Consider the following 141,489-nt stretch of genomic DNA (forward strand, 5'->3'; position numbering starts at 1 on the left):
TCCAGTCACTGGAATTTGGGGGAACTGAAGCCTTCTGGGGAAGTTAGCGAGGAACTTTCCTTTTCCCCCTATCAACCTATATGCTAAAACTCCACTGCCTATAGTCAGAGGCAGATCTGAAAAAGCCACACTTCCCCAAAGACCCCAGCCTTCCTCTACCACAACATAAAGACAACAGTGAGGTTCACGGCTTTCCTCTCAGGTCCTTTGCCCCAGCACAAGGCGGGCCAAGGCAACCTCTGCCTCCTTCTAGCTAACTGGGCAAGGAGTGGCCAGGACCCCTCCTCCAAGCTTCCTTCACAGCTGCCCTTCCATCAATGGAGGCAGCTCCCTGTCACAGGGGACAACAGTGGCACACTGGAAACAACAGACCTGAAACCACAGATGACAACTAGGATCGATTCAGCTCCAGGATCAAAACACAGACCTGGCCTGAAACTTCAGCTCTGCTGTTCCGCAGGGCCAAGCAAGCAAGCCGCCTTCAGGGCCCGGCTTGTGGAATCCCTAGAAAGTGACAACTTCAAAAGACACTAGCACCACAGCAACTCTGCACCAAGCTCAACCACGGTGGCAACTCAAGATCGACTCCTACATACTTAGGTAATCCTAAAATCAAAACCAGCCGTCGCAATTATCCCACAAGGACATCTCTCAGATTCATGCAAGCATTTCCTCCCTGCTCTTATTGCAGATCCGTGGGCTGGAGATGACAGAGATTCCTTCAGAGCCTGGCTCAGCACAGGAGAGGTGCCACTCATGAGAACCTTGCCCTGTCGACCTTTCCTCCTGCTGTCCCACCTGCCCAGTCCACACTGGTGACACGGGAGGGGAGTTTGCTAACACATCCTACTGCAACGAGTCTCTGGAGGCCTGAGAGGAAAACAAGCTGCCAACCTCCAAATCTTCCCTGATCTTCCCCTGCTGGCTCCCCGGCCTCCTGTCGGCCCCTTGGGACAGGGTTAGCACCAGCCTGCGTGAGGTCCCGCTGGGATCCTCAGGCAGGCGGCCAAGGCTCAAGACCCTGGCACTAGCACCCAGCTGCCTCCCCCAGGCAAGAGCCACGATCTCTTTGGCACCATGCTCTATGTGGCACCTCCAGGGGGAGGCGATCACCCTCAGTCCCCAGCACCCGGGTTTCTATGGGGAGAGGAGCCTGCTGTTGGGGAAGAAAAGCCTGCACTGAACACCTTCTGGGACTCCCAAGACACCAGGTCTTCCGGGTTTCTCCATCGCACAGCCTCTGCCCTCAGCTTCCTCCACAACACACACATACAGACCTCTGCCAGATCTGCCCAGGCTCCCTTGAGGGCAGTCTCTCACAGGGGTGGAAGAGGATGAAGGGCATCTCAGCCTGGCAAGAATCCCCTACATGCTGTGGAGTTTTCCCAGGGAAACCAAGCCCAGGCTGGACTGGAAGCAAGCCCAGGGGCAGCCCCTGAGGCCTTGTCAGGTCACTAGAGTGGTGCTAAGAAGATGCCATGGGGAGGGCCTCTGTGGCAGCTCTCATCTCACAGCAAGCCGCCCCACCCATGGGCCCCTTGGGTGTGCCACATCCCCAGCTGCTGAGGCTCTGGCCAGTCCCCACACCAATGCCCCCTGGGGAGCACTGCGCCCAGTTCGGCTGGAGCAGGGACCATTGGGAAAGGCTAAGCCTTCACATCAGCAATGGACAGAGGCTGGGAGGGCCACCAATGCTGGAAGAGGAAGGCCCATGAAGACGGTCCTCACACTGGGCGCCAGGAAGACCTTGGCATTGGCCAGTGGGGGAGGGAGCACCTTGGACTGCCTGGAGCAGCCCCCCTCCCCCAGCCCTCCAGAATGGTGCTAGTAGACTCCAGGCCAGAATGGAGCCCTACCGGAGTTAGCAGGGGATGGGCAAGCACATTTAGCACAGGGACTTGAATGCTGGGAGCAAGTGGTCCCTGCTCCTAGCTGCTCTAGCTCCACGGGGGTCAGTCCCCACCCGCCATGTCAGGGCCGCAGCATGGAGCCAACTGGGTAGCTTAACAATTCCTTCTACGAGGGAAAGGCCCAGGCCCAGGACTTCAGACCCTACAGAGGGCATGCCCCAGCTGTGAGCCTACTCCTGAGCAATGAGCAAGGAGTTCAAAGCCTTGTTTTCATAGTCACTAATCATGATTTTGCTTTGTTCACTGTGAGATTCACAGTCCCATTTTTGAATGTTTTCTTTTTCTAATGGAAGCCCCACAAGACAGACAGCGGATGTCAATTTGATTTGGGTTGGGGAGAATAGGTAGGGGGAGTGAGGGCTGACTCACTCCGGTGCCTGGAGCTGGAGTTGCAGGTCAGTATCACAGGTAACTTAACAGAAGAGTCTTTGACATCACCAGGGGCAAAGGGACAGAACACACGACCTGCTAGAGGAAGCACCTCCTCCTCTTCCTGCCTTCAGCACACAGCCACTTCCGCAATCAGGTCTACCTGCAACATCAGGGCAGCTTCGTGGGCTGACTCCTGGGAGAAGTGCTGGGCGCCCCCTGGCGTGTGAGTCCAAATTGAAATAGGTTCCTGTGCATGTGTGCGAGACTGACTGACTGGCGTGGGGCCTGTCTGTGGCAGGGACTCAGGCTCAGCCAATGGAGCCTGCTCCCCTCACCACTCCCCACTACATAATATTTCTTAGACATGACCCTATCTATGTATTTATATAGCGCCTATCTCCACAGGCCCCATCTTTCTAGGAATGGGGTCTCAGGACCATGTGCTTGAAGGCACACCCCCCCAGCTCTGCCAGGCCCAGGAGGTGCTGCCCCCCCCTCCCATTATAAAATATATATCTCTATATGCCACATATCTACACCCCCTCCACCCAGGCAAGCTCTGCCCGTTGGGCCCTCACCCTGGAGCCTCTTCCCACCACCAACGCCAGGCTGCCTGCCGCGGCAGGAAGTAGAACAAAGTGCGAGCACGTGGGCCCCAGGTGCTGCTAACTCGAGGTAAGAGCACAGCTATCATCAGACCAAACACTAGAAAAGAAACACACACCACTCCAACCACACACACAAGGAGAGAGGCTGCCCGGGCCTCCCTCCGGCCCTGACACACCGGACTCACGAGGAGGGGAAGTAGAAGAGAAGAGTGACCAGCCCGGAGGGCGGGCCTCAGGGACTCCCTGGCCGCCCAGCTTGTCACCATGCTGCCCAGTGGCCCACCTGGCCCGAGGGGTGGGGGCCAGGGCACCAGAGCCACCACTGCTGAGAAGCACCCTGCGCCCCGCACCTTGGTTTGAAACCTAAAGGGAAGGGTGTTGGGTTTTTGTTTTCTGAAAGAAAAAAAAAAATCTCAAAACAAACATAACTATAACCAGAACCATAAGAATAATTATAATAAAAGGTGTCATCAGCCTCCCAGTATAAAACTGCAGCCTTTGGAGATGACCAAAAACATCACATTCCAGGGGCCGGAGCCGCCGTGTGCAGAGGAGGATGGTGGGGGCTTCATAAAAGAACACACAAAAGGCGACTTAGACAGGAAAGCACCAGTACGTTTTGTATGTTTTTTTATTCGCTCCAGGTGGGGTTTATGACTCTCACTGTCCCACACACTGGATGACTTCCGATCCCACCACAAGGAGCCGTGGACTTGGCTAATCTGAGAAATCAGGATGAAGACTCCTCACCCTGCCACTTTGTCCAGGGAGTCTTCTAGAATGGTTATTGCATGAGTCTGGATGAACTCCACGCTCAGCTCCCAGGTCCCCACCATCACAGCTGACCCCCTTTTATTTTTGGCAGGGAGAAGCAGCACAATACTGCTCCCCTAGTCTCCTCCTTCAGTTGGTTAAAAACCAAGAGGGGGAAAGAAACCCCGGCAGACAAGAAGCCCTCTCTGAGCTGAACCCCTTTCCCCATCCATGGTTAACCCTTTGCACATAAGGCCAGGTGGAAGCTGATGTTTTTACTCATCTCGCTGTTTTAAAGCACCATTATGAAGTCGGGTTGTACAGTAGTTAACAGTACCTTTTATATATATATCTCATATCTATCATATATATATAAACTGTAAACAAGAGGTAACAGCGGCTTCTAGAAACTGGTTTTCTTCAAGGTTTCCTGTGTGGTAGGCACCTGAAATACTGTAGAAAAGTGTCTGTGTGGTGTCCTCATCTCCCTGCTGCTAGTTGGGTTGTTTTGCATGACCAGGAATGGTGCTGGAGAGACTGCGGGGCGGCGGGGAGAGCGGCCGCCCGCGGGTCTCTGTTTTCTGTCCCCACTTGTGCTCCTATCAGATCAGGCTAGAGACAACAAAAAGATATATAGTAAAAACAAAACAAAAAAAATACCCAATATATAGATTTCTATAGAATTTCCTTTTCTTCCTCTCTCCCGCCTTTCCTCTGCAACGTATTTACTATGTTTTTTGTTACCAATTTCTGCTGCAATAAACCCTCTGATTTCAGTCACAGCAAGAAACAAAAACCCAAACAAACAGAAAGCCCCTCTGAAAAGAGTAGAGAACAAAAGGGTTGACCCCCTCCCCACAAAAAAAAAAGGAGGAAGGTGGGGAGGGAAAGGGAGGGGGCTTGCTTGGTGTTGCTTTTTAAATAGGACTGAAGATTAACATTGAAAAATCAAGAGATGATGTCCAACCCTTTTCGCAACGCAAAACCCTCCGGTATTTCTGCCTCTTGTGGTTTTTGTTTTAAGTTCCTTTTTCTCTTCTGGGTGCTGATACTTCTCTCCATCCTCACGTTCTTGGTGTTTTATGTTTTTGTTTGTTTGTTTAACTTTGTGTCACTACCTCATTTTGCCCCCATGTCCCTTACACACAAGCAAAATATTCCTTCAGTGGAGCGAAGAGGTGGCGGATGACTGGCACGCTCCATGACCGGCCCAGCAGTCTCTGCCTCGCCAAGCGGCTCATGTTGGAGACATCCGTGTAGTGAACTGGGAAGCCAAACACCCTGCAGACAAGAAGGGAGAAAGGGCAGGGTGAACAGGGGCCAGGCTGCCTGGAGGCCATATGGCCACCCACCAGGAGCAGGCGCAGCAGCTGGGAAGACTGTGTGCTCTACATTCCCTCCCACACCTGGGCCACCAGCCCATTCTGCTAAGCTCAACCTCAAGATGCAAAGCTGGATATGGGCCAGGCACTGTGCTAGTCTCTGTGGCTAGTTAAAGCAATCTCTCCTCCAGATTTCCACTCACCAGAAACAAACATAAGTCGTATAAAATGTTTCCAAAACACCTCCTAGACCACAGCTGCAACAGACAGCTACTCTGTCTGAACAGAACTCAGGACATCCTTCCAGTGTCCTAAGGAGATCATATCCAGGAATGGACACTTCTGCTTGACTTCCCAAAGTTTCAGGGTTTCCTGTTGGCCTCTGGCTAAATCCTAGTCATACCCCGAGAAGCAGCTGATTCAGCTCTGGGAGTTCAGGCCACCTCATCAGGTGCAAGGGCTGAGGCCTGCCCTGTCCCACAAACAATGCCTGTGGCAGGAGTGAAGGAAGCCCCAGGAGCGTCAGCCTTCCCAGAAGGCCTTCTGGAAACCCAGACCCCTCTTGTTTTGGGACCAGACATAAAAATGCATAGGGACTTGATGGCCAACAGTCCTCTCTGTGGGCCTGGCATGTTGGGAAAACTTGGTCAAACCTATTTTGTTTTTTGTTTTTTTGTCAGTTGTGGGCCTGAACCCTGGGCCTGGGCCTGTCCCTCAGCTCTACAGCTCAAGGTTAGCTCTCTACCACTTGAGCCACAGCGCCACTTCCAGCTCTTTTCTTTTTGCTTATGTGGTGCTGAGGAATCGAACCCAGGGCCTCAGGCATGCAAGGCAAGCACTCTACCACTGAGCCATCTTCCCAGCCCTTGGTCAAACCTATTCACACATGGAAACTTAGAAAACAGCACAGCAGGGGGCAGGGGAGGATGGGAAGGGGTGGGAAGGGGAAACAAAGGAGGAGGCTACAATGCTTGATAAGAAATGTACTCATTATCTTGCTCATGTAATTGTAACCCCTCCGTACAGTATTTTCACAATAAAAATAAAAATTAAAAACAGCAGTGCAGACAGCCCCCCCTCAAGCCAGAGGGAACACACACCCAGAACAGAACACACACCCAGGACGTGAGTGCATGGACACAGTACCTTTCCATTTCAGTGCACCACAGGATATCCTCTTTCTCATTCATGAAGACGGGGAAATGCTGGTCCTTGCCCTGCTTTATGGAGTTTGACCGAGTAGTAATGGTCCTCACTTTGCTGAACTAGAAGTTGAAGACCAGAAACAAGGAATGAGCACATGTCCACTGCCCTATTAACACAGCCAAGGCACGAGCCTCCCCCTCCCCCTCCCCCTCCCCCTCCCCCGCCATGCTTCTATTTCCACCTTGACATAACCTTGGACATTCTTAGTCCAGTCTAGCTCTTCAGACTTAGAGGCAGCAGCTCCAGCCACCATACTAAGTCTCACAAAGAACCGGTTCTTTCAGAGGTATAGTAACTTGCAAGGCAAAAGGTATTGACTCCAAGGCCCAAAGATGCACTCTTAGTGTCAGCAGTCCTGACTGCTGGAATATGCTAGCACAGAGCCTAATACCCAGAGTACGTGTGACATTTCTCCAGACATAAATCTGCATTATTGGGGGCTTCTCTCTGCTCTAAAGGCTCTTACAATATGTCTTAGCCAAAAAAGAAAAGGAAAACACTTTATATAGGTCATAACTAGCCCTCGAATATTTAAGCTCCCTTCCTAGGTTGAAGGGTTAAAGGCTGGATCATCCCCTGCCTGATAGACCAGATGACCCTTTGTCATCTGGAGGGGTCCAGTGGGACCCTCTGCCCTTCTTCCTCCCTTCTCTTCTTCCCGGCCCCGTGGAAGACTTAGGTACCCAGGCTGACCTTGGCTATTCTGCCATGTTCCAGACACTCCTGAAGCTCCAGCTTATCATTCACAGTGGATGCCAACGGCCTAGGAGGCAGAAGAAAGGAAAATGGTCCATGAGATACCTGGACAGCAATAAGCCCCCGGCAAGGCTGACTGACCCTCGGCCGCTGCTCCAATCACACACATACCTCCTAACCCTCTTCCAACTCAATGTACACTGTGGCCATCCATGGACACACATCAATCAGGCCTTAATCCTTTACAGGCAAACTCAAAAGTGGTCTCAAACTACCAAGTGGCAGGTACTAACCAGCCAGTATAGAGGAAATAAAACACAATTATTCTGTCTCATTTGTAAATATGCTGAGTTTTAAGTGTCCCAACATGAAAGCAAGTTTTGGGGGTAAAAGAATATTCTGTATCTTGATTTGTGTTGATCATTAGATGGGCGGGTAATTCACTGGATGAAATTCATTGGACAGGACATCTCCAGACCTCAGTTCTGTATAGACTCCAAAGATTACAATTCTGTGACACTGAATACATCACTTCTTATGGGGCAGCAGCTTCAGTGCTGATCTTTCCTTAGAAAGTATTTTGCTGAGCCAGGATATTGAAGCAGGACAGAGTTCACGGCCAATTTAGGAGGCACGAGACAGTCTCAAAACAACAACGGCAGCCGAACGCTGGTGGCTCACGCTTGTAATCCTAGTTACTCAGGAGGCTGAGATCTGAGGATTGTGGTTCAAAGCCAGCCCAGGCAGTAAAGTCTATGAGACTCTTATCTCCAATTAGCCACCAGAAGTGGTACTGTGGCTCAAGTAGTGCTGCGGCTCAAGTGGTAGGGCACTTGCTTTGAGCTGAGGAACGCAGGAACAGTGCCCAGGCCCAGAGTTCAAGCCCCACGAGTGACAACTACAAAAGCTGGGCATGTAGCTCAGAGTTGAGGGGCTTGCCTAGCATGTGCAAGGCCTTGGGTTTGTTCCTAATACTATGGAAAAAAATTTAAGGTTTCAAAACGCATGGCATTTTTTAGTATCTTGAGACTTGGGGCCCTCCCTGTCTTGGGGCCCTCTACTTCTTCCAGAATAAAGTCCTAGGCTTCTGGAGTTGGAAAAAGTCACATAGTACTGCGGTCTGTCAGCAGACACTCAAGTTAATGGTTCCACAAAAACAATGGACCATGGTAGCTCATCCACATTTCCAATGTGCACATGTATCTTAGGAGTTTTGCAGGGGACTGTTTCCAGTCAGCTGCTCTAAACCAACTCCTTCCTATTAACAAGCCTTGATAAAGAAGGAGATTAGATGGCTGAAGCCAAGCTAAATGACATTTTCCACTTACAAATGAACCAAGGGATTTAAAACCTATGATTTAAACATTCTGGGAACGACCGCCCCCAACATGGATCTTGAGTTGGTTTATACTGATCTCTGCAAACCGTTTTGTTGTTGTTGTTGCTGGTCCTGGAACTTGAACTCAGGGCCTGGGTACTGTCCTCAGCCTGAACTTTTTGTTCAAGGTTGGCACCCTACATTTGGTCCATAGCTTCACTTCAGGGTTTTGTTGGTGGTGGTGGTGGTGGTTATGTGGCTTGAACTAGGGGCCTGGGTGCTATTCCTGAGCTCTTTTGCTTAAGACTAGTGCTTTACCACTATGAGCCACAGCACCACTTCGGTTTCCTGGTAGTTAATTGGAGATGAGAGTCTCATGGGCTTTCCTGCCTGGGCTGGCTTTGAAATATGATCCTCAGATCTCAGCCTCCTGAGCAGCTAGGATTATAGGCATAAGCCACCAGGGCCCACATCACTTCTGGCTTTTTTGGTAGTTCATTACAGATAAGAATCTCATAGAGCCAGGTGCTAGTGGCTTTCTAGCTACTGTAATCCTCAGTACTCAGGAGGCTGAATCTGGGAATCACAGTTCAAAGCCAGTCAGGACAGAAAAGTCCATGAGACTCTCATCTCCAATATGATACTTAGAAAAAGCCAGAAGTGGGGCTGGGAAAGTAGAGTGCTTGCCTTGCACGCATGAGGCCCTGAGTTCGATCCCTCAGCACCACATAAGCAGAAAAGGCTGGAAGCGGTGCTATGGCTCAAGTGGTAGAGCATTAGCCTTGAGCTGAAGAGCTGAGGGACAGTGTCCAGGCCCAGAGTTCAGGCCCCATGACTGACAAAAAAAAAAAAAGAAAAAAAGTTCAGGGACAGCACCTAGACTCTGAGTTCAAACTCCATGACCGATGAAAAAAGGAAGAAATGCTGTTGTTAATTTAGCTGGGTGCTGGTAGCTCACACCTATAATTCTAGCTACTCAGGAAGCTGAGATCTGAGGATTGTAGTTCAAAGCCAGCCCGGGCAAGGAAAGTCTGAGACTCTTATCTCCAATTAACCACCAGAAGACTGGAAGTGGCGCTGTGGCTCAAGGGGTACAGTGCTTTCCTTAAGCTGAAGAGCTCATGGACAGCACCCAGGCCCAGAGTTCAAGCCTTATGTCTAGCCAAAAAAAAAAAAGTATTATGGACTTTCCTGCCCCCGCTGGCTTCAAACCTTGATCCTAAGATCTCAACCTCCTGAGTAGTGAGGATTACAGTTATGAGCCACTGGTGCTTGCAATAACTTCTTCAAAGGTTTTTCCATGATGTAATCACTAAACCTTAAAGTTAGGACATTTTGTTTCATTCCTGGATATTAAAAACTTTTTTTTATATATCCGTGTGATTTGAATGAATAGCCAACAATGAGTGATAAACAATCTGAAACCTTATATGGCTGTGGGTACCACCCTCTCCCTCCCCTATCTTCCACAAGCTTTTCTCAGGAGAACCTATGGTTAGCTGGCTCTGGACACCATCAGTGCAGTAACTAAAACTCTGTAGCACACACAGTACTCTTCTTTTGTGTAAAGAACGCAATTCTCAAGGTCCTATTGAGATCACCATTGGTTTCTGGAGGCAAATAGTTTCTGTGCCCTACCTGACTCCTCTTTGTTTCTCCAGGAATAAGGAACATGGGAGAATAGCGAACATTCAGCAGAGGCCAGCAGAGGACCACTCTGCAGCCCTTCTTGGACTGTCCTATCTGCAGACACACCTATACCCACTGACCCCCAGGTCCAGAAGCTCTTACCAACCTGTTCATACCGGGCAGATTACCCCAGAAGTAGCGGGCCCTGTGTGCAGCTGATACTTCTTTGGCATCAATCATCACAGGGTTGGACTGTAAAACAGGAGGAATATTAAACAGTGCCGCAACTGGGCTGGCTGACAGCCTTAAGGCCTCAAAGGCTTACCTCTCTCTTGGGGATAGCTTAAAGACCCTGGGAAAAGCTGGGATTTAAACTTAGCCACATCCCACATACCCTCGCTGGAGCATTCTAGACTAGTGTAGTCCAACTGAATGTTCTGCAATGACAGAAAACTACCCACTATCCTGACTGCTCACTGCAGTGGCTGCGGTCTACTAGCTATATGGGGAGTTACTTTGTACTTGTGACTTGAGGGCGGGGATGTTTCCTGTTCATGTAAATAGCTGCACATGGCTGATGGCTACCATTTTGGACACCATTTTGGACAAGGCTGCTCTAGACTACCCAGAGGCTTAATTAAGAAGCAAGTTCCAAGGAGCAGGGTATGTGTCCATTGTATGTCCTGTCCAAATAGATGCCAGCTCCCATTTCAAGTCATAATATCAACTTGCAGTGTTACTGACCCTAGGACTTGGGAGCATGTGCTCACGCTTCCTGGGTGGGAGAATTCCCGTGAAGTGGAACTGACACTGGAGGAAATAAAACCTGACAAAAAGCATCCATCACGGTGCCAGGGAATGAGGACAGGGCAGAGAAAAACAATTTGATGCCTCAAAGGTTCCCCTAGGCTAACATCACACAAACTTCTCAACCCAGAAGTCCGCCCCTCCCCCCACACTGAGGCCCACTCCCATAGCAACCTCTTAAGACAGAGCGAGAGCACGCATTCTGAGTGGGCCTCTACCCCTACTTCCTCCCTTTCTGCTTGGGAAGCCCAGAGCTTCCAAAGCAGGCCCCTTGCAAAGCACATGGCACAGTCCCCAGCTCCACAATGCAGCGAGACAGGGATGAAGCAGCAGTCCAAGGTAGAAGCCATTAGTGAGCTGGCCAAACCAAGGTTGCTGGCTATACCTCTAGAAATCGCGAGATGTCCCTCTTGTCACTAACGCCCATGGCCACCACATTCTCAAAGAGCCAGAAGAAGGGGCGATCATCTCCCTCCTTGGGCCGCGCATCATGCAGGAGGCGGTAGAACTCAAAGAAGAGCCGGCCAGTGCCCTCTGAGAGGTCGGAAGAGAAAGCCATCAGCTTAGACTGTCTGTGTCCAGACAGTGGTGTGGCTCGGGCATGGGGAGGACAAGGGGAGACAGGGTCACTAGGAGGAGCTGGCCCAGGGCAGAAATATCCAAGGAGGAAACCTCAGTGCGGAAGCACCAGCTCAGAAGGCGAGGCTGAGGAGAGCACCTACCATAGAGGCCCTTGCGGGCTGGGTTGACAATGGAGAGATCATTGCAGGGACTGCCTCCAATCACCAGATCAAATGGGCCCCACTCCTGGATCTGGGAGGACAAAGGTAACATGATGGGTCTGCTGTCCAGAGACAGAGGCAGAGAGGAAGACGAATGGTCTGAGAACCTGACAGCTACAGAAGCTTTCTGGGCTCAGCTTTTGGACAGCAAACAAAACACACCAATCTGGACCATTCCCAAGCCTAAAGGGCCTTCCACTGAGGTAGGAAGTACTATGCTCTGTGCACTTCAGGTACGGTGTCTGGACCATGTAAGGACCCTCTAGGGCAAAGGTAAACCCCAGAACACTACTAGGAGAGAGGACCTTTAAGCAAGTCCTGACAGCCCTCTTCCCCCAAGTGAAGCCTGGAAGAACTATAGCAAAAGTGTGGGGGAAGATTGAACCCTCTCTCCCCAATGCAAAGCACTCTACCACAAAGGATCCAGGCAGCAGTGGCAAGCTCCAATTTCCTCCTCCCAAGGATCAAACCACAAGCCTCATGCATGGTAGGGTAGGCAAGAGCTCCACTACTGAGCTGCACCCCCAGTTCCCAAACTCTCCCCTTTTAATCTACCCACTGCCTTAGTAAGTCAATAAGAAAAATGGTGAGAGTTTGGGGAAAAGGTAGAAAGACAAAACAGAACAGGACAAGAAAGGAGAGAGGACGGGGAGAAAAGGCAGACTGCATCATGGCACCGACATACATGCTTCTGCGTGACGCTGCGGACGTCCCCGACGTACATGATCTTCCCCTGGTGCCGCACCATGCCCACCGTGATGGAGTCCTCACACACCTCCGAAGCAATGTAGCGGTCCACCTGGATACCCAAGTCCTTCAGCACCAGGAGCCCTGTGCCAGCCGGGAGAGAAGGCTGTCACTTGGGCCGCTGTCCTCGCACCTGGTCTTAGGCAAGTGAGCCCTCTGGTCAACTGGCACACAAAAGATCAACTGCAGGGCAGTGAGTCCTTTCCCTACTAAACAGTATGAACGACCAGGACACTGTGGGTCTGTTTTACACCTAGTTTGGCCCACCTGGAAAATGATGTCAACCCAGAGAAGATCGGCTAGAGAGCAGATAGTTTGAAGATTCAGAGAGACGAGACATTAGCTTTTGGGGGGCGGGAGGGCAAGGGAAGTCTTAATAATTTCTATAGTCAACTGGCTCATGCCTGTAATCCCAGAGGACTGTGTTCAAAGCCAGCCCAGGCAGGAAAGTACATGAGACTCTTACTTCCAGTTAACAAGCAGAAAACAAAACAAAACAAAACAAAAAACCCTGAAAGTGTAAATCAAGTGGTAGAGTGTCAGCCTTGAGCTAAAAACCTCAGGGACAGCACCTAGGTCCTGAGTTCAAGCCCCAGTACCCACATACATGCATACACTCACACTCATTCACACACATAGACACACACACACACAAATTGTCTACATCTGGCTTTTTATTCATCCTCCAGTTGCTCTCCCTAAAATTCAACTCCAGCAGCCTCTAGGAAATCAGGGGGTGATTACTAAAGCAGCTTGTTTTCCTAATTTAGAGACTCTTGGATTTTAAGTATCTTTAAGACAAGGTCATGTTTGTTGTACTTCTTCTGAGCTGACTGAAAACTCCTTCTCCCCAATCAATGCTGCAGACTGAGGCAGAGAAACAATAACAACAGATTCAGAGACTTTAGGGAAATGGGTCAGAGTGGCACCATCTCTACTGTTCAAGAAGTCTCCCGGGTCTAACCTGGGAAACTATGCACATAAACATCTCCAGATGTACAGGGCCTGGGCTGAGAGCAGAAGGCAAACGTGGCTGAGATGGCACTTCCACCTTGCCCTGTGACCAGGCTTCCCAGGCTTAGACTGCCTGTATCTTCCACTAGCTACATGAACACACATGTTCCAAGGCGAGAAATTTTGTTCCCAAAACAGTTTCTCGACCTGGGTAGAGTCAAGAGGGATAGTCATATACACATCAGAATTCTGGCCGGGCACTAGTAGCTCACCCCTATAATCCCAGCTACTCAGGAGGCTGAGATCTGAGGATCACAGGTTGAAGACATCTGGACAGGAAAGTCTATGAGACTCTTATCTTCCTCCAATAAACTACTGCCAAAAAGCTGTAAGTGAAGCTGTGGCTCGTGATAAGCACTAGCCCTTGAGCAAAAGAAGCTCAGAGACAGTGTTTAGGCCCTGAATACAAATCTCAAGACTGGCACAGAAAAGAAAGAGCCGGGTGCTGGTGGCTCACGCCTGTAATCCTAGCTACTCAGGAGGCTGAGATCTGAGGATCGCGGTTCAAAGCCAGCCCAGGCAGGAGAGACCGTGAGACTCCTATCTCCAATAAACGACCAGAAAACCGGAAGTGGCGCTATAGCTCAAGTGGTAGAGCGCTTCGCCTTGAGCTGAAGAGGTGAGGGACAGCGCCCAGGCCCAGAGTTCAAGTCCCACGACCGACAAAAAAAAAAAAAAAAGCAAAGAAAGAAAGAGAGAGAGAAAGAAAGGAAGGAAGGAAGGAGCGAGAACAAGAGCGGGAGAGAGAGCGAGAGGGAGAGAAAGAGAAAGGAAGGAAGAATGAATTGTGGCAAAGCTATGTGTAAAAAGAAAAAAAAAAATCATGCCTACAGTGAGCCAGCATCTCCTGGGCTATTTCTAAGAAGATAATGGTCATGTATGTAAAGATGTACTTGTAAAGATGCCTATCTCAGCACTGCTAACAGTAATGAAAAGACAGGCAATAATCTAATAGTAGATTAGTTAAATTATGATCCTTTGCCTCAGTAGAATCCTCTGAAGCACTTACAAATGAATGTAGCTCTACAGTGGTTATGAAAAAGTAGTCATCATATAATAAATGACAAACTAGGTTATAAACATTTACTACATTTTGCTTGTCCATACATTTGATTGTATAACTACACACATATACAGAAAAAAAGTCCAAAAGGACATACTCCAAAATGTCATAGCTTCATAGTTTCTTAGACTTTTTTTTTTAAAAAACTATTTTTTTTGTCTTGTCTTTTTTGGTACTGGGGATCAAACCCAGGACGTTGCACTTGCTAGGCAAGCACTTTGCCACTGAGCTATATCCCAGCCCTCTTATTTATAATCAAGACACACCCTAACTGTGTATATTTTGTTTACCATGTCTGTCCTTTGAAGGCTGTGCAGAATCTCCTTCAATTAAGGAATATTCCAATGTAAACCAGACAGGATGGTTTAACACTCATTTTACTTCATTTTGATCAAACCCCATGACCAGACAGACTCAGACACAGAGATGCACACACACGTTCTCTCTCCTCCTTTTTTTTGTCCGGTCGTGGGGCCTGAACTCTGGGCCTGGGCGCTGTCCCTCAGCTCTTCAGCTCAAGGCTAGCACTCTACCACTTGAGCCACAGCGCCACTTCCGGCTTTTTTTTTTTCTTATGTGGTGCTGAGGAATCGAACCCAGGGCCTCAGGCATGCAAGGTAAGCGCTCTACCACTGAGCTACCTTCCCAGCCCTTCTCTCTCCTTCTTTGTCTCTTGGTCTCTCTCTCTTGTTCCCTGTCCAAGCATAGAGGCCAGAACCTTCTGGGACCTGTGCCACTCACCTGTAGCAATTCCATCAAAGAGAGATAGAACCCGGATGGGCTTCCTCTTCTCAGCTGGGACAGGTGGGTAAACCTTCGGAGGGTCCTAAGCCGTGAGCACAGGAGTCAGGTAAATGCTCAGCTGTGGCACAGGTCCCTACCCTGGGCCCCTCTCCAGCAGTGAGCAACAGCTGCACACCCCATGCATCCCTCAGCACTCGAGGCCCAGCACTCACAAATTCCTGGTCGTGGTTATTGGCGAAGAACATCTGGAGGCGGGAGGGCCAGTCATCCCGGCGCCGCAGTAGCCCATAGGTGCCCTTGTGCCCGCACATGTAGCAGTTCCAGGGGTCTTCCTTAATTGCTGCTTGGGCAGCCCCCGGCCCCACCAAGAGATCCACGCACTCCACACAAAAGCACCTGGAAGGAAGCCCAGTAAGCAGGGAGGGGCCCCTTGGTGTGTGTGGGGAGCCTGGGGTGGGCTGGAACGGTGCGCAGGGCAGTGCAGGAAGGGAAGGGTCTGAAGACGCCGTCCCTGCCTCCTCACCTGCAGCAGTTGTTGTTCCCACACATGAGCACCTCGCGCCCCCCACAGCAGATGGTGCAATAGGACTGATAGCCATCATCGTCATACTGGTATGCACACTCCAGGAAGCAGTTCTAGGAAGAGTATGCAGGGTCAGAAGCCACCAGGGCAGGGCTGAGAACCTGAACTGTTGGAGCCTGGACTCAGTCTGCAGATAGGACTCTGCCACCCAGGGTCAGGCCATAATCCAGGCCTGAGGTGGACAAACCAAACAAAGGACACTGATGAAGGCTGGAACATTCCCTCCAGCAGCTTGTCCTAAGGCTCCTGAAGGGTGTGTGGTGACCCACCTGTCACCCAGCCCAGCCTTACCCACACAGGGGCCTCTAGGGGTGTAAACAAGAGCTAGCTGAAACCTGGAAGCCTCAGGGTCTGTTCGCCTAGAGTACACTGGAGTCTGTCATCCCCATACCAGCGCCAGATGCCTCTGGGCCCAAGAGGTAAGGAAGGTAGGCACCCCTACCTTGCAGTTCTGGCACATTCCACCAATGAATAGAGGGTGCTCCAGAGTGACGTTGAGGCTCCCACATGAGATGCAAATGTCTGCAAAACAGCACATGTGCTGTAAGCATTACAGAGAACACTGCCCTCCCCCCTCCAGCTCCCCAAACACACCTAGGCCAAAACTCAGCCTCAAACAAGCTCTGTCAAAGGGGGTTCCAGAGCAGCAGCCCAAATGGCAAAAGGAACCTGGGAGGGTGTCCTATGGCCCTGGCCCCAATCTCAGAAGTTCACTGGGCTCTTAAAGAGTAAATAGCATCCAGACAGAGGCAACAGGGGACAGAAGAAACCCGTGTGAGCACAGGGCCCAGGCTGTGTCTTCAAGTCCTGACCCAATCCTTCCTGACTCAAGACACCCAAACGAGACCACCATCACCCAACCAAGAGACAGACGCGAGACGGAAAGGAAGAATGACCAGCCGTGCTCAGGCAAGGTCAATCAAATCCACAGGGGCCAGCCACCCTTTCTGATCTACTGGGGTGGTGCCCCAACTCTCATGCCATTTGACAAATGCTGTGTGAGCTGACAGAGGTGGTAGAGGCGGCAGATAAGCCCCTGGCACTGAGGTCACCCCTACCTTTTGAAGAACCTATGCCAACACCACTCCATGCCCATGCCACACTAACAGCCAGCTCTCCTGCCTGTGCCAGGACAGGAGCTCCCAGCTCCCCGGCAACACTCACCCTCAATGTTCCTGCACTTCTGCCGCACCTCGTACACCAGCCGTTCTGCAGAGAAGGAAAGCCCGCGTCAGGAGAGGCTGTGGGATCGCCCACCTGGGGCAGGCCCCATCCCAGAGGAAGCCCCACCTCTTGTGCGCTCATCAATGATTTCCTTGACCTTGGGCTTCTCAGTTGTGCTCTTGCGGGGCTTTTTGGTTGGGGGTGGTGGTGCATAGGCAGCTGCCTCAGGCTCTACCCACATGTCCGTGTAAACCTCCTTGTAGGGATTCTTCTCCTCTGCAGCAGAAGAGCAGGTGACCAGACCCTTACAGGTTGATAGAGAACCCCAGTTCCTCCCTGCTATGTATAGATGGGGTGCAGCTTGGCTCCCAGCTGGTTTCCACCATCCAACCTTCTGGCTCTGGTGAGCCAATGAGAGTACACCTTGACCCCAGAGTGATGAAGGCCAAACATGGCTTTCCCAGATGGCAGGGCTGGACATCCAAGTTTACCTTCTGGTGGCTCCAGACCCTTGGGGCCTGAGGGCTGGAACCCTGCCAAGGCCCATTCGATCATCTGCTTGTTCTGCACCTCCACGGCCTTGGCAGTGTCACTCTCATCGTTGTCATGGCAGGCTGGAAACAGTTTCCCTGCCCGGCTGCTGGCCACCTGGAGGGCAACAAGTGGGGGTAGGTCAGAGTTAGGACAGGCTAGCTGGCAGGGGCAGGGCAGAAGGTGGGAGAAGACCATGTAAGAAGGGAGACCGTCGAAAGGAGTAAAGCAGGGACAGTCACTGCCAGAAGGCCCGGCCTCAGACCAGGCTAACCAATGACCACCCCTGGGAGACCGGCTCACCTGCAGGACTTCGTAGATGGCTTTGCGGTACATGGGCTGCTTGTTGTAGGTGGCCTGGTGGAATGCACTGCAGAAGGAGCTCAGCGGCATCAGCTTCTCCACACACACCTGGGGGACGAGGCTGCTCCTTGTCTGCTCCTTCCACTCCCAAGCCCCACCCCATCCTCACTACTGGCACAAGAGTGGCCCTCAGAGGCCTGGAGGCATCAAATGAGCCCAGGCAAAGGAGGGGCCTAGACCAAGAGTGGGGAAGACCAGAAGGTAGGGGAAAGGAATTCATTCTACAAGCACCCACGTGAGCCAGGGCTCCCACTAATTATGATTACCACAACTCCAGACTTCCCCTAGCTAAGACATCCTGCACTCAGGCAAAGGCAGAACTCACCACTGAGAACTTGCCATCTCCGAACCACATGACCCAGCGAGTGCCTTCAGCGGCTCGGCTCCGACCAGTCATCCACCAGGACACAATGCGGCCTGGCCACCAGGAGAAGCCTCGCAGTTTCCCCCACACCAGCTCCCCGATGCCAAAGCCCCGGCCGTCCTGGAGGCCCAAGAAGTAAAAATGGTTACACAGTGGTCACAAGGCCCTACTACAACCCCAATCTCCCCAAGACTTCCTGAGCCCTAGGCAGCTAGGGCAGGACAATCAGGAGAGGGTTCCATGTGAATGGAGGGAAGCAGCAAAACTGGGGCAGTGGCCAATGAGTGACAAGTGCAGGATGGGAGGAGCTGGCAGAGGAGGCCCCAGGGAAGAGCTGGACCGGGCTGGTAGGAGCTGCTCACCTCATACTCAGGCTCATCGTCAGCTGCTTTGGTGGCATTCTTGTCCCCAGCATCGGCCCCCACGGGCTCAGGTGTGGTGGCCACAGTGGGGGATGCGGGATCCGTGGGCTGCTGCACAGCAGGTGGGCTGGCTTCCTCCACCTTCTGAGACTCCCCAGATCCTTGGTTTTCTTCCACAGCATTCATCACTGCGATTACCTTGGCTTTCTTCTCAGCCTGGGAAACAAGGAACAAGAAGTCAGTACTACCTTGAAGTGAGGCACAGGTGGTCACACCTATAATTCTGGCTACTCAAGAGGATGAGAGCTGGAGGATCACAGTTTAAAGCCAGCACAAGCAGTCTCCAATTAACCAACAAAACACTGGACTGGAGGAGTAACTTTGATCCCTCCTGGAATTTGCAAGGCCATGTGAAACTCAAAGAGTCTCTTCACCTTAAGCAACTGGGAGGTAAAAGGCTCTTCCCACATTTGTCAACCCAACTGGCTCACCATGAGAAACATGAAGGTGGGAGATGAATTCAAACACCACACCATGGCTCCATTTCAGCCTTTTAGCTTGGTAGGAGCTCTCCTTCCCTGGCCAATCTTCCTCAACTTTGGTTGGTTTATCAGGTACTCATCCTTTGATCGGGGAAACCACACTTCTACCCAAAAATTAATAGCACATCATTGTGCAGGCATAGATATTGGCTCTAGCCCCTTCCATGTTGCTTCAGTTAAAAAGGGGGAGCTCTCAGCTAGATGCAGGTGTGCATGCTTGTAATTCCAACTACTTGGAGGTAGGGATCAGGAGGATTTGTTGAGCAACCCAGGCAGAAAACAACAGCTACAACAACAACAAAAACCCCTAAGCTATCCAAAAAAATAAAGCCATATTGAGAGAGCATGGCTTAAATGGTAGAGTTCAAACCCCAGTATCTCCCAAATAAAAAGAAAAGAAAAAGGGAGGGGCTGGGAAGGTGGCTCAGTGGTAGAGCGCTTGCCTTGCATGCATGAGGCCCTGGGTTCAATTCCTCAGCACCACATAAGAAAAAAGAAAAAAGCCGGAAGTGGCGCTGTGGCTCAAGCGGTAGAGCGCTAGCCTTGAGCTGAAGAGCTGAGTGACAGCACCCAGGCCCAGAGTTCAGGCCCCACGACAGGACCCAAAAAAAAAAAAAGAAAGAAAAGTAAAAGGAAAGCTTTCATGTTTTTCTTCACAATTTCTTCAGGCAGCCTCTGGCTTCCAGATCACAATTCTTTCTAGTTCTATGATGTCTCCAGATGACTTAAAGAGCACACCACCTCCAGCACCTGGCCTACCCTGGGAAGCTCTGCAGCAGCTGCCTGACCCCAGCTCAGAAGCCACGCTGAAGTCCATGTGGGTTACAGGCAAGGTTCTGTGTGCTGTTACCTTCTAAAAGCAGCTTTCAATTACTTGCTGAGTGCGCAGACCAGGTGCTTTCTCTGCCATCCCACCAACAAACTCATCACACTGGCTCTGAGGCCATGATAACTAAATTCTGAGGACCATTCTACTTAATCTCACCCCAACCCCATTACCAAATCTAGAACACACACCCTCCAACTTCAAAGGTTCTCTACCCATTTTTACCATATCAGATTCAGAGAGAAAAATCTCACCTTTTTTGGTGCTGGGAATTGAACCCACAGCCTCATGCATGCTAGCAAACTCTACCATTGAGCTACAATCTAGAACCCCTCCATCCCATTTTCAGCATTCCATTCAATTAACCTTCACAAAGAACTTGTAGCAGTGAATGCAAACCCATCCTGAAGATTTATATATAAAGTGATCAGAAACCAATGTGAGAGTTTAATAGCAAAGTCCCCAGAAGTCAGAATATGGATATTCCTTTTTTTTTTTTTTTTTGGTGCTAGTCCTGGGGCTTGGTCTCAGGGCCTGGGAGCTGTCCCCGAGCTTTTGTGTGCTCTACCACTAGAATCACAGCTCCACTTCAGGTTTTTTTTGTGCTTAATTGGCGATAAGAGTCTCACGGACTTCCAGCCTGGGCTAGCTTCTCAGATCTTAGCCTCCTGAGTAGCTAAGATTTCAGGCATGAGCCACTGATGCCCAACTAAACTGGTCAATTTTCCTGGCCTGTTTAAGAATCTGACTTAGGTATCACAAAGAATTTCCCAAGGACTCTTCTAAAGCTTGCCAACAGACCCCATGTCTAAGCATACTAGGTTAAAAGCCTTTGTAAGTCAATGACCTACTGTACTGATTGAAAGGTTCATTTTATTTCTCACCATCTTTATAGTCTTTGCCTTCAGGGAATGGACCAAACCTTTTTCATGGGGCAATTCCCAAAACAGACTTAGTTCTCTCTCCTGACTCAATGCATCCTAAAAATTCTGAAACAGAGTAAGGCAGTCTTTGCCCCAGCCCAAAAACAGCTGGGAAAAGAGCTAAGATTGGGGGAGGGGAGGATAGAATGGAGAGTATTGTGCAACCCTTCTCAGTCCGACCTCACCTGGCCAGGACTTTGCTCTCCCTTTTCTAACAATTGGCTATCAACTCCTCCCTCCCAAAAAGTTCAACAAGGCAGGGCTGGGGGTGGGGCAGGGTGGGGAAGGAGCGTGGCCTTCCCTCTTCCAGGAAGCCACTTCTGCTCCCAGGATCTTCAACTGTGTCAAATGCACTAGTTACACCCACAGATAAACCTGGTGGCCAAGGCGGTGGCTCCCACCTTCCGTCATATCCAGCAGACTTCTCCCTAGGATGCCCTAAAGATTGTGCACGGTGCATGCCCGGGGCAGGCCAGGCAAGGCCGCTTACCACAACCACAGTAAGCAGCGGGGGGTCGGGGCGGGTTCCTCCCGGGCTCCCAGGTCTAGAAAGGAGTCGTGCCCGCCACCACTCTTATTACTCCCCCACAGCCCCTTTGTCTCTCTCACCCCTCAGCAGCAGTTCCTGAAAATTCTTCTTCCCCCACAACTTCCCCCAGCTTGTCAGATGCTGCTGCTGATAGCTGCTCAGCATCCCCAGCCCACTCGCTGCAGAGCACGCGCCTGGCTGGCCCAGGCAGGCAGAGGAGAAAGGGGGCCTCCGCCGGGACCCGCACCGAGGAGGGGGTTCGCAGCGGGAGCCCGGAGGAGAGAGGAGCGGGGACGGCGGGGGAGGGCTCATCCTCCTGCGCACTTTCACTACCTCTGCCCTTCTCCCCGGCAAACAATAGGCAAGGGAAGGGTTAACAGGGTTCATGCTTTGGGGGCTCGAGGCTCCTCTTCCCGGGAGAGGCTGGGCTGGGTCCAAAAAGGCCACCGCACCACCTCCCCACACACAAGTGGCTCCCGTTCGCCCGCTGGCCTGGGGCACAACTCCACACACGCCGGCCTCCCCGTCCAGGTCGTCCTCCGGCTGTGCCCCCGCCTCCCCGGCGACTCCCCCACGCCAAAGGTCAGAGGACTGGGCGCCCCTCGGCCCCGGGTCCACGCGGCCTCGGGCCGTCGCAGTGTCACCGCACGTCAGGGTGGCACGGGTCCCCGCTACCCCGCATCCTCGGGGCCGCCTGCGAGGGGGCTCCCGCAGCCGGCGAGGAGGCTGTCTCCGCCCAGAGGCCGTGACCTGGCCCGGCCCTCGGGACAGCGCGGTGCCCTGGCCGGGCACACCCGCCGGCCAGCCACGGCCAGGCTCCCGACTGCCAGCGGCTCAACCCAGGCTGCTTCCATCCGACCTAACTTCTGGTCGCCAGCTGCCCCGGGCCGGGCCGCCGGCTCCCCAGCCTGCGGCGCCCCCGGCCCCGTGCGTGCCAGGGGCCACTGGCGCCCGGTGAGGAGTGGGGCTTCGGGGCACGAGTGGGTGGGACGGTGAAGTCGGCGGCTCCAGAACTCCGGCGGGCCGGGGCCGCGGCGGCGGGCCGGGGAGGCATACTTGACTCTGGTTCCAGCGCGGGAGGGCTGCGGGGACCCTCCCACCGGCCCGGCCGCCTCCCCTTCCCCAGCCTCCCCTGGGCTCCGTCCAGGAACCTACCCATAAGGCCAGGTGCAGCCCCTCTGCGGTCCGGCTCAGGTGTGAGCCCCTGGCCCCGCCGCTCTAAGTAGCTGCCCGCCGGGGGGGAGGGGCTGGGGGCGATGGGGCTGGGGGCGGCGGGGGCCAGAGAAAGGGGGAGGGGGCGGCGGGGGGGGGGAGGAACATTTTCTTTGTCTAGAACTCCAGGTCACGTGGGCCCCGCTGGAGGGCCTGGTTGGCTGCGAGCGGGCCGGGGGAGGGGGCCGGCCTCCGACGCTGGCGGTGGGCCAACCCCTCTACCCGGTCCGAGGGGCGCGGGGGGCCCGGGGGCCTGGTCCGCCCACGCCCGTTCCCAGGGCCCCGCCCCCGCGGCCGGCGGGGAGGGAGCCCCTCCCGGCGGCCCGCCCTGCCCTCATCCCAACTCCAACTCCGCGGATGAGCGCTGGGGGGGGGGGGGGGCGCACCGGGGGGCACCCGCAGGGCCGGGAGGGGGCGCGGGTGGGGGCCGCTCCCTCGGGGGGCCGGGGAGACCTGGCAGGACGCGAGCCTAGCTTCTCGCGCCGTCCGTGAGAGTCGGGAGAAAGTTGGAGAAAGTGAGTTTCACGGAAGCACGTTTAAAAAAAAGAGAAGGCGCTCGCAGCTCAGAGCCGAGGCGGGAGCGCAGGGAAAGCCGGCGAGGCGGCCGGCACCGCGCGGGAGCTGGAGCGCCCTGCGACCAGAAGGGGGGGGGGGGGCTCCGTGCTACAGGTGGATCGAGGGGTGCCTTAAAATGCGCGGCTCACGCCAGCCAGCCTAGCGACTCAGGAGGCTCAGGCCTGAGATCGCGACTGGAAGCCCTAACCACCAAAAAGCCAGAAGTGGAGCTACGGTTCAGGCGCCAGCCTCGCGCTTTGGGGGACGGCATCCTGGCCGAATTCAAGCGTCAGACACCACAACCCCCCCCCCCCCACACACACACACTTGTAGTAAGGAACTCTTCCTTGCTGCCTTAGGCCCCAGTGACACCTCCCCTTCCCCCCCCCCCCCCACACACACACTTCATTTTGGGGTCTTCCCTGATTTTCTCATTTTCCTGTGTGCTAAGTTGTGGGTAAGGACTTTCCTTCAAAACTACACCAGTGTCTTCCTTCCCAGGCAAGAAGACATCTAGCTGGAAACACTTTCCCTGAGCCTCCCAGGGTGGCTTCCGCCATTTAAGCTCCCTCCTCAAGAGAGGTGGAGGCGGATGGGCCCACAGGCTCCTCTACAGCAGTCGATTAAGTGAAAGTCAGCATAAGAAAACACTGAGTGCTTGCTGGCCTTCCCTCAGGGGTAGACAGATTCCACTAGACTAGGAGACATATGTAAAGATCAAGCACCTGGCTTAGAGGTCAACCCCAGCTGGGTGGCAGGAGTGATAAATGGGGCTGAAGAGATGAGGATGATTAGGATTTGGAATGTCCTGGGTAAGATTGGGCCTTGGCTGGAGCAGGTAAGACCTAGATCACCTCCAGCTTCCCCCCCCCCCCCCAAACTGGACTAAAGCTAAAGCATGGATTGTAAAGAGGGAGTCAGCCACGTGGATGGTAGGCTCAGTAAAGGAGAAGAATAAGGGCCAGTTTTCCAGACAAGATGAATGGGTATCTTAGAAAGATTAACTTCTTTCTGTTTATAGGATGAGTCAAAAAAGCGAACAAAGACTGGAAGGTGAATGCTCCCAGCAGTAGAGGTCTGTTGGCTGGTTCATGTGTCCCAAGATCTGAACTTGAGTTCCAATTCTAACATGACCATGACACAAGCCACTTAACCCCCAAGAAATATGCTTTTCTAGTCTGCAAAACAAATGATGACACCAAGCCTCAGGAGTATTGGAAGGACATCCCAAAGACAGGTACCTCTTCAGGTGCCTGGCTTGGGCTACAGTAGCTGGGATGTACCAGCTGGAACACAGGTATAAGTTAGTGAGGCCAAGAGATATGCTATAAACGGGAGCCCACCATCTCTTCTGGGGCTCAGCTCACTTTTTCTGGAGCCATCAGACCAAACAAGCGCTGAAAAGGAAGACTTTCTTCGTATAAAACTTGGGAGTACATTGGGCTGGGAAGATGGCTCAGTGGTAGAGTGCTTGCCTTGCATGCATAAGGCCCTGGGTTTGATTCCTCAGCACCACATAAACAGACAAAACTAGAAGTGGTGCTGTGGTTCAAGTGGTAGAGTGCTAGCCTTGAGCCGAAGAGCTGGGGGACAGTGTCCAGGCCCAGAATTCAGGCCCCACGGCCCACAAAAACAAACAAAAAACCTTGGAGTACAAAGTTCCTTCTCATCCTACAACCTACATATAAGGTAAAGGAGACATTAAAAAAAAAAAAAGGGGCTGGGAAGGTGGCTCAGTGGTAGAGCGCTTGCCTTGCAAGCCTGAGGCCCTGGGTTCGATTCCTCAGCACCACATAAGCAAAAAGAAAAAAAAAAAAGCCAGAAGTGGTGCTGTGGCTCAGGTGGTAGAGCACTAGCCTTGAGCTAAAGAGCTGAGGGACAAGCCGGGCGCTGGTGGCTCACGCCTGTAATCCTAGCTACTCAGGAGGCTGAGATCTGAGGATCGCGGTTCAAAGCCAGCCCGGGCAGGAGAGACCGTGAGACTCCTATCTCCAATAAATGACCAGAAAACCAGAAGTGGCGCAGTAGCTCAAGTGGTAGAGCGCTCGCCTTGAGCTGAAGAGTTGAGGGACAGCGCCCAGGCCCAGAGTTCAAGCCCCACGACAGACAAAAAAAAAAAAGAGCTGAGGGACAGCAGCCAGGTGCAGAGTTCAGGCCCCACGACTGGACCACCCAAAAAAAGCCATCAGTCCATCTGTACCATTGCTAAACAAATAAAATGAAAGGGAGGAAGTAACACTGTGGTTCAAAGTGGTAGAGCACTAGCCTTGAACAAAAAAGCTCAGGGACAGCACCCAGGCCCTGAGTTCAAGCCCCACAACTGACAAAAAAAAAAAAAAAAAAAAAGCTGGGTGCTGGTAGATCACACCTGTAATCCTAGCTACTCAGGAGGCTGAGACCTAAGGATTGAGGTTCAAAGCCTGGGCAGGAAAGTCTGAGAGATCTTATCTCCAATTATCTACCAGAAAACTAAAAGTGGAGGGCGGTGACACAAGTGGTAGGGTGCCAGCCTTAAGTAAAAGAGGCTCAGGGACAGCACCTAGGCCCTAATTCAAGCCCCACAATGCCCCTCCCTCCAAAAAACACAAAAACCAAACAATGCTGGGTGCTGGTGGCTTATTGTGTAATCCTAGCTACTTTGGAAGCTGAGATCTGAGGATCACATATCTTTAAAGAATGAAAATTGTAGCTAGGAGGCAATAGCAATCCTAGCTATTCTGGAGTCTGAGATCTAAAGATCACAGTTCAAAGCCAGCTCAGGGAAGAAAAGTCTATGAGAGTCTTATCTCCAATTAACCACCAAAAGGCAAGAAGTAGAGTTGTAGCTCAAGTAGTAGAGTGCTATCGTTGAGCAAAAAAGCTCAGAGACTAGCCAGGCACCGGTGGCTCACGCCTGTAATCCTAGCTACTTAGGAGGCTGAGATCTGAGCATCCCAGTTCAAAACCAGCCGGGGCAGGAAAGTCCGTGAAACTCTTATCTCCAATAAACCACCAGAAAACTGGAAGTAGCACTGTAGCTCAAGTGGTAGAGCGCTTGCCTTGAGCTGAAGAGCTGAGGGACAGTGCCCAAGCCTAGAGTTCAAGCCCCATGACCGACCAAAAAAAAAAAAAAAAAAGCTCAGAGACAACACCCAGGCCCAGAATCCAAACCTCAGGACCAGCACAAAAATACAAAACTATAGACCCTCTTCTGCCCCCAGCAAGTCAAAGTAACTGGGACAGCTTCTCAGAAACTTCCCCAACCTGTGATATAGCTCATTGGTATGGTGTATGCTTAGGATTCAAAGATCCTGGTTCAGTCTCTAGCACCAATTAAAATAAAATAAGGCCCTGAGTTCACACTTCCAGCTTGCCCTGGCTTTTGAGAGTAGAAAATGACTTGCTGAACTGTTTGCCTTATTGCTACCAGCTCAGCATCTAGGCTCAGGTCTCCACTCAAAAGGAAGTTGCTGATTTGGGCTTAGACACTGACAGAATGACACCCGCCTCTGATACCCCTTTTTCCCCTCATAATGTGGCTAAACACCTTAAGACTGTGATAGTTTCTTCAGGCATACAGCCAGAACTTCTCAGAACCATTCCCTTTCTCTTGGTCCACATACAAAGTAGCCTCTTTCCACAGCTTTCAAACTTCCTAATCTTCATCCTCTAAAATTCAAGTCAAGTCCCAGCTCTTCCACACACACAATTTCCCAGCTTAAAAGGAAGCTTAGACCCAGAGGTATATCCTGAGGAACTTAAGGCATCTTCCATCTCCCTTGGCCACATTCCCTTTTGTAGACTGTAAGTCATATAAACAGTTGTTTTTTTAAGGTCCTTGGACAGAATCAGACCCCGAAGATCTAGGATCAGTAAGGGGTAGGAAGTTGGGAACAAAAAACCTGGACAGTCCTCAGGGATCCACAGGCCACAGATACTTTTGACCTTCTAAAGAAACCCTCCCAGGGTAATTCTTGGGATTAGTCTTTTGATTGATACAAAGATAGTCAACCAAAAAATGGTAGCAATCTGTAAAACAAGCCCAGTGATTGGAACTGCTATCAAAGAATTGCTATCAGTTGCTATCAAAGTATCAAAATTGCTATCAAAGGTTGCAAGAAGCAATTCGTGGATGAAAAGAAGATAAGGTGGATGTCAAGAGCTTAAAAGAGATGTTGGAAAAGAAGGCTCCCGCACAGTCTGACAGATAGAGGGGCACCCTCAAAGACAGTGCATTTCCTGACCAGCAGGCAAACAGCAGTGACTCAACAGGCCACCCTAACTGATGAATACAGGATCAGGGCCAAGGGTCAGGTGTCCTTAAGAGGTGTTTTCATCAAGGAAACGTCTATGTTAATTACATTTTCTAGTGACACATTTTCTAGTAAGTTGCCAGTAAAACAGCAGGACCAGTATTATCTGTGTGGCCTGGACACGTCTTCTTAGAAATCAGCAAATTTATCAGGCTAGTGTATGTCACTCTCCTGAGTCTTTATTTTCGTTTTTGCTTGTTTGTTTCTGGGTTTTTTTTTTGTTTTTTTGTTTTGCCAGTCCTGGGGCTTGAACTCAGGTCCTGGGCACTGTCCCTGAGCTTCTTTTTGCTCAAGCCTGGCACTCTGACACTTGAGCCACAGCGCCACTTCTGGCTTCTTTTTCTGTGTATATGGTACTGAGGAATTGAACCCAGGGCTTCCTGCATGCTAGGCAAGCATTCTACCAGTAAGCCACATTCCCAGCCCCTCTCCTGTATCTTTGAAGAACATGATAAGAAGTGATTTTCTAGTAGCCGAGTGCTGGTGGCTCACACCTGTAATCCTAGCTACTCAGGAGGCTGAGATCTGAGGATCACAGTTCAAAGCCAGCCCAGGCAGAGAAGTCCAGGAGACTCTATCTCCAGATAACCACTAGAAAACAGGAAATGGCGCTGTGGCTCAAGTGGTAGAGCACTTGCCTTAAGCTAAAGAGCTCAGGGACAGTGTCCAGAATTCAAGCCCCATGACTGACAAAAAAGAAATGGAGACGTGATTTCCTAGTTTCAAAGAGCTGAAATGAGACCCCCTGGCCAAGTGGGTATCCTGCTCAAGATCCAGGGGCACAGCCATTCCTGCTTACTGGCTTGAAGTGAAAGTTCAGCGTTCCATGGCATGCTTTGTCATAAAGTGCCACGCTGGCAGAAACAGATAATGTTGCTGCCAATCACCACATGAGTCCCTCACTCAAAATCAGAGAAGCCATACACCTAGAAAGCCATCTGCAAAGCAACTTACCCAGAAGTTAGTGCATCTTTTCTGCCACAGATCTAGCCCCACCAGCCCCACGACCAGACCAGGAGAGCTTGTTTAGACAGAAGGCTCAGGATGGATATCTGTTCTAAAACTGCCCTCCTCCTGCCTACAGCTCAAAAGCCTCAGTGCCAAGCAGTCAACACCGTGCACGACATTCAAGGCCCCCACAAACCTGGAGGCCTCCGTGATAGATCCCATAGCCTACGCTCTGCCACCTACTTACCCACTTGCTATTCCTCATGCTGTTCCCTCTTCTCACAGTGTCTTACCCTTCAACTTCCACTAGCCCAAATCTTACCATCTATTCACTAGTTTCTTCTACCCAGAAGGTGTCTCTAGCCCTTGCTGCCAGTAGAGGTAGTTGTCAGTTGCATGGGGCTACTTAAGTTAAATAAAATGAAATAAAAATTAAAATCCAGTTCCTCAGTTGAACCAGCCACAATCTAAGTGTTCAAAAGCCACTCTAGGGGCTGGGAAGGTGGCTCAGTGGTAGAGCGCTTGCCTTGCATGCCTGAGGCCCTGGGTTCGATTCCTCAGCACCACATAAGCAAAAAGAAAAAAGCCGGAAGTGGTGCTGTGACTCAAGTGGTAGAGCGCTAGCCTTGAGCTGAAGAGCTGAGGGACAGCGCCCAGGCCCAGAGTTCAGGCCCCACAACCGGACCCCCAAAAAAAAAAAAAAAAAAAAAAGCCACTCTAGTGGATATTGCAGATGGCAGAAGCGTCATTATCATGGAAAGCGCATTGGGCTGGAGTTGTTCTCTCCCCTCATCCTTATCTCATCTCCCCTGTCTTCTCTCCCTCCTCTTCCCCTCTTTGGCACTGTGTAAAGCCTCGCCTAGATCTGTGAGGTTTTTGCCATGTAGAAAGGCAACTCTGCACTCATCTTCTCCACAAGATTAGAAGTCCCTGGAAGGCTGGGACCTTATGCAGCTTCATATTGAAGCAGTATGGACAAAGCATCTTGCACATAATGGAGAACTAAAACAGTGTTTGTCAAAATGAATGCAGCATGGTCTCAGGAGCCTCATCCAAACTTTCCAGGTTCCAGGCTAGGTGACAGATACTTTCCATAGCAGGAATTCTAATGGTTGCTAAGAGGTTTGGATCTAGGGTTCCCCGAAGTGGCCAAGCATCTTCATTTTCCTATTCCCTTGCAATCCATATGGAGGTTGCAAGCAAATGACCAGACTGGGCTGCTGGCGGTGAAGCTAAAAATAGCTATGGAGCCAGTAGCATGGAGTTAGCAGGACTTGTTGCTAAGGAGACAGGCACATGGGAGAGAGCAACTAAGCAGAGGAAGGTGTCAGACGTGCACCAGGAGAGCAGAGGCCATGCTGGGGGACTCCAAGTTGACAGGGTCCAAGGCTTCCACCTAGAGATATGCTGCCTTCTGGCAGCTCCTGACTGTTCTAAGTGGGGCAAATATTCCTCTTATCCCTCAGTACCTCATCTCCATGGAAACCACCATGACTGGGGTGAAGTACCAGCTCCTGGAAGGGAGGCCTCTGCCTGGAACTGGTTGTTATGGCAACATCCCCCCTTCCTGTCATTCTCTCTCCTAGCTTCTCCTGAGGGAAGAGGTGGGAGCTAGGACTTGGTTTAACCAACATGACCAGGAAATACTGGCTTCCTGACAAGGCTTAGCTGCCAGGGGTGTTCTAGCTCCTGGAAGCCCAGAAAGGCCAGTTCATCCTCTGCAGAGAACACTGCGTCCTTTTCTTCTCATAGTCCCTCTCAACTCACCCTGCCAGAAGAACCCCAAATCCACTGGGTCTTAATCACCTCAAGGTGTGTGTTGGTCCTGGGGTTTGAACTCAGGGCCCTATCCCTAAGATTTTTTGCTCAAGGCTAGTGCTCTACCACTTGAGCCACTTCTGGCCTTAAAAGTCTTTCCTTGGCCAGGCACCAGTAGCTCACACCTGTAATCCTAGCTACTCAGGAGCCTGAGATCTGAGGATGACGGTTAAAGCCAGCCCGGGCAGCAAAGTCTGTGAGGCTCTTATCTCTAATAAACCACTAGAAAACCAACAGGAAGTGGTGCTGTGGCTCAAGTGGTAGAACACTCACCTTGAGCTGAAGGGCTGAGGGACAGGGCCCAGGCCTGGGGTTGAAGCCCTACGACTGACAAAAAAAAAAAAAAAAGCAACTTTCCTTCCTAGGCAGGCTTCGAACCACAATCCTCAGATCTCAGCATCCTGAATTACTGGCTGCTGGAGGGCAGAGGCAGCTGAGAAAGCCACTTCCTTATATACCACCTGTCCCAATTATACACCACCTGTCCCAATCGCTCTTCACCAGCCAGAAACTGTTCAAACTCGCAAAACAAGTTACATGCTGACCCCGGCCATATAAACCTTGCTACAGCCAGACTCTATGTGACTTCTCTGATCCTGACCAGGGAGTTCGCCAGGGAATGTAACCCAATAAACTTTCCTTTCTTCACCTTTACCTCCTCCTGCGTGTTCTTTCCTCGCCTAAATCCTTACACTGAGTAATGAGGATTATAGGCATGACCCACCTATACCTGGCTTTAAGGATGATTTTTATTTTTATTATTTTTTGGGGGGGTCCGGTCATGGGGCCTGAACTCTGGGCCTGGGCGCTGTCCCTCAACTCTTCAGCTCAAGGCTAGCGCTCTACCTCTTGAGCCACAGCGCCACTTCCGGCTTTTGTTTTTCTGCTTATGTGGTGCTGAGGAATCGAACCCAGGGCCTCATGCATGCAAGGCAAGCGCTCTACCACTGAGCCACCTTCCCAGCCCCTAAGGATGATTTTTAAAACATGGATCTTTGGGGCCTACTTAAGTAGATCAGCGGCCTTAGGTGAGACCCAGGATTCTCTTACAACATCCTTGGGTAATTCTGCTATCAGCCAGCTATATTAGAGAGCCCCAGCTATGTGAATGAAGGAGAGCTCCAGAGGACTGTGCCCGCCATGGGAAAGGTCAGGGCCACAGTCCCATACCAAGAAGCAAGTGATGTAGAGAGAGGAAGGAGAGTATCTGGAGACTTCACTTCAGTGTAGAAGTCCCTGGGGAGCCACCCCACCTCCTGGGTCTTTCTTTCCTGGTCCCCTTTCATGTCAGAACATGCTGTTGTCTGATATCAGATCCTGATTTGAAACTGAAGCACTGGACAAGCTGTCCCTAGTGGCAGAAAGCAGAGAGTAGGGGGCTGGGAAGTCTGGTTCCAGGGAGGACAGAATGGTGGCGGCCCAGGCAGAAGATTCAGGCTGAAAGAGAAATCCATCTTATTCTGAAGAAAAGCAGAAGTCACCATAGCAACCGCGAGGTGCTGGCCTGGTCTGCTGTACATCACCAGCCCAAACCTGGGCCTTGATACGACAGAACTGCCTTCTGATCCCTGAGCTTGAAGAGGCACAGCATTTAAGCAAATGCTGAAGGCCTGAGGGACCCTACCCCCACTACCCAGATCCATTTTGGTGGAGCCAACCTGTGAGCCTGCCTGAAGCATGCTTACTTCCCAGAATCTGAGTGTCTTGACACCTGCAATGGACAGGCTAGGGGAGGACTCGGGAGAGAGGAGGAGATGATAGAAGAGAGGGGCCTCTGTTTTGTTTCTCAGTCTAATTGCGTACCAAGGACCCACCACACATAAACCACAGCCCTCACTCAAGACAGCATGTAATTAGATGGTAAATTATGTGGTAGGGACACTTCCTACATGTGCCGAGGGAAATCACAGGCGCCTGGGATCAGTAAAGACAGAACGATTTGAGGGAAGACTCAAATCTTCTGATCTGAGGACTGAGCACAAACTCTAGGCTTTTCAGGCAGAAAGACCAGACCTGGGAGTCACCTACAACAGCCTGAACTTCCTGGTGATGCATGAAGAGAAGAAATGAGCAGTGGCGCAGCCATTATGTCATCTGCTAGGGAGGGCAGCAGCATGTCCCCACTCAAGAGGAGGAGCTTTGGGGGCCTACTGGAAAGCCAGTCTCCCCACAGGCCTCACCCCTCCCTCAGCAGCCCCTAACCCTCCTTGGCTTCTGCATCCTTTCTGAGTCACCCCTCCTGCCTCCCTATAGCAAACTAACCTTCCTTCCCTACAGCTTTGGGCGGCAACACCAGTACCTCACCTGCCAACCACTGCTCTACCTGTGGGGGAAGGGGGAAGGCTAGGCAGGGGGCAGATAAGACACTGTAGGGGGGGAGGGTGAGGGACAGCTGACTGGGCCAGATGTTTCAGAGATGACAAGACCTTTCTAGATCTCCTTTCCTAATGGGATGACAGGGATCTACTAAATGTTACAGTTAAGATCAGAGGAGGGGGGCTGGGAAGATGGCTCAGTGGTAGAGCGCTTGCCTTGCATGCCTGAGGCCCTGGGTTCGATTCCTCAGCACCACATAAGCAAAAAGAAAAAAGCCGGAGTGGCATTGTGGCTCAAGCAGTAGAGCGCTAGCCTTGAGCTGAAGAGCTGAGGGACAGTGCCCAGGCCCAGAGTTCAGGCCCCACATCGGGACCCAAAAAAAAAAAAAAAAAAAAGATCAGGGGAGGGCCGGGTGCTGGTGGCTTACGCCTGTAATCCTAGCTACTGAGGCTGAGATCTGAGAATCACGGTTCAAAGCCAGCTGGAGCAGAAAAGTCCGTGAGAGTCTTATCTCCAATAAACTACTCAAAAACCAGAAGTGGCGCTGTGGCTCAGGCAGTAGAGCGCTAGCCTTGAGCTGAAGAGCTGAGGGACAGCGCCAAGGCCCAGAGTTCAAGCCCCACGACTGACAAAAAAAAAAAAAGATCAGGGGAGGTCAGGATTCGGGGTGGGGGAGGGGGGGAGAGGAGGAACTAGCAGTAATACTAGCTACTCCAGAGAATGAGATTTGAGGACTGTGGTTCAAAGCCATTTTGGGCAGAAAAGTCTATGAAACTCTCATCTCTGATTAACCAGTAAAAAGCCGGAAGTGAGCTGTGGTTCAAGTGGTAGAGTGCTAGCCTTGAGCAAAAGACATTTAGGGACAGCACCCGGGCCCTGATTTCAAGACCTAGGTCCAGCCAAAAAGTAGCAGGGGAGGGGCAGGGAGAAGTGGATGAAAAGGAACCCAGTTCATCTTAATCCCCTCTTCCCACCCCAACTCCACCCCAGTTCTCCAGGCTGCACGAGTCAAAAGGGGCGGGGTGGGGAGGGGTGGGATGGGGGCGAGGGAGGCCAAAGGAACCACCATTCAGATTCAGGCATGCAGACCCTCTCAAGTTTCAGGTTGTGAAGAAGAGTGGGAGGGGCTCTGCAGAGGAGAACTGCCTAAACTGAAAACAGCAGGATTGTCAGCCATCTCCATCCAAAAGGGAAAATTTAAATTCCTGCCCGGGTCCCTTCCGGTCTTCCCACCCCCCAGGCTCTGAAACTGAGAGCTACAACCTGGCTAGTACCTGAGATTCATTCAGCTTGAGACCTTTAACCAAGCGGTGTACTTTCACTGAATTCCCCAAGTGATTAATTCAGCCCAAGTCCTGATGTTTACACAAAACTGTTTGGAGGAATGTCTTCCCTGTTAGGTTTGCTTCTAATCAGATGAAGCTTGATGGTTCTCAAACTTCAGTAAGCCCAGAACTATAGCAGGTCTAGCCAGGGCCCCAGGGCCAGCTTCAGTGCTCTCCCTGAACTTCTTTTGCTCAAGGCTAGCACTACCACCTGAGCCACTGCTTCACTTCCAGCTTTGTTTGGTTCAGATGGTTGAGGGTAAGGTTCAGACCCACTTTTTTTTTTTTTTTTGGTTAGTCTTGGGACTTGAACTCTGGGCATGGGCACTGTCCCTGAGCTCTTCAGCTCAAGGCGAACACGCTGTAACTTGAGGCACACACTTCCAGTTTTTTTGTGATTTACTGGATAAAAGAGTTTCACAGGTTTTCCTGCCTGGGCTGGCTTTGAACTGTGATCCTCAGATTTCAGCGTCCTGAGTAGCTAGGATTACAGGCCTGAGCCATCGGCGCCCAGCTCAGACCCACTTTTTAAGACACACTGATTTTCTTTTTTTTCTTTTCAAGTTAGTCTCTCACTGTTTCCCAAGCTGGTCTCATCTCCTGGGCTCAAGTGATCCTTCTGCTTCAGCTTCATACCTGAATACCCTGCTCAACACTGAATTCTCATAGTGAAGTAAGGAGGCCGGCGCCATATTGGCCACATGGTGGATGGTAGGGTCTGGCATCTTGTCTTCATGCTGGGAGAAGGAAATAACAAAAACAACACCAACAAGCCAATTCAGCTCCAATGGAGAGCTGAATTGGGACTCCTTGATGACTGGAGACGAGCCAGGTGACAGGACACAGGACAGGATCATAGTGACACACGTGGCATGGAATCCTCATGGCTAGGCTGGTCCGGGCTTAAATAGGTCGGCTCAGGGGGCAGATCCTCAGGAAATTCCCAGTGCCAGGCACTGGACTGACAGACTCAGTAACCTATCAGCCAAGTGCCTGCCCCTGCCTCCAGGGGTCCAGGCATGCCCATTACCAGGGAGGCAGGTGATGGGGATGGGGGTTCCTTCCCCCATCATGTAGACAAGATGCCAGACCCTACCATCCACCATGTGGCCAATATGGCGCCAGCCAGACCTGGCCTTCTTACTTCAACAGCATCTTCAACTCAGTTTTACTTTCTGATTTTGCCCCTTCAAAACTGCAAACAGTATCTGGATTGAAACATACAGAAGACTGAGTTGTCATTCTTATTTTTGTGCAAATTAGCTGAGCTGGAAGTGAAAGTAAACATATTTGTTACTGCCCACCATTCACTGATACAGAGGAAGAGAAGAAGAGCTATCTGGCATCTTGAAATGCTAGTGGCAGCACAAACACCTCTATACAGTTGGTGTGGGCAGGGGCCGAAAGGATGAGGGCTTGACATGCATATGAGAAGTAGGCTTAGGAGTGCTCTAGCTGGTCCAGAAAGGCCTAAAGGATGACCAGGTCCCAGAAGCCCATGAGTCTGTCTTTCCTGGTCCTGTCCTACTACTTCCTGTGCCCTTCTGTCCACACGGGGAGTCTGAGCTGATGCCTACTTTGAGCTGCCTATGATCCTCTCTCCCTGTGGACACCCATGGTCCAGACTGGAATAAAAGCAGTAGATCTAAAACCTAACTGAAGCCCTGGCTTGCTGAGAGAAAATCTTCATGGCTTTGGGGAAGGCAGATGTTTAGAGACAAGCCTCAGGAACCAAAGGAAAGCAAGGGGAAAGATGGTTGAACAGGATTTGCCTAAAATGAAAAGCACTGCTCATCAAGTTCACCTCCAGCTTCCGGCCCTGAACCTGCTCTTCCTCCAATGTTTCTTATCTAAGCCTGCAAATGCGGGGCAGGTTTCTCCTCCCCATTCCCCAACCTGGACAAGTTCTAGCAGTTTTCTCATGTCTGCATCTGCTCTCTGAACGCCCGTACAGTGTGGCCAGAATGAGCTTCCTGATGTTACCTGGTTGTCTCACACCCCTGCTCCCGGATGCACCTCAAACGTTAATTTCTCATAGGGCAGGAAAGCCCCAATGACCACCTTCCTTCAGCTTTTCTCTCTTCCTACACATCTCTCCCAGTCTTTGCACCTTATTACTGGATCTCTTGTTCTTCTAACAACCCAGCAGCTTCAAGTCTCCTCCGTGCCATGAGTGATTCTTTTTCCCATCTGCATCCCTCCTCATTACACGTAGTGTTATTCTAAAAGCAGGCCAAGTCTGGAAAGCTTTGGGAAGGCTTCTTGGTTCTCTCTTTTCTTTTTTTTTTGGCGGTGATGGGGCTTGAACTCCGAGCCTGGGCTCTGTCCTTGAACTTCTTTTGCTGAAGGCTAGTGCTCTACCACTTCAGTCCCAGTGCCACTTCCAGCTTTTTCAGAGTAGTTTATTAGAGATAAGAGGCTCAGGGATTTTCCAGCCTGAGCTGGCTTCAAACCACAATCCTCAGGTCTCAGCCTTGAGATTAGCTAGGATTGTAGGTGTGAGCCACCAGCACCGGGCCTTCCTAGTCCTCTTGCATTGTGTTCTGCTCTTGGGACCAGGAGCAAGTATATACTGCCTGACACCATGATTTGTAGACAGCATTGCTGCCTCCTCCCACAAGGCAATGCGGGCCTGTGGGACATCGATGGTGTCCACCAGCACAGTAGAGGGGGTGTTTAAGTAAATATTCAGTAAGGGCCAAGAGCTGCCTCAGCCAGAGTATTGGTTCCTCCATAGTGTCAGAGAGTGACTCCTATACTCCTGTTCCTCTGTGCGTGGACAGCCCTGAGGGCCCTTTGGCCAGTGATCTGGATTAAAGAAGAGGGAATACTGAGCACTCCACCTTCTGTGGTCAGCCCCAGAGAAAACAGCTACAGGAATACAGCTAGATGGGGGCTGGGAAGGTGGCTCAGTGGTAGAGCGCTTGCCTTGCATATTTGAGGCCCTGGGTTCGATTCCTCAGCACCCATAAGGAAAAAAAAAAAAAGGCAGAAGTGGCGCTGTGGCTCAAGTGGTAGAGCGCTAGCCTTGAGCTGAAGAGCTGAGGGACAGCGCCCAGGCTCAGAGTTCAGGCCCCACGATCGTACCCAAAAAAAAAAAAAGGAATACAGCTAGAAGTTGACCTCATATTCATAGAATCTACTTGGAGCAACTCTAGACTCCAAACCTGAGGAAATTTCTTTGACCACCTGCCTTCCTATCCCTTCCACACCCTTCTTCTAGGGTCTCCACAAGGGGGACTGCTGTTCTGGAACTGGGTGTTCCAGTCAGGACCCACTAGCGTCTCTCCCTAGGCATAGCCTGCCCTGGGGGGGAGGAGGGGGAAGGGGAGGGAAGGGGCCTTCCCTCAGCCAGTCTGCCAGCTTCCTAAAAAACCCTAAGCAAGGAGCAGCAGTTTTTATTCAAATCGTTGCACGCCCACAGGGAAGGGTGGAGCTCAGCCTTTTAGTCCATTTCTTTAGTGGCTAAGCACCTAGTATCTGCTAAATATAAGTTCCATAAGTTTGGAATAACAAATGGATGATTATGTGAGTCTTGTGCAGAAAACTACTAGTGAGGGGCAGATCTCAGCTGACCAAGGCCATGGATATGCCAGCCATAGGGATTTTTGTTTGTTTGTTTTGTTTTTGTCAGCTGTGGGGTTTGAACTCTGGGCCTGGGCGCTGTCCCTCAGCTCTTCAGCTCAAGGCTAGTAGTGCCCTACCACTTGAGCCACAGTGCTGCTTCTGGCTTTTTCTGCTTATGTGGTGCTGACGAATCAAAACCAGGGCCTCCTGCATGCAAGGCAAGCGCTCTACCACTGAGCCACCTTCCCAGCCCCAGGATGGATATTTCTTGAACCAAGGAACATCATGGAAGACTTTGTCAGGATTGGGAGAGGCACAGAATAAGGGCACACTTTTCAATATCACCTTTCTCCTGATAGCCTCAAGTTCTTCCTTCTTTGAATTGAACCAGGTCCTTGCACCCCCAGCCCTTGATCTACCTTTCTTTTTTTTGGGGGGGGGGTCCGGTCCTAGGGCCTGAACTTTGGGCCTGGGCGCTGTCCCTCAGCTCTTCAGCTTAAAGCTAGCACTGTACCACTTGAACCACAGCGCCACTTCTGGCTCTTTCTGCTTATGTGGTGCTGAGGAATCGAACTCAGGACCTCATGCATGCAAGGCAAGCACTCTTACCACTGAGCCACCTTCCCAGCCCCTCATTAGTTCTTTGTGTGTGTATATCTGTGTGTGTGTCTGTGTGTCTGTGCGCGCACACACGCATGCACCAATCCTAGGGCTTAATTGAACTCAGAGCCTGGGCATTGTCCCAGATCTTTTTTGCTTAAGCTTAGCATTCTACCACTAGAGCCACAGCTCTACTTTTGGTGTTTTAGTGTTTAACTGAAGATAGGTAAGAGTTTCTTAGATGTTCTTGCCTGGGCTGGCTTTGAACTGCAGTCCTTAGATCTCAGTTTCTTGAGTAGCTAGGATTATAGGAGTGAGCTACCAGTGCCCTGTGAATTCTTTTGGAAAAAAAAAAAAAAGGATTTTGAACTCAGGGCCTAGTGCTCTAGTTCAGCTTTTTCTTTACTTCCCTGCAGCTGTAAGCATTATGCCAACCTTTGGTTCTCAGCTCTACCCAGACCTGCTGGCCCCTCCCTCTCTCCAGACCAACCTGAACTCCCATCTACCTCACTTCCTACCCCAGACCCTGCTGCTACCTAGATAGTGGAGGCTGCCATGCGCTCTCTCTAAGGGGGAAATATGGCTCTTCTAATAAACCTTGTAATAATCTTTTTCCTGTGCCTGCCTGCCTCCGAGTAGTCCCCTGGCATGGATGTGAAGGATCCTTTCACACATACCCCTCACCCCCGCCCTGCCCCATCCCAGTTGTGGGGCTTGAATTCTGGGTCTGGGTGCTGTCCCTCAGTTCTTCAGCTCAAGTCTAGTGCTCTACCACTTGAGCCACAATACCACTTCTGGTTTTCTGGTGGCTTATTGGAGATGAGTCTCAAGGACTTTCCTGCCCGGGCTGGCTTTGAACTATGATCCTCAGATCTCAGCCTCCTGAGTAGCTAGGATTACAGGCATGAGCCAACCAGCGCCTGGCTTTTTTTTTTTTTCAGTCAGGCATGGGGCTTGAAATCAGGGCTTGAGTGCTGTCCCAGAGCTTTTCTGCTCAAGGCTAGGACTCTACCACTTTGAGCCAAGCTCCACTTCCAGTTTCCTGGTGGTTACTTGGAGATAAGAGCCCTCATGATTGAGGTCTGGGAAGGTGGCTCAGTGGTAGAGCGCTTGCCTTGCATGCCTGAGGCCCTGGGTTCCATTCCTCAGCACCACATAAGCAAAAAGAAAAAAAGCCAGAAGTGGTGCTGTGGCTCAAGTGAGCTGAAGAGCTGAGGGACAGCGCCCAGGCCCAGAGTTCAGGCCCCATGACTGGACCAAAAAAAAAAGAGTTTCATGGATGACTTCCCTGCCCAGGCTGGCTTCAAACCACAATCCTCAATCTCCTGAGTAGCTAGAATTACAGGTGTGAGCCACCAGCATCTGGCTTCATTCAGCTTTTTTGTTTACCACTGTTGCTCTACCACTTGAGCTCCTAGGATAAGTATATGTGTAAGAGCTGAGGGTTGTCTCACATTTTAAACTTAGGATTCATGTAGTAATACTGGGAATACTGGCGACAAAGCAAGCTACAGATCATGACTCTGGTCCCCTCTTTGAAAGATTTTAGAACCCCTGCAGTTATCTAGCCTATTTCTGTCACATTACAAACCAGGAAACTGAAGTGCTGACGGAAGAAAGAGCTCCTCAAATTGATTAATCAGGCAGAAGCTGAGACCGGAAGCCAGGCCTCCTGAATCTCATTCTAACATTCTCTTAATCCAGTTTCACACCGTGAGACATACAGTCTCAAGAAAACAGCAAGTAAAGGGACAAGAGAGTGGTGCTGGGAGAACAGGTCATGAGGCTGAAGAGCCCCAGCAAGGTGAGCACGAGGGTCAGCCTGGACAATGGCAGCCCAGGAGCCTGGGAAGGATGGTTGGCTGGAGTGTTGTTCTTCTAAACCCACTGAGAGAAAACAGGAGAACCAGCTTGGAGGCACCTTGCAGAAATTCAGGTGTGGCAAATGAGTTCTGATCTACTCAGCTCCTTTTTTTTTTTTTTTTGTCAGTCGTGGGGCCTGAACTCTGGGCCTGGGCGCTGTCCCTCAGCTCTTCAGCTCAAGGCTAGCTCTCTACCACTTGAGCCACAGCGCCACTTCTGATTTTTTTCTGCTTATATGGTGCTGAGGAATTGAACCCAGGGCCTCCTGCATGCAAGGCAAGCACTCTACCATTGAGCCACCTTCCCAGCAAATAGAATACCTCACTTTTTTTAATGTCTTTTTGTTTTTTGTGCCAGTTGGCGCGTTCACTCCAGGCATGGCCACTATCTTTGAGCTTTGATATATTTATATACAAGGTCAGCACTCTACTACTACAGCTCCACTTAATACATACATATATATATATATATATATATATACATTTTTTTTTTTTTTTTTTTTTTTTTGGTCAGTCATGGGCCCTGAACTCTGGGCCTGGGCACTGTCCCTCAGCTCTTCAGCTTAAGGCTAGAGCTCTACCACTTGAGCCACAGCGCCACTTCCTTTTTTTTTTTTTTCTGCTTATGTGGTGCTCAGGAATCGAACCCAAGGCCTCATGCATGCAAGGCAAGCACTCTACCACTGAGCCACCTTCCCAGCCCCACTCAGCTCCTTCTTTAGCCTTATTCTTTAATTATCCCAGTGCATCACCTGGCTGCAAAACAGAGCAGTTTGATAGTTTGTTTTTGCTTTATTTTGCCAGTCCTAGGGCTAGAACTCAGGGTCTGGGAACTGTCCCTGAGCCACAGCTCCACTTCCAGCTTTTTGTTTATGTGGCACTGAGGAATTGAACCTAGGGCTTCGTACATACTAGGCAAGCACTCTACCACTAGGCCACATTCCCAGCCCCAAACAGAGCAGTTTGAGAACCAGGTTTGGCCCAACAGATCCTCACTTTCCTACAGAGTGTGTGTGTGTGTGTGTGTGTGTGTGTGTGTGTGTGCACGTGTGCAGGTCTTAGAGCTTGAACTCAATGACTGGGCACTACCCTTGAGTTTGTTTTGCTCAAGGCTAGTGTTCTACCACTAGAGCCACAGTGCCACTTCCAGCTTTTTCTGAGTAGTTAACTGGAGATAAAGAGTGTCAGGGACTTTCCTGCCCTGGATGGCTTTGAACCTTGATCCTCAGATCTCAGCCTCCTAAGTAGCTAGAATTATAGGTGGGAGCCACTAACACCCAACTTCCTACAATGTGTGTGTGTGTGTATTTTTGTCAGTCCTTAGGCTTAAATGCAAGGCCTGGGCACTGTCCCTGAGCTGCTTTTGCTCAAGGCTAAGCACTCTACCACTTGAGCCACAGTGACACTTTGAGCTTTTTCTGTTTGTGTGGCACTGAAGAATGGAACCTAGGGCTTCATGTATGCTAGGCAAGCACTCTACCACTAAGCCACATTTCCCCAGCCCCTACAGTATCTCTTACAGAAGCTGAGTATATAGGTCAGTGGGAGAACTTTGTGTCTAGTATACATGAGGTCTTGGTTCACCCTCTAGGACTAAAACCAAGTAAATAATAGTAATGATAAATGCAGAGAACATGTTTTAGGATTGTGGTAAAGTTAATGCTCTCAGCATGGTGCCTGGAAGGTAGGATCTTAGTACAGTCCAACCCCTCCTCTAGCTCAGGCAGCCACAGCAGGCTGCATTACTACACAGCCTCCCCCACATACTTTTTTTTTTTTTTACTACTAAAAAAGTGATGGGGGCTGCTCTTGTAAGAGGTGCTTAGAAGCTGCATTTGTTTTATGAATTAAACAGCCGAAAAAAGCTTGGCATTCCCGCCTCCATTTTGCATCTGTCTTTGCAGTAAGCTACAGAGCTTCATCAGGATCTGCCTGCCACCTGGCAAGAATAATCTCAAGGATAACATCTTCTCTGAAACCTAAAACAAAGACCAGTAATGGTCAACTGGGCCCAACTGGGACTGAACTCTGCAGATTTACACTATCCCTACTTACTTGTGTACTGAAGTGTGTGGGACTGCACCAGGAGCCTGGCTGAAGCGGGGCTTTAGTACCTTCTTCCCATGGCATTCCCATGGCAGGTAAGAAACCCTTCTCTCTGCCCCTTCACCTTCTGTCTCTCCTTCCCCTTTCTCCCTCCCTCCCATCTTCCCTCCCTTCTTTCCCCCTTCTCTCTCTCTCTCTCTCCTTTTTTTTTCTCTCTCTTTCTTTTTCTGCCAGAATTAGGATTTGAACTCAGTCCTTTAGCTCAAGGATAGCACTCTACTACTTGACACAGCTCCACTTCTAAGTTTTTTGGTGGTTAATTGAAGACAAGAGTCCCCCAGACTTTCCTGCCTGGACTGGCTTTGAACCATGATACTCAGATCTCAGCCTTCTGAACAGCCACTGACATCCTGCCACCAAGTCTCTTTGTTTGTTGCATATTTGTGAGGTACATAGGGGCTAGTGGTCAGACCTGATGTGGAACTTCTGGAGTTTCGGCCTAGGATTTAAACCTCCAGTTTCATTCTGTAACCCCTAAACTGGTAAACTCTCCAGTGTGCCAATAACCATCTACTTACAGGATGCTAGGGAGTCCCTCTGTGACCATTTTCACAGCCTAGTGCCCAGGCCAGCCCTGGAAGTTATTCCTGATTTCTGGCTACCTTTAAAACATAGTCAGCCTCCTGGTAAAGTGAACTTTGTTGTGCCAGTTCCAAGTGTTCCTATCTCCTGGGAGGGTGATGTTAGTTTTGAGATACCCTGAAAAGGTTCAGGTATGGCAAACAAGTAAGGAATGGTCTGGTCTAGACTCACCCACTGGCTTCCTAATTTGTTTTTAGTCCTTATTGGTCTACTGTTCCATAGCTCAAGTGATCACACCCTATTTATCTCCTTCTCAAAGTCCCTCCAAACTTGGGAGCTTGGAGGTACTGAGCAATGGCTCATTCTGAGGAAGATGACACGGCAGGAGGTGACCCTCCACACCTTCCTAGTGCTGCTCTTTCCAGACCTGAAAGAAAGCCTCAGTTGTGAAGCCAGGGGAGGCAGCTTTGTTAAGCTTCCTAAAGCAACAGCAGCACAAATGATTGATAAACATATAAAAAGACACTCAACCTCCCTTATTATCTGGGAAAAGCCTATTAGAATCATAACAAGACACCTTTTCTCCTACTTTTTTTTTTTTTTAGCCAAAATATTGATGCTGGCAAAGGTAAAAGTCCTCTTGTACTCTGTTTCTGGAACATAAATTGTTGCTGCCCTTTGTAGAAAGCAATTTGCCACATTTTATAAAATACAAAAAGCATATTCCATTGGACTAGCAGTTATTCTTTTTTGTCGGTCGTGGGGCTTGAACTTTGGGCTTGGTGCTGTCCCTGCGCTCTTCAGCTCAAGGCGAGCACTCTACCACTTGAGCCAAAGCACCACTTCAGGTTTTCAAGTGGTTTATTGGAGATAAGAGTCTCACGGACTTTTCTGCCCCGGCTGGCTTTGAACCGTGATCCTCAGAGCTCAGCCTCCTGAGTAGCTAGGATTACAGGCGTGAGCCACCGGCGCCCAGCTTGTCCTTCTTAGTATCTATCTTACAAAAACACAGATTCACCAACAAGCATGAGCAAGCACGGGCCATTGTGCCCAGAGATCAAGCATAATCAATAATATAATGTCCACTCACCAGAAGCTGGTTGAATAAAACCATAGATAATCCAAATGGTAGAATATAAAATGGTAATTATGTGGCTAAATTGGCTAGATGTATTGTAAATAAAAAAAACCAAACCATAAAATGAAACTACAGTCCATGTAACAGTTAAAAAAAAAACAACTGAAGCCAAACTGTGTGTTTACATTCAGATGAACAGGAAAACTTGTGATGTATGTACAATCTGATAGTATCAAATACTTCTAAAGTTTTTTCTTTTTCCTTTTTTTGGTCATGGGGCCTGAACTCGGCCTGGGCGCTGTCCCTCAGCTCTTTAGCTCAGGCCTAGCACTCTACCACTTGAGCCATTGCACCACTTCAGGCTTTTTCTGCTTATGTGGTGCTGAGGAATCAAACCCAGGGCCTCATGCATGCAAGGCAAGCACTCTACTACTGAGCCACCTTCCCAGCCCCTAACATTTTTTTTTTTAATAACATGGATATATTTGTGAAGTACTTATATGATTAAAAAAAGTTTTTTTTAATAATGAAGCTAGCCTGACTCTGGTGACTCACACCTGTAATCCTAGCTACTCAAGAAGCTGAGATCTGAAGATCATGATTCAAAGCCAAGTCAGGCAGCAAAGTGTGTGAGATTCTTCAGTTAACCACTAGAAAGCCAAAAGTGCAACTATGGCTCAAGTGGTAGAGAGCTAGCCTTGATTCAGAAAGCTCAGAGACAGCACCCCCCAGGACCAGCACCACCCCTCCCCCCCCAAAAAAAAGACAGCCATGCTTCCATATATGCTAGTTCTGCACAGAAGCTTTAAATGTTGTGTGTTGCCTTTAACCCCCACATCTCTAAGATTAGGATCATTTCATTTTGGTGGTATTGGGGTTTGAATTCAGGCTTCATGCTTGCTGGGCAGTTGTTGTTCTACTGAACTGCACCTCCTGCCCAACGATGATTTCTTCATTCAGTACACCTTTCCTGCCTCTGCCAGACTCTGCAGTGTCAGCTCTGGGGGCAGGTGTCCCTGGAACCTCCAATTAAGTTGGGTAGAGACAGAAAATGAACTAGCCAGTAGCTGTGTCCCCGCAGAGCAGAGGTGAAGACAGCCAAATCTACCTACAGAGGGGGACCTCAGTTCAGGGAGAGGTTAGGTAATGCTAGAGTCTCTACCCAGGAGGTGGGACTCACTGAAGTCAGCATCCAAAGTGCCTCCAAAGGTAACAGGGAACAGCGACCCCTGCTGGTCAGGAATACCAAGGTTTTGCTTCTTGGTGGACAGCCTGGGTGAGGACAGGATTGTACCAAGGGCTGGAAGGGAAGATACTCAGGCAAGAGACTATTCATTATCCTCATTATCCAGTACTGAGTGTCTAATGACTAAATCTAGGCTCCCACCTTGAAGCTGAGAGCCAAGAAAGAGACTAGATCCTAGAAATTACCCCCAAATGGTGGTAGCCTAGAATCTGGTCAGGTGAAGAGATGAATGAGGCATAAGATCCAGGGACTATTTCAGTCCTAAAATCACTGGGTTGGTTGAGCTGAAGCTTGGAGAAACATCCAGAGATATGTGACAGGAGGAGGGACAGTGAGGAGCCACTGCTTTTTTGCCGGTTAATTGGAGACAAGAGTCTCACAGACTGTTGCACAGGCTAGCTTTGAACCACAATTCTGAGATCTCAGTGCCTTGAGTAGCTAGGGTTACAGATGTGAGCCACTGACACCCAGCAGTGACTTGCTAAAGGTGCGTAGGCCCTCATGCTCTGTTTCTAGTGGGTCCCCTATCTTGTATGGTGTGTAGACATGAAGGCTTCAGGTAGTAGCTCTGTAAAGGTGCCTGAAGGAAGTTTTAAAGGGGGGTGCTGCAGGAAGTGGGCACCTGAAGAGACATCAGGAAGTGCAAGAGAGGCTGTTTCTGAAAAGGCCAAAGGTCAAAGAGCTGAGGTAAGAAGGGGAGAGGATGCACTCTGCAGCCCCATTACGCTGCTTACTTAGCAACAGTCACTGCTCTTTAGTCTCAGGAGATAACGCACACCTTGAAAGCTACCTGTGTTTCTCTAACATTCTTGTTATCTACACCTGCCACCTCAACCCCCATGTCCTGGCAGTGCCCAGGAGGGCAGAGTGGTATTTGGAGCCAGGTCTCCTAGGAGTGGGAAGCCGAAATCCTAATTCCATGTCCACCTCACTCCCTCTCTGTCTTGAGCTGGAGATGAGAGGGGGGATGGCTGCAAACCTTGTACTAGCAATCATGGAGGTCTTCACTAACACCATTAAGTACAGCAAAAGAGACATAATAAATAATTCCACTGGCCTAAAATTGATTTTGTTGGTCTTCACGCTGCAAATCATAGGTACCTACAGTATTTTTAAATTAAATCAGCCAGGTACCAGTGGCTCATGCCTGTAATCCTAGCTACTCAGGAAGTTGAGATATGAGGATCACAGTTCTAAGCCAGCCCGGGCAGGAAAGTCTGTGAGACTCTTATCTCCAATTAACCACCAGAAAACCAGAAGTAGTGTTGTGGCTCAAATGGTCGAGCGCTGGCCTTGAGCTGAAGAGCTGAGGGACAGCGCCCAGGCCCAGAGTTCAAGACCCACGACAAAAAAAAAAAAAAAAAAAAAAGCAACCATTCCCATGTTTCCATTAAGTTTTACTATTTGGGGCACGGAAGCAGATGCTAAAATCTAGCTGATTATTGATTTTATTTTATTTTATTTTTTGGTGGTAGTGGAGTTTGAACTTAGGGTCATGCACTTATTAGACAGGATCTGTATTAGTCAGGCCACACCCTCAGGACAAGCAGATTTGTGGAAGAATCTAGAAAAGTTATTGATAACCATTGACATGTTTTGTTTTGTTTTAAGTAGTACTCTTCCTGCTTCTGGGTATGTTAGCAAATATTCACTATTTAAACTTTAGTAGAGAATGAAGTTGAGAAGATGCATGTCAGGTTCCTATTAGTGGGAAAAGGCCTCTATTTATTGTGACTGAGGGCAGCCTACATTGTGGCTTCGAGGTCTGAGAGTCACAAACTTCTACGGGGCTGGGAAGGTGGCTCAGTGGTAGAGCACTTGTCTTGCATGCTCGAGGCCCTGGGTTCGATTCCTCAGCACCACATAAGCAAAAAGAAAAAAGCCGGAAGTGGCGCTGTGGCTCAAGTGGTAGAGTGCTAGCCTTGAGCTGAAAAGCTGAGGGACAGGGCCTAGGCCCAGAGTTCAGGCCCCACGACAGGACCCAAAAAAAAAAAAAAAAAAAAAAAACAAACTTCTAGAGCTCTTCCAGGTCTAAGTCAACAGCTGGTACTGCCTGCCTCAAGGCTCAAAGAACAGGGGTAAGACGCAAAGCCCCTCCCTCTGGCTTCTTAAAGGGTACTGGAAAGAAATAGTCCACTCCACGGTCAGTGCTCAGCACCCAGGCTGGGGGCCTCCCCACTCAGACCTTGAACAAGCCGCCCCTTTCCCAGGCTCTTCCAGAAGAGTAATTTCCGTCTTCCTGGATCCGGAAGGAATGGGGAACAATCAAGACCTCAGAAATGATACTCCTCCCCCCTGGCTTGGAACTTTCTCTAGAGCCAGCTCTCACTTGAGGGGGAGCTCAGGTGAAATGCTGCCGCACTCTCAGACGCTCTCTTCCTACCATTGTGCTTGGAGAAGTGATTCCCCTGTCTGGTCTGGCTTCTTCACCTCCTTCCCTGGCTGGTCCCCCACGCCCCATGAGCTGTTTTCACCAGGCTCCCAGCATACACAAGCAAAGGCGCCAGCTCCCACACGCTTGCCAGTGCCCAGTGCCCAGGCCTGTCTGCAGCCCACCCTCTCTCGGAAAGCCACTAGGACACATTCCCATCTTCCCGGGCCCCTTCACAGGCCCCAGCCTGCACACATTGGCATTTCTTTCTTTTTTTTGGGGGGGGGGGGGGTCTGGTCGTGGAGCCTGAACTCTGGGCCTGGGCGCTGTCCCTCAGCTTTTCAGCTCAAGGCTAGCGTTCTACCACTTGAGTCACAGCGCCACTTCCGACTTTTTTCTTTTTTGCTTATGTGGTGCTGAAGAATCGAACCCAGGGCCTCAGGCATGCAAGGCAAGCACTCTACCACTGAGCCACCTTCCCAGCCCACACATTGGCATTTCTACAGACAGGATTCTGGAATTCTCTCTGCTGGGCGAGCTCCTGGGCTTCTGGAGGTTGAAATGCCAAATTCTGCTCTTACCCAGCCCATGTCCCTCAAACCATGGATTCCCACCCACCCACACCTTTTCTTCCCTTTGTCCTACCACGGGAGTGGATGGTTCAACCATTATGAGGCCAGGCCCCTGGGGTTCCCTGCCCTTCCCATCCATCAGCAAGTGCTGAAGAGTCTACCTCCATGACACAGCCTGAAGCTGAATCCCCTGTTGCCACCCAAATCCACAAGGACTGGGCTCCTCTGCACAGATGCCGCCACGGCTTCCCAGGGCAGTTAGTGCCCAGCTGTGGGCAGGACCTGGAGACCCTGCGTGACCTCTGCTTGTCTCCCCAGCCTTGCCTGACTCTACCTTCCCCCGCACACTGGACACGGATCTGCCAAACAAGTCAGCACCTTGTTAATGCTGCCCCTGCCCCACTCATCTCAGAGCTACCTTTTTGGTTCCTTTAGATTTTAAATGAAATGCCATCTCCTCCTCTAAGCCGCTCAACCACCTAGCCTAGAGTTGGCCTCACACTGAACTTTTGGTTCCCCTTGTCTGTTTTCTAGCCCATTTCTCCCCTCAGAGTATTGACACTATGAGAACAGGAGTTGAGTACACTGCCTGGTATACAGTAAGTGTTCCATAAATATTTGTCGAGAAAACAAATGAACCAGCTACTGCTTAGGGATCATCAAGTATGTCCCTGGAAATTATAGGAGTCAAGGGGGAAACCCAGGCTCAGCCTGAGCCTGCCAACAGTTCCAGAGTGTGGCTGGAGCTGACTTTTAGTTTTCCGGTTCTGTAGGATAAGCTGGGGCCTGGGCCAGAAGGCACCTCACCTCCCTTTTCCAGCGTGCCAGCCACTCGTCCCGCTTGCGCTTGCTGATGTAGTAGGGGTCCCCCGCCTGGAAGGTGAGCCTCGGCATGGGCCGCTGGCGGAGGCTGGACTCCCAGCCCAGGCCACCCCGCAGCCGGCCCCGGGAACCCTAGGCAGAGAGATGGCAGAGACACAGACAGGCATTAAGATGGGCACTGATGCCCTTTCAGGGTTTGCCCCCTCCTGCAGGGGAAAACGAGGGGGCCACTCACCTCTAACAAAATGGGAAAATTTGGCTCCTGGCCAAAAAGGGTTGGCTAGGAAGCCCTGGCAGGCCCTGTCTGGGCCAAATAACTGAGGGATGTGTGGTTGGTAGGAGCATATGGACAAAGCTGTGAGGGAGGGGTGTGATGTCTGGAGGACGAGCTGGCTGCCTGACTGGGGGACTTCCAGCCTCCACCCCCACTTCCTCTCCTTTTCACAGAGGGATATCAAAGAAGGGGTGGGGACCCACCCTCCGGCCCCCCTCACACACACACACTCGCCACAGTCCGTCAGAGGTGGCTTTCTTCTAGAATCAGGATCCACAGAGCCCCACAGGGTGAGGAAAACACTTGCCTCCATTTTCATGGTTTCGATGTTGGTCTCCTTCTGTTCTTTGCCTGTGAAGAGGGAAGAACAAGGGGACTTTTGGCACAGTTGTAAGTAGCTAAGGGGCTCACTGAAGCCGGGGCCCTGGTATGCACTGGGAACAGGGTCCTCCCAGCATCTGGGTTAAGTGTCATCCATGATGACATGCCATGTGCCAGGCAGGCACTGTGCTAGCCCCAAAGGACTCAAGTGTGAGGCCTTGAGCAGAAACAGAGAGAGAAAGGGGGGGATGGCAAACTGGGTTCAGGTTCCAATGCTGGGACAAATCTGGGCTGTGGCCTCTGGCCCACTGACTGTCTCAGGTACTCAGAGAAGATGCTCCTTCTCTGCCCTCAAAGGGAGCCTTGCTTTTTCGTGTGGTAAGAAAGGTACCCCAGAACAAGATTCCAGCTAATCAGTGTTTACAAAGTCCTCCTGCAATTCTCAATAGCATGGCCCTATCACTGCCCTCCATCCTGACCTGCTGTCAAGGCCCTAAGCTCAGCCTCTAATCCTGAAGGCTTGTGTTTGGATTTCCGCAGGCTCAGGGTGACCTCCCTAACCTCGCCTGTTTCCTCACAGAAACAAGGTGGATAAATGCTCTAAAAGCTCTGGGCTGGGGGAGCACGGAGTGTGTAGGGCAGGGCTGCTCACACACTAAATGCTGGTGCTCTTCTCCTTCCCGGAGATCCTTGACACGCGGCATTTCCTGCTCCCCTGTCCCTAGTGTCTCCCAAGTTCCTGTGCAGATTCGTTTCAGGAAGGGACGGCTGGCTGGGAGCACCAGTTCCCACAGCCCCATCCTTCGGAAAGAGCCTTCCTTCTGGGTTTCAGGACTTGTGGTGTGGAGAGGCGAGGCTGCGGCCCGGTTCTCCATCGCCCCCCTGCAGAGCCTCTGGTCCTCACGCAGCAGAGGCCCTTTGGGGGATCAATACAGCTGCAGTTGGGTGGCTCTGGCGAGCGTTTGGTTGATGGCCCTGCCCTTCCTGGGAAGGTGAGGGGTGAACCGAATTCCTCCCTCTGAAGCCAAGTATTGAGTTTGGGCCCAAATCAAGGAGGTTCCTCGGGCTGGCTCGTGGTAGTTTGAGGGGTGGGGAGGGGAGACAAAGAGCCTCAAACGGAAAAAACAGCCCCTGCTTGTCTCCCAGCTCTGGGGCGGAAACCACCGCAGCATTTATGGCTCCGAATCCTCAGCCTGAGGTGGTTGTGGTGGGGGTGTTTCCGTCCCTCTCCGCAGACCTGGCCTGGGTGGCCCTGCAAATGCCCCAGGGCTCCGGGGCCTGGGTGACAGCAGCTTGGGAGGCGGGAAGGCCGAGCCCCTGCGGGCCGCCCCGTGGGCCCGGCGAGGGGGCGTGGCCCGGCGAGGGGGCGTGTCGAGCACGGTGTCTGTCACGCAGTGCGTGGGTGGGAGAGCCACGCACTCGCCAGCGCGGCGTACGTGACCCGCCTCCTAAGGTGCGCTTTGCCCTGGTCTCAGTCTCTTCCCCTCCCCCTCCTCCTCCTCCCACCTCTCCCTCCTCTCTCCTACCACAGCCGGCTCCCCACACTTCTCCGGGGTTCCCCCTCCGCCTTTGCTGGCCCGGCCCCTTCCCCCTCGGTCACGGCGCTGGGCCCGGCCAGGCCTGGGCTGCCAGGAGGGGGCGCCTGCCCTGGATCCGGCTGGGCCGGCTCTGCGCGGGCGTCCGCATCTGGGGGCTGCAGGTGGGACAGGGCCCTCAGCTGCACGCCTCAGCCTCCTGGGACCCTCCGTGGCATGATTCCATTTACGGGTTGTCATTTATTCATTAGAAGGGAAGGAAACCAGCGCTGAAAGGAACTGGTGATTGAGTACTTGTCCAGCCCCTACATTTTTCAAACGAGGAGATTGAGGCTGGGGGAGTGGAATGACTTACAAGCCGAGCTGGGGTCACGTGGCGGGACTCCTGACTCACAAGGCTTCTCCAGCGTTATTCTGTAATGCTGCCCATTCCCCCAGCCAAGCTTCCCCAAACAGAATGACTTTTCCTTATGCAATTTCTAACAGGCTTCTTTCCGCAATTTTCTCCCTGACAGATTGCCATGCCTACTTGAGTGAACACGCATGCGCGTGCGTGCGCGCGCGCGCGCGCGCACACACTCTCTCTCTCTCTCTCTCTCTCTCTCTCTCTCTCTCTCTCTCTCTCTCTCTCTCTCTCTCTCTCTCTCTCTCTCTCTCTCTCTCTCTCTCTCTCTCTCTCTCTCTGTCTCTGTCTCTCCTATCACTGTCCCCCTGCAGCCTGGTCCAGCAAACCACAAACAGGCTGCCACGGAAGCCCATCGGTCAGCTGCTCTCTCAGTGTTCCTCAACAGCCCATATGCTCCTGGGCAGACCCAGGGTCCCAGGTAGGTCCCAGGGTGGCCCTGGCTGGAATATGACCCCTGGCTATATCTCAGGTCGTAGGGAAAGAGTAGGTAAAGAGCTTCTAACACTTACCTGTTGGTCTGAAAGTATATTCGACCAGGAGTCACAGTAAATTGCCTTTAAGAGAAAGGTGTGACTGGGCCGAGGCCAGGTATCCTTAGAGGGCAGGCACTAGCCCAGTACCAGGCCCCAAGATGAGCAGAGAGGAGCTTTGGGCTGACCACCTTCACTTGTCCTTCACTATAATCTCTGGAAAGTTATCTAACCTTTCTGAACCCTTGGTGTCCCCATCTGAAACTGGAAATCATGAGGATGAAGTAAGAGATTAAGGATTCTCAGACCTCACTATGCCCAGATATCACGAGGACCTCCTTAGGGCACCTCCACACATGGTCAGTGCTCAGTGAAAGCCAGCCTGCACTCCTGGTCACCATGATCACCATGTGTTAACACCAGGCATTCAGGTGCCATCCCCAACACGGCCTCCCTGTCCAGGTGCTGGCTCTTGGCCTTTTGCTCATCTCCATCCCCTCTTCCTGATCCTTCCTCCTGGCTTGGAGCATGTCTAGGCCACTAGATGATGCTTCTTAATGGCCTCCATTTTTGCTATATAAGACTAATGATAGGGACTCTGGGAGAGATGGCTGAAACACCCCTGAAAAGAACTCCAGAATGAGGGGAACTGAAAGAAGACCATGGCCAAGTCACTTCCTGCCTTGGGCTTCGACTCCTTCCTCATCTGAACCTCCCAGTTTGGGCTGGCTGACTCTGGGTCAGCTGGTTCTGGAATGGTGGTTGGCCTCCATACCCCAGCACCCCACAGAGTCTCCTCCCACTTCTTTAGATAATACCTCAACAACCTTAGCATCCCAGCCACTCCACTAGCTGATCTCTGAGGCCAAGAGCATTTGTACCCACCATGCTCAGCCTAAGATTTTGAGAACCTTCATGTCTGGAAGTCTCTAATCCAGAAATCATTCTGGACACCATTTCATTATCTCTTGTATCCCTGGCATGTGTCACTCCCCTTGTTCTATGACAGTATCATGCTTTTCCTAATGCCTGTCGTGGCCTCCTACCTTTCATCCCACTTCCCAGTCTTCCAGTCTATCTGGGATCCATACGGCAAAGTGATCTTTCCAGTAACAGAGGCCTGTTGGGTCACCCCTGAGAGGGCCTGCCTTGGCCACCTGCCACCCACTGCCACTCACACCCTACCCACTCCCTACTTTAGTCTTGTGGCTTCTATCACATCCCTTGGTATCCTGCTCCCACCTACCAGGGACACGCTTAGAGCACTAATCACCAGACAAAGTCACATATTTTAAAGTATTTGGTGTCCCTAGCCAACAGTGAGGTCTTGGAAGACCAGAACCAGGTTTCTGTTTCCCCAGATGGGCAGGGGTCCTGACAGACTAAACTGTACTTAATGAATACGTATTGGCTGATGGCAGGAGCTCCTGAAAACAACCAGAAACTCAAACATGGAAATTCCCAACTGCAAATAAACCTTTGGGGCCAAAGAGCAGCCCTGGAGCTCTGAAGTTAGAGTCAGGAGAGACTTGCTTGGACCTAGTCTCCATGCTAGCAGTATTCTAGCACTCTGAAAGTGAACTACACTTGCCCTAGGGGAGCACCAAGTCAGATTGGAAGTTGTGTGTGTACGTGTGTGTGTGCGTGCGCACGTGTGCATGCGTGCATGTGCATGCACTGCTAGTATGGCTTGAACTCTGCCTCTTGCTCTTGTTTAGATTTTTCCACTTAAGGCTGGTACTCTACCACTTGAGCCACAAATCCACTTCCAGCTTTTTGCTGGTTAACTGGAGATATGAGTCTTACAGACTTTCCTGCCTGGACTGGCTTTAAACCACAACCCTCAGATCTCAGCTTCTTGAATAGCTAGGATTACAGGTGTAATCCGCCAGCACCCAACCTACCATGTCTGTTTGGGAAGGACAATGGGCTTCTGGCTCTTTTGCACACCTGGCATTAGCAACTGTGGGGAAGAGAAACATTCCCATGAAGTGTGGTGGACAACAGGAGGGCAAGCCCCACTCCAGAACAGCGGAGGTGAGTGAGAGGCACAGGAGCAAGATTTAGTGAATCCTGGCTCTGCCACTTACAGAGCTGGAGGCTGTGAGCAAGTCATTTTATAAGCTATAACTTTATTATTATCCCCTTAAGATGGGAATAATAATACTTCTTGAATATGATTGTTTGCTCAGAAAGTGCTTTTGCACATAGTGGAGCATCATAAATGTTTGTTGAATAATGAATGAAAGATATCTTTAAATAAGTTTGGGAATCTCTTTTCTGGAAATGTTCCCTTCTGCATAAATATTAGTTTTGGATTCATGCAAAACAAGGATGCCAATTAATCAATTTACTCATGCCATCATACACACTTGGAAGGAAGACTTTTTGAAATTAAAATGCACATATGCAAAACAACCTGGCAGGGCCCTGGGAGGATCAAATGTGATAATGTATGAGCAAGTGCTGTGTAAACTGCGAAGCCCTGTACAAATGCTAGTTGTCCTCATTACTAACTTGTTTACAGCTTGGTTGGCCCTGAAATCTCTGGCTTAACCTGAAAGAGAAAAGTGGGCAACTTGCCAGCATTCTGAGGCTAAGCCAAAAAGTCCCCAGATGGAGAGGCCTGGGCTGGGCTGCCCTAGCCGGCGCTCCCTCAGCCTCATCGCCACAACCAGATTCCCAGCACCGTGAGCCAGCTGCAGTCCTCGGCACTGGAGGAGGTGAGCAGGCATCCAAAGAATAAGAAGATCAGACGGGAGGCTGGGGAGGAAACTGAGGCACACACCAGCCAAAAAGGAAGGGGGGAGGGTACCTGTTGTCCTAGTCTAGCAATCCTTGGCTTTATGCAAACCCACTATTGCCAGAGCAGGCTTTCCCCCCCGCTCCATGTAAAGCCAAACTTCCAGATTTTCATGTAAAAATACTTGATTTTTAAAGTACTGGCAACTATTTTTTTTTTTTAATGTCTAAAACATTATGTGAACCAAATAAATGTATAGAGGCTGCATTCAGCAGGTTGCTTCCAGGCCATAGCCTTGGCAAGTAGACTGTCAGTTCCCACCCCAGCTCACCCTCCTGGACCTGTGTGGACTCACCCTCTTCCGCGGGGGCTCCTCGGCCCTCTTTGGGTGCACAGCAGCCGTTCTCCACTGCTCTGGAGGCCTCAGGTGGGGTCTCAGCTGCACCTTCTCCCTCAGCTGGGGCCCCTCCCTTCTGCCCCCCAGCGGGGCTCCCCTCCTCTGGCTGGGGCTCACTCCGCTTCTCCAAGTCCCCATTAGGTAACAGCTCTGAGGGGCCTGAGTCCTGGGCCGTGGAGGGGGACTTGGAGGGCACGGCAGGATCCTTAGGTGTGTCACTGCTTTCCACCTGGAAAAAAGGATGAGAGACACACAGGGGAGGATTAGACCTGTGATCTTCACCTGTTTTGGATCAAGGACCCTCCGAAGTTCTGGTGGAAGTTCTGCATCCATCCTCTGTCCAAGAACCTGTGTTCTTTTTTTTTTTTTTTTTTGGGGGGGGGGTCCGGTCGTGGGGCCTGAACTCTGGGCCTGGGCGCTGTCCCTCAGCTCTTCAGCTCAAGGCTAGTGCTCTACCACTTGAGCCACAGCGCCACTTCCGGCTTTTTGCTTATGTGGTGCTGAGGAATCAAACCCAGGGCCTCATGCATGCAAGGCAAGCGCTCTACCACTGAGCCACCTTCCCAGCCCCTTACCTGTGTTCTTATACTGCCAGCAGATACATTTGCTTTCAACATCAGAGGGACTGTGGGCCTGGCCCTTGAAGTTAAAAGAGTTCTGTGGACTCTAGCAGAAGGCACAGGGCAAGAAGCTGAGTAGGTTGGCCAGCCTGGTCCCACTTCTCCAGGGCCACCCCTAAGGTCCCCAGCTCATGAAGGCTCTCCCACTTCTAAGCCTTCTCTGCAGCCCCTCCAAGCAAATGCTCTTCATGCTATCCCTCATTCGAACTGGGTCCTCTCCTCAGAAGATGCCACCAGATCAATGGTGGGGGAGCTGGCCTCACTTTGGTGGTCAGTGCCCTTCCAGCTTTCCTTCTGTTTCTCAAAGTCACAGGGTCAAAGGACGCCTCCCACAGAAGCCTCCGCCAGGCCCAACCCTGGCATAGCTGCCTGCCCTGCAGCTCAAGCCCTCTAACGGTCCATAGCCTCCTAAGCATAGGATTCCACAGGTCCTTGACACTTTTCACTTTCTCCCCTGGGGGACTGAGGACTGAGCCTGCTAAGAAGGAAAGAATCACCTGGCTGCACCCTGGGCAAAGCTTCTTCAGGATCTCTCAGCTTCTCCAGGAAGCAACTGAGGCAGCTGAGTCTCTGGGAGACTTTGCTCAAGGCCAGCTGCTTTGTAAGAACAGAGCAAGGGCAGGAGAGCCAGTGCCCGCTGTGCTGGGAAGGTGCTCTCCGCCCTCAGCCACCTTGGAGACAAGTGGCTGAGACATGCCAGGAAGAGTGGAGATGTTCAACTTGGGGCTGGAAGTGGCAGGATCCCTGCACTCAGCACTCTGCCACCCTCACGGGTGCCAAGCTACACTCAGTTAACCCTTCTTCTGCAAAATGCTTTGGGTCAGGAAGGCGACAGGCAGGGGCAGACTGGGCTCAGCAAGCCTAGCTAAGGCACTGCTTGCGCAGGACATCCACCTGTAAGATGACTGAGCAGGCGCAACCAATGGGCATGATGTTGCTCTCACTCTTCCTCTTTACCACCAGTCAGGTGAGGGAGGGGTTCCGGTATGGTGCAGCATAGTGGCTACAGGGTAGCTGTCTATAGATAAAGACTATGTATGGAATATCTCAAAAAGCTGGAAGGATTTTGAATGTTTTCACCATAAATGAATGATAAATTTTTAAGAAGCTAGATATGTTTAATCTGATATTCTACATATATCAAAACATATGGTAAACTATTGATGTGTACAATTTTGTCTTTATCTTTTAGTTAAAATAAACTTAATTAGTATTAAAAAGTCAGGTATATTATGAAAAGTCAAACTGCATAACATATTGTTAAATGGTTAAAACTCCTATTTCAACAGGTTGACTCCAAAACCACCCATTCACGCACTGTTCTAAAACCCACTATTATCTGTTTGTCAAGTGTCTGTTTTAGCCTTTTTCTTTGCAGCCATGTATGTCATGTTTACCCACACAGATTCTCACACACACACGCACACGCACGCACACACACACACACACACACACACACACCCCAGATCCACACCGTGTGATTATAAAAAGGTCTCAGGCTACTCATAGCTTCTGCAACTTTCTTCCCCCCTCCCCTAACAAGCACCGTAGGCATCACTCACACTACTGCATGTGGCTCTGCCTCCTGCCAAGTGATGCCCATGATTCATTTGAACAATGGGGAACTTGGGCCAATTTTCTTGCTGCTGCAGAGAGTACCATGGTGCGTGCAGACCCTGACACCTGCGGGTTTCTAGAAGGGGGAGTCCTGGGATGGACTAGTCGGGTTGAGGGTCTGCCTGTCTAAGCATGGGGAGAACAGCACAGCACTGCAAGCGCAGCCTGAGAGACACCCCCACCCCCCTTGCTCAGCCTCACTGCCAAAGCTGCTTGTGCTCTATAGGTCTAGGACTAGAAGTCTGAGCCCACTGCTATCTGGTGAGGAAGATCAGGAGTGGCAAATTGGACAAGGGCCTTAGAAAAACCCTACAAACCCAGTGTCCTTCCAGATATTCCTCTCTCCTGGCTGGGCTTCCCACCTGAGAAACCTCCAAGCAGCTCTCCCAGGGAAGCCGCACCCATGCATTCCTCAGAGCCAGGGGGCTTATGGGCAGTAGCAAGAAAAGGGAGTGCCTGGTGAGAAGGAGAAAGCCAGTGGAGCCAAGGCAGCTGGACACAGAAATGGAAGTGGAACAGCTTGCCAGCCGCTGCCTCAGCCTCCAGTCCTGTGGCCCACCGCACGATCTAGAATATACCTCACTGGTGTGAATCCGTCACCCGCTTCTGGGTGGGAAGGAGAGGTGTGCACTGCTGCTCTGGTAGCCAACCCCTCTGAGCTGGCATCAGGCCCCTAAGATGGCACTACAGGGAGGTGAGAGTGGGTTACATCTGGTGAAAGCAATTTCTCACTGTGGTTGGGTCTTCCTTTAGCTACCTGCTGCCCTGCAGACCTGCTAAAGACCACTGTCACTACCTACCTGGGGACCACCTTGTTTCCTTTTGCCCTGGACTCAGCTTCCTATTCACTACCCGCTCCAAAGCATAGGGATCCAGGAATGCAGCTGAGACCCAACCTTGGCAGAAGCTGGCCTTACACTGAGTTAAACTCCTACCCCAGCCATGCCAGGAGAACTCAGGTGTCATCTCAGACACATCATTTTCTCAGAGGAGCAGGGCAGTATGCTAGGTGGATAAGGGGTGGATGGGGAAAGCCACACAGGTTTTCAGCAGCTGAAATGGTCACTGGTCCACACCAGGCTCTCTTCCCAACCATCTCCATGCTCCATTGCCTACCGCTGCTCCAGTGAGCCCCATTAGCCACAGCTCAGGGATTAGAAGGAGTTGATGACTCCTGCCATGGTCATCCCCAAAAGCTGGGTGTGGTGGCTCATACCAGCAGCAGTGGGAAGCGCAAACAAGAGGATTAGGAGGATCATGGTCCAGGCTAGACTAAAACAAAAGTGAGACCCTATCTCAAAAATAACCAGGGCAGGGGCTGGGAAAGTGGCTCAGTGGTAAAGTGCTTGCCTTGCATGTATGAGGCCCTGGGTTCGATTCCTCAGCACCACATAAGAAAAAAAAGCCGGACGTGGCGCTGTGACACTAGCCTTGAGCTGAAGAGCTAAGGGATAGAGCCCAGGTCCAGAGTTCAGGCCCCACAACGGACAAAACAAAACAAAAAAACAAAATAAAACAAAACAAACAAAAAAAAAAAAACAGGGCAGAGGCTGGGAACGTGGCTCAGTGGTAGAGTGCTTGTCTAGTATGCATGAAGTCCAGGGCTCAATTCCTCAGTACTACGTATGAAGTGGCGCTGTGGCTCAAGTGGTAGAGTCCTAGCCTTGAGCAAAAGAAGCCTAGGGATAGTGCCCTGAGTTCAAGCCCCAGGACTGGCAAAATAATAATAATAATAACCAGGGCAAAAGCATGGCTAAAGCAGAACATCTTCTCAGTCAGTGCATACTGGATTCAAGCCCTACACTGCCAAAGATAAGAAGGACCCCTCTCTAAGTGTGATGTGCACTGGGGCTCACCAGAGTAACTGGGCAGGGCTAATCCACCTACTATAGAGAGGGAAGGAAGGGAGTGAGGGAGGGAAAGGAGGTCAGAGGGCAATGGAATAATGCAGCAGTCCAGTCTCTGGGAAGGAGCCATGGTATCTCAAGTGAGAAGCCTGGGGGAAGACCCTGGGTTTCATGCCTACAGTCATTCTGTTTTGTTTTTTTGTCAGTCGTGAGTCTGAACTCTGGGCCTGGGCACTGTCCCTCAGCTCTTCAGCTCAAGGCTAGCGCTAGCTCTACCACTTGAGCCACAGTACCGGCTTTTTCTGCTTATTGTTGAGGAATCGAACCCAGGGCCTCATGCATGCAAGGCAAGCACTCTACCACTGGGTCACCTTCCCAGCCCTCATGCCTATAGTCTTCTGCACCTGCCTACTGGCTGCCCTGTAGCTCCCCTCTCTCTACCCTGTTCCAACTCTAGTTTATCACTCCTGGAGCACAGGGACTTGCTTGATCTAGTGTAATTTAGCATAGAAACAGGGCATATGGCAGTGCTCAATAAATATTCTCTCAACCCAGAACTGGAGATGGCTCAGTGGTACTTTGTATGGCATACACAAGGCCCTGGGTTCTATCCTTGACACTGCAGAAAAATAAATATTCCCAGTGGTTTCATTCATGGAAAGGACTAGGTTAAACATGTGAATGCTCTGCTCATAAGTCAGAGCAGGCTTCAGCCATGCTGCCATATGAGATGAAAGTGCTGGGCCAGCTGTTTTTGTTTTCTTTTGTTTTGACAGTGCCATGAAAGGAGACAACACAGTCCTGAGACACACACATTCCACCCGTCACCTCTGGCCACTCAGAAGGTGCTGGCAGCAGCTGCAGATGACAGCTTTAGAAAGGGGACAGCAGCGGCCAGCACCACCTCTTCGCCTCTCTCAGGGGCTGTATGGGGCCATGGGAGGTCGTGAAGCCAGGATCCCAGGTATGGATGGAGCTAGGTCCTGCTGCTACCTGCAAGCCTCATTCCAGGTCTCTGGATTCCACCTACCAGCTTCAGGCTTCCTCACAGTTCACTGCTTTTGCCTTCCGGCCAGACAGCAAAACCTCATCTCTGCTCCAGGATAGCTGCACCCTGCTTCCACTGTTCCTCCTCTTCCTCCTCAGCATCTCCTGTGAGCAGCACATCCTGAGCATAGTACAACAGGGGTCCTTGGGTGGGAAAACTCTGTCACTTCCCCCAGGACATTTGGCAATATATCTGGAGACATTTTTTGGGGGGGAGGGCGGGGGTCTGGTCGTGGGGCCTGAACTCTGGGCCTGGGCACTGTCCCTCAGCTCAAGGCTAGCGCTCTACCACTTAAGCTACAGCGCCACTTCTGGCTTTTTTCTTTTTGCTTATGTGGTGCTGAGGAATCAAACCCAGGGCCTCATGCATGCAAGGCAAGCGCTCTACCACTGAGCCACCTTCCAAGCCCCTGAGTAAGTAGGATTATAGGTATGAACCACTAGCTCCCAGCTTTTCTTAGAAACAAACCAAAAGACCAACAAAACCCTGTGATACAATATACATAGAATTTATCTTAGCTATTTTCAAGTATATAGTAAGTACACTCACTTTGTGCAAACCATCACCATCATCCACCCTAGAACCTTTTCATCCTAGACAAAAACTCTATTCACTAAACAGTAAGCACTGGTGCCTGATTAAGGAATATTTTAAAATCTGTCTGCCAGGTGCCTGTAGTTCATGCCTGTAATCTTGGCAACGCAGGAAGATGAGATCTGAGAATCACAGTTCAGAGCTAGCCTGGCTAGCTAGCAGGAAAGTCTGTGAGACTCTTATCTCCAATTAACCCACAAAAAAGCTGGAACTGGAGCTGTGGCTCAGGTGGTAGGACTCCAACCGTGAGCAGAAAAGCTCAGGGTATTGCCAAGCCTTGAGTTCAAGCCCCAGTAACTGGCATAAAAGAAAAAGAGAGAGAGAAAAGAAAAAAATTCTCCCCTCTTCATCCCCCTCCCCCTGCACCCCCAGAGCATGGTGCTAGGTCTTTGGATTTCTTAGCCTTCCTCCATCCCCATCTTCCAAAGCCCCTAGCATGGAACCAGCAGGTGTGAACAGCTGCCGGTTGGCCTGGCCTGGCCTTGAAGGATGGGGTAGTCTTCCACAGAAGTCACTCGGTCCTGGCCCACAGCACACTACACTTGTTTACAGTACTTCTCACCCCATCTCATTACCCTGCTCACCACACTGAACCTAATTATTTGTTTATTGGCTCCCTCCCTCTTAGATTGCAAGCTCTGCCTTATTTATCTCTTTCTTTTTGTCCATGTACAGCTCTCCAGAACCAGGCCCAAGACCTGGCATCCATATGCTTATCAAATAAGTAAACTTAATTATCCCAACCCTAACGCAGCAAGTGCTGTCCTCACTCTTCTGAGGACACAAGCCCCAAGGCTTGCCTCTGATCATGTCCTCCATGATGAAGCTTTCAAGGTGACCCGGGCACAGGAGGGCTCTCTCTCTAGGGTAAGTTAGGAGAGCCCCAGCAATCCCATGGTTCCCAGAAGGAAAGCAGGCTCTGTGTGCAGAAGAGGGCAGCGTCTGCCTTAAGGAAAAGCCAGTAAGAAGGGGCCTTCTGCTGAGCCAGGCCCCCAGTCCCATGCCTCAGTCTTCTCCAAGGCAGGGCAAAGGGTTCTCCATGGTGTGTGTGTGTGTGATTTTGAGTTCCTTTATTACAGTGTGTTTACACACAAAAGCCAAAAACCAGACGTACAAGATGTGAGGGTGATGTGGTGAGGGAGGTGGGGCCCAGGTGCCTGGGGCGCAGTGCTCATTCAGGCAGGGGCCAGAGGGGGAGGGGAGGCTGCACAGCGCCCCTCCCCCTCCTCTACTGCCAGGAGCCACGGAGCTCCTCCTGCCTTCTCTAGGTCTGCTGTTGTGCCTTTAAGGCCTTGGCAGGGTTCAGCCATCCGGGAACCCTGGCATCTAGCCAGCATGGGCCCTTGACACACAGTCACACATGCACAGCCGCACAAGGGGTTCACCCCAGCCTGGCAAACAGACACCAACTGCCTCAGTGGGGGCAAAGGTTCGCATGGATGCCAGGAGCAACGGAAACAAAAATATACCAAGTTGCCCTCTGCTCACCCTGCCGCTCCTCACTCCCTCGGGTTCTTCAGATCCGGCGGGTCCCTCAGCCCCCACCCAGCCTGGATTTTTCCAGGTTGACTTTAGTTTCAGGAAACAGCCAAATGTCCAAGCAAGCAGGGCAGCCCTGCCCCCAAAGCACTGGCACTGGGCCACTACTGCCTGTCCCCAGCCCTTCCTGCAGCCCCCTTTCCCTGGCAGCTCTCTGCCCGAGAGCAGGAAGTGGCCTGTGGCAGCAGGGAGAGCCAGAGCAGCTTACCCCATGCCCGCTCCTAAGACAGGTCCCCAAAGGTCCCCCTGCTCAGCCTTCCTGGAGTAATGGAGTCAGACTTCCAATGCTTTGCAGCTAGTAGGCAGACAAAGATCTGGCTATTTCCTCCCCTCTCCCAGTCCCCACTCCCCTGCCCTGAGGAAAAGCTAAAAGGGCCAGCAGTGGAGTCAAGGACAGTAGGACCAGGGACCAAAAGCCATTTTAGAGCCTGGGTACCCCTGCTCCTCCATTCCCCACCCCCCCATTCCCTACACTATCTTTATTATGGAGCTGCCTTTCTCCTCTTCTCTAGAGCATTCTTTCTCCACTGTGTGTGTGTGTGTGTGTGTGTATGGGGGGATGTTGGGGCGGGACAGGGATCCTCAGGGCTCTGTCAAGTCTCTGCTAGGCTGTCACAAGCCAAGGCAAAGGAGGCAAGAAGAGACATGCCTAGTGAGTGGCCAACCCACTGACGATCATCTCCAGTGGGGACACCTGTCTACCTGGAAGGAGGCCTGGCTGTGCTCTTTGAAGTCAACCTCAAAGGGCTCCAGGGTGAGCTGGTGGCTCTATTTGAAAGAGCCACTTACACAGGAGATCCAAGTGTCTAAGTCTCTTTTGAAGCCTTTTTTTGGGGGGCGGGGGGTGGTGTAGGGTGTGTGGTGCTGGTCCTGGGGATTGAACCCAGGGCTTGGGCACTGTTCTTGAGCTTTATTTTCTCAAGGCTAGTGCTCTTTCCACTTGAGCCACAGCTCCACTTCTGGCTTTTTTCTGACTAGTTTATTGGAGATAAGAGTCTCATGGACTTTCCTGCCTGGGCTAGTGGTCTTCAGATCTCCGGCTCCTTTGTAGTTGGGATTATAGGTGTGGCACCAGTGCCTGGCTTTTGAAGTCATTTCTATTTCCCATGTCTGCCATGGGAGGGTGGCAGGTTTGGGGAGAGGGACCTGCCCCATGGAAAATGGAGCTTTCTTCTGACGTGTCCTCCCCACGCCGCAGCACCGTGCTCATCCTGCCCCTCCCAGGAGGACTTCAGCTCATTCAGCCTCTGTCCCTGCACAATGGAGAGACATAATCTCTTTAGTCTGTCCTCACTTGGCAGCCTGGCCTTCCCCTTGATCGGTTTAGCTGCCCTTCTCTGGAACTTTTCCAGTTCACTGATGCCTTTCCCGGGGCAGGAGAGCTGAAATGCACACAACTCTCCAGGTGGGCTGAGGAAAGGAAGCCAGGGTCAATGATGCTCCTCGAATGTGTGGGCTGGCCAGAGCCTGCTCAGCAGCAGATGCAGGTGCCACTGAGCCTGTAGGAGGACAGGGTGGCAGAGACTTGTGGGCATATGACTCTGGTGAAAGTCAGAGAGGAACGCATATAGGCAGAGGGCTTTTCTGAAAAACAAAATGGTGACTCTGAGATTTCACTTGAATGCTGCCACAGTAAGACTTAGCTAGCTAGGGCGGGGTGCTACATACCTGTAATCCCAGTACTCCAGAGCTTGAGGCAGGAAGAAAGTTTCAGAACAGCTTAAGCTACATAGTGTACTCTGTCCCCACCCTCACCCACCCCCCCCCCCAAAAAAAGAAAAAAGACCAGCTATATAATTTGCATTTTGGCAGCCCTGGGGGTGGAACTCAAGTTCCATGCTAGGCAGCAGTCTACCATGGCGCTACCTACCACCCAGCCCTAAAATCAGCCATCCACAGTGGTCCCCACCTGCTCTCTTCAGAAGCCTCAGCCTCTGACAGTTGTCCAGTCCCTGCTGTGTCACTGCTGGGGCCTGCAGCATGCCCTCTCATCCCCGCCTCCCTAAACTTCCCCAGGGGACAGCAGCCCTGGCCCACTCCCCAAGGCCTTGGGGCTGGTTTCTGGACCTATCCACCTTCTTTCCATTCCACCTCCAGGCACTGGCTCACACCCCAGGGTGAAAGTCTGCAAGTTCCCCGTTCAGCACTTCCACCCCTTCATACAATCACATCTTTCAGATAAACACACAATTCCAAAAGAAAAAGAGCAAAAACTGCTGGGCATGATGTCCACACATGCAATTCAAGTACTTCAGGAAGTCAAGGCCGGAGGATTGTGAGTTGAAGGGCAGCCTGACTACAAAGCAAGACTCTATCCTTTTTGTTGTTGGGGGGGGAGGGGGTCAGTGTTGGAGCTTGAACTCTGAGCCTGGGCGATGTCCCTCAGCTCTTCAGCTTGACGCTAGTGCTCTACCACTTGAGCCACAGAACCACTTCTGGTTTTCTAGTGGTTTATTGGAGACAAGAGTCTCACATACTTTTCTGCCTGGGCTGGCTTTGAACCACGATCCTCAGATCTCAGCCTCCTGATTAGTTAGTATTACTGGACCCAGCCAAGACTCTTGTCTTTTTTTTTTTTTTTTTTAAAAGGAAAATTCCTCAGGCCATCTACAAACTACCTTTCCAACCCAGATTGGGCACATTTTAAAAATGAAAGTCTATGCCACACAGCAGCCAGACCCCTCTGCTCACAGGCCCTGCCTCTGCCCTCCCTACCCCTACAACATACTTGCCCCAGCAGCATCCCTTTCCTTATGCTGCTCAGCAAAGCTCAACAGTGCCTGTCATTTTCCCCTTGGCTCTTCCTTCTTGTAAGCCCCACATTCATCTACATGATTTCCCTAGAAAATCCCACAGTAGCTGAAGTCCATGCCACTTCCATAGTGGACTCCCCTGGTACTGACTTGATGGCTCCAACTGGGAAACTGCAGGCAAGAGCTAGGAGTCCTGAACCACAAGGGCTGCATCACAGTCCCATTTTCCTCACACCTCCCAACAGGAGAGGGCCACAGAGGGGACAAGCCACCACAGGGTGTGACCAGGGGCTGGAGCACAGGAATGGGAGAACCTATCTCAGGAAGTTTTGCCCCTAAAGTCAAGAGTGCATGAGTCACTCAGTCATGGTTCAGCAGGCTGGTACAGAAGCATTTTGATCTGGAGACAAGGGCTCTAAGCTCCACCTGCATCTGAAGATGCATCAACAGGTCCGTTAGGCTGGGAAATTAATCCACAATACAAAACCCTAATTGCTAAGGAAAAGCATATCCGCTGATTATTGGGGCTCAGTGACCTCTCACGGGGTGCCTGGGCCCCTCAGCTTATACCCTCCTGCCCCAAGTGAGGCAGTTCTGTCCTCTCCCATTCCCTCTGGCAGGGCAGGAGAGCACAGCTGTGCAGCATGGAGCCCCAGCTTGGATGAGCTGAGCTCAGTGCCAGCTCCAGCCCCTTCCTCCTCCTCCCGCCCTTTTTGGGTTATTCTTAGCAAGAGGTGACCTCAGAATGCTCCCACTAAGCAAAAATAACCCTGGAGGAAGTTGGTGGGTATAAACCCTCAATGAATAAATGCATACAGTTAGTAAACAGGGTAAGGGATCCTACAAGGCAGGTCACAGCCCCCTGGCCCACCCTCAGCCTCCAGTTCTGGTGGGCAAAGGCAGACTCCCTCCCCTAAATCCTCCAGCCTTTGCAGAGCTGTCTGGGCATATGACCAGCAGGAACCAGTCTCAGACAGCCTCATTTGTCACCCTGCACCGTCCTCAGGACCTGGGGAACAGGAAGATGACCCTTTCTCCCCTCTGACACAGGCTCAGCCTCCCACACTGGTCCCCAGCTCTCCTCCACAGGCATTGGCCAGCCTGCTCTGGCCCAGGTTCCAGCTCCCTTCCGAAGTCCCGCCCAGCCCTGCAGCTGGCTTCCTGTTTCCTGTTGCTGGCCGCATCCTGGCTCTAGCCAGTGGTGCAGTGAAACCAGGCCATTGCCTGGTATTAAGCAGACCCACCCACACCTAGTCCTCAGACCACTGCAGCCTTCCCCACTTGGGCTCTCTACTGTTTGGGTCAATGGCCTCCCTCAGGTCTATTTCTTTGAATGTTTTTGGAATAGTCTATATAATTTTTCAAACAATCCTGTGTTCAAAGAGTCTTTGGATACCTGGTCAGCTAGACCATGTGGCTGCACAGTGAGGGGGAAAGAGTATCATGGGCTTCGAAGTTGAGAGGTGTTGAGATACAAGTGATGAATCCACTCTGAACCTTGGAGTTTCTTCCTCTGAAGGTGGAAATGGTCAGACTGAGGACCCATCTACCTGGCTCGTGTTCGTTTGCAACAGGCCTCTATGAGCAATAACATACTGCACAGATAACCTTTATTCAGGTCTCACTGAGGGTGGACAAATGCTATGTGGCTCCTGGAGTGCTTATGCAAAAAGGATGGTAACAAGAATCAAAACTAGTGAACAGGATGCCCCTTACATCTGCTTTGCAAACTGGGGTGCAAGGTCGGATTTTGATTTTGGATTTTAAAATTCTCTATCCAGACAGGTGCTAGTGGCTCACACCTGTAATTCTACTCAGAAAGCTGAGATCTGAGGATCAAGGTTTAAAGCCAGCCTGGATAGGAAAGTCTACAAGACTTTTACCTCTAGTTACCCAGTGAAAACCCAGAGAAGTGAAGGTGTGGCTCAAGTGGTAGAATGCCAGCCTTGAGTGAAAAAACTAAGAGACAGTGTCTACCCAGGCCCAGAGTTCAAGCCCTCATACTCACACAAATAAAACAGAATTCTCTATACAGTGAGATAAAAATCAAAACCATCAGGCATATATATGGATGTGGGAAAATATCAAATTGGTAAACAAACTCCTAAGACTGGAGGTAGAGTGCTCGCTGAGTATGAACTAAGCTCAAGGTCCCATTCCTAGCACCACAGAAATACATGAATTCTCAAGTTCTATGCAGACCAGTTACCACCACTGTTTTTAAAAGTAAGGTCTGTAGACCATTAATGCTTGTAGTCTAGGCTTGTAACTTGTCTTTGATTCTTCAGTAATTCAATTGTATTAATTCTACAAACAGATCAGGGAGAGGCCAAATGGGTAATCCTGGCTGAGCAGGTCTTTATTTTCAAGGTGCTTTGAAGTGTCATGGCTCTGGGGCAGGTAGAGGGCAGGGAAGGCTGCAGAGCAGCCTACAGCAGCAAGAGAGATGAACTTGGTGTGTTCAAGGGACGGTGAGAAGATGTAGTTTTATAACTACAGAGGTGGTATTGGGAGCTGGTGTGGAAGATAGAGATCAGATGGTAATGCCAGATAAAATATTCTGGATATTGTCTCCCAAGAAATGGAGTTCTTAGAGATTCATGGACAGAGATTTGTCAGGTAAAGTAATTACTGTGAGGGAGTGGCCTCTTCTCTGGCACACCAGACTGGAAGGTAAGTCTTTGAGCTTCTGCTGACCCTCATGTGAAGGAGAGGAAAAGAGATGGGAGATCTAGTGAGTACACAGGTCTGGGCCTCTGAGTGGTGAGTCTGGTTTTGGGGAGAGTGCAGCCACAGGCAACAGGGGAGCACCCATGGACAGATGCCTGCGGAAGTGGGGAAGAGCAGGAGGGAGCCAAAGATCTTGTAGCTTTGGAGCAGGGAGGAGCAGGTGATGTACCTTGGCCCTCCCTGTCCACTGTCAATGGAGCAGTTCACACAAAGGAAGTACGGCCTCCCGCCAGTGTCATTTCTCCTGGGCCTCTCCTGATTATAGCTGTCAGGATGGAGCCAAGCTCCCTGCCCTCTCCATCTTAGCTGGACAGTATTCAGCTGCTTTAATGCTCCCTGGTAATCTGTTCCCAGGGCCACAGCTGTAGCAAGTCCCAAGGGTGCCTTCCAGCAGGCTGCGCTCTTACAGGGGAGGGGTAGGGACCAGTGCTGGCCCTACAAGTGCCAGGCTGGGGCTATGAACTTCCCCTAGATGCAGCAGGAATGCCAGCAAGGGCGGTGCTGTCTTTCTCTGGGCCATCTCTCTGTCCTTGCAGCATGCAGGGTGTCCCTGCCACCATCTGGGTCAGGTAGCTTCCTCCCTGGTCCCCAGGGTGCTCCTAAGAGTCCAGGCAACGGCAGGCGTCACTGAGGACAAGACCTTAGATCACATCCAGGCTGCAACTTGCACAGAATGTAAGGTGTCTCCTATCAGAGCTACCAAAGGCTGATGCTGGGCCTCACCCCTAACACCTGTAACCCAGATTGTGACCTGGACCCCTACAATGGCCGGGGTTCATTCGCTAGCCAGCCCTGAAGGTAGGAAGCTAGTTGATATTAGTAGCCCTCTTTTACCAATGAAGAAATGGCATTGAGAAGTAACTGGCTCAAGGACACGTAGCTGGGAAATGGTCAAAACAGGCACTGTTTCCTCTCCCAAACTGTGTTTGCCATGCTTTCTTTCTTTTTTTTTTTTTTTTTGTCGGTTGTGAGGCCTGAACTCTGGGCTTGGGCACTTTCCCTCAGCTCTTCAGCTTAAGGCTAGCACTCTTCTACTTGAGCCACAGCCCATTTCCAGGTTTTTCTGCTTATGTGGTGCTGAGGAATCGAACCCAGGGCCTCATGCATGCAAGGCAAGCACTCTACCACTGAGCCACCTTCCCAGCCCTGCCACGCTTTCTTAAGAGGAAAGATTTAGCTGGGTGCAGGCCATCCCACTGTTTCATTACAGCATCCTTCTTGCCTCTAAAGATGCAGAAGAGAACTGAAGGTTCCGGCTGTGCCTGTCCCCAGCACGTGCAGGTGAGTTGTGGAGCTGAAATTCTCACCCAGATCTTCTGGAGTCCCAAAACATAACCCTCCTTGGTCCACTTCCACTGTGAAGCCCGCCTTCTCTCTTGCTGGCCGTCTGCTGGCCATTTCTCTTGTCTGCTGACTACAGACCTTCTCTCCCCACCCCCATCCCCATGCCGTGCCTTCCCTCTGACTGGAGAGACTTACAAATTGGAGTCAAAGGGTCACCAAGTCTTTATTTGCTACAGGTGGCGGCTCTGGTCCCCAACAACTAAATCAGGGGAAAGGGAGCTGGCTCTGCAGAGCCCAGGCAGCAGCCTCAGGAGGGCGGGGCGCACATGGAGTCATATGGGACCCCTCTCCTCTCTAGCTGGGCTCCCACACCCACTGCCTCCTGCCAGAACAGTCCCGCCACAAACCAGAAATTCTTTTGAAGTCCCACTTTGTCCTTTCGTTGTCTTGTGAATTTTTCATTCCAGGCCATAAAATATCTGTGCTCACTTTAATCTGAAAATGTTTCAAATTTCTTACCAGTGAAGTCGTCTAACTTTGGCTCCTTGCTTCGCATTTTCAAGCCCAATGGGCAGCTGTGCACTCCAGCCCCTCTGCAGCCCACCTCCCTACCTCTGCTGGGAAAGCCTGGGCTCCCTGCCCCGCTGAGAACATTTCCTTGAAGGACTGAATTACAAATCCCCAGTCCAGGCTCCCCCTCGCCTTCTAGCTCCAAGTTTACCATTCTCAGCTGGAAGGGGCTAAAAGAAAGGAACCAGCTGTTTCCAAGGTTCAGGAGCAAGGAGGCCTACAGCCTTGTCCCTGAGCTCACCCCAGATCGCTCAGCTGCACAGACCCCAGGAGTCCCCAGCTTGTGGGCTGGCCACCCCTGCAGGACTTCACCAGCATCTGGTTCGCTACAGGTCGGCCTGCATCTCTGCCCTTCTCTGTGAGCAGGTGCCCAGGTGGGGGCTGAGCCCAGAGCAGGTATGTGGTTCTGCAAAGGGTGGTCTGCTTGTGGGAGGAGGGGGAAGGAGGAAGCAGGAGGGGAGAGTATGCTTGCAGACTAGGGAGTCTGACGGGCTCTCTTGCTGTCTCCTCTAAAAGGAGACTGAGAGTCAGAGGCCTAGTTGAAATCTCAGCTCTAATACCCATCCACCAAGTCTCCTGGTCCTGAGGGCCTCCAGTTGTTAACGTGGAAAACTGAGGAATGTGCGTAATTTAAAGACAGAGGAGCTGGAGGGAGCTTGGAGCTGGTGTTGTCTCTAGGGTCCTGCAGTGCCACTGCTTTCAAGTGTCTGTCACATGGACTTGTGTGGTGAGTGAGAGACAGGACACTCACCGGTGGGTGTTTGCGCTTCCGGCCAGGTCTCCCCACCTTCCGTGCTGTGGCGCTGGGCTCCTGGCGTTCCTCCTTGCTGCGAGCTTCCTCCTGCTCTTCTTCCTGTGGGCACAGACACAGCCTTGAGCCAGAGCTGACCCATCAGGTACCTGCTCCCAGGCTAGCTGGGTTGGCCATGGCCTCCTCCTGGTCCACTTCCATGACAGCTTCACTTCCAGTGCTGTCCCCTCCCCCAGGATCATTGGCACTGTCTTCCTGGCTGGCACAGCTGGAGCCACCTCATTGAGCCCCATCTAAATACAACTTGGAGGGATTTGGGGAGACCCTGTTGTCCCAGCAGAAGGTGTCAAGCCCCCTAGTGACCATGTTTTTTCAACTGCAAGATCATAACACATGCTCTGATGAAGGATTTGTTTCTGAGTTAATTTACATAAAAACATTATACCCACATACATCCAATGAGGAAGCTATTTAATAATTTTGTTATTGAAAATAGTATCACATGAAAAGAAATGTTGGATTTAGTCATGCTTGCTTAAAACACATGCAATATTTGAAATGAAGACTATTTTACAAAATGTAGGACTCTCCTGTACAGCTGGAGCCTGGGCTGTGTGGCGCTTCCTACACCATGACCCCACAGGAGCATCTCAGGGACCACAGTTTGGTCCCTTTTGGACCCTCTCACTCACTGAGCTTTGGACCAGAACATGTGCAAGATCTGGCCCTCTGGGCTTGTCTCCTGGGACCCAGAGATATATACCTAGAAAGTCCTGCCTTACCACTCCAGTCTGGCCACAAACCACTCACAAGGCTCTTCTGACTCAGCAGGCTCCAGCATGACTAATTACTGGCAGAAACCTAGCTGGGAAAGGAGAGAGGGACCTTGAACCAACAGAAGGACAGTGGGCTGCTCCTCATGCCTTCTATGATGTCAGGAGCAGAACATGGCTTCAGGGCTCTCCCCAAGAGAGGAACCAACAGATGCTGGCACCATGGATGGAGAAGGGAGGGTGATCAGGTTTCCTGGAGATTCAGTTGAGATGGCCTTCTACATCCCACTCAACTTTCATTTTCTGTGATTTCAAAATAGCTTGTGGTTTGCCACATTAATTTGCAGGTGATGGTGGGACACATGAATGAAAACGAGTATGACCAATCGAAGACATCAAAGCAAGAAGGGCATCACCATCTACCCAAACATCCATCCATTTAAGGTGTGTCTGCAAGGAAGCTATGGCAACCCAAGCACTGGATGCCACGAAAGAGAGGTAAGACGAGGATTACAGAGGCGCCAGGTCTTTGTATGCAGTGGTAGTAGCGGTCACACTGGAGAGGGCAGTGCTAGCAAAGGAGAGCAGTCAGAAGCATGGAAGAGGTCACTGTGAGAAGTCTGGCATTGCGAGGGCAGAAGGAGAGAGCTGCTACCTAACAGTCCACAGTCATCTGAGGCAGTGATGTCCGGGTCAGAGATCTGGCCAGGGGTAATCATGGATGCCGTTGAGAACACTGCCATTGAGTAGTGCAAAGCAGCATGACAGGGAGGAAAGAGGGCTGGAGAAGGTCTGAAGAGGACCACTTAAGGAAGCCAGCCAAAAAGGATGTGAAAGCAAGACAGGGGGTGGGGGAACTCTGTGCCATCTGTGGAGGAGGCTGTCCCTGTGAGGAAGCACAGTGAGTACCAAAAGGCCTCAGGAAAAAGGCTCCTCAGACAAGTCAGAAGAGCACCATGGGGGCTAGAAGGCCCCGCTATAGGCCGAGCCAGGCTGCTGGCTTGAGCTCTCCAGAGATCCTGCAGACTTACCACAGAAAAGAAAGGGTCATTTGCATCACACGGAAGGGAAACATTACCAAGGCAGTTCAGCACGGGAAAGCTATGATGGGATCAGCAAAGACATACTGAATCTTGCTTTAGGCCAGATTCGATCACTGCTAACTAGGTACTGCAGGAACCAGGTATGCTCATGGAGTTATGTTATGGAGTTGTCCATTCTGCCAGCTTCTCAGATCTCTCAGGTGAACAAATGGTTTGTCCCCTCATCTGTTTTGTTTACAAATGAATCCCAGAGCTTTGGATAGATTCTGGAAGGATCTATCTGTTCCGAAATTCTGGGATTTGAATTATTTAACAAGCTTCACTTATTACAAAGAAATTTGTAATGAAGAATTTATTTGATTTCCTATCTTTTATTCTGAATTCACCAGACATGTGAAGGCTAATCAGGTCCTCTGGTCAGTAAAAAGAAACTACAAGTCACAGCCAGGTGCTGGTGGCTAGCTACTCAGGAGGCTGAGAATGAAGGATTATAATTCAAAGCCAGCTTGGGCAGGAAAGTCTATGAGATTCTTTTCTCCATTTAATCAGCAAAAACCTGGAAGTAAAGCTGTGGCTGGAATGGGAAAGCAGGAGCCTTGAGTGGCTCACACCTGTAATCCTAGCTACTCAGGAGGCTAAGATCTGAAGATCGAGCCTGGGCAGGAAAGTCTGTGAGACTCTTATCTCCAACAAACCACTAGAAACCAGAAATGGCACTGTGGCTCAAGTGGTAGAGCACTTGCCTTGAGCTGAAGAGAGCAGGAACAGCGCCCAAGCCCAGAGTTCAAGCCCCACAACCAAAAAAAAATAAATGAAGGGACAGTTCCTAGGCCTTAAGTTCAAGTCCCAGGACCAGCACAAACAACAACAAAACCCATACTCATCACAAGGCAATGACTTGAAAACAAAGACATTTGACAAGCCAGGCGCTGGTAGCTCACACCTGTAATCCTAGCTACTCAGATCTCTGAGGACCCTCAGAGATCTGAGGATCACAGTTCCTGCCAGCCCAGGCAGGAAAGTCTGTGAGACTCTTATCTCCAATAAACGACTAGAAAACCGGAAGTGGCACTATGGCTCAAGTGGTAGAGCATTCGCCTTGAGCTGAAGAGCGCAGGAGTAGTGCCCAAGCCCAGAGTTCAAGCTCCAGGACCCACAGAAAAAAAAAAAAAAAAAAAAGACACTGACATTTCAGGACAAACAAGGCCAGGCTGCCATAGGCTCACTGAAATGCCTCTGGGGTCTCTGACAGGCAGCTGGTCCACACTGGCAGGCCATTAGCTACTTCGCTGCACTGGCACACACTGTCCAGGCATGCTCTAGGCACTCATACACTTTCTTCCTCATAGGATTCAATTCTAGCTAACGGACCACCTGATGCCAGCTTCCAAGCATGTAGGGGCATCACACAGAGGGGCAGGGGCCAGGCCTGAGTCTTGCTTTCAGTGGAAGGCGAAGTATGCTTAGACCTCCCAGTCTCTATGAAAGACCAGATCAGATTCACGGTCTGGACCCTACCTTTTCCACATGTCCCAGAAGCAGGTTATCTTCTGCCAACATTCACTCTTCCAAGATGGAGCACAAGTGCAGGGCAAAGTGACTGGGGTGCTCTGCTGTGGACCAGCCTACAGTTCAGGCTGCAGACTAGGGGCTTATCGGCCCAGCAGAGTGAACAGATGGGCCAGGCTGTGCCCTCAGCCGCTCTAAGAGGCATGTCAAGTGTTTCATTCTTGCATCTGTCATGGGGCCTGTTTTACTCAGTATCTTTGCTGATGGGCTGAGGAGAGGAATGTAAAATATGCTGATCAAATTTGCAAGTAGCACTGAATTAGGAGGCATCCCTAATATTCTGAAATAGAAGAATCTGATCCAAGTAACCTGAGCAGCTGGAAAGCAATAACACATTTAGTGGGAACAGATTTGAGTCCAGGATGGTTTCCTCGTCTGTCAAGGAAGGGACTGAATTAATCAGCCCTTCAGAGGGGCAGAAATGATAGATAGGTGTTTGGCAAAGGGAAAGCTAGGTTAGGATTTTTGTTCTGATGTATACTTAATACTCACTTCAAGCTGTTACCTTTCTGTGTCTTGCTTTCCTCATCCATAAAATGGGGACAATAATACCTACTTTACAGCAATGGCATAAGAATGAGGTGAAGTAATAGGTTGAAAGCTGACATGTAACAGTCCTCGAGGATGGCTCACTTCCTCCTGGCTCCATATATCCTGACTAGAACATTTCACAGAAGCACGGCAAGCCCACCCTCCTGGGCCTTCTTGCCTTGCATAAATCCCAGCTTGCTTCTTACATGTGCAGCTATCACTCAAGGTGCAGACAGATCCCACCATCTGGCTGGAGCCACAGTGGTAAAATATGTGGGACCCTGGAGTTCCCTAATCTCTCCAAAATGCAAGACTGATTATGTCACTCTGCAGAGCTAAAACCCTTCCCTAAAGGGATTGTGGGGACCTGCAGGAGGATGCAGATCAGCTCCTTAACCCTGGTGCAAGACGCTCCCAGGGTCTGGCTGGATTGCCTGTGTCTCCTCTCAACACAGGGGGCCAGCACTGCAGCAGGTGTAAAAGCAGCTGCCTAGGCCACTGGCCCACCTTCCCATAGAGCTTTCAGCAAACTCCCTTTTCCAGCCTTAATTCCTAGGGTTCCTTTTACTCTTCTCCCATCCCCAGCCTAGACTGACCTGACAGACCCCTTCTGGAGCATCTACTACCCAGCATTCCAAATTTTAGCATTGTGCTGGTCAAGCCATGGGCTCCTAGAGGGAACTGGCAGACTTTTAGAGCCTCTCTATATAGCTTAGGCTGGTCTCAAAATGTAACCCTTCTATCTCTATCTCCCAAGTGCTGAAATTGCAGGTATATGTCATCACACACAGTCAACAGAGACTTCTTCACAATGGCATTCACAATGTCTAGGCTGAAAGGGCCAGCACAGCAACACATGGATAAGTGACTGCCGTGTCCCGAGTCCACAGCTGAGTCCATACACATAAATGGCACACACACACAAATCCACAAACTATAAACATTCAGGTTTCTGGGTCACTTGGATGTCTGTGTGTGTGTGTGCGCGCGTGCGTGCACGCACACTAGTACTAGGGCTTAAACACAAGAACCTCAGCATTTTCAACCATAGTTGGTGCTCTAACACTGGGCCACACCTCCAGTCCAGCTTTGTTTGTAGGCTAATTGGAGGTAGTTTCACAGACTTTTCTGCTCAGGTTGGATTTGAACTGATACTCTTGAGGTCTCAGTCTCCTGAGGATTACAGGTGTATATTACCAGTGCCTGGCTTTTACTTGTATCTTTATGTCTCTGGTAACAGGAAAACTAAGATATGCTACTATTTATTTATTCATTCATTCATTTTTGTCATGGTCTTCCTGGCCTACAGCTGGAGATCCTCCTGCCTCAGTCTCTTGAGTGCTGGGATTACAGGCATAAATCTCCATGCCAAACCTACAATGTATCTTTTAAGCTTAAACGTAATTGTCACTTTACATTATGTAAGTCTTTATGGCTTTCAAAGCACCTTCACTCTTGGTGGCCAATAAGATTAAGTGGTTTCCATCAGCCTCCCTCCAAACTTCTGAGGATTTGACCTACATTTTGGCGTAGCTCACTGGATGGATAATTTTAAGCCACACACAATTTCTCATTCGGATGAGCTGGCTATGACGATAATAATCTCTCACATTTGTAGAGTGCAGGGTAATTAGCAAAGCCTTTCCACATATGTTATTCCATTTTATTCTTATGCTTTACAGAAAGCAGAGCTGGTGTTATTTTTCCATTACATAGGCGGGAAATCTGAAGCTCAGAGCGGTTATCTGACTCACAGAATCATAGTCAGGAAGAAAAGCTTCAGAGCCCAAATTTCAATCTTTTAAGCCTATGGTTCTTTCCACCGCAACCTACCAAAGGCTATCATAATAGCCTATGCCATGTTCTGCACTAGAGCACACGTAAGTGCTCACACACCTGCTCCCAGTGAAAACCTAAGCCCACAGGCCATGCATGCTGAAGGTACATACTGATGTACTGAAGGTGCATGCACACAGATGCACTCACTTGCCTTGCTGTGCCTAGATCCAGCCTTACCCCTCCTCCTCACAAGCCCTCACCCAGAGATATCCAGAAAGACATACGTGCTCCTTTCAGTTCTTAAACCGGATGCTACTGACCTGGCATCCGCTGAGCAGATGTCTCAGTTGGTGTGTGAGTTGAGGGGATGAACTTGCCGGATCTAGCCAGCCACTTGCCTGGGCCCCCAGGGACAAGAAGCATGTACAGCTTTTGCCAGCTGGCTGGCTGGCCTCCCAGGGACTGTCTGTGGTTGTGGAATTCAGTGAAACGAATTGGCTTCTGTAGCAAGCAGAGCTCTGACCTGGGCAGTCTGAGCACCAGGCTGAGACCCACACAAAGCACACATGACACATGTGGACATATTCACATGCATATCCAGGCCCTTCCTGGCTCTGGTGAGGCAGGGGGCAGAGGCTGAAGATGTAGGAGCTCTAGGACTCACTGAGGAAGTCTGCTGCTTTTCTGGCCTCACCTCTCAAAGCTCATCAGTTACTCATTTCAGAATTCAATATTCGGCAAACACTGGCTGATTTCATATGATCAATGGTGGACACTGTCTCTCCTCACCTAAGTCCCCACATTGGGAGGAGGGGGGCCAGGTCTTAATGATCCCTCTGAGTCCCTTACAGTGCCTGGATACTTGCATACAGCAGATGATTCATAAGTACTAAGACCGAAAATGGTTGGGCCTGCTTCCCCAGGCCCTCCTCAGGGCCTCCGGCCTGCCTTCACCAGCCGAGCCATCGACCTTTTCAGGCCCTTACCCACTTCTGAAATGAAGACAAAGGCACAGCAGGCTGATTCTCATCCCCACTGCCAGGCCAAGCTCAGGGGTGGACATAAAAAAACCAACTGAGCACCTCCTGTGTAGTGGACACAAAGGCCAGCAAACAAAATTTAGTCTAGAGGGAGAGACATGTGGAAAAGCTACGGCTGATGCCATGCTCAGGGCTAGTGTGGAGCATGCCCACTGCCCTGCGGGCGGCAAGCTCTCTGGGCACCGAGCCCACTCCTGTCTGCTCCAGTAGCCCACCCTGACTACACTGCTTGCTTCACAGAGAGGAAGAGTATAGATAAAAATTCTCTAGCCACACGACTGTAGTCAAGTTCCCAACTTCTTTAAGCCCAGGTTCCTCCTCTGTAAAATGGGGATAATGGCATTAGTCGCCTCCTGCGTTGAGGTGAACGTTAAGGGAGCTCATTGCTCCGCAAGCCCTTCTGCCCGGCACATGTGAAGGTGGACAGGAAATACCCCTCATTGCCCTGGGGCTCTCGCAGAGGCAGCTAGTGGGCTGGACCATGCTTCCTGGGCCCAGCTCAGGGCTGCCTGAGAGGAAAGGTCTGTTTCCGAACTGTCTAGGACAGCACTCCAGCTCCAGCTCCTTTATAAGCAGCTGAGTCCAACTTCCCACCCCTCTCCTATCTTTACCCCCCCACCTTACCCCACAACTTGGTTCCAAGAAACCCCCATCTTCTCCACTGGGCCAGGTTCAAACCTGCAGCCATTCAGAGCAGGATTAATGGTCCCAGCCCTAGCCTCTCATGCAGACCCTCAGAGGCACCCACAGCTCCCACCTGCAGCAAGAGCACAGGGCACAGGGACCTCAGGCCTCTTGGATCTTAGGACCGAAGAGAAGAGCTTCCTCTACCAGCTGGCTTCCAAGTGGCCTCCAAACCATACCAGGACACCCTCCCTGGGCTTCTCCCAGACCTGCAATATGAGGGGCTGCAGTGGCCTGGACCCTAAAGGTGCAGGCACAGAGGAAGGTAGGTGGGCAGAGAGGCAGGCAGATAGACAGACAGGTAAGTGGTCGACCATTTATTAAAATAAAGCACACAGCTAACTTCTTATATACCAGGTCCCTGAGTTCTGACAAGCACCATCTCTTTTAAACCTCTCAGGCCCATCAGGGGTCATTCTGTGCTGGGCACTCACACTGCTGAGTCACCAGAGTGCAGATTCAAAGGCAGGTCTGTCTCCAGAGCCCAGCTGACCACACCCAAGACCATACTGACTGCATGGCTAACTGCACTTGACATCTAACGACAAAACAACATCTAACTGAGAGAGCTTCCAACAATCTGAAGCCCCAAAGCCATGGTCTGGGTCAGCTTGGGTGGGCTGGGCGTGCCTGAGCGCCTGTCAGCTCCCCTGCCACTGTGTGCTCTGTGCTCCCAGAGTGCAAAGGGAGAAGCACTTCCTCTGTAACTTCTCAAATGTCCTTTAAAGGATTCTCTTTAGCCGGCATCTGTGGCTCATGCCCGTAATCCTAGCTACTCAGGAGGCTGAGATCTGAGGATCACAGTTCAAAGCCAGCGCAGGCACAAAGTCCAGGAGACTGTTATCTCCAGTAACCCACTCAGAAAACTGGAAGTGGTGCTGTGGCTCCAGTGGTAGAGCGCTAGCCTTGAGCTGTAGAGCTGAGGGACAGCGCCCAGGCCCAGAGTTCAAGACCCACAATCGACAAAAAAAGAAAAGAAAAGAACAGAAAGAGAGAGAGAGAGAGAAAGAAAGAAAGAAAAAAGGATTCTCTTTAAATGATTCTACAATGACTAGCCAGTGCTTAGTGCCCATGTGGGGACATTTGAGTGCAGTAGGCAGAGTGCTCCCTGGAATGTTCTATGTTCCCGAGTCCTGTGAGGAACCCACCCAAGGATGCCCTTGAGCTTATGGGCCAGCACAGAGGAAGTACTCAGAGCTCAAGGGAGACCAGCACTTGCCAGGCCTCTGGGCTGGGTTTGGAGTGTAGAGCAAAGGGGAAGGGAGGGAAGGGGAGGGGAAGAAAGGGAGGGAAAGGGAAGGGACCCAGGCCTGGCCAGAGGCACAGAGTACATATACGCAGACATACACTTACACACACACACACACACACACACACACACACACACACACACACACACACACACACACGCATGCACACTGGCCAGCACAAATCTCTCTGCTGAAGCACAGGGCTGTGTGAAAGCTCCCCCCCTCCCCCCAGCTTGAGCACCGGTGGCCATGGCCATTTCTCTATCTTATCCCCTGTCCTTTACTAGATCTCCTAGGAATGTCATTCAGTTCCTCCAGTAGATTTGTGGAGCCCTACTATGAGCCATGTGTATGGAAAGGCATCTAAATCTGAAAAAAGGAAGGGAGGGATGGAGGGAGAAAGAGAAGAAAAAAGAAGCAATGTGGCGAAGAAGGAGGGAGGAAGGGCAAGAAGCCATGTCCACTGCAGTGTCTTCACTGAAGAGATCGGTCTGGAGCGTGTGTGTGTGTGTGTGTGTGTGTGTGTGTGTGTGTGTGTGTATCTGGAGCGCGCGTGTGTGTGTGTGTGTGTGTATCTGGAGAGTATGTGTGTGTGTGTGTGTGTGTGTGTCTGGAGAGTGTGTGTGTGTGTGTGGAGTGTGTGTGTGTGTGTGCGCGCGCGCATGCGTGTGTGCATGCGTGTGTGTATCTGGAGAGTATGTGTGTGTGTGTGTGTGTGTGTGTGTGTGGAGTGTGTGTGTGTGTGTGTGTGTATCTGGAGAGTATGTGTGTGTATGTGTGGAGTGTGTGTGTGTGTGTGTGTGTGTGTGTGTGTATCTGGAGAGTATGTGTGTGTGTGTGTGGAGTGTGTGTGTGTGTGTGTGTGTGTATCTGAAGAGTATGTGTGTGTGTGTGTGGAGTGTGTGTGTGTGTGTGTGTGTGTGTGTATCTGGAGAGTGTGTGTGTGTGTGTGTGTGTATCTGGAGAGTATGTGTGTGTGTGTGTATGTGTGTGTGTGTGTGTGTCTGGAGCGTGTGTGTGTGTGTGTGTGTGTGTGTGTGTGTGTATCTGGAGAGTGTGTGTGTGTGTGTGTGTGTGTGTATCTGGAGAGTATGTGTGTGTGTGTGTGTGTGTGTATCTGGAGAGTGTGTGTGTGTGTGTGTGTGTGTGTATCTGGAGAGTGTGTGTGTGTGTGTGTGTGTGTCTGGAGAGTATGTGTGTGTGTGTGTGTGTGTGCGCGCGCGCGCATGCGCGTGTGCATGCGTGTGTGTACACCTGCAGTGGTCATGCTGGGATGAAGTGTCCTCAGCGTCCATCCTGAGGCAAGAGCACTGTTACAGAGGACCAGGCTTTCAACCACCTCAGCTTTAGTCTAAATAAACACTTGTAAACGTGCAGCTGGGGAAACACGAGCAGGCCCACAGAGCATCATACTGGGAGGGCTCTTTACTCCATTCCTCTTCACGTGGGAGACAGACTAAAGAACACAGAAGCCAATAGTACAAGCTGCTTAGGGCTCAACCCTTACACTACCACCTACTAGCTGTGTGACTTCAGGCAAGTGCCTTAACCTCTCTAAGCTTTGGTTTAGTCCTTACTAAGAAAGAACAATGAAAAACACCAGGATCTTAATTGGAAGAGTTCATAAAATAATATGTATATAATGTCCAACAGACAGTGCTCAATGAATGCCATCTTGACCATTGTTTCCAAGGCCAGAGGAAAGGGAATCATTGAGATGGGGGAGGGGATATCGCCTAAGGCTCTTGGTCCCTCCTCCATTCCCTCTGTAAGTGTTTACCTCCCAGCGTACCCTTCCACCTGCCTGGTCCAGCCCCAGCCCCAGCCCCAGCCCCAGCCCCAGCCCCAGCCCCAGCCCCAGCACTCAGCCCCAGCCCCAGCCCCAGCCCCAGCCCCAGCCCCAGCCCCAGCCCCAGCCCCAGCACTCAGCCCCAGCCTCAGCCCCAGCCCCAGCACTCAGCACTCAGCCCCAGCACTCAGCCCCAGCCCCAGCACTCAGCCCCAGCCCCAGCCCCAGCCCCAGCCCCAGCACTCAGCCCCAGCCCCAGCCCCAGCACTCAGCCCCAGCCCCAGCCCCAGCCCCAGCACTCAGCCCCAGCCCCAGCCCCAGCCCCAGCACTCAGCCCCAGCCCCAGCCCCAGCCCCAGCCCCAGCCCCCAGCACTCAGCCCCAGCCCCAGCACTCAGCCCCAGCCCCAGCCCCAGCCCCAGCACTCAGCCCCAGCCCCAGCACTCAGCCCCAGCCCCAGCCCCAGCCCCAGCACTCAGCCCCAGCCCCAGCCCCAGCCCCAGCCCCCAGCACTCAGCCCCAGCCCCAGCACTCAGCCCCAGCCCCAGCCCCAGCCCCAGCACTCAGCACTCAGCCCCAGCCCCAGCCCCAGCCCCAACACTCAGCCCCAGCCCCAGCCCCAGCCCCAGCCCCAGCCCCAGCACTCAGCCCCAGCCCCAGCCCCAGCCCCAGCCCCAGCACTCAGCCCCAGCCCCAGCCCCAGCACTCAGCCCCAGCCCCAGCCCCAGCCCCAGCCCCAGCCCCAGCACTCAGCCCCAGCCCCAGCCCCAGCCCCAGCCCCAGCCCCAGCCCCAGCCCCAGCACTCAGCCCCAGCCCCAGCCCCAGCCCCAGCCCCAGCCCCAGCCCCAGCCCCAGCCCCAGCACTCAGCCCCAGCCCCAGCCCCAGCCCCAGCCCCAGCCCCAGCACTCAGCCCCAGCCCCAGCCCCAGCCCCAGCACTCAGCCCAGCCCCAGCCCCAGCCCCAGCCCCAGCACTCAGCCCCAGCCCCAGCCCCAGCCCCAGCCCCCAGCACTCAGCCCCAGCCCCAGCACTCAGCCCCAACCCCAGCCCCAGCCCCAGCCCCAGCCCCCAGCACTCAGCCCCAGCCCCAGCCCCAGCACTCAGCCCCAGCCCCAGCCCCAGCACTCAGCCCCAGCACTCAGCCCCAGCCCCAGCCCCAGCCCCAGCCCCAGCCCCAGCACTCAGCCTCCCCACGCTGTGCTGTCCTGCCAGCTACATGAATGGCAGGAGGGAGGGGCTGTTGCTAGGCACCCTCACCCACAGATCACCCCTACCTATTCTGATCTCTGTTCCCCACCTTCCTGACCCTGGCTCCATGCAGAGGTTTGAACCACTCCATTTTCCTCTCTATACTATCTATGGAATCCTTCCTGAGCTCTGGGGTTTCACAGCAAGGAAAGAGTGACAATCTCTCCCCTCCCCCCCCCATCAGTGGTCCCTGGGGATACCAGTGACAGAATCCCCTGGGAGCGGCTCAAGATAGGGCTCCAGCAGGGTGTGATGTCACATGCCTGTAGAGGCCCAGGCAGGAAGGTTGCAAATTCAAGGCCAGTCTAGGCTTCAGAGTAAGACCCTACCTATAAAACAAACAAACAAAAAGGCACACAGTCCTGAGTTTCACAGTTCCAATGCCTTCTCAGGTATGGATGTGGCTGGGCTGAGGATCACACTTGATCACCACTGATCCACTGCAAGCCGTAATCCCAAGTGCAGAGAGGAAAGGGCTTTCCCAGAGAAATCAGGCCAAGGGCCACCAGAAACAGCCCAGAAAGGCCTCAACTGGGGCCTAGAGCCTACAGGGCAAGGCTAGAAGAGCAGGTAAGGTGAGCTAGTGTCGCCAGCAGGTAACTACATCCCTACCCTGGGACTCATCAGACAGCTCCTTTGTGCCAGGTCCCCCTGTAGCTTCCTAGGCTGCACTGTCCTCTGCCTGCCCTGTCTGCAGCTAGGTAGTGTCCCTGCCCCAGGCCTGGCTTTCATTGATTGCAGTGGTGGTTGTCGGTGTCAACTCCCACCTTCCCCGGGCAGCTCCCTGGTACTACTGGAAACAGACTAGGGTGCTAGAGGTGTATCAGGTGAGCCAACATGCACACTATGGGTGTGGGTGGCGGGGAGGAGGCCTGCTGGCCCCGGCCGTGGTCCAGCGAATATGCGCTATCAGCTCTGGGATCTGGGCTGGGTGTGTGTTTGTTGCCGCTTGAGCCAGAGCAGTTACTATGGGTAGATAATAATAGCAGTCGTAATCCCTCATAATTGGACCAGACTTTGCTGTCTGCAGGGCACTTCTATGCCCGGGAGTCCATGCCTGTGACCTCATCTGACCTGCGCTGCCGCCTGTACAACAGGCAAGGCTAGAGTTACTCTTCCCATTTTCCAGCTGAGCAAACACAGCCCAGATGGCCTGAAGTTACATTTCCAGAAAGAAGTTTCCTTGGGCTTGGGGCCTGGGCCTTCTGCATCCTTGTGCAGTGCTCCTTCTCTACTCCGACTCTCACAATCCAGAGCCTGCCCTGTTGCTGGTGGAGGGGGTGTCACAGTGCAGTCACGGAGCGGGGAGTTTGTCCCAGCTATGGGAATGGCCGACTAGTAACCACCAGTGCGACAAGGTGACGGTGGGTAGCACCGGTCGGGATGTGGGACTCCAGGTAGGGAAGATCCAGAGAAAACCAGTCGTACAGGGAAACAAAGCCAGGAAGGAAGGGAAATCACTATGGCCTCAGGTATCACCAGACACACAAGAAGCTGCAGATGTCCTAGGCATGGTAGCCCCAGGTCTGACTCTCTCCCTGATCAAGTCCTGAGCCAAGAGCAGCCCAGAAAACCTGTGGGCTAACCTGGACAGAAAGAAGGAGGCAGACTTGGAGCCCTAGGCATCCTGGACCAGGGCCCAGGCACAGGGTGCTCAGCGTGCTCTGCCCACTGTGTCCGCTCCTCACCCTCCCTCACAGGCTGGACTCTGTGCACACCTGGGATGGGTGGCCATTCACAGTAGGACTCCACACGGGACCTGGGGAAGGGCTCAGATCCAGGAGGTGAGGAAGGCTCTTGTCTGGACCTACCACTGTGTGGCTGTGCTTTGAGTCCCCTGCTGAAAACCAGGGCCATCTGTCTTACCCCATTTGTCTCAGGGTGTTCCCAAGACAAATGGAACAATGGGTGGAAGGTACCCAGAACACAGAGACCTGCTCCAAGAAGGAGCGGGCTGGGAAAGAAGCTGAGCATCTGGAGGGCATCTAAGGGCTGTGCCATAAGGTCCGTGGTATGGAATGGGGTGCCACAGCACTCAGGGTGTCTGCCGAACACCCTGGTCTCACGAACAGGCCCTGCTCTCCCAGACAAGGCAGTACCTCACCCCTCCCAGGGCTGGGGTGGGGAGACAGGGACTGCAGAGAGTGCTGTCACAACTTCCGTGGGAGCTGACTCCTCCTTCAGAGGGAAACAGAGTCCAAGTGCTGGAGTTAGAGGCAGCGCTCCCTATGGGTGGTCCTAGCTTGGAAGGTCCTCAGGTAGCATTTAGGGACCTAAAGGGATTCCCACCATCTGATAAAATCCCTTTTGAGGGACGTAAGCCCAATCAGAAGTTTGGCTGAAGGGTGAAGAGCTCACCTCTCAAGGGGGGGGGCATCAAAGATGATGCAGAGGTCTCTGGGAGCCTGGAGCGGAGGGCGGAGTGTCACCCTCTCCAAGGGCCCCCAGTGCCTGGGGCCTGGCCCTAAGCACCAAAAGCAGCAGGCAGCTGCGTGCGTGCGGGCGGGCGTGCGTGCGTGCGTGCGTGCGTGCGCGCGCGCGCGCGCGCGTGTGTGTGTGTGTGTGTGTGTGTGTGTGTGTGTGTGTGTGATGGGCCGATCACTGTATGGCTTTAGCACCCCAGGAAGCAGGTAGCTGCGTGCGGGCGTGCGTGCGTGCGTGCGTGCGTGCGTGCGTGTGTGTGTGTGTGTGTGTGTGTGTGTGTGATGGGCCGATCACTGTATGGCTTTAGCACCCCAGGAAGCTACTTGAACAGCAGGGAGACAGAAGCAGCGCCAAAACAAAGAAAGCCGACCCCTACCATCTGCACAGACCCAGGGTCCAGCCTGTGCCAACAAACACCAAGGTAGTTTGAAAGTCAGGGTCCTGGAGCTGGACCTCTTGGCTCAAATTCCTGTTCCACCACCAGAGCTTACCATCTCTAGGTCTCTGCTTCTCTGTCACCAAAGTCAAGAAGCCAGAGGCATTCCACCAGTTTGGAGTTTGGGCCGAGTGAGTGCCAGCCTCCCCCTCATTGTAAGAGTGGGACCCACCCCCCTGTGACTGTCACCACAGGGTCCCGGAAGAGATGAGTGATGTGCTACTCACCTTTCTGTCTTCCTCTCGCTCCGCAGCGGAGCTGCTGGTGTCGCTGGGGCCGCCGGAGGGCATGGCGGGCAGCTGGGCGGTGGGAGGCAGGCTGGGGCTTTGCGGGGTGGAGAGGCTGCTAAGCTTCGGGGAAGGAATTATCGTGGTCTTTGTAAGCAAGAGTTAAAACTGAAACATAGATCCCCGTGTCAAGCCCTCTGGTGAGCTGCTGCCTCGTCTGTGTGGGGGTTTGGGCTCCCCAGTGGCTCCACCTGTGAGGAAGAAAAGCTGGTCAGTAGCGTGGAGCCCAGGACCCAGGGCCTACCTGACCCAGGTCCCTCCAGGGGGTGAGTCCCCAGGACCAGACAGGCCAGGGAGGGCCTTCTCTCTGACCTCTCTCCTCCTCCCAGTCTCACCAGGGAGCGGGAGACTGAGGCAGGCACAGCTGGAGGCGATGACCGTCCCCAGAGCCTCCAAGTGCGGTGGTGGCGGTGGCGTGGTGGGGGCCGCTTCTGGGACTTCCAGCCTCCTCCTGCTCCTCCCTTCTCTTCATTCACGGCTGTTCTTCCCTTTGAACACTTCCCACACCCTCCCTCCCGCCCCAGCCGGCCCCTGGGAAACCCCAGCCTCCCCCAGAGGCCCCCAGCCCAACTACATTTTCCTTCTAGTCTGTCCTCACCCGACCCCCCACCCCCACAGCACTCCTGCCACGTGGAGGAAGTGAGCCGCAGTCACAGGATGTAGTGAAATGAATGTCACCTTGCTTTTAGGACCAGAGCCTGGGCCCTGCAACGCAGAGGCAGAGGCCGGAACCCAGGTGGCCCTGGGCATCCGCCCCTTTGCTGGGCTCCAGGGCCCTGGCAGGGGGGGGGGGCTAGGATGTTGAAGAAGGAGGCCAGCCCTGCTGTCCCCAACCCCAGAAATGACTTCTTTCCCCTTCAGAACTGTTGGGCCTGAGTAGGCCCCCCGCAAAACCGCCTAGCTGAATTTTAGGGGCTTTTCTTCTTCTCTGCTCCAGGTGGGGGCCAAGCCAGTGAAATCACAAAGCCTGTGCTTCCAGCCACGACTGGAAGGGGGGGTTGCTGTATCACCACCCCCCCTCACCCACCAGAGCAGGCAGTTCTCCAGATCCCACCCCCAGGGAGAGTGCCAAGCCCCTGCCGGAGTGTGAGCCTGCCTGGGAGGGGATTGGCAGAGGCAGGAAAGCAGGAGGCAGCTGGATCAGGCCCACCCACGCCCGCCCGCCCATCCCCTTCCAGTTCCCCCTTTCTGCTTCCCTGCTCCCCTCCCTCCTGGGCTTTTCCTCCCTTCCCCCGCCAGCTAGGGCTCCCTGGAAAACCAGGAGCCTGGAGACGGCACAGGGTAGGCCCTCCCCAGCGCCAACCCAGTCCTGGGGGGGTGGGGGGGGGGTGCCCCGCACTGGTTCTGCTTTAGGAGAAGCCAGACTGAACCTTTGCTAGGCGGAACATCCTGAGGGCCAAGATAGGAAGAACCCAGAAGTGAAAAGCCCAGTCTGTCTAGGAAGACTTATAGCCTTACAACTGCCCCAGAGAAGGCCCCAGACCACACCCCTCTGTGTGGCCTCAGGCTGGGCTTAATGAAGGCAGGTCGTCCAGTACCTGAGAAGGTGGACACACAGTGAGAGGCTCCATGGCAGACACTGTGAGAGCGCGTGACACGCTTCTGCTGCTTTCCTAGTTTATAGCTAGAGCCTAAGGCTCAAATGGTTAGGGCCTGTCCAAGGAGTCAACTTGCCTTCTTGACCCTGAAGCTTTTAAGGCATGGTTCACTCAGAAGCTAAGTGCCCCACCCCACTCACTCCATTCCACAGAAACCACCCTCCTGAACCCACCAGAGAACTCGACACCCAGAGCTCTAGATGGCTTCGTCCACTCTTGGGCAGTAATTTCTCCTCGGAGTCCAGCCCCTAATTGTGATAACAATCATCTGCAGTCATCCCAAATCAAAGCCTTCAGGAGGTAGAAGCCGACCAAAGCACACTGGTTGGAAACAACATTCAATACAGAGCCAGCGGCTTAGAGTTTGGGCCCTGATGGCCTTCTCTGGTCCTCTGGTTCCTCATCCGTACTTGAGGAGAGCCGGGCTGGCTGATCTCCACATTCTAGCTCTGATCTGCTAGCTCTGATCCGGCACACTGCTGAGAGCCCACAGGCCTGGGAGAGGGGGTATGCCAGACAGACAAGGTATGTGTGAGGGTGATAGGCAGACAAAGCAGGGTTCCCTCAGGGGCCCAAGAATGAGGCAGAGGACACCAGGCACAAAAGTAAGCGGTAGGAGTTGGAGGTCCAGAGACACCTGGGGCACCTCCTCTGACCCAGAGCAGCGCTGAGAGGAGCCGTGGGAGAGGCAGGAAGCTGGCACAAGTAGCAGAACAACACGGGGCATTGACCTTGAAGGCAGACACCCCGGAAGGGAAAGGGGAAATGTGTCTTCCTCCTCCCAGGCCCCTGATATCCGAACTGTATACAGAAAACAGCTGATCTGGGTCAATCCTGCTCCCTTTGTGTTGGCCAATGGTTCAGCAGTGTAAGTGGCCCTCAAAATCGCTCAGCAGCAACTAAAACCATCCAGTATGTGGCCAGGTGAGGCCATTCAACTCTACAGGCCTCATCGTGTGGCCGAAGTACTAGGCCTGGACACAGACTGGCCCTACCTGCCTTGAGAGTCTCATTATTCTCCCAGGGAGTGGGCCACGGGAAGAAGTCTGTACCTGGGCCACTGCCTCAAGCCAGCAGCAGATGCCCACCATGTCTTATGGCCTTGCTGACCTCAGCACAAGAGAACCCTCCTTACTCAGGCTGAAGGCAAGGACACGAAATCCACCACCACAAAAGATCTTCACCAAGAGCCCTACCGTTCTGACCAGCATTTTTTATTTCCTGCCTGAAGCTTTTTCATGATGTTTAGAACAACGATGTACAAATACTTAAGGGATACCATCATGAAAATGTCTTGCATCATCACCAATATGGACAGCATCATTGCTACATTGCTTATGAAGGTGCTGTGGAGGGCTGGGGTGTAGCTCGGTGGCCTTAATTTCTATCCTCAGCATCCCAAAATGAAACAAAACACTTATTGTGGACATGAGCTGGGATTGACCATGTACTACATTTTATCACGTTCCTAACCCAGCAGCAAATATTTCAGCAGATGTAAGATCACAAGATTGGGCAGGACAGAAGAAGGGTCACTACGAGAATGATTTGGGGATGTGGAAGGTTGACGATGAAGAGCCCCATTTGAGATAAGAGTGTGAAAGCCAATTTCCAACCTGGTGCCTGCCACAGCACCAGATACTCTGGACTAGGGGTGGAGAGGATGCCTGTGTGAAAACAAAAATGCTGATGAAGAAAGTGATGCCGAACCTACCTTCCCGGAGGTTCCTATTCCCTTGAGGGCAGAAAATAAGGAGATGGCAGTGTCCTGGCACAGCAGAGAGCAGACAGGCTCCCGCTGGGCTGGAGGACAGTGGGAGCCAGACCCTGCCACCTTTCTAGAGAGTCTCAGCAGTCCAAGAGAAAAGGCCTAAGGATGCCAACACTGACACCAATACCCAAACGGGGCGAAAAGGTTTGCTCAGGTCCACCAATGTGGGTCTGAAAGTTGACAAGCCCCCAATGTACTGAGCTTCCGATCAGCTTTTACTCCTTGTTCTTTTCTTTCATTTTGAGGCAGGGTCCCACCATGTGGCCCAGGCTGGCCTCAGTCTCTCAACCTTTCTGCCTCCATGTCCCAGGTGCTAGGATTACAGACATTCACCACCACGTCTAGACAGCCCCTAGTCTTTTTGTTTTCTGGATTGTTTGTTTGTGGTTTTCTTTCCCCATAATACTAAGGTTTGAACTCAGGGACTCAACTTCTACCACAGAACACTACCAGCCTTAGTTCCTTGTTCTTAACCCAAAAAGAACAAGTAAGGACAACTACACATTCAAGGAAAGCCTCTAACTTGGAAAATACAGACCCGAACAAACAAACCAAACCCAAATCAAATCAAACTCAAACAAAACATAACAACAAAAAGAACAGGAGGTAACAGACTTCATGCACAGAGAATGTGATAGCATGTCAACGAAACAAAAATACGATAATATGAAACAAAAATAGTCAGAGAGGGGCTGGGAAGGTGGCTCAGTGGTAGAGCGCTTGCCTTGCATGCCTGAGGCCCTGGGTTCGATTCCTCAGCACCACATAAACAAAAAGAAAAAAAGCCGGAAGTGGTGCTGTGGCTCAAGTGGTAGAGCGCTAGCCTTGAGCTGAAGAGCTGAGGTACAGCGCCCAGGCCCAGAGTTCAGGCCCCATGACTGGACTCCCCCCCCCCCCAAAAAAAAAAAAGAATAGTCAGAGAACAAATTTTTAGAAATAAAAGTCATGCTAGTAGAAGTACCAAACTCATTGGACAACTGGCAACAGAACTATGGGATGCGGGCTGGGAAGGTGGCTCAGTGGTAGAGCGCTTGCCTTGCATGCATGAGGCCCTAGGTTCGATTCCTCAGCACCGCATAAGCAAAAAGAAAAAAGCCGGAAGTGGTGCTGTGGCTCAAGTGGTAAAGCACTAGCCTTGAGCTGAAGAGCTGAGGGACAGCATCCAGGCCCAGAGTTCATGACCCATGACCGGACCCAAAAAACAAACAAACAAACAAAGAACTATGGGATGATTCAGAAGTTTCATTATTAAAGGAAATCAACATGCCCAAGAGACATCTGCATTCCCAGATTATTATTAGAGCTGATTATTGGAGCCCTAATCTTAATAGCTAAGGTATGGAATCAACCTATCAAGGATGAATTTATATATATATGTATATATATACACACATATATACACACACATACACACAACAGAATATTACTCAGTCATAAAAAAATTAAATATTGTCACCTGCAGCAACCTGAAGAGCCTAGAGGACATTAAGTGAAACATTACGCATAGAAAAATAAACATCACATACAAAACATTGACCTCTTAAAAGTAATGAGTATGGGATGGGAGTGTGGCTTAGTGGTAGAGTGCTTGCCTAGCATGCATGAAGCTCTGGGTTCAATTCCTCAGTACCACATAAACAGAAAAAGCCGGGAGTAACTGTGCCTCAAGTGGTAGAGTGCCAGCCTTGAGCAAAAAGAAGCTCAGGGCAGTGCCCAGGCCTTGAGTTCAAGCCTCAGGACTGGCAACAAAAAGAAAAAAGAAAAAAAAAAAAAGAAAAGAAAAAGTAGACTAGCAGATACCTGAGGATTGGAAGATGACAGAGACAAGCTGGGTAACAGGTATAGGCTTGCCCATCTGCATAGGTGTTAAGGAAGAACAACAGATGGGAAAAAATTACCAATACAACAATTCCAGAGAACTTTCCAAAACTGACAGACATAAGTTGCCTGACTGAAAAACTGTTCAGCCCCATTGATGACAGCACCTTACACCAGGAATAGTGCTGTGAAATTTCAGAATACTTAGATAAACAAAAGGTTCTAGTTGCTTCCAGAGAAGAGGGGAGGAAAATGACATAAGAATAATCAGGAATCAGAATGGCTTCATACCAACCTTGCAAACAAGAAGACCAAAGACCAGTACCTTCAAAATTCTCAAGAAATTGCCAGGTGTCAGTGGCTCACACCTGTAATCCTAGCTACTCAGGAGGTTGAGATCGAGGACTATGGTTCAAAGCCAGCCCAGGCAAGAAAGTCCATGAGACTTGTTTCCAATTAGTACCAAAAAGCTGGAAATAGCACTGTGGCTCAAAGTGGTAGAGCACTAGCATTGAGCCCAAAGGCTCCAGGGCAGTGTCCAGGCCCTAAGTTCAAGCCCCAGGACTGGCATATACATGGCATATATACATGGAAAAAAAAAAGTTCTTAAGGAACTAAACAAACTTGAATTCTCTGATTAGGCTTCTTTCTCTTTTTCTTTTGGTCATGGAAGTGGGAGAGCAGAAGGAAAACACATGTGCGAGGTCTTGTGCCCTGCTGTCAGAAAGCAGGGAAGATGTCCTCCAAGACCCAGGAGAGCCAGCAGAAAAGGCAGAGAGGAAAAAGAGAAAGCTCCAGAGGGGCTCTAGGCCCACCTAGGCAGTGTGACTCCAGACTCAGGTGTCAGCTGTCACCATTGCCATGCGATGCGACTGCTTACGCTGCTATCTAAATCCAGTTGCAGAATGGCTATTGAAGGACATCTGTCTTCAGGATGTGCTCCAAGTAATGGGTTGAACTTAGCCCCTAAGAGGAAGAGACATAATAGCCAGAAAGCAGAGTATTCAACCAGCAGGCAAGGAACAAACTCATAGAACATCATTTACAACTTGCCACACTCCTAGAAAGCAGGGCACCCCAACGAAAGAAAACACATGACTCAAATAGTGGAACTGAAACGTTGTCACCTTCTGTGACTGTCCCAAATGACAGTAAGTGGGGCAGAAGGAATTAGCAATAGGTACAGAGAAAACAAGGCAAACTTCAGGAAAAAAGTGAAAAGAAACTACCAAACTACCACAGTATACTACTCAGCTGTAACGGTGTAAACACGTCATTGGTGTAACAAATGTAAATGTGTACATACATATGTATGCAAGCATGTATGTGTATACACATATATAAAAAATTTCTATGTACCACAAAATCAATGACTTGCAAACCAGATTTGTTATCTTGCAATTCGGCAAGTTGGAGATGATAGTGGTTTGCTTCACTAGGCTCATATCAAGGTTGCATTCTTCCAATTTCTTGCCTTTTCTGGCTTCTGGAAGCTGCCTCTGTTCTTGGCTCATGGCCCCTTCCAACTCCAAAGGCAGTGAGGCCATTAAGTCACTCTCTCTCTCAGCTCCGGTTGCTTCTCTGACTCTGACTTCTAGGGACTCTTGTGGTTACATAGCCCTCCCAGATAATCCAGGATAATCTCACCCCCCTGTTCTTAATCTAATCTCGTCTACAAAGTCCCTTTGGCCATATAAAGTCATATATTCACAGCTTCAGGGGATTAGGATGTAGCCATTAATGAGAGGCCATCATCCTGCCTATTATTTATTCATATACAAACACGAATACATGTACCAGCATGTGTGTATGTATGCACGCCTGTGCATGTGTGCACAGTTGCATGTACATGCTAGTCCTGGGATTCAAATTAAGGGCTTGGGTGCTACCCCTGATCTTACTTACTCAAGGCTAGCACTCTGCCAATTGAGCCACAGCTCCACTTCTAGCTTTTTGGTGGTTAAATGGAGATAAGAATCTCATGGACGCCTGTAATCCTAGCTACTCAGGAGGCTGAGATCTGAGGATCGCGGTTCAAAGCCAGCCCAGGCAGGAAAGACCGTGAGACTCCTATCTCCAATAAACCACCAGAAAACCGGAAGTGGCGCTGTAGCTCAAGTGGTAGAGCGCTTGCCTTGAGCTGAAGAGCTGAGGGACAGCACCCAGGCCCAGAGTTCAAGCTCCACGACCGACAAAAAAAAAAAAAAAGAATCTCATGGACTCACAGTTCTCAGATCCCAGCTTTCTGAGTAGCTACAATTACAGGTATGAGCCACTGGCACCTTGTATCAACATGAAAAATTATTACTATAAAAGTTATTGTTACTATACAGGTGATGTACAGAGGGGCTACAGTTACCTAAGTCATTACCATTTTTGAAAGACTTATTAGAAGGGTGCTCTTAGTAGTAAGCTGACCATCAAAACTACTTAGGAGGATGGCTGGGGAGTCAAAAGGCTGGCCATGTAAGAATCTACTAAACAGTTAACCAGTGAAACACGTCTACAGAGATGGATCCAAAATATGGGGATGCAAAGTTCCTAGAAGAAACAGTTATGAGGACTGAGGGTGCTGCCCCTGAGAAGAGGCAGAAGCAAGGAACAGCTGCTGAACTTTGTTAGATTTTAGAACTTTTGACTTTTTAGAGGGAATGGCATAGGGAAAAAGGTTTATATCCCGCTGCAGCCTTTGGCAGTGTTTGGCTTCCACTTCCTCTCTAGAAATGAGGATAGCTACAGCCATTCCCCCTTCTGTAAAACTGTCAGATCCACAGTGTCACCATCCACTCCTCACACCCCTGGAGTTCCATCAGCAGCTCTAAGGGTGGTACCTCCTTCTCTGCCACCATGCCGCTCAGGAAATATTCAGTGCTCAAGTGCATCCCTCCCTCCAAGCCCAGCCAGTCCCCCACCACAATGGACTCCCTCAACCCCACCTCAGGCCAACCCTCCCCACCACAAGTCAAACCTCCTTCTGGAGCCTCAAGACCTTCCTATCCAGAGCTGGGTCCCTGGCCACTGTCCCCAATGCCAACCCCACCTTCCTTTCTAGGCCCTGGGGAGACCACCTCAAGTCTCAGCTCCTCCTTTGCTCCAAATATAGCCATCTAGGTTATCCTGTCATAGCCTCACCTTGCACATCATCATCCTTCCACAATAAGTCCACCAGTCACCAAAACAATCGTACCATCCTCACCCCAGAGCCTCCGTCCACCTCCCGATCTCCAATCCTCTAGGTGAAGTGCGGGTGAGGGGCCTCTCTGGAGAGTTGTGCTCCCACTGATCTCAGCCCTCAGCAACACTCCCCCCCACATGGTAAGCATGTGACCTAGCAGAACCAATCAGTGTTTATGTGTGCATGTAGATCCTAGGGCTAGAACTCAGGACCTGGGAGCTGTTCCTTAGCAATTTTACTCAAAGCTAGTTCTCTACCAATTGAACCACACCTCCACTAACAGCATTTTTTTTTATCATTGTAGGGCTTGAACTCTGGGCTTGGGCTCTATCCCTCAGCTCTTCAGCTCAAGGCGAGCACTCTACCACTAGAGCCACAGTGCCAGTTCTGGTTTTCTGGTGGTTTACTGGAGATAAGAGTCTCAGGGACTTTCTGGCTCAGGGCAGCTTTGAAGCATGATTGTCAGATCTCAGCCACCTGAGTAGCTGGGATTACAAGCGTGAGCCACCGGCGCCCGGCTCACTAGCAGCATTTTTTGGTGGTTAAATGAGATAAGAGTCTTGGAAGCTTCCCTGCCTGGGTTGGCTTCAAACCTGTGATCTTCAGATCTCATCTTCTTATCCCATTCCTGGAAACCATCCTGTGCCACTGGCCTGACTGCCAAAAGTCCTCCTAAAGCACAACTGTGCCTCATTTTTCTCAGCTGTAAAATGGGGGAATGCTACTATTAGCCTTAGGGAGCTGTGGTGAGTATCAAAATGGAGTTATTAAAAATGCTTACGAGAGAGCCTGGCACAGAGAAAACACTCAATAAAATTTAACGATTATTAGTCTGTGACTCATCCTCCCACAGATTCTCTGCTTTTTTCGGCTTCCTGGAGTGCCTCAAATGGATGTTACTCACACAGGGACTGGTACCTGCTAAGATCTGGAAATGCACCCGCCTGTGAGCAGAGCCTCAGTGTCCCCATCTTGTGAATCCTCAACACTTCACCCCACACTTTGAAGTGGGTACTATTCTTGTCCCCATTTCCCAGATGACCCAATAGAGGTACAGGAGGGATCACACAGCTGCCCAAGGTGACAGCTAGTAAGAGGTGAAGCCAGGTATAAGCACAGGTTCATCCCACGCAAAGGCCAGGCTTTCCACTCCTTCCTGTCTGTCTCATAATCAGCACGTGCCTGCAGCAGACTCATTCACTTCACAGATTGGCCACAAAACCTTTCCTCATTGGTGTGACTGCAATGGGGCAGGAGAAGAGGTGGTAGGCACTAAAACATCCTTTTTTTGGTGCCAGGTACCAGGGCTCACACCAAGGGCCTCTCTTACTTAGCTTTGTTTGCTCATGGTTGGAGAGCTACCACTTGAGCCACACCTCCAGACTGGCATTTTGCTGATTAATTGGAGATAAACTCTCAAGGGCTTTTCTGCTAAGGCTAGCTTCAAACCGTGATCCTGTAGATCTCAGCTTTTGCATAGCTAAGATTATAGGCATAAACCATTGGCATCTAGCTAGCACCACAACTCGTTTTTTGGGGGGGCGTGTCCGGTCATGGGGCCTGAACTCTGGGCCTGGGCGCTGTCCCTCAGCTCTTCAGCTCAAGGCTCACACTGTACCACTTGAGCCACAGCACCACTTCAGGCTTTTTTCTTTTTGCTTATGTGGTGCTAAGGAATCAAACCCAGGGCCTCGGGCATGCAAGGCAAGCGCTCTACCACTGAGCCACCTCCCCAGCCCCATCCACAACTTTCTAATCATAGTATTTAATGCTCTGCCCAATGCAGGATTTGTTCATGCATCTACTTACAGTAGGGGCTACTGTTATCCATTTAACAGAAGAAGAAATGGAAGCAGAGAGAGGATGACTACATCTTCAAGATAGCGCAGCTAGAAAGTCCCAGGGCAGAGGCTGAGAATGTAGCTTAGTGGTAGAGTGCTTGCCTAGCAAGCATGAAGTCCTGGGTTCAATTCCTCAGTATCACATAAACAGAAAAAAACCAGAAGTGGTGCTGTGGCTCAAGTGGTAGAGTGCTAGCCTTGAGCAAAAAGAAGCTGAGGGACAGCGCCTAGGCCTTGAGTTCAAGCCCCAGGACTGGCAAAAAAGAAAAAAAAAAAAAGCCCCAGGACAGGATTATGAGTTTGAAGGCCATCCACCTCCAGGGCTTCACAAACAGGGAGGTACACGAAGCGCACGAAGAGCAGCTCCACCATTGCTGATCTGTGCCAGGGTGACCCCAGCCGAGAGGCCGAGTTTCCTGTTTGAGCCGGAGAAGAAACACAGATGAGGAGAGCATCTGGTGCCCTTCTCCCACCTCATCACCTGCAGGGGGGTGCAAGCTAAGGCCGGCAGAAGGCCGAAGGGGACATCAGGATCCTGCAGAGGAGGATGTCTATCTCCCTGGGTCACGAGACTAAGGCTGGGTGAGGAGGGGCGGGGGAAGGTCTCAGTGCCACTTTAGGTGAGATGCGATCGTCATCCTGCTGCTCTTTCAGATGAATTGCTTACACTCAGCCCACCAGCTGCCCTCAGCCCACCAGCTGCCCACAGAACACCAAGAGCCACTGTGACAGGCTGCCCTGTCATCCTGTCCCCGCTTCAGAGCCCATCTGTCTAGCTCAGGAGCTACCATGTGATGACCTGTGGCTCTCACATCATTCCCGCCCTCCCCCCTCATCCCCCCCCACCGCCAGGAGCCACGGCAGTGCCAGCACAGGCACCCCAGCAGGAGCGTCACGATCACTGCACACCTGCTGCCACAATGGCGGCCACAGGGGCAGGGCAGACTGAGTCATAGACTCCTCTGCTCACACTAACAGTTACCATGACGCAGCCTCAGAAGCAAAGGGAGAAGAAGAAGAAGAAGAAAAAAAAAAGATTTGTACCCAAAATAGTCACTGGTTAAGGAGCTGAAATTGTTCTCAGCCAAAATGGGCCACACAGACTTCCATGAAGGGACACCAATGGCTGCGTGGCGAACGCAGGAGACGCCCGCCTGGGCCATGTAGCTGTGGTGGTCAGAGGAGCCTCCTCTGGCCTGGGAGTCAGGGGCCTGGGTAGCCAGCCTGCAAAGCCACGTGCGCAGCATCAGCCCTCCGGCTCCTGGTAGGCTCTGTGGCAGCCACCAGCAAAGTCTGAAGCTACCCACCCTAGAAGGCGGTCCATGGCCACAGCTATGTGCTCTCTAGAATGTTCCACACATGCCATCTCCGGAGCCTCTTTCTCTCCCCTTCATTGTCGAAACCCTCTGAGGACACTAGTAGCAGTCTTAGCCCCCTAAGGAAGAATGCTTCCTTCAGGGGACCCCGAAATGGTTCCACTGGAAGGTAAAACATCTGTCTGAAGTTCTTGACCACCCTGACCTCTGAGTCCATAGTCAGAAAAGTAGAGTGACCTTGGACACAGTGCCTGGCAGTGAAATAACTGGTGCTGTTTCCTAAGGAGAAATTGGATTGTTGGTACACAGCAGGGCCCAGGAAGGAGCCGTGGAACCCAGAAGATTGTCTCGGGTGGCTTTTAACATCTTCCATGCCAAAGGCAGAACCAAAGGGAAGCAACAATGACAACAATGCAGGACAACTGAGGTACAGATCCTTGGGGAATGGAGGTTTGAGTAGCTCATCTTGAGCCAATGGAGCGCAGCCCACTGCAGCTCTCCTGGCAAGTGATAGGAGCAGGAAGCTACATAGCCAGTGCAGCTCATGAACAAAGGAGGATACAAGTACTGTAATGCTTCCACACATTTTCTACTCACTTGATGTATGAGCTGATTTGCATATATGATCTCCACTATCTTTTCCCTCCTTTCCATACAAGTTGGTGAAGGGTAATTTCAAATTTTAGTTATTATTATTATTATTTTGGTCAGATCTGAGGCTTGAACTCTGGGCCTGGGCACTATTCCTGAGCTTCTTTGTGCTCAAGGCTAGTTCTCAACTACTTGAGCCAGAGTGTTACCTCCCTGCCTCGGGTTGGCTTCAAAACATAATCCTCAGGGGCTGGGAAGGTGGCTCAGTGGTAGAGCGCTTGCCTTGCATGCCTGAGGCCCTGGGTTCGATTCCCCAGCACCACATAAGCAAAAAGAAAAAAAGCTGGAAGTGGCGCTATGGCTCAAGTGGTAGAGTGCTAGCCTTGAGCTGAAGAGCTGAGGGACAGCGCCCAGGCCCAGAGTTCAGGCCCCACGATTGGACCCAAAAAAAAAACAAAACAAAACAAAACATAATCCTCAGATCTCAGCCTCCAGAGTAGCCAGGATTACAGGTGTGAGCCATCAGCACCTGGATTGTTTTTTTTTTTTTTAATGCCAGTTCTGGGGCTTGAATTCAGGACCTGAGCTCTGTCCCTGATATTTCTTGCTCAAGGCTAGTGCTCTACTAGTTGAGTCACAGCTCTACTTGGAGCATTTTTTTGGTAGTTAACTGGAGATAAGAATCTCAGGAAGGGCTGGGAAGGTGGCTCAGTGGTAGAGCGCTTGCTTTGCATGCCTGAGGCCCTGGGTTCGATTCCTCAGCACCACATAAGCAAAAAGAAAAAAAAACCGGAAGTGGCGCTGTGGCTCAAGTGGTGGAGCACTAGCCTTGAGCTGAAGAGCTGAGGGACAGCGCCCACGCCGAGTTCAGGCCCCATGACCGGACCCCCCAAAAAAAAGAATCTCAGGAAGCGGGGCTTGGAATGTGGTTTAGTGGTACAGTGCTTGCCTAGCATGCAAGAACACCTGGGTTCGATTCCTCAGTACCACATAAATAGAAAGAGCTGAAAGAAGCATTGTGGCTCAAGTGGTTAAACAAAAAGAAGCATAGGTACAGTGCCCAGGCCCTGAGTTCAAGCCCCAGGACTGGCAAGGAAAAAAAAAAAAAAAGAATCTCAGGAAGCCAGGCACCAGTGGCTTAGGCCTGTAATCCTAGCTACTCAGAAGGCTGAGATCTGAGTATTGTGGTTCCAAGCCAGCCCAGGTAAGAAAGTCTATGAGATTCTATCTTAGATTAACCACCAGAAAACTGGAAGTGATGCTGTGGCTTAAAGTGGTAGAGCACTAGCCTTGAGTGAAAAAGCTCAGGGTCAACACCCTGGCCCTGAGTTCAAGTCCCATGACTGACAAAAAGAAAAGTCTCCTGAATTGTTTGAACTATGAGCCTCAGATCTCAGCTTCCTGAGTATTTATGATTACAGGTGGAAGCCATTGGCACCGGGCACAGGATATTCAGTGGGACTGTGACTGAATTGGAAAAGTTATTAATATAGCCAGAGACTCACATTGATTATTGGGGCTCCTCACTGGGGCACAGGCACAAGGTTGACAGACATAGTTGTTTTGTTGTTGGAAAGATATTCAAATGAGTGTGGATGGAAGCTCTCTAGGCAAAGGAGTGGACTCTTAGAAATCTATTTGCCCTTCATTGCCTGCTCTGTGAAAACATAAATAGGCCTGTTAAATACTTCTCCTTTTCTGGCTGGCACAACGTTTAACTTTGCCAGTGGAGTGCACTGGAGAGGCACTGGGAGAGGGAGGCATCTCCAGCATCCAATTCTACAGTATGCAGTCCCAGTGCCCGGCTCCGGCTGCAATGCAGACAGCTTCTGCGGTGCCTGGCTCCAGCAGTGCGTGAGCAGTCCACAGTACCCCACGTCAGCACCTCTCCCAGTGTGCCCCTTCAGGAGCTTAGGAACAGTGTGCTTCCAGCAAGACATCTCCCCAGGAATAGCTTTCCCTGGGACCCCAAAGGATGGATTTCTAGCAGGTTCCAGAGTGTAGATTCTAGCAAGTCTGTCAACATGGCACCAATGACTTCTCCGCCACCTAGAGAACATACGGCTATTCCCCCTCTCCATTAAGGTCTGACTCAGAGCCCCAGAGGACTCTTCCTTGGGCACCCTGTGGCAGTCACAGGGGTACCTGTTCTCTCATCAGCTATTTCTGGACTCTTTGGAGTTCTTTTTTTTTTTTAAACTAATCAATCATCGTTATTCCAATCATATTGTAGTTAATAAGTCTTTACATTAAACCTCCTTGTTCAAAAAGCTATGTGAGGGCTGAGGATGTATAGCTCAATGGTAGGGTACATGCTAGCACATACCGATCCTGGATTCAATATTCAGCATCACAAACAAAACAACAACAACAAAATCCCACAAACACACAAACAACAACAAAAATCCACCATGTGATTCCTGTCTCCTGAATAGGCCCTGTCTAATACAGTTGCTCTTGGCTTCAAAGGGCCTTTTCCATCCTCAGAGGTCCTTGAGATCAATTGTGAGCCCTGCTAACTAATCACTCCTGTTTCAAGCACTCCCTCAACAGTCAGGTCCACTACTGAACAGGAGTCTAGGGTCTGGGGTAAATAGGAGCCCCGGCTTCCAGATGCTCAACAGCCAATGGACTCTGACACTCTGCGCTCCTGCCTTTCCCACCCTTGGACTCAGCAGCTGGGGGTCCAGGCCTGACTTGGAGTCGCTCCTACTGCTCTTTGGGGTTGTTTCCTGGCAGTTGCTCTCTGCCTTCAGGTTATTTTATAGCCCATGTTCCTGCTCTGGCCTTACATGCCATCCCAGCAGATTGCCCACAGAACATTTCATGGGTGAATCGTACAGAATTCAAATTCTGTCTTAATAAAGTGGACCACGGTATTTTCAGTCTCGCTATCCTTTCTTCTGTGATGACAATCAATGATTTCATACAGCAAAAATCTAAACTCTGGTCTGGGCTTACGCCGATGGCTGGCGACAGCAGCACCTTGAACTCCTGCTCTAGCCTTGCCCCCATACTTCCCCAGCTGACCCATCCTTCCACGTCCAGTCATTGTCCCCAACTGACACCCCTCGCCCCATACCCTGTTTGCTCATAGCCCTCTCTCCTCCAAAGGGAGGCCCCCTCTTGAGCCCCACAGCTCAGCCTCTTCTTGACCCTGACCTGTCTTCTCCCTCCATCCTGCCCCTTTCTCCTTGGCCCCCTCAGGTGTCTTTTATATTTTCTGTGGGTGGTCACTGCGCATTTGCTATTTCCCCAAACACCTGAGGTCAGAGTTCACATCTTGTACTTTCCTCGCCCATCCCCCCTGTGGACCACAGTTGGGGCTGCCTCCCCACCCTGTTCTAGGTGACTACTCCCAGCAGCTGTAACATCCTGTCCCGGTTCCCCCAGTGCCTCCACAAGGCACTGCACCTGTGGAAAGCCTTCTGTGGGAGCTCTGGGACCCCTGCCCACCATGCCCAGCCAAGGTAGGCTTTTGTAGGCTTTCCTGCCAAGGTGAACAAAAAGTAGATCCCAAGGGTGTCAGGATGCCTGTGAACTGCAAGAAACTGTGTGTGTGTGTGTGTGTGTGTGTGTGTGTGTGTGTGTGTGTGTGTGTGTGTGTGTGTGTGTGTGTGTGTGCGCGCGCGCGCGCTTCCATCTCTGCAGGCCTTGGAGGCTCAGTTTCACTGCCCATGGCCACCCTCTCCCATGTTGCCCACAGACATGGGTCTCCCATCCCTCCTCTGTCCTTCTTCCTAGATGAACCCCAACCAGCCACCCAGAGCCTGAGACTACAGGTGACGCTCAGCCCCTCCCCAGCCACTGAGGCAGGAAGGAGTCGCTGCTCTTAGAATTTCCCACGTGCTCTGGTCTGTTTCTCCCCAGCCCAAAGCATGCCATTGGTGGGTGGGGTCAAGAGAGGAGGAAGCTCCCCAGGATTTGGGATTTGGGCAGCTTTTCCTGGGACCACTGGCCCCTCCCCCAACAGCCCTGCTATGGCTTGTCCTCTTTTGCTAGACCACAGCACAGCCCCTGGCTGTGGGGCTCAGGTGTGAGTCTCAGTTCCTCAGTCTGTATTCCTCAATCTTAGGGCAAATGAAAAGCCCCAACTCATGAGTCTATTTTTTTTGGTGGGGGGGGGTCTGGTCGTGGGGCCTGAACTCTGGGCCTAGGCGCTGTCCCAGCTTAAGGCTAGCACTCTACCACTTGAGCCACAGCGCCACTTCCGGCTTTTTTCTTTTTGCATATGTGGTGCTGAGGAATCGAACCCAGGGCCTCATGCATGCAAGGCAAGCACTCTACCACTGAGCCACCTTCCCAGCCCTCATGCGTCTATTTTATAATTTGAGAAATCTGCATTAAGTATTTAGCACGTGGAAGGTACTCAATAAATATCAATTAAGAAATATTATGTGGCTGGGAGCTGATGGCTCATGCCTGTAATCTGAGCACTCAAGTTCAAAGCCAGCCTGAGCAGGAATGGCTGTGAGACTCTTACCTCCAATTAACCACCAGAAAAGCAGAAGTAGAGCTGTGGCTCAGTGGTAGAGCATTAGCTGTGAGCAGAATAGCTCCAGTGCCTAGGCCCTGAGTTCAACACCATGACCGACGAAAACAAAAACAAAAACAAAAAGGGAAAAAAGAAATAGGTGATTCAGGATAAAAAACCAGTAATGGGTCTTAGGAAACCTACACTCTGGCTTAAGACCCTATCCACAGACTAAGGGTATAGCTCAAGTGGTAGAGTACTTACCTAGCATGCACAAGGCTCTGGGTTCTACTCCCAGTACCAGACACACGTACACAAAAGACTCCATCCAGGAGCACCTGGTGTTCAATCCTAGATGGTTGTCACTCCCCAAGGCTGTGACTTTCCACCTGCCCTGTGGCCTGGGAAGTCTCTCCACAGCCACACAGCTGTGGAGCACAGATGTACACCCATAGGTACACAGATGTATCCAGAGTCAGACAGACAAGAACAGATGCACATAGAGACAGAGATGTGTACAGATCCACACATACAGATGTACAGAGAGAGAGAGATGCACACTGATGTATATATAGCCATCGACACACACATATCAACACACAGACACCCGTGTGCAGAGATACACAGACACAAACATGAGAACAGACCCAGACACACACAGGCACAAAGACACAGAGATACAGGCGTCCAGTGAGACACGCAGGCGTGGGGGGAGGGGGGCCCTGGCACCTGGAGCAGGGAGCCCGCAGGCCACCCCCGCACACGCACGTGAGCACGCACATACTTCACCTACTGCATGGGCCAAAGTGGCATTTGGAAACCAGCTTGGGAACCTCATAACCATTCACAACATTGTTCCCAGAGAAAATACAAAACACTACCCTGTAAACAAACATTTGCAATAGAATCCCTCCAAAAGCTGCGAATTGCCTGTACCAGAAAACTAACAGAGAAAGAAAAGAAAACCACATAAACTTGGGTTGCCTTTGCAAAATTAATACCAATTACAAAAACATTTATGTGAACTGCTTACCATTTACACCTAATTACCATGCCGCACAATTATGCATATCATTAAGGGTATGGTGGATTAATTATGCTATACATTTCATTTGATTACACCCCCACAGCCGAGTTCACACAGGTCCTGCTTCCTGAGGGCCACGCTGTGGTCTGGGCCTAGCCCAGGTCTGTATAAACCGGAAACATGGGCTCCACACTCAGATTGAGGACAGTCCCCACTTCCGCTTCTGGCCAGGGGCAGTGTGATGCTTGTCCAGGCCTTCTGGCCTATGTCAACCAGCTCTTCCCTATCCCTAGTGTTCCCCAGAAGTTAGGAACACTTCACAGGTCTCCTTGTGGATGTGGTCACAGCTTGCAGAGCCACAACCCAGCCCAACAGCCAGCATGTGAGCCCCTCACAGAGGCCTTACCACCTCCTGAGGTCTGCCCTGTGAGCCAGGTATCCCATCCCACATCCAGACCTAAGTTACCTCCAAGCTCACCTCCCTTGGTTCACCAAATGTCTGCACCTGTCTTCCCCTAGTACATGGTCCTGCCCAGGTCCCACGAATGCATCTCCAGACCTTGCCCTGAACTCCCCACGGCCTCTCCCTCCTTGTTTATAAGAAGAAGTTCACGATGTGCCAGTAGCTCATGCCTGTAAGTCTCAACTCACGAGGCTGAGATCTAAGGACCGCGGTTTAAAGCCAGCCTGGGCAAGAAAGTCCATGAGATGAATACATTGCAATGAAGCAACAACAACAAAAAAGCCAAAAGTAGAGTTGTGGTTCAAGTAGTAGAGTCCTAGCTTTGAGCACAAAAGCTAAGGGACATGGCACCCAGGCCCTGAGTTAAAGGAGGAGGAGGAAGAAGAGGAAAAAGAGGTTGTTTCCATCCTCAGCAGGTGTTCTTGGAGTATGCTAGGGTGCCCCAGGTTGGGGCAAAGAATTGAGAAGAAGGGGATCACTAGAACCTGATGAAAAGGCCTTTGCAGGAACACGGCAGTCAACACTATCTGAGGAGCAGCCGGCCCAGGCCACTGGGGAGGCAAAGTACCAGAGGAATCCCAGGGCCTGTAAGGAAGGAAAGGAGAGCGGGGTGTGCACACGTGCCCTCTCTGGGCCAGACTGGGATTTAAATCCTCAAACACCTGTAAGGCCAACTGGATAAGCATCCTTTGAAAAAGATGAGTGCACTAAAACACAGAAGTGCAAGAAGTAATGTCTGAGGCAAACAAACAACACAAGCCTGTGCGAGCATGTCTACTTTGTAGATGGAGCAGAGGCTGAGAGGTGGGTGGTCTGGCCAAGCTCATCGCAATCAGAGCCAGGGTCAAATCACCATCTGTCCAGTGCTGGGGGGGCCCTGGCATGACTGCCACCCTGCCCCATGCCTCTGCCTACATCTAGCCATGTTGACGTGGCTCATGCCATTTTTCTAGAAATTCTTTGGGAACAGCCTTCAGTGTATACTTGAGAGATAGATACCCAAAACTCTTCTATTTGAGAGAAATGGTGTTTATGTCTTTTCTGATTGTTTACCTAAAATGCTGCCCCAGCTTGCCCCCTCTATCTGGGGAAACTTGCCTCTCTGACTAAGGCGGCGGAGCTCTGTCACGTTCCACAGACACGCAGCCTGGGAATGGAGGAACGCGGCCTACGCCTGGAAGCTGCTTCACAGGGACCACTGAGAAGCTCCATTTCCTGCGCAGGTCCCCACACATCAGCATCCGTAGTACGCATGACACCATGCTTGATGAAGTCACAGCCTCCCTCGAGCCACCAATGGGACCACCCAGCTGCCCCTCTCATCCAGCCCACAGAACGCCCCCTAGGTCTCTGACTCAGGCTCCTCGGAAACCTCCCCTGAGGAAGTCCTACTCCTCCTCTAGCCCCAGCTCCAATCTGCTCTCCCTACCCAGGCAGCTGGCTCAGCCAGAAACCAGAGGGTTGCCACGGACTACCCCCACTCCATCAGTGCAACAGCCCTTCACAACATACACACACACACACACACACACACGCACACACACACACACACACACACGCACACACACACACACACACACAGTACAGACTTGTCTCCAGACAGGCACTGTTACCCTGGCCTTCTACCCATACATCCTGCCTCACCTGTGCCATCTCCCCACTGATGTCTCAGATCATCTGTGCCACAAACAAGTATGGGCTGGGCTCATATGCTCATCTGTGGATGACACCGCAGCTGTCCACAGCCTGCCCCTACAGCCTCCTATCCTCTATAATACAGGCATGTCTGGCCAGTGTGCCACTGACCTAACTCTATGCCCGTGACCAGTACAAGCATCACATCCATTAGAAAGTCACTCTGACATTCTTTTCTCCAGGTTTGGCTCCCTTCTTTAGTCCAATGCGTGGGCACACCCTCACCCTGCACTGCCCCAGGCGCATTCCAGTTGCCCTGGCTGTGATCAGTCCTCACAGATCCCACCTGTCCTACCTATGTGTGTAGCCAGTGCCTGGCACCCAGCAGGCCTTTTATTGAATGGATGGGCACTATTTCTGGGTGCGGAGCCACAGACCTCTGGAGAGAAAACCAGAGCACTGCCAGGCCCACCCTTGGTGCCACCAGGCTGCTGAGAGGGGGTTGACAGGGGACCTGGACAACTGCCTAGATCCATTGGGCTTTGCGGCTAAGCTTCTACTACCAGGCAGGGCCCTCAGGCCGCCACCAGTATAGTGGGGTTAGGGACCTATGAGAGCATGCAACAAGCGCCACATTATTGCCGGTAATAAAACCACTAGGAGCCTTCGCTGCGCCAGCTGCCGGGTCTGGCTGTGGTCTAGACCTTCCCTTGCTCTGGGCTGCAGGCAGAGCTGGCCCTGCCAGCAAGCCTAGAGCCCAGAAGAGAGGCTGCTGCATGTTTAGCTCCAGGGAGACCAGCAGGCAGCAAGAGGGGGAGGGCACAGGGCTTGGAGGACCCTGTGTGGGCAGAAGCCAAATCCTGGCTTTGCCAAGGGGGAAAAAAAATAGCATTTTTTGGTTTTAGTCCTGAAAGGCCAAATTCCCTGTTGGTACCAGAAAAATGGACCTGCATCACGTGGAAAGGCTAGAAGACTAAGACATCTCCCCTCCATCCACTCAGAGTCTGGACTTAGAGGTCATTCTCAAGGTGACTCTTTCCTCCCTTAGTCCTAAGGGTAACAAGAAGGGCAACTCCTTTTTGTAGGAGCACCACAGGGCCTGCCTGGGGGTCTTCCTTACACTATCCTGGAATGACACCTCACTTAAAGGACATCCTCCTGGGCCCTGAGGTGAGGGCAGATGTTTCCAGGAACACAGATGAGGACAGGATCCTCATGCCTAACTTACAGATGAAAACCTGCAGTTCAACGCTGCTGAGGGCTCGCATCAACTGAGTCCCAGCAGGGCTGAAAGGCTTATCTTTGTAGGAAGTCAGCACCTCTTCCCCATCCCACCAGCCCGAAGCTAAGGCATTGATCTACCTGGGACCAGCTCTGTACCTGCCTCCAAGCTGGGCTCCATCTAGTTCTCTTCCTGCCTTATTCTGGCAGCAAAGACCCTTTTCTCACTTGTGTTTATGAAAAGGGGCAGCCTCAGAGGAAAAGCAAGCTCCAAGAGACACTCTTGGCCTAGGTAGTGGTGGGTGCTGTTGCCAAGCAACCAGCCTGGGGCAGGGCCCTGGGGAAGGAGGACAGCAAGGCTGCACTGCAGACAGAGGAATCCCTCTCTGCCCCTCCCCCACCTCTCCCTGAAGTCATCAGGGTTGCTGCCACCGCTTAGGAGCCCAAAGATGGCACAACTTGAGAACTTCTCCTCTGTGGTGGATCTTCTAAGATTTGTTTTGTCCTGAGTGTGGCCTCTACAAGTGCTCTCTCTAGGCCCGGGCAGGGTCGCCCACTCCATCCTCAGGCTGGACCCCAGTTGTGTCCAGCTCCCATGGAACCATCTGGGCCACAACAGTCTACCAGCCAGATGTATTTCAGGAGGATCTTCAGAGATCTGTTTCCCCATCCTGGGTAAGAACTGAGCCTCTTATCCCCTGGGGGCCTAGCAACAAGCAGCCGCTTACTTTATGCTCTTAGCCAGGCCTTGCCAGCATAGATCTTTGCCCTAGGAAAAGAACCTTTTCCAAAAAAGTATCTCCCTACAAATGTTTAAGATTACCCCCAATAACCTCAGTCTCTAACGCAGCTGTCTATTATTTAAAAAAAAAAAATGCCAGGGATTGGTGGTTCACACCTGTAATCATAACGACTCAGGAGCCTGAGACCTGAGGATCATGGTTCGAGGCCAATCGGGGCAGAAAAGTCCCTTTAAGACACTTATCTCCAATTAACCACTCAAAAACCAGAAGCAGAGTTGTCGCCCAAAGTGCTAGAGCACTAGCCTTGAGCAAAAATGGCTCAGGGACAGCACCCAGGCCCTGAGTCCAAGCTTTACAACTGACAAAAAAAAAAAAAAAAAAAGTTATCCATCCTTTAGCCCTAGAATGATGTAATTCTTTTTTTCATATTCTTTTTTTTTTTTTTTTGGATCCGGTTGTGGGGGCTGAACTCTGGGCCTGGGCGCTGTCCCTCAGCTCTTCAGCTCAAGGCTAGCGCTTTACCACTTGAGCCACAGTGCTACTTCCGGCTTTTTTCTGCTTATGTGGTGCTAAGGAATCGAACCCAGGGTCTAATGCATGCAAAGCAAGCACTCTACCACTGAGCCAACTTCCCAGCCCATTTTTTTTCATATTCTTATCCACAAACTCTAAAGTATGGTTTTCCCTTGATACAGGATTACTAGCAATAGCTCATCAAATTCCTCCCACACTGGTATCTGGTCACCTGGCTGGCCTTCAGCAAAAATCCTACCAATCTGCTTTGCCAAAAGCCCCCACCCTGGAAATTTCCTCTTAACTTTTTTTTTTTTTGGTCTAGTACAAGTTCTAGCTTGACCTGCTTGCTAAGCTGGTACTCTACCACTTGTGTTTTGACTCCAGCCTTGCTTTTTGCTGGTTATTTTGGAGACAGAGTCTCATGGACTTTTCTGCTGGGGGCTGGCTTGATCTGCAATTCTTCCAATCTGAGCCTCCTATGTAGCTAGGATTCATGTTGTGAGCCACAGGCCTCCAGGTACTCTTAGCAGTTTTTTGTCCACTAAACTCCTGCTCCAAGACTGAGGCTGCTCACTGGCTCAGGCTGTTCAGAACAGAACTTAGTCCTATGCTGAAGTTCTACCACAAAAGTTCCTGAATAAGGTCTGGCTTTACTTTTACACTATCTTAAAATAAAGACTGGAAAAAAAATCTGGTTTTACTGTGTTTGTGTGTGTGTGTGGTTTTATTTTTTGTTACTGTCATTAAGAAACAAACATGTTCGCTTACATTTTTTTCAAAGAATACAAAAGTGTAAAACATGAGAGGGGAAAAAAATCTCTAATGACAGGTTGGCGATATCATTTTAGGACAATTTTTTCTATGCATGTACTAGTCCGTGAATATGAATATTTGCATATAGATATATATATTTTTTGGTCGGTCATGGGCTTAAACTCTGGGCTTGGGCTCAGAGCTCTTCAGTTCAAGGCGAACGCTCTACCACTTGAGTCACAGCACCACTTCCTATTTGCATATATTTAAAGTGAATTTTTACAAAAAATGAGATTCCACTATGTACACTATCTGGGGTAAGCAAACACCAACCCACGGATATGTAGCAAGTCACAACAGGTCCCCTTACTCCCTCATTTCAGATGCTCGTGAGGAACCTATTTAGCTTTCCCTTTATTCACATTCATTTAGCCTTTCCGCATCTGTAAAATTAATCACACAGGACATTCCTGTCCCAAGCACCCTCTCCAACAGGTTCTGCCTTCTGGAGGACACCCCTTGCCTGCCAAGAGCAGGGCACACTTGCCTGTGCCTCCCAGAGGCCTCTGGGGAGTTGAGGGGAGGACGCTCCAGAGCCACAGACATTTACGGACATTCTCAATGACACAGTCCACATCCAACCAACAGCTCAGTCAACAACCAAACTGACCCTTCAAACCAAGTAAGGGTGGCTGGAACCCTGGGAGCTAGATGATTGATTAGGTCTGGAATATCTCCTGTACTAACCTCTGGTCCTCTAGAACAAGGAGAATACTGGATGAAATCTCAAGACCCAAGTCCCAGTTCCCCAGGCACTGTCTGGGAAAGATGTCCTCTATCAATCCCCTCTGTGAACCCAGATTAGAGCAGCTAATAAATGGCTCAGAATTAAAAATGACCTTGACATTTGAAACAGGAAGAGAGAAGCAAGATCAATAGGGATGACTATGGAAACAAGAAAATAGGAATCTGGTTATGGTCTAAATAAGGCCCTTTAGGGGTCAGAGAGGACCATGCCGCTAGGATGGGTATGTAGAGCCTCTGCTGCTGCTAAACAATAGATTACCCAGTCGTGGGATACAGCTAGGAAAGCCCCAGTCATCTGCACTTCACCCCATTCCAGATAGGCTGGTAGCTGGTGATGTGACCAGCAAGGGAGATTTGACTTTGCAGGCTCTGTTCTCCCAGCTGTCCTTGCTGAGGGCTGCCAGGCACTGTGCCCACACCTGGGGCACCGTAGGTAGCTCCACAGCGTGCTGGCAGCTGGTCAGCTCTGTGTAGGAAAGGGAAGGAAGGTCAGGGCAGAGGCAGGAGGCAGAAGCAGAAACCTGACTTTACCCCCATTTTCCCTCCTCGCCCCTGGCAGGAATGTTCTGGATGCTGGGATGTCTGCGCCTGGGGAAGGGGCATCAGAGGATGCACCTCCAACCACACTATGGCAGCCAACACTGGAAAAGAATAACAATTTACTCTGGCCCTGCCCCTGGCTCTGGCCCTTTCCCCTTCTTTGCCACGACCCCCTGGGGTTGTGTCATTTAAGCCTTAATCTATGCAACATAAAGAACTACACCAAATGAGTTCAGCTGGCCCCTTCTGTTCCCTTCTTCTGTCCTGCTCTTCCTGCCCAGCCTTTGCAAACCCACCTTCCCTTCCTCTCCTGCCCCCTCACCCCTGCCCAGCCACCACAAGCAGGGCTGTTTGGAGTGCTTTTCCATGGACCACACAGGTGGTCCAAGTTTTAGGAGTCTTGCAGGGCTGAGGCAGGCCCCCAGCATCCCCCAGGGGCGCTCACCCTACACGGGAGCTGCCCAGAGGATGCCCTTCCCCAGCCCCCTGCTGAGCTCCAAGGCCCTGCTGAGAGGCTCTTTCTCTAAGAAGCCTTCCTGGATCCCACCAGTATGCTGTGGTCCCACTCGCTGAGTGCTTTACTTCTCCCTGGGTGAGCCCCTCACTCTGTAGTTCATTAATTGGGGTTTCCTAAACTCAGCGTCCTGCATAGCCAGCACGGGGCTGGACTCACAGAAAATGTTCAACAAATGAATCTGTGATGGATGGAAGCAATTGTGATGGGAAACATTACAAAACTCATGAGATTAAGAAGAGCCATCCAGAAGGAGTGTGAAGGATTAAGGGTGGACACACGACCTGTTGACAGCCATTTGTGTGATAGGCAGGGCAGCATCCGTAGTCCAGTGGTGCTGACATGACTGCCGCCTCTGAAGAGTTTCAGTCACCGTCAGCACTTTCCTCATCTGACCAAGAGACCACAGAAGACGCAGGAGGATGGACAGGACTTCCCAGAGCCCTCAGGAGCAGCCCCTGTGCTAACACGGCACCCCCATTTTCCCCCACCACGTGGGAGAATCTGCACTCATTCCCATGTTACAGGTGAGGCACAGAGAAACTTGAAGTGGCTGCCCAGTCCCGCAGTCAGCAAGCAGCTCCTCGGATGCCGGGGTCTCGCTTACATAGCCTGGAAACCTGCTCTCATGGAAGCAAGTTCTGTCTCTCACACTCCGCTGCACATCACGCACACACAAATAGGCATCGATGTAGACAGGACACTCAACCCATCCTGCCCCACACACTGAGTCAAGTGTGAGCAGCTCGGACACTCAGGCTGGCACTTCATGGATCTCAAATTTGCTCTTAGGTTGTTTGTTTTGCTGGTCCTGGGGCTTGAACTCAGGATTTGGGCACTGTCCCTGATTTTCTTTAGCTCAAAGCTAGCATTCTACCACTTGAGCCACAGTGCCACTTCCAGCATTTTCTGTTTATGTGGTATTTAGGAATCGAACCCAGGGCTTCATGTATGGTAGACAAGCACTCTACCACTGAGCCACATTTCCAGCCCTCATGGGTGTTTTTAAAGAAGAAAAAATACTATAGCCAAAAACACAAACAAAGTGAGGTATAGAAACGTATGCCTCCTAGCATGCATGAAGCCCTGGGTTCAATTCCTCAGCACCACATGAACAGAAAAAGCTGAAAGTGGCACTGGGGCTCAAGTGGTAGAGTGCTAGCCTTGAGCACAGAGAAGCTCAGGGACAGAGCCCAGGCCCCAAGTTCAAGCCCCAGGACCGGCAAACAAACAAAAAACAACAACAACAAAAGCAATGTATGGCTATAGTCCCAGCTATTTGGGAGGCTGAGATGGATGACCTGATCCCAGTGTTTGTCACTATTTGACACAGTGAAACCTTGTCTGAAAAATTAAAAAAAAAATTGTCAGGTGCCAGTTACTGCTGCCTGTGTTCCTAGTTACTCAGAAGGCTGTGAGCTAAGGTTCACAGTTTGAAGCCAACCCAGACAGGAAAGTCTGTGAGACTCTTATCTGCAATTAAACACCATAAAAAAAAAAGCCAGAAATGGAGCTGTGGCTCAAGAGGCAGAGTATTAGCCCTGAGCAAAAAAAAAAAAAAGCTCAAGGGCAGCTACCAGGGTCAGAGTTCAAGCTCCAAAATGCACATGCATGAACACGCGTGCACGCACACACACAAATTAAAAAGACAAATGACTGATCATAAGTTCTCAAAAAGTTTGGCCCTGGTGGCGCATGCCTCTAATCCTCGCTACTCAGTCTGAAGCCAGCCCAGGAAGTAAAGTCTACGAGATTATTATGTCCAATTAACTAAAAAAAAAAATAGCTTAAGTGGAACTGTGGCTCAAGTGGTAAAGCGCTTGCCTTGAGGGAAAAAAAAAAGCTGAGTAAAAAAAAAGCTGAGTTCAAGCTCTCAGAATTGATATAAAAGCTGGGCATGGTGGTATAGGCCTGTCATTCCAGCATTTGTGAGGCTGGAGTAGAAGGATCAAGTTCAAGTCCAGCCTGACTCGAGAAAAAGAATCTGCAGGTTTATTATTAAAGCCCTGTTGAGAAGCAGCAAAGTCCCTGCAGAAACCCAGCTTCAAAAGGCAAGCCTAGGCCTCCAGTATCCACAACACACCAATCTGGAAGTGGAAGTGATTCCACACTGGCCCAGCTGCCAGAACCCAGAGACTCGTGAGTTATCAGTGGTATGTGTGTGGTGGAAGGGAACAGAGGCAGCAAGCTAGAGGCAGCAGGAAGTGCTGAGGGGAAAAAGCATGTGATGGCATACAAGTGGTCCTTCTGCCTCAGACTCTGCAAAGCACTGTCACCTCTCCTATTGGACCCCCACCCAGCCCCGAGTGCTCTCAGGGCTGACAGTTTTCTTCTAACCTGAAATTCTAAGGCCTGGAGTCTGATGGTATTTAGGCCCAAGAATAGAGATGTGGTCGGTTTTGAAACTACACAGCAAGGTAGCTGAGACTCTACTGTGTGTGTGTGTGTGTGTGTGTGTGTGTGTGTGTGTGTGTGTGTGTGTGTGTGTTATGAGTCTTGAGGATTGAACTCAGGGCCTGGGCACTGTCTCTTAGCTTTTCTTTTCTTTTCTTTTTTTTTTTTTTTTTTGCTCAAGGTTGGGAGCTCTACCCCTTGAGCTGCAGCTCCACTTTCAACTTTCTTTTAGTAGTTTACTGGAGGTAAGAATAGGTAAGAATCTCATAGACTTTCCCACCTGGGGGTAGCTTCAAACCCTGATCCTCAGATCTCAACCTCCCAAGAACCGGGATGACAGGTGTGAGCTACCAGCACCCAGCTGACACTCTATTTTCTACCTGGCTCCCCCAAACAGGAGGTTTAAGGTGATCTGGGAAAGAACGTGCACTCTCAGGGAAATGTGAGCTAAGGAATGGGCCTACAAGTGGGCGATGGCCACTGGATACAGGGACAGCAGCAGCAGGCATAAGGAAGCTATGAACCTGCCTCCTGGGCTAATGGGAGGGCAGGAAGATCAAGCAGGCTTGCTTGCCATGCAGTTGATAGCCAAGGAGGCCCCTCTAAACGCCCAATAGGGCATTCCAAGGAAGTTAAGGCAGCAACAGGGATTTTCAAACTGATAAGGAACTGACCCTTGAAGGAGCCCAGAAGAGCCCGAGTGCAGGCCTACTCCACATCGTCCTGCCCTCAGGCGCTGGACATGGACCTCATGGCTCCTCCTGTCTTCCTGGCTGGCTTTTTGAGGGGACCAATGGCAGACGGGGATGTGACTATGATAGTGAAATCTCCACCAGGGACTGAGGGCTTACTGAAAATTGGATTCAGGAAGGAAATGTCAGAAATTACCTCCCCACACATGGATTTCCACATAAACTCTCAGGACACACATGGGAAGGCTTAATGGAAGCTGAACTTTGACACCCTCTGCAGAGTCGGACACCACAACCCTCTCCTAGTGTCCCCTCCCCCACAGCTCCCCTGCAGCCCAAGGCTCAGCCCCCTACTCTCCCACCAAGCCTTCCCCATCAACACCAAGGAACAAAAACAGGACACTGCCCCTTCACCCCTATTCTGGGTCTAAAATTCCACCCCAAGAATCAGAGCCATAGAATTTCAAAGTTGGAATGGGCCTCTAAGCTCTGTCCAACCCCCACCCCACAGAGGAATCCTGTCCGCAGACACCCTGACAGATGGCCACTGGCCACCGGGCGGGCGTCTCCTCAGCTCCTCCAGTGCTGGAGGGCAGCCCTTTAACTATGGATGCTCATTCCTGGAGTCTTGAGGGATTCACCTTTCCTAGGGGCAGGCTCCCGCTGGGCATGGGATGGGGTAACAAGGAAAGCCTGGATCAGTGGATTTCTTAAGGCCCTTAAGTGAAGCCAAGCAATCACCAAAGAGCAGTAGGACCAGCAGGAAAGGACTCTGATCAGGGAATGATGGACAGAATACACCAAGGCCAGATAAGCAAGCCCCAGGAGGGGAGGCAAACAGGTCCAAGACTCCCTACACAGGTTGGCCTGGGGCCCACACATGGCCACAGCACATAAGCACATAAACACACACACACACACATACGCGCACACACACACTTTGCCTTGTCAACAGCTTCACCAGGACCTCAATGAAACCTAAAGGCAGAGGGTGCCAGACTTCTTGTCCCAGAAACTGGCAGAAACCCTCACGACCCAACTCTCCAAAGGCAAGAGGCTCAGCAAACTACCAGGAAATGGCCCCTGCCAGTACAGGGGATAGGCCAAGGAGGGTTGGCCTGCCAGCTGGGCTCCCTAAATCCCACAGGTCAGTCCTAATACCCTTCATCGCTGGAGAATAGCTCCCCAGGCTGCAGCTGTCACATCTGCCCAGGAGGGAAGAGGCACAGGCGAGCAGCACCTGATCCCAGGATCCCTGCACAGCCGCCCAACCTCGCCTCCTGCCCGCCCGCTCAGGAGGTTCAGCCGCTGGCAGCCCAGAGTGAAACATGAAGACTGAACTGTCCCCAGGGATGCTGATGGCAGTCTCTGGACTGGGCAGCGAGGGGCAAGCTGGGTCACAGGGTAGAGGGTGCTCCTCCAGAAGGCCCCTGGCCCTGCTGGTTTCAGAGGCAGCAGCTGTGGCTACATGCTCCAGTGGATGCAGGCCAGAGCTGCCCAGCTGGGTGCAGGACGCCATCTTGGGTCAAGGTGCAGCGACAAGGGGCTCCCCTTGGGAGGCCTGGGAGATGGGGAGTGGCACCCCACTCCCACCTTGGGCGCCGACACCTACCCAGCTGGTCTCGCACCAGAGAGAGGGGAGGAAGAACTGAGGGGATGGAGGGAAGGAGAACACGGCCGAGGGGAGGGCGGGGAGAGGATGCCCCCAAGAAGGCCGGCTCCAGGAAAGCGAAATGCACTTTGGCAGCGAGCCGCAGCGAAGAGGGGCTGGGGGAGGCCAGGGGCGGGCCCGGGCCCCGCGCCAGCTCGGCCGAGCCGCCGATGGGGAGGGAGGTCAGGGCGGCACGGGGAGGGAAGCCCGGGCGAGGGCGGGACACGGATCGTGGCTGCCTGTGGCTCTGGAGCTCGGGGTCTTCCGGGGAGGGGGCACGGGGCCAGGGGGCGCGAGACCCCGGTCCGCAGCTTCGACGAGGCCTCGTCCTTCACGGTGCAGATGCGAAGCTCTCAAGGACACGTCTGCACCGGCCCGGCGGGGGTGCGTGTGCGTGAGTGTGTCCGCGTGCGTGAGTGTGCGTGTGGGGGGGCTGCTGCAGGGGACGACCCCCGCGTCCCCACCCCGCGTTCCCCGTCTTGAGGCTTCCACCCCCGCGTTTCCCGGCCCCCAACGGCCCGAGCTCGGGATCCTCGCTCGCCCCCGCCCCGCCCCCACACTGCGGCGCCGCCGCCACCGCCGCCCCGCTCCCACGGCCCGCAGCGGGGGCAGGGAGGAGCCAGCCGCGACGCCCCCCCCCCCCCGCCCAGCCCCGAGAGGAAGGGGTGCTCCCCGAGTGGGCACCCTCCCCACCCCTGCCGCCCCTCCCAGCTCCGCTGGCGCCCAGCACCCCCAGCCACAGGTGGCCAGAGGAGGATCGCTGCGCTGCGTTCCCCAGCCTGGCCCCCCGGATCACCCCTCGGCCCGCCCCTGGGGGCCTCCTGGGTCCCCCGCCCCACCGGGCCGAGGAGGGCCAGGAGCCGGGGGAGGGGCGGGGGGCCGGGTCGTGCCAGGCTGCCATTTTCTGCCGCCGCGGCGGAGCCTGCGCGGGGCCCGGCCCCCGCCCCCTCCCCCGCGCCCCGAGGGCCACGGCGGGGGCCGATGATTCCGGGTCGGGGGTCCGCGCCCTCCAGCACCCCGGCTGCAGGCCTTAGGCCGGGCCCCGGGGCGGAGGCAGAGCCCGGAAGGCGGAGGCGGCCGGGCCGGGGCCCCTGCGGCCCCGCCGAGCCGGGCACCGCGGCGGAGGCCGGCGGTGGAGGGGGCCCCCCGTGGCATTGTATAGACTTGAACTTGAGCCCGGAGACGGGCGGGGGCGGGGAGAGGGGTCCGGGCCGGGAGCGGGCGGGACGGGAGGGGGCGCCTGCCGAGCCCGCGGGGACATAAACAAACCCTCCAGTCCCTCGCACCACCCCAGCCAGCCCGACCCGCCGTCCTCGCCCGCAGCCCCGGCTCCCCCCGTCCCCCGAGGGCGCCGGGCGCCGAGTTGCAGGGGTGCAGGAGCGTACCCCCGAGCCGGGCACTGCCCGCCGCGGTGCCCCTCGCCCGGCCTCCCTCCTTCCCGCCCGCCGGCCTCGGGCCGGGCCTCCCGGGCCGCCGGCAGCGGCGCTCATTACCGTGTGGCCGGTCGGGTCGGGCCGGCCCGGCTGCGCGCCCCGGTGTCGCGGCGCGGCGTCCCGGCTCGTCCTCTGCTCTCGCCGCCGCCGCCGCCGCCGCCGCCCGCGCGCCCTCCTCCCTCCCGGCCCGCCTGCTGCCTCGCTCGCTCGCTCCCTCCCTCCGCTCGCTGTCGCGCTCCCTCTCTCCGCCTCCTCCGCCGGGTCCCCCCCTCCCACCCCTTCTCTCCGCCTTCCTCCTTCCCTCCCTCCGGCCGCCCGCGGGCGCAGGCCTCCGCCCGCCGCTCGCCCCCCGCGGCCGCGCTGGCCCGGGCCCCGGCGCTGCGGAGCCGGCCCGGGAGGCAGCTCCGGCCTGGGGGCCCCCGGGGCGACGCGGCGAGGGCGGCCTGGGCGCGCGGCCGGTCCTAGCGCCCTCGGCCCGACTTCCCGAGGCCTCTGCGGAGGTCCCCGCAAAGCTGCAAGACGGAGGGCCGGAGCCCGCAGCGCCCCCCCGCCCGTGCCGCGGGGCTCGGACATCCCCCCCGCCCCCGTGGGCACACTCGCCGACCACTCGGGGCCCCTGGGCTCCAAGCCCAGCCCGGGGGGCCTTGCTGCAGCCTCCCCGCGGGGCGCCCCGCTACCTGGCGCTGCTTCTGCGCTGGGTCCCCGCATCCAGCACTGGCCGCAGGGACAGCGGCCCCTCCTCTCCTCGGGCCGGTGTCAAGTGCCTCCCCCCCGCAGCCCGCGGAGCCCCCGGCGGCCTTCGCCCTGCAGTTCTCCCGGCCTCCACCAGAGCCCACTGCACTCTGCCTCCTCAGCACTGGGGCCGGGGACAGCAGCAGCGCCAGCCCCGCCGCGCCGCAGCCCCCGCCAGGTGCCGTCGCCGAGCGGCGTTCGGCGCCGCGCGCAACAGGGCCAAGGTCGGAGCGCCAGGGCCCTCTAGGCCGCCCCGGAGGATGAGCTCCCCATACCTGGGACTGGGGGGGGGGGGGAGGCAATGGAAAGATCTCCCGGGGTAGGAGGTTGAGCAAATGACATTGAGGGTCTCTTCCAGCAGGGCGCACCTGCTCTCAGCACCCCTTCGCAGTGGGGGCGGGGGTGTACTCAATGCCTGCTTCATAGATAGCCTTCGGGGCTCCGGGTTTTCAGCTGGGGGCATCTCTGGCTAATGCCACCAGCACGACCATCCTCTGCCCACCTCTGTTCCCTAGGACTCCCAGCCTCCTCGCTTGGCTCCTTTCTCCCGCGGCTGTATCCCTGTTCCAGGCAGCCCTTCAGCGCTGTTCCAGAGCTTGGGACCCCCCACCCCACCCCGTCTCCCACTAACCCACCTGTGGGGGGCACTGGAGATGGGCACTGAAGCCCTCACAGTTGAAGCTCATCCTAATTGTCCCCATATCTCCCCCCCATCTTCATCCCTTTGAGGATTCCAGGAATCCCCTAATTCCTGGGTGGCAGAGCTGCTCTTTTGTATAAGAAAACGGGGTTACCTTCAGGAAGCCTGTCACAACCCATTCCTACGTCTTCCTATCCCAAGGCACACTCCCCAGGCAATTAATTATCCAGGACGTTTTCAACGTCACCTTCATTGAAGTGGCTGCCGATGCCAGCCCCTGGCCACTTCCACAGACTCAGTCTCTGTGGGGACCGAGGAGGCCTTCAGTGGACTGGGGCAATGGATATGTGAGCCGCAGGCCGCCTGTGCCGTTGCTCTGCACCCAAAAGGACATCCGCAACCCCTCTAAATGGTGCTCCCAGCTTGGTTTGGACATAAGATGCCTCTGCCTTTGTCGATGGCCCATAGGACACTGCCCTCAAAGAGGAGCAGACACTCACTGTCTACTGTGTGCCAGCCACCAGAGATGGCACCATCCCCTCTTCTGGTGGGTTGGAATGTGTTCATTCTCCATTGAGACCCAAGACTTGGGCTGGGAGCTTACAGGATGGTAGAGCCCTTACCTAGTAATTGAGAAGCCTCATGTTCAATTCCCGGCACCATAAAGTAATTAAGCAAAATACCCACTAACCAAACCACACAGGTTGTAAGTGCAAAGACAAGGGTTTCAAAGTCAGGTTCAGCTGACTCTCAAGTCAGTATGCTAAACCCTTAGTTACTCTTAACCTGAAATGCTCAGGGCGAAGAAGGGCAAATGTAAGCTTCTATTCAGTAAGGCTACTTAGATTGACATCAGTGGGAGCCTTAGAAGTCTGACCCTGTGTTTTCAGGCTCAGAAGGCCCATGTCAAGGGATTTATGTCCAGTGAGAAGCAATCACGTAGCTACTGCACAGGTTCAGACCCAGGTTCTGATGTCTTTGGCCCCAGGTGGAGGGGCCGCAGTGCTGGCTATTTTCCCCACTGCCCTCCACACCAGAATCATTTCAGACTGGAGCCTTTGGGCTCAGCTATACATCACTATGGCCTCACTGGACTCCTGGCTGATCTAACCTAAGGGACAATATCAGCCTAAACAGACTAGATTAGCTTGTGGAATTAACTTCAAATCTCAATGAATTAGAACCATTTTCTTGGAAAACTGTATAATGGTCCTCCAAAAACTTTAAATAGAGGCCGGGCACTGGTAGCTCATGCCTGTAATCCTAGTTACTCAGGAGGTTGAGATCTGAGGATCACAGTTTGAAGCCAGCCTGGGCAGGAAAGTTCCTAAGACTCTTATCTCCAATTATTACCAGAAAAACCAGAAGTGGTGCTGTGGCTCAAAGTGGTAGAGTGCTAGCCTTGAGCAGAAAAGCTCAGAGACAGAGCCCAGGCCCTGATTCTAGGCCCTGATTCCATGCCCTACCATGGACAAAAAAACAACTACAAAAACTTAAAACAGAATTACATGACCCAGCAATTCTGCTGCTGGGGATGTATATATCCAAAAGGATTGAAAGCAGAGACTCTAACAGATATTTGTATACTAAGGTTCATAGCAGCAGTATCCACAATGGTCCAAAGGTAGAAACAACCTGAATGTTCACCAATGGTTAAACAAAATACAGTATTTACAACGAAATACTACTCAGCCTTGAAAAGGAAGGAAATTCTGACACATGCTACCATATGAATGGACCTTGAAGTTATTATGCTAAGTGAAATAAGCCAGTCGCAAGGGACAAATACTTCCTGATTTTACTTACATGAGGACTGATCTAGAATAATTGAAGCCACAGAGACAAAGCAGAATGGACTTTCCAGGCACTGGAGGGGGAGGGGCACAGGGAAGTGAATGTTCACTGGACACAGAGTTTCGGTATGGAAAGATTTTTTTAAAAAGTTCTGGAGATGATGGAGATGGTGTCTGGATATGAATGCACCAATGACACTAAATTGTATGCTTAAAATGGTTAAAACAGAGTGGGAATGTGGCTTAGTGGTAGAGTGTTTGCCTAGCATGCATGAAGCCCTAGGTTTGATTCCTCAGTACCACATAAACAGAAAAAGTCAGAAGTTTCGCTGTGGCTCTTGTGGTTAGAGTGTCAGCCTTGAGCAAAAGAGGCTCAGGGACAGTGCCCAGGCCCTGAGTTCAAGCCCCAGGACCAGCCAAAAAAAAAAAAAAAGGTTAAATAGTAGGTTTTGTGTTGTGTTGTATTATATGCAGTTCACCACAATAAAAGGAAACAGAGCAAAGTGCAAGTGAAATTAAACATACTAAATAGATTTCCACCCCTCGCGTTGTTTCTTTCCTTGTCATGTCAGGAGTCTTGAAGATCTGCAGAGAGGTGAAAGCAGGGGACGGTGCCCATTAGATACTCAGGGACTCTGGCTGACTGAGGAATCCTCCTCTAAGGAACAGGGCCAGAGGGTGGCACTTTGGCAGTGGACATTGGTCGTCAGTGGCATACCACTCCATTCAATGACAGGAATCTCAGGTAAATTCTCCATGGGTCTCAAAGAACAGACATGTGTAGCACAGTGAGCACTCAGAACCCTTCCAACCTACAGCTGGCCACGCGTCCCTCTGGCATCCTCTACCAGTGGAACACACTTCCTGTCCTCCGCTCAGTGGACCTGTGTCCTCTCCCCAGCCTTTCCTCAAGCCATCCCAGCTACCTTTGCCTTCCTTCTCCTTGGCCTACAGGCCTAGCTCACATACCACCCTGCTTGTGAGGTCACCACGAATGACTCAGGACCTCAGTCTTCTTACTGTTCCTTCTGCATGAACCTACCAGGAGAGGCCCACTGTCATCTTGCTGTCCCTTCCGTATAAACCTACCGAGCAGCAAGCTACGTCTTGGACCACCGTCAAAGCAGGGTCTTCATGGGTAACAAATGGTGACAGGGCCACCTTCCTTGCAGGGAGCACTGTGAGATTCGATTAGTCTGGTCTCTCCACTGCAGATGACAACACCCAGACAACACTAGATGACACACAAGGTTGTGGTTGTTTTCCAGTTTACATAACTGGGAAGTCAGGGTTGGGGATGAGGAATAGGCAAACCCAGGGTTGCATCTGTATGCCACTCCAGAGGGGGGGCTCACCTCCCTCCCGCGCCAGCCTCCATCCTCCACATCTGCTTCCCACTCCCTTGGCACCTTTCCCTCCTTTAAACAAACTCCACACAGCTCTGGAAGATAATGACCAGCAGGCTTTGGTTCAAATTCTCCCAGTTGAGAGTCCCAGTGGGGAGATTACTATCTTCCTTTTCTTCAGAAGTTCCCAGATGGCCCTAGGTTGTGAAGGCATTAGCCCCCCAGTCCTTTTTGTTTTTGTTGGTCGTGGGGCTTGAACTCAGGGCCTGGGAGCTGTCCCTGAGCTCTTCAGCTCAAGGCTAGTGCTCTGCCACTTGAGCCACAGTGCCACTTTCAGTTTCCTGGTGGTTTATTGCAGATAAGAGTCTCACGGACTTTCCTGCCTGGGCTGGCTTTGAACCATGATCCTCAGATCTCAGCCTCCTGAGGAGCTTGGCTTACAGGGGTGAGCCATCAGCACCAGGCTCATTTTTACCTTCTCACTGGATTTCCTTTTCACTTCTAGCTGCTGGTTCAGCCCCCTCCCCAGCAGACACCTCCTCCGGCCTGGCCTTTCATTCCAGTAAACTCTTCCACACTGTACCTAAAGACACACATAAAAGCCGGGTGTCGGTGGCTCACACCTGTAATCCTGGTTACTCAGGTGGCTGAGATCTGAGGATCACTGTTCAAAGCCAGCCCAGGCAGGAAAGTCCGTGATACTCTTATCTCCAATAAACAACTAGAAAACCAGAAGTGGCGCTGTGGCTCAAGCAGTAGAGCACTCACCTTGAGCTGAAGAGTGCAGGGACAGCGCCCAAGCCAAGGTCAAGCCACGTGACCCCCAAAAAAATAAAAATAAAGACACACATAAATGTAAGGATGGATACAAATATGTATCTAGCTGGCACCAGTGGCTCACACCTGTAATCCTAGTTTCTCAGGAAACTGAAACCTGGAGGATGATAGTTCAAAGCCAGCCCAGGCAGAAAAGTCTTTTGAGATCCCATGTCTAATTAACCAGTAAAATGCTGGACTGGAGGTGTTCAAGTGGTAGAGCACCAGCCATGAGCAAGAAAGCTGAGTAGGGGTGAGAGGCTCTGAGCTCAATCCCCAGTCCTGGCATACACACAAAAATGTGTATCTTTTATGTATTCAATGTAGAAATATTTGTGCATACATGTACACACATGTAGGAGGGTATATACATTGTTAGATAGCTCCCCTTCGTCTGTCCCATAGAATATGTAGAGATAATGAAACTCCAACAGTAATGATCATACCTAGTACCCAGATCTTGGGTTCTAAATACTGTTCTTTTTTACTTTTGCTATTGTGTGTGTGTGTGTGTTTGTTTGTGTATGTAATGTGTATGTGCCATTGACAGTACTAGGGTTTAAATTGAGGGCCTGGGTACTGATTCTTGGCTTTTTTGCTCAAAGCTGGGGCTCTACCATCTGAGCTACAGTTCTACTTCCAGCTTTTTGGTGGTAATTGGAGGTAAGAGTCTCACAAACTATCTGGACCAGGCTGACTTCAAACTATGATCCTCAGATCTCAGGTTCCTGAGTAGCAAGGACACTAGTGCCAGGCTACAGCTCATTATTTTAATTAAGTAGCTAAAATCAAAGATGATATTACCAGTAATGGACCAAATCCAAATGGCACACCACCTAACAAGATGCAATGAGACCAGAATAGAATTATGTACATAATGTCCTTGGGTGTATATATGTTTACAGGTGTACTGGGGCTTGAACTCAAGGCCTTGGCACTGACTTTTAGCTTTTTTGCTCAAGGCTGGCACTCTACCACTTCAGCCACTGCTCTACTTCCACTTTTTTTTTTTTTTCATTTCCAGCTTTTCGCTGGTAATCAGCGATAAGAATCTCATGGACTTTCCTGCCCAGGCTGGCTTTGAATTACATTCCTTAGATCTCAGCCTCCTGAGTAGTTAGGACTACAGACGTAAGTTCCCAGCTAGTCTTAATGTTCTGGTATTTTTTTTTTTTTTTTGAGACAAGGTCTCATTTTGTAACCCAGACTAGCCTCAAACTTAAAATCTTCTTGCCTTAGCCTCCTGAGTGCTGAGATTACATAAATGTACCGCCATACTCAGCTTTTGAATCTGATCTTGAGGAGGCATCTGACAAACTCCAAGTAAGATCAATTTATAAATGAATCAACTTACATCTTTCAAAAGTGTCAAGGTCATGAAAGTCAAATAAAAAATGAGGTGACTGGGACTATAGCTCAGTGGTAGAATGCTTGCCTAAATGCCTGAGGCCTTGGATTCTATTCCCAATGAGCGAGGGAGAGAGAGATACACACACACACACACACACACACACACACAGAGAGACAGACAGACAGACAGAGACAGACAGGCAGGCAGAGAGACAGACTCGTAATGAAGACACATGAAGACAAAAAGTCTGATTCGGACTTGGTCTTTTTTTCTGTTTTTGTGATTTAAAAACCCACATCATTATGAAACTAGATCCCTATCTCTCACATTGTACAAAAAAAAAATTGCAAAATGGATCAAAGACCTTAATGTAAGACCTTAAGCTTTGAAGCTACTACAAGAAAACTTAGGGGAAGACACTAGAAGATATATGTACAGGTAACAATTTTCTGAATTGGACTCCAATAGCTCAGGATTTAAGTGCAAGAATTGACAAGTAGAATTGCATCAAATTAAGAAGCTTCTATACATTAACGGTAGCAGTTACCTTAGCTAACTATTCATCAGACATGGGAAAAATATCCAAAATACTCCATTTATAAGAAGTAAAAGGCATCCAGGCGCTGGTGGCCCATGCTGGTAATCCTAGCTACTCAGGAGGCTGAGATATGAGGATTGTAGTTCAAAGCCAACCTGAGCAGGAAAGTCTGTGAGACTCTTATATGCAATAAATCACCAGAAAACTGGAAGTGGCACTGTGGCTCAAGTGGTAGAGCACTAGCTTTGAGCTGAAGAGCTAAGGGACAGTGCCCAGACCCTGAGTTCAAGTCCCAGGACTGACAAAAAAAGAAAAAGAAAAAAAAGAAATAGAAGGCAGCTGTCAATAACTTATTTACAAATACTTCAGAACCAGGTAAGAACTTTGAACCATATTTGTAATTTTTTGGGGGTAAGTTTGAGGTTGTTTTACAATTTTTAAATCTCCAAACTTATGGATAGCATTGTGCCTTCCAAGAAAATTATTTTTTTATTTTTATTTTTTTGTCAGTTGTGGGGCTTGAACTTTGGGCTTGGGTGCTGTCCCTCAGTTCTTCAGCTCAAGGCCAGTGCTCTACTGTGTGAGCCACAGAGCCACTTCTGGTTTTCTAGTGCTTTATTGGAAATAAGAATCTCATGGCCAGGGCTGGGAAGGTAGCTTAGTGGTAAAGCGCTTGCCTTGCATGCCTGAGGCCCTGGGTTTGATTCCTCAGCACCACATAAGCAAAAAGAAAAAAGCTGAAAGTGGCGCTGTGGTAGAGCGCTAGCCTTGAGCTGAAGAGCTGAGGGACAGCGCCCAGGCCCAGAGTTCAGGCCCCATGACCGGACCAAAAAAAAAAAAAAAAAAAGAATCTCATGGCCTTTCCTGCCCAGGCTGGCTTTGAACGGTGATCCTCAGATCTCAGCCTCCTGAGTAGCTAGGATTACAGGCATGAGCCACTGGTGCCCGGCTGGAAAATTATTTTTAGTTTTTGTTTTTTCTTTTCTTTTGGCTTGAATCCAGTGCCTGAGTGCTGTCCCTGAGCTTTTGGCTAAAGGCTTGTGCTCTACTACTTTAAGCCACAGCACCACTTCTGGGTTTTTTGGTGGTTGGTTAGAGATAAGAGTCTCCTGGACTTTCTTGCCAAGGCTGGTTTTGAACTGCAATCCTTAGATCTCAGTCTCCTGAGTAGCTAGGATTACAGGCGTGAGCCACCAGAACACAGCTGGATATTAATCTTTTGTGAACAGGTGATGCCGATTTTTTTTTCATTCTGTGGGTTGTCTTGTGTGTGTGTATGTGTGTACGCTATAGTCCTGGGACTTGACCTTAGGGCCTGGGAGCTGTCCCTGAGCTTTTTTTGCTCAAAGCTAGTACCACTTGAATCACAGCTCCATTTTTGGCTTTTTGATTGTTAATTAGAGATAAGGACCTCATGACTTTCCTGCCCAGGCTGGCTTCAAATGATGATCCTCAGATCTCAGGCTTCTGAGATTACATGGCGTGAGCCATGGGTGCCCAGCTTTAGGTCTATTTTTTGTGCCAACTTGTACCAAGCTGTTTTTGTTGCTATGGCTCAGTAATATAATTTGAAGTCAGGTCTTGTGCTACCTCCAGTAGAGCTCTTTTTACTTAGAATTAACTTTGCTATTTGAGATCTTTATGCCTCCATAGGAATTTTTGGACTTTTTTCCTAATTCTGTAAGGATTGATACCTACTTTGATATGATTGCACTGAACCTGTACATTGTTTTTGGCAACATGACCATTTCCACAATATTAATTTTTTTGACCCAGGAACATGGAAGACCTTTCTATCTGCTGGTATTCTTCAACTTCATTTACTTAGTTAATACCTTAGTATATTGATTTTGATGCTATTGGGAATGGAATTATATTCTGGATTTTGTTCATTATTACTACATAGAAAAGCTACTGATTTAATTTTTGTTTGTTTTTTGTCGGTTGTGGGGCTTGACTCTGTGCCTGGGCGCTGTCCCTTAGCTCTTCCGCTTAAGGCTAGCACTCTACCACTTGAGTTATAGCTCTATTTCTGGCTTTTTCTGAGTGGTTTGTTGGAGATAACAGTCTCATGGACTTTATGAACTGTGACCCTCAGATCTCAGCCTTCTGAGTAGCGAGGCCACCAATGCCTGGCTTCTGTGAGACTTTTTTTTCCCCTGCTAGTCCTGGGCTTGAACTCAGGGCCTGGGCACTGTCCCTGAACTTTTTTTGCTCAAGGCCAACTCTACCACTTAAGCCACAGCACCTCTTCTGGCTTTTTCTGTTTATATGGTGCTGAGGAATCAAACCCCAGGCTTCACGTATGCTAGACAAGCATGCTACCACTAAGCCACATTCCCAGCCTGCTGTGAGACTTTTTATCTCCAATAAACTACCTACAAAAAAAAAAAAGCTGGAAGTGGAACTGTGGCTCAAATGTAGAGCACTAGCCTTGAGCAAAAGGAATCTCAGGGATGGTGCCAAGGCCCTGAGTTCAAGCCCCAGAACCAGCACACACACACACACACACACACACACACACACACACAAGCTAAAGGACCCTTGAAGGGTTTTCAGCTTTTAACTACTTGCCAGTTTTAACTGGCTGGGAAGGTGGACCAGCTTACACTAGTGGGTGAGTCATGTAAGGAGTCATGTAAGCGAGGTGAGTGGGGCTAGAGGGGGCGGATCTGTGCGTCCGCACTGGCTGGGGACTTGAGGAAGCTATACGCCTCCTTCCAGAAGAAAGATGGCAAGGTGGGGAACGTCATCACTGATCCAGCTCTTGAGCCACGCAGGTGACGAACTTACGCGGGGGCCAGGAGTAGTGGGGAGGAAGTGGAGCAGAATGCAGATGTTCTTGTGGAGTGGGTGAAACCTCAAATATATATATATATATATACACATATACATATATATACATATTCACATACATTAGTGAACAAAAAAAATGGAGGCATTTCACTGTGACATTTCCATGTATGTGATGCACCCTCATCCATCTTCGCCCATCACTTTCCCTTACCCCACCCACTTCTAATACAATCTCAGCAGCTTTCATGGTGTGATTTTCACACTTAGCAACTGGCCATGGACAGGACTCATCACTGAGTCATGAGTGGATGGCAATCTTGGAAGGAGGGAAGGTGGAGACCGGAGACCCTGGAAAAGCTTGAGAGAAGGCCAAGATGACGACAAAGGAGACACCGGAAGCCAGAGGAGATCCAGATGGGTGAGTCAAAGCCAAGGAGGACGGCAGACTCAGCACCAATGGAGACGGTGGGGCTGAGGGAGAAAGGGATTTGTTCCTCAGCCTACCCAACACTTATTACTGCAGGCCATATGCATGTGTATGTGTGTGAGAGAGAGAGAGAGTGTGTGTGTGTGTGTGTGTGTGTGTGTGTTTCTTTTTCTTTTTTTTTTTGCCAGTCCTGGGCCAGGGCCTGGGCATGTCCCTGAGTCTCTCTGTGCTCAAGGCTAGCATTCTACCACTTGAGCTACAGCACCATGTAGCTCCCCCCGGAAAGCTTGGGAGGAGACGGCCCTCTGGAGAGTGTGCAGGGCCGAGGACAGCATGGAGGTCGCATGGTGATGCTGAGTCCCAGTCATTCAGCACCTCACTGAGACGCAGACACGGCCAGGATCCCCCAGAGGAGCCCAACTCTGTCTTCCACCCGGCTTCTCTCCCCCTCCCACCCAAGCCTGGAGAGCCAGGAATAAAGGAGCAATAATACCCAGCTGTGAGGGCTGGAGACTCAGGCTGGAGACATGGCCTAGCTCACATGGGGGCCTGGGTTCCACCCACAGATCTTCAAAGAATTAAAAAAAAAATACTAACTATCCTTCAGTTAAGCAGGGTGCTGGGAGCTGGTGACTGTAATCCCAGGTGCTCAAGAGGATGAGATCTGAGACTTGTGGTTTCAGGCCAGCGCCGGCAGACGAATCCAAGAGTCTTATCTCCAGTTAAGCAGGAAAACTCTGGAAATGGAAGTTTGGTTCCAGTGACAGAGCAACAGTTTTGTGGGGAAAAATACTGAGAGTGCAAAGCCCTTGGTTCAAGCCCCAAAGTCTTTTAGTTAGCCACACTGAGTTCCGTGCCCGGCTGGCCATCTGCGTGTCACCAGTGGTGACTATCTGAGAGACCTAGCAACCTCTTTAGGCCACAGAGGGAGAGAGCTACTCCCTAGGACACACGCATACCCTAGGACAGCCAGCAGCCCCACCCATGGGGAAGGGAAGGCCTCCCGGGGAGCTCTCTTCCCATAGGCCTGCGAGCACCTTGGATCTGCTTCCCTTGTTCTCTGCAGCAGCCACAGGTCTGTCCTGAGTCCAGCCAGAGGCCCTGGATCCAATTGTGGGAAGGATACTCAGCCACCCAGCCAGTCAGGGGCTGAGAAAGTGGAGCTGCTTCTGGCCAGCAGCTGGCAGCCCCCAGGGACTGCTTGCAGGGGACCCTGAGAGCAGGAATGCAGTGGCCTTCAAGGGAACCCAGCTGAATGTGGACTGCTGTGGTGGGGGGGGGGGGCGGGGGGGGGGAGGCGGTGCTCACAGAAGAGAACAGCAGGACATGAAGGGGATAAGAGTCTCACAGAAGCCAAGTGCCAGTGGTTCATGCCTATACTCCTGCTACTCAGGAGGCTGAGATCTGAGGATTGCCTTTCAAAGTCAGCCTAGGCAGAAAAGTCCCCAGGAGACTCTTATCACCAATAAACCACTCAAAAACAAAAACAAACAAACAAAAAAACCAGATGTGAAGCTGTGGCTCCAAGGGCTACAGTGCTAGCCTTCAGCAAAAAGAGCTCTCAGACAGTATCCAGGTCCTGAGTTCAAGCCCCAAGACCACCACCACCACCAACAACAACAAAAGAATCTCACAGAATTTCCTTTGAATTGTGATCTTCAGATCTCAGCCTCAGGCACCTGGCTCTGGCTTTCTCTTGAATTTGCTCTTTGAAATTAGAGGTCATTTTTCTTCTTTGACCTTAGTTTTCTGAGGCATGAGCTTGGTAACCATTTCTCTGCTGCTCTTCTGAGATGACCACGATCAAGAGACTTAAGGGCTGAGTGAAAAGCCCAGGGCTGACTGTAGGGCCCAGATGGAATTCCAACTCCAGCTCTTATTCTCTTCTGTACTTTTGTTTCTTTTCTAGCTCAACAAAGCCTGGGGTGATAAAAATGACTCAGAGAGCTGGAGACAGTGACTCACGCCTGTAATCCTAGCTACTCAGGAGGCTGAGATCTGAGGATCATAGTTCAACGCCAGTCCAGGCAGGAAAGTCCACGAAACTCTTATTTCCAGTAAACTACTCAGAAAAAACTAGAAGTGGCACTGTGGCAGCTGTGGGCAACATCCAAGCTGTGAGTTCAAGTTCCAGGACTGGCAGGAAAAAAAGAAAGAGAAAGAAAAGCACCAGGTGCTGGTGGCTCATACCTGTCATCCTAGCTACGCAGAAGGCTGAGATCTGAGGATCATGCTTCAAAACCAGCCCAAGCAGAAAAGTCTGGGAGACTCCTATCTCCAATTCACCTCCAGAAAACCAGAAGTAGTGCTGTGGTTCAAAGTGGTAGAGCACTAGCCTTGAGCAAAAGAGCTCTGGCCCTGAGTTCAAGCCTGAGGACTAACAAACAAACAAAAAAGAAGTTAAGGAATAGCACCCAGGTCCAGAGTTCAAGTCTCAGTACGTGTGTGTGTCTGCATTCACACACACACACACACACACACACACACAGGACTGCCAGAGTCGTGTGTGAGACAAAGCAGAGTGGAGAAGACCAGAGAAGTTAAGCAAGTCTCCCAAGGTCACTTAGTCAGCATTCCAACTAAGTCATTTTCTACCCTTCCCTGGCCGGGGTCTCCCAGGATGGTGCTGGGGCGGGCAAATGTGCTTTGCACGTGGGCTGGACGTGCCCCAGCTGCTGTGCGCAAAGCATGGCTGCTGGAGGTCGTGTCTGGCCGCAGGGTTGCTAGGAGAAGGGCATGGTAGAGTGCCGGCTGCCTGCGCTGGCGCCTGGCACCAGTGAGCCCGCCCCACACCCAGCTCACTGTCATGATTCATCACCGCCCCGTCCCCCGGCCCTGGGCTCCCAGGGAGATGGAGCGAAGGGATTCCCCTCACAGGGTGACTTCTAGACCCTAGATCACAAATCTGAAGGCAGACAGGCTAGCAATTGTTTCGTCCATTTTAAAGATGAGATCATTGGGGCCCGAGAGGTCTGGACAGGACAGTAGCGGAACTAGACTTGTGTCCGGCCCTCTGCCCACGTGAGCGTTCCCAGGGCTCTTCTGCGCCTTGGAGGAGGTCAGCTCCTTGACCATCCGTGGCCCCGCTGGCTGGTCTGAGCTCTGGGCAAGTCTGAGCCAGCCCACCCTTGCCTCATCTCCTGCAACCTCCTCCCTCCGCCCCTTGCCAGGCAGCCCAAGGAGAAGCTGGGGAACCTGCCTGCCCCCAGACACGCAGGGCCTCCCCTGGAGGCCAAGCCTCTCATTCTATGATTAGGGACAATAGCCCTGGGAGACCAGAGCCAGGAAGAGGGCAGGGAGCAGGTCAGAGGGGAAAGGAGGCCCAGAAGTGGGGGAAGGGACCGGGGCCACTGAACCCACGTTCCTGAGGGCACAGAACTAGAGGGGACACTGAAGTCAGCTGTTAGGGTACATCAGAAGAGTCAAGGAAAGGGTAACCCCTGTACTTCTCAGTGCCTGCCTCAATGGACCCCCAACCCAACCCACAGGGATCCAGGGATTGGGACTTCAGGAGCTGTTTTAGGTTCTGGGGTGTCCATCGGCTCTACAGGGCTAGTGTAGGTGTGTAAGAGATAGCATACCTCAGCCTTTCTGTCCTACATTACTGACCCCCCCCCCAATTTTCTCTCCCTTCCTTCCCTCCTTCCTTGTGCTGGTAACTGGGGCTTGAACTCAACCTCTGGACTCTGTCTCTTGGCTTTCTGCTCAAGCCCAGAGTCTACCACTGAGTCACAGCTCCACCTCCTGCCTTTTGCTGGTAAACTGAAAATGAGAGTCTCACAGACCTTCCTGCCCATTACGATCTTCAGACTCAGCCTTCTGAGTAGCTAGAATTATAAACATGAGCCACTGGTGCCCAGCCTGCTTGCTTTCTTCTTTCCTTCCCTGCCTCCCTCCCTTCCTTATCATAAACAAGAGAAGCAGAGCATGTGATTGGAAATTAGGGCCTAAAGGGATATTATCCTTGTGTAAAGTTAATATTAGGACATTCCAAGGATAAAAGCAGGCGCCCTAGGCCTTTGTGAGGAGGCTGCCCTTCCCATCAGAGACGTGGGACGTGAGACTGTAGTAGGTGCTCTAGAAAATAAGACCTCCTCTCCTAGCCTCTTCCCCTCCTCCACTTCCCCTACTGCGGAGGGATGTAATTTGCCATTCATAAAAAGGGAAGGGCTTCAGAAATGCTGAGTTCTGATTGGCTAGCATCGGGCTTTATTTATTTTTTCCTGGTCCTGGGGCTTGAGCTCTGGTCCTGGGGATTGTCCTTGAGCTTCTTTTGCTCAGGGCTAGCGCTCTTCCACTTGAGCCACAGTGCCACTTCCAGCTTTTTCTGAGTAGTTTCTTGGAGATAAGAGTTTCACAGACTTTCTTGCCTAGGCTGGCTTCGAACCGTGATCCTCAGGTCTCAGCCTCCTGAGTAGCTAAGATTACAGATGTGAGCCACCAGTGTCCAGCACTGAGGTGACCCTGGAAAGGAGCAGTGTCAGGATTAAAATGCAGACATGTCTTCCCTGGAGCCCATGTTTTTCCATGAACCTCATGATTAGCCAGGGAAATAGAGGCTGGGGAGGTCATGGGGGAATCCGTGCCAGCCTGAGGAGCAGCAGGACCAGATGACTTGGGGATCAATGTTGCTACACATCCAAATATCCCCAGGAGCCACAGGTCACACCCACAGCCAGGGAGCCAGAGGGTGAGGAGCTGAGCTGAGGTGGGGCAGGTACAGGACACAACTGCAGGTGCCCTGCAGAACCCACAACTCTATCTATCCGCCCATCCACAGAACCCACAACTCTATCTATCCGTCCATCCACAGAACCCACAACTCTATCTATCCGTCCATCCATCAGCCATCTTTTTTGTGTGTTGGTAATGGGACTAAGGTTTTTTGTTTTTTAATGCTGGTCCTGGAACTTGAACCTAGGCATTATCCCTGAGCTTTTGTGCTCAAGGCTAGTGCTCTACCACTTTGAGCCATCGCTCTATTTCTGGCTCTTTGGTAGTTAATTGGAGGTAAGAATCTCATGAACTTTCCTGCCTGGGCTGGCTTTGAACCATGATCCTCACATCTCAGCCTCCTGAGTAGCTAAGATTGCAGGCAACTGAGCCATATGCACCCAGCACATGTGTGTATTTAGTGAGTTATTTGGGGGCTTGAGCACTCATCTTAGTCACTGAGCAGCATGGAGAATATAGGATTCCACGTTACAAAGAAGTCTGAAGGTGCCACCGCCCCGTTAGCAATCTTGCAGGTTTGGGAAGACTGGAGAAGCTGGTGCTGGAAGTTCTAGGCTCCATGGGTCTGCAAGGAGTGTCAGCCAGGTATGAAGCAGGAAGGCTCAAGCAAGGGATTTCAAGCAAATGACAGCCTGGGCTGGTGGCCTGCTAACTTGTATGACCGCACTGGTGTCCCTTCCCCCCATTCCTCCTGCTATAAAGCCACCGCTCCTTTCTGGCTTCCAGCTCAGGGCCACCCTGAACAGGCATTCCAGGCCCACTACCACTGCGGGGCTGGCCCAGAGGCATGTCTTCCAGAAACTTCTGCATTGACCTATGCAAATTTTATACTGAGTGAAACAGCCCAGTCTGTGTGTAGAGAGGGTGTGTGGGGCTTTTTGACGCTGGAGTTTCCCAGTCTGGCATGGGTGACTGCTGGGGGCTGAAGTGCTGGAAGGGAACCTGGGACTCGGCAGAGAGGCCCTCAGTGGCCCTGTCCAGCAGTAGCCCAGGAAAGGTGGAGACTAGTGGGTGTATGCTTGCTTCCCACCAAGCCCACTTGTCTCAGCTGTATTCTCCCACCACCCAGGACGGCCACCTGTGGGCTGGGCCAGGGTGGTCAGGGTGGTCAGGGTGGGGGTGAGGTTCTCTGGTAGGGCCCATGAGCTACTCTAAAACACACTGTGGAGGAGAGAGGTGGCATCTGAGGGTCTCAGGTAGACTTGGGGCCGCAGGGGATTGTGGGAAGAGCAGAGCCAGCTGATCTAACTTTTTTTTGGGGGGGGGGATCCTAAATCTGGATTTTGCTGTGAACTCTTCCAATATTTCAATGTTTGAATCTGGCATACTTTCTTTTAAAACCCTTCCAGGCCAAATAAAATACAACTTTGACCCCCGCCCCCCCAGTCCTGTCAAATAAAAGGAAAATGCAGCCTGGTGCTAATGGTTTATAATCCCTTGCTACTTAGGACTGTGGTTCAAAGCCAGCCCAGAAAGAAAAGTCTTTAAGACTCCATCTTCTCACTAGCAAAAGACAGCACTGGAAATGTGGCTCAAGTGGAAGAGAGCCAGCCCTGCAAACCCAAGGCCCTGAGTCTGCCTACGGTGGGAGCAGGAGACAGCAAGGAAAGCATAAGCAGTAGCTTTGCGTTAGGCCTCCCTAAGCCTGATCCGTGGCAGCTCAGGCGCCAGCCAGGGCCATCCAAGCCACCAAGGCCAGGCCCTGTGGCTGGCGCTGCTAGTCCTTCACCCTTTCCACTGGGGAAATGGAACTAGAACCCTATCCTTCTCCCCCAGAAAAGGGGGACTGGGGTCCTGAGTGCCCCCCCAGCATCATGCTGTGTCCTCATAATTTTACAGCAGATCTATAGCTATTTATATTTGCTTTGTATGTGTTGTGGTTGATTTTGTTTTGATACACTGGCTCAGAATAAGATTGGCCCTTTGGAAAATCAACTTGCTAAAGCCATTTACAGAGCTTCAGCTCGAGGGGCTTCACTGAGAACAGCTGAGGCCCACTGACACCATAGCCTCTAGACTGAAAGGGACTCAGACCCGGCGCAGGCCAGCGTGACAGCACAGCTCCAAAGGCACGAGCTGGAGCAGTGAGGGTTAACTCAGGAGGGAGTTAACACACACACACACACACACACACACACACACACACAAAGTAAATAAGGACACTAACAGTCCTGAACAAGCATATTTAAGGTTATATAAGAAAAACAGGAAAGGGTTGGGAAGGTGACTTAGTGGTAGAGTGCTTGTCTAGCATGCATGAAGCCCTGGGTTCGATTCCTCAGTACCACATACACAGAAAATGCCAGAAATGGCACTGCAGCTCAAGTGGTAGAGTGCTAGCCTTGAGCAAAAGTTCAGGGACAGCACCCAGGCCCTGAGTTCAAGCCCTATAACTGGAGAAAAAAAAAGCAGGAGAGGTTGGGAAGGTGGCTCAGTGGTAGAGCGCTTACCTTGCATGAATGAGGCCCTGGGTTCGATTCCTCAGCAACACATAAGCAAAAAGAAAAAAAAAAAAGCCAGAAAGTGGCATTGTGGCTCAAGTGGAAGAGCGCTAGCCTTGAGCTGAAGAGCTGAGGGACAGCGCCCAGGCTCAGAGTTCAGACCCCACGACCGGACCCAAATTAAAAAAAAAAAAAAGCAGGAAAGAGTGAAAGAACTCTCTGGAACTCTTAGTGCCATGGACAGGAGGTGAGTTCATGTAATGACACAACAGAGCTACGCTGTTTCCTATTTTGTTTATGTCTTATTCATTTACAGTTGGGCTCTTTCTCCCCTACATACTTTATATGATAAAAATATAACAAAGAAGATTTTTTTTTTACTATCCAAAGATGGAAATATATGGTGCTATGATCACAGTTCCAAGGATGAGTTAAGTAGTCTCTGGCTTCTCCACTGGGCACTGCTGTGGAGGATGACATCAACTACAGCTTTCTCTAACCCCTCATTTATCAACGCTAACACCAGCCAGTGGCTCATGCCCATAATCCTAGGTACTCAGAAAGCTGAGATCTGGTGGATCACATTCAAAGCCAGCCTGGGCAGAAAAGTTCTTTAGACTCTTCAAAATAACAAGCAAACAAGTGGAGGCATGGTTCAAGTGACAGAGTGCCAGTTGAGCAAGCTTGAGACCCTGAGTTCAAACCCCAGTACCATCAAAAGGAAAAAAGAAAGAAAAAGCTATGTGAGGAAACAAGTGGACCTAAGAACAAATGGAAAGCCACTTGATCGTGGCCTGGGCTTTTCTTCCCTCGGCGCTTCTAGGTGCTGGTGTTTGGTAATTAGCAAGCCTTACTTTGCAGGGTACATACTGGTCCTGCAGAACCTGGTGCTCAGAGATGGGCAGAAACTAGGAAGTCTGTTTATCTAATGTTGCAGTGAACCAACAAAAAGCAGAGACAGCTCACACTTGGAATCCTAGCTACTCAGGAGGCTGAGATCTGGGGATTGTGGTTCAGAGCCATCCTAGGCATGAAACTGAGACTTTTATCTTCAACTAACCATCTGAAAGCCAGAAATGGAGCTATGGTTCAAGTGGAAGAGTGTAATCCTTGAGACAAAAGCTCAGGATTGGTGCCAGACCCTGAGTTCAAGCCCCAGCACAAAAAGAAGGGAGGGGGAGGGTGTTCCCTGGCTGGACTGATTTGGAACATTCCACGCAGGGTGAGATGGGATACGTGACATGTGACATCCGTCACTGTTTGGTGGTGGGGAAAGCCTGGTCGCCAGAGGCGGCACTGTTGTCAGCTGGTGACGATGCTTTGGAGGTGAGTAGGCAGGAGACAGGATGAAGGCTGACGTAGCCTGAAGCTGGGATACAGAGGAAGCCACCTGCAGGAGGCCCATGCTCAGACACTGGCCCCAGCAGTCAGTATGATCACCAGCAGCCAGACCAGCTACTCCCACACACGCCACACAGGACCAGCATGCCCTGCGGTGGCTTGCCCAACCCCTCCCTGGTGGCCCGGGCCCATCTGCCGCCTTGGCTGCTTTCCTGAGCTGTCAAGTTCTATGACTCTCTGACTTCCCCTAACCCTAAGTGGCTGTGGGAATGTCACAGACCCAGTGGGACCAAGGATGGGACAGGCCTGTCGTGAGGAGGTCAGCGGAGCCACATAAGTCTACTCCCTCAGAGGATTAGGGTTCCCCGCAACTCCTCAGCCCCTAGGAGACCCTGCCCTGCAAAGCCAGGCTGGAAAATCCCAGATGGGAGTATCAGTCTGCAGCTTTCCTGATGCAGTGGGCCTGACTAAGGATGTGACTCAAACGCTATTACGTCAGCCTAGTAGCAAGTACAAGGCTTTGTGTTCAAATCCCAGTACCACCACCACCAAAAAACCCCCAAACCCCAACAACAACAAACAAACTCATTTAACCAGAAGCCAACAACCTTCACCTCTTCTGTACCTGCATGGGGGAGATGGTTCAAATATGTCAATAGTGGAAGCAACTAAGGATGCAGCCAGGCCCAGAGACCCTGCTCTGCCACCATGGAGGCATGCTATGGTTTGAATATGGTTTGTCATGTTGCCATTCGGCCCCCAGTGTAACCATGTTCGTGGGTGGTGGGGCCTTTAAGAGGTGATTAGATTTCTAAGAGGGATTAATGCAGTTCTCTGGGGACTGGACTAGTTACAGCATGACTGGTTGTTAGAAAGCAAGGCCGCTGCCCGCTATGCTCTGCTCTAGCCCATGCCTGCTTGCTCTGCTTTTCAGCATGTTGGCACAGCACCCAGCCCTGGCCAGCTGTGGCTGCCTGGTACCGAACTTCTGGCCTTCGGAATAGCTTCTTTCCTTTATAAGCTAGCCTGTCCTTGTGTTCTGTAACTGCAATGGAAAATGGATGACAAGGCAGTACCTCCCAGGGATGAGGGGACACCTCTGGGGAGAGCCTGTCTGGCTGCAAGTTCTTGGCCACTTCCCTTGTTTGAGTTGCCTCATCCAGCCACAGGGGATGACTGTGTTAACCTGGCTGTGGGGACTCAATCAAGCCAGAACAGAGCTAGCACCAGTAAGTGCCACGTGGGTGCACCCAGCCTGTTACTACCTCTGCTCCTCGCTGGCTTGGTCTCTGAGGCATATGCATGCTGGGACTGCGGCCTGGGAAGCGCAGAAAGGGATGGCTGCAAGTGGAGGTGGTAGGGAAGTGAGAAAAATCTTGGTTGTTCTAAGACGTAAAAAGTGTTAGCAGTTGGGGGTATGGCTCAACAGGAGAGTGCTTGCCTACCATGCATGAAGCCCTGGGTTCGCTTCATCACTACCACATACACAGAAAAAGCCAGAAGTGGTGCTGTGTGGCTTAAGTGGTAGAGTGCTAGCCTTGAGCAAAAAGCTCATGGACAGTGCCCAAGATCTTAGTTCAAACCTAAGACTGGCAAAAAAAAAAAAAAAAAATGTTATCAGCAAGCTAGACAATTGTGGCTTACACCTGCAATCCTAAGCAACTCAGAAGGCTGAGATCTGAGGATCTCAGTTCAAAGCCAGCCTAGGCTGGTAAGTCCATAACACTCATCTCCAATTAACCAACACCAAAAAAACCCAAACAAACAAACAAACAAACAAAAAAAAGCTGCATGTGAAGCTGTGGCTCAGGAGCTAAGTGCAGGAATAGCACTCAGATCTAGGCCCTGAGTTCAAACTCAAGACCTTCATTTAAAAAAATCATTTTTTACAAAGTCTTACTACGTAACCCAGGCTGGCCTTGAACTTGCCATCCTCCTGCTTTAGCGCCAGGCTTTGGGGTTCCAGGTGTGAGTCACCCAGTTTCCTGTGTTTTTTGAGGTGGGCAATCCAGGCTCCTGTGAGGCCGCCTGACAGCGCTGCCCTTCCTCCACTAAACCATCTCAGTGCACTTCATCCCCTGAACTTGGAATTTTCTTGAACTTTCTTGGCAACTTAACTGAGGTCATGGAGCTTGTTATTTTCTGTGTGATCTCAGGCATGGCACTTGACCTCTCTGAGCCTTGTTTCGCTAGGAATCCATAAGCCTGAGCGGCGGCTTTGTAAGCTGGTGACATTAAGCTAGCATGTGCGAGCACATGGTACCTCAGCGGCATGTAAACGCATGCTGTTCCGTCCCTTCAGAACAAAGCCCCTCTTGGACTGAGTGGCCAGTGATGTTGGCCAGCATTTCGGAACTACCCTCTAATTCTCTTGTTGCTATCCTAGTGTTTCTTCCTCCTAGATGTGCTGGGATCAAACCTATGCTGTAGAGGACTGTAGGCAAGCACTCCAACCCGGAGCTAAACCTTTCCCCTCTGGATGTCTTCAAAGCTTCTCCATGCTCCTTTAGGAAGTTCCGCGGTCCCCAGGCCTCTCTGGATGCCTGGGCAGTGGTCTCCAGGCCTGGGGCTTGGCGCTGGTCGTGTGTGAGCGGAGTTCCTGTGCAGGGTGTGTGAGGGCGTGGGAAGTGGGAAGGTCCGCTCTGAGCGGGTTTGCTGTGTACAGTGCAGCCCAGGAGTGACCTTGTCTAGGGCTATGGCCTTCTTAGAGACGCCAGGCAAAGCCAGACCCAAGCTAAGTCAGCCCAGGGAGTGGGCAGGTGGGGCTGTGGGTGGGCCAGCACAGGGGCCTCAGCAAACAGAAATGTTAAACAAAGGCCCTCCCCACTCTACCAGCTTTACACCCCACCTCGTCAGAGTTTGGATCCAGAGGCCTCCCAGTGACCCCAATCTCATTCCTTTGACTCCGCCGTGAGCTGAAGGCAGGAAGATAAGCGGCCTCCTTGAACCTCTCGCAGCCCCAAGAAATCCCATCAGCCCCTCGGAGGCGCAGCTCGCTCGCTCCCTGCGCTGGGAGGTGGAGAGCCCAGGTAGGAGCCGCTGGGCAGAGGCGGCAGCCAGGGGCCTCAGAGGTAGAGAGAGGAGCTTTTCTGGAAGAAGGCCAAGCTTGGATATCATAATCAAGTTCACATTCAGGGCTGACAATTTGTGGTGCTCACAGGACAAAGAAAGCAATTACCATAAGCCCCAGATGCATGATGGGAGTGGGCCTGGCTACCTGGCCTGGCCTGGCTCTACCATTGGCCTTCCCCGGCTTTCACACCTGCCCCTTCCACGTGTCCAGCAGCCCCCAGGCTGGCCCTGATCCTTGGTTCTCCTCTGGGATCCCAACTTGGGCATGGTTGTGAAGGGAGAACCCAAGATGGTTGTCTAGGCAATGAGGAAAGTAGGCCACACCACCCAGCTGACAGCGCCACACAGGAGGGTGTGGCATCCTCACAGCCAGGGCCCACACCCGACTGCTCAGTGCCCGGAGCTGCTACTGACACCCAGCCTCCTCCTCCTCGCCGCAGGCCATCCTTCCCAGCAACAGGAGGCATGTTACCTGGTTAAAAAAAAAAAGACCATGCTCCTGGTGCAAGAGGCAGCACTAGGAGGCCCAGGGGCCAATGAGGGGTGGTATCCTGGCACAGCTCTGGGAGCCAGGAAGCAAAACAGGCTCCCATACACCCAGTAGAGGGAACTGAGTGGCTTCAAACCTAGGCCAACTGTTAGGAGACAACACCTGATAGATAACTGCCTGGTGGGGAGGAAGAGATTGATGAAGACCTTGAGACCAGCCACCGAGGAAGAGTTGGTGTGGCCTACAAGAGGTATCTGAATGAGAGGCCCACATAGACAAGTGACCTTTAGGCCTGACAGGGTGGATGCCCAGGCTCAGATCAGGGGCTGAGCACAAAGCTTTGTTCTTCATGGAAAACTGAGGGACCGTAGCTTCAATTGTTTGAGGCAGAGAACTCTAAAATGGTGTGTTCGCATCTACCTGTGTGTGTACATATCTACACACGTGTGCACTGCACTCATTGTGCTCCCAACAATACTAGACAGGCGTACCTGACTGCCATTCTCTTGCAGGCATAGCCTACGAACTTTGGGAACAGTGTTGGCTGGAGGCCAATGCTGGGACAGGGGCTACCTGTATGCTATCCAGTTCAGCACTCTCTGAAGTGGATTTGGTCTATAGTTGATTAGGAATGATAATTAGCTCTTTATTAATTAGGAGACATCTACATGGGGGGGGCGGTGGATAAAGTCTGTTAACCATGACTCACACCCTCATGGCCTGCCTCTGCCCTCTTCTTCCACTCTGCCCAAAGACTAGAGCAGATTGAATAGTGACCACCATGTCTTTCTTTCCCTTGGAGTGGCCTGGGCCTGGGTCAAGGGTAGTCGGCTTCACCAAGCCCATGCCTCACTTGCGGTTACCAACTCAGGCTGGACTTCAACCTTAACCTCAGGCCTTGTGGCCCGGTTTATAGTGCTAAGTATCTGCTTGAATGGACGACAGACCGGCCTCTATCTGTAGCAGCAACAGGCTCCATCACTTCAGAACTGAGGCCAGTGTGGACCTCTTTCAAGGGCCACCTGGTTCCTGGCAAGTCTTTTTCTCATGGCCTCTGTGTATTTTAAAATGAAGGCACTGCCCCCCTCCCCCCAATCCCAGCCTTTGCAGAACTGCAAAATGAATACTTCCTTCTAGAACTGGTCAACCAATGGCTTCCACACACTGGCTCCTGGACCTGTTTGGGTGTTTTTTGTTTTTTTGTCGGCTGTGGGGCTTGAACTCTGGGCCTGGGTGCTGTCCCTCAGCTCTTCAGCTCAAGGTGAGCGCTCTACCACTTGAGCTACAGCGCCACTTCCGGTTTTCTGGTGGTTTATTGGAGATAGAAGTCTTACGGTCTCTCCTGCCTGGGCTGGCTTTGAACTGTGATCCTCAGATCTCAGCCTCCTGAGTAGCTAGGATTACAGGCGTGAGCCACCAGCGCCCGGCTGTTTTTTTTTTTTTTGTCAGTCATGGGTCTTGAACTCTGGGCCTGGGCGCTGTCCCTCAGCTCTTCAGGTCATGGACAGTGCTCTACCACTTGAGCCACAGCACCACTTCTGCTTTTCTGGTGGTTAATTGGAGATGAGTCTCATGGACTTTCCTGCCCGGGCTGGCTTTGAACTGTGATCCTCAGATTTCAGCCTCCTGAGTACTTAGGATTACAGGCATGAGCCACTGGTGCGTGGCAGACCTGCCATTCTTAAGCTAGTAGTCCGGACTTAGCTTCTTAAGCACTGTTCTCTCAGAGAAATGGTGCCCACAGGAGGTGGAGTCTGAAGGTTGTGTAGTATGGAACATGGTAGTTACATTGGAGTAAAAGCCCATGTAGGGGGTTAAGTGTCTGCAATACCCTCACCTCTTAGCCCTCTGGAAGACAGGCAGGCCATTAACGCCCCCACTACTGATACTGTAGACTCATGAATGACCTTGCCTAGCAGCTGGCATCTGTGATGCTAGTCTCTGTAATGTAATGGCCTTGTCTTCATGCCCCACCTACATATGCCATGTTTGAGGTCTTTGTTTACTGATTGTTGGAAACCTCAAAGAAATTTATTTTAAGGGACCCCAGTCAAGAAATGGCATTCAACGCACCATCGTTCTCTCCTTCATTCCTCTCCTTGCTGCACCCCCCCCCCCCCCCCCCCGCCATCTAGAATGGATTCTGGCTTTTTCCTGCCTGAATGGCCATGGTGTCCTGCACAGATGTAATTTCCCCCACATAAAAACACAGTGCAGGAGTTCTCCCAGTACGTAGACCAAAAGCATCCAGAGCCCCTGGGTGCTGGTTAGAGCTGCCAATTCCCTGGCTTCAGCTCAAGTCTTCTGAATCAGAACCTTGGGAGGTCCGACCTGACCCCTCCAGGGGACTATAACGCATGCTCATCTGGGAGCCACTGACAGTGGATTATTGAAGAGCCCAGGTGGGGAGCTCATTTAGTTTCTGGTCCACACACAGAGAAGCTGGCTGGGGCTTGAGGACGATGTGCGTATAGTTTGCAGCTATAGATCCCTTTCCAAGAAAGGCAGGCCACCCACCTCCCACACTCCAGCCCCAAACAAGCACCTAAACCCCTCGAGTATGAGCAGAGGCTGGGCTTAGAACCCACCAAGGGGCTCTTCAAGAGCCTTCACTTGCAGGAGGAGCAGCAGGAATTCAGATGGCTCCAGGCATTGCCATGGCAACTGCACCTTTCTGAGCTGGCCAACCTGGGAGCAAGGAGCAAATCGAGCAGGAGAGGAGCCGCCAAGGGAGAACACAAAGCCAGCAGATTGGGGGCGGGGTGGGGGGAGCACTGTGAGAATTAATTGAAGCTCAGGATGGCTGGGACTTAAAAACCCGAAGCCTGGGGGCTCTCTGCCTCCACACTCAGGGTGCATCTGGCTCCTTTCCAGAGATCTTCATGGCCACCACACAGCAGCGAGCAGGGCAGGGGCTGCAGAGCAGTTGGATGCCCCTGGGGTCCAGAGGTTGTCAGTATGTGTCCCTCAAAAGATCACTTGCTCCAAGCTGGCTCTAAATGGCCACAGAGCAAACAAGAAGTGTATGCCATCCAATGACCTCCTATGCTCCAGGTAGAGGGAAGGGACCGGCCTCAGGTTTCTGATGTGAATTTTGGTTTGATGGCAAGTGCCAAGAAGTCATAAAATACTCTCCAGGGCCTTAGATAACAGCGGGCAATCTAGCTCTTCAGGAAAACAATCATCCACAATAACCGAGAAAGTGAAGGCATGTAGCATGTCCAAATGCTGGCACTGGCCGTCTCCGTGGCTCTCACTTCTCCCCTGGTACTTGTCA

The 141,489-nt window shown here is 51.5% G+C and overlaps 1 protein-coding gene across 4 annotated transcripts; it reads right to left on the reverse strand.

Moving 5' to 3' along the window:
* Positions 1 to 3,745: 3,745 nt before the first annotated feature.
* Positions 3,746 to 116,542, reverse strand: Dnmt3a (DNA methyltransferase 3 alpha). 4 transcript variants are annotated; one of them, XM_042696633.1, is made up of 23 exons: positions 116,373 to 116,542; positions 84,663 to 84,913; positions 69,870 to 69,971; positions 54,475 to 54,745; positions 48,952 to 48,995; positions 48,356 to 48,502; positions 18,339 to 18,554; positions 17,938 to 18,096; positions 17,553 to 17,660; positions 17,210 to 17,366; positions 16,845 to 16,994; positions 16,719 to 16,763; positions 15,997 to 16,076; positions 15,495 to 15,607; positions 15,184 to 15,367; positions 14,969 to 15,053; positions 12,089 to 12,234; positions 11,344 to 11,434; positions 11,007 to 11,155; positions 9,981 to 10,066; positions 6,865 to 6,934; positions 6,112 to 6,230; positions 3,746 to 4,924 (listed from the first exon to the last, which is right to left on the reverse strand). In XM_042696633.1, exons 2-23 carry the CDS (start codon positions 84,723 to 84,725, stop codon positions 4,783 to 4,785), a joined length of 2,727 nt encoding a protein of 908 aa, XP_042552567.1. In that variant the 5' UTR covers positions 84,726 to 84,913; positions 116,373 to 116,542; the 3' UTR covers positions 3,746 to 4,782. The 4 variants fall into 4 exon arrangements, with proteins under 4 accessions (XP_042552567.1, XP_042552564.1, XP_042552565.1 ...); XM_042696630.1 differs by lacking the exon at positions 116,373 to 116,542 and adding an exon at positions 115,756 to 115,877; XM_042696631.1 differs by lacking the exon at positions 116,373 to 116,542 and adding an exon at positions 85,058 to 85,200.
* Between the last annotated feature and the right edge of the window lie 24,947 nt (positions 116,543 to 141,489).

Source organism: Dipodomys spectabilis, unplaced genomic scaffold, assembly GCF_019054845.1.
Source record: "Dipodomys spectabilis isolate Male_0828 unplaced genomic scaffold, ASM1905484v1 ptg000210l, whole genome shotgun sequence".
In the NCBI taxonomy this organism is placed as follows: Eukaryota; Metazoa; Chordata; class Mammalia; order Rodentia; family Heteromyidae; genus Dipodomys; species Dipodomys spectabilis.

What these genes read in the sequence shown, in the direction of transcription:
- Dnmt3a (XM_042696633.1), bottom strand. Translation starts at nt 84,725, where the DNA reads ATGCCCTCCGGCGGCCCCAGCGACACCAGCAGCTCCGCTGCGGAGCGA. An exon ending in ACGATGAGCCTGAGTATGAG is followed by an intron (nt 18,097 to 18,338) that starts GTGAGCAGCTCC and finishes TTGGGCCTCCAG; the next exon opens with GACGGCCGGGGCTTTGGCAT. An exon ending in ACATCTCGCGATTTCTAGAG is followed by an intron (nt 10,067 to 11,006) that starts GTATAGCCAGCA and finishes CCTGTTTTACAG; the next exon opens with TCCAACCCTGTGATGATTGA.